The 143,760-nt window shown below is 40.4% G+C and overlaps 1 long non-coding RNA gene and 33 other non-coding genes across 34 annotated transcripts; 1 reads left to right on the forward strand and 33 right to left on the reverse strand.

Moving 5' to 3' along the window:
• Positions 1-1,926: 1,926 nt before the first annotated feature.
• LOC141167108 (uncharacterized) lies at positions 1,927-6,621 on the reverse strand. The gene is made up of 2 exons (XR_012251392.1): positions 6,101-6,621; positions 1,927-2,138 (listed from the first exon to the last, which is right to left on the reverse strand). It is a non-coding gene; the product is annotated as an uncharacterized lncRNA (long non-coding RNA).
• A 13,042-nt stretch (positions 6,622-19,663) lies between these two features.
• Positions 19,664-19,745, forward strand: TRNAL-UAG (transfer RNA leucine (anticodon UAG)). The gene has a single exon. It is a non-coding gene; the product is annotated as a tRNA-Leu (tRNA).
• A 6,459-nt stretch (positions 19,746-26,204) lies between these two features.
• Positions 26,205-26,286, reverse strand: TRNAL-AAG (transfer RNA leucine (anticodon AAG)). The gene has a single exon. It is a non-coding gene; the product is annotated as a tRNA-Leu (tRNA).
• A 1,379-nt stretch (positions 26,287-27,665) lies between these two features.
• Positions 27,666-27,747, reverse strand: TRNAL-UAG (transfer RNA leucine (anticodon UAG)). Its single transcript has one exon. It is a non-coding gene; the product is annotated as a tRNA-Leu (tRNA).
• A 2,838-nt stretch (positions 27,748-30,585) lies between these two features.
• On the reverse strand, positions 30,586-30,667 carry TRNAL-AAG (transfer RNA leucine (anticodon AAG)). The gene has a single exon. It is a non-coding gene; the product is annotated as a tRNA-Leu (tRNA).
• A 1,379-nt stretch (positions 30,668-32,046) lies between these two features.
• Positions 32,047-32,128, reverse strand: TRNAL-UAG (transfer RNA leucine (anticodon UAG)). The gene has a single exon. It is a non-coding gene; the product is annotated as a tRNA-Leu (tRNA).
• Positions 32,129-34,953: 2,825 nt separating this feature from the next.
• TRNAL-UAG (transfer RNA leucine (anticodon UAG)) lies at positions 34,954-35,035 on the reverse strand. The gene has a single exon. It is a non-coding gene; the product is annotated as a tRNA-Leu (tRNA).
• A 2,837-nt stretch (positions 35,036-37,872) lies between these two features.
• Positions 37,873-37,954, reverse strand: TRNAL-AAG (transfer RNA leucine (anticodon AAG)). Its single transcript has one exon. It is a non-coding gene; the product is annotated as a tRNA-Leu (tRNA).
• A 1,379-nt stretch (positions 37,955-39,333) lies between these two features.
• On the reverse strand, positions 39,334-39,415 carry TRNAL-UAG (transfer RNA leucine (anticodon UAG)). The gene has a single exon. It is a non-coding gene; the product is annotated as a tRNA-Leu (tRNA).
• Positions 39,416-40,793: 1,378 nt separating this feature from the next.
• On the reverse strand, positions 40,794-40,875 carry TRNAL-UAG (transfer RNA leucine (anticodon UAG)). Its single transcript has one exon. It is a non-coding gene; the product is annotated as a tRNA-Leu (tRNA).
• Positions 40,876-48,079: 7,204 nt separating this feature from the next.
• TRNAL-AAG (transfer RNA leucine (anticodon AAG)) lies at positions 48,080-48,161 on the reverse strand. The gene has a single exon. It is a non-coding gene; the product is annotated as a tRNA-Leu (tRNA).
• A 1,379-nt stretch (positions 48,162-49,540) lies between these two features.
• TRNAL-UAG (transfer RNA leucine (anticodon UAG)) lies at positions 49,541-49,622 on the reverse strand. The gene has a single exon. It is a non-coding gene; the product is annotated as a tRNA-Leu (tRNA).
• Positions 49,623-51,000: 1,378 nt separating this feature from the next.
• TRNAL-UAG (transfer RNA leucine (anticodon UAG)) lies at positions 51,001-51,082 on the reverse strand. Its single transcript has one exon. It is a non-coding gene; the product is annotated as a tRNA-Leu (tRNA).
• Positions 51,083-52,461: 1,379 nt separating this feature from the next.
• Positions 52,462-52,543, reverse strand: TRNAL-UAG (transfer RNA leucine (anticodon UAG)). The gene has a single exon. It is a non-coding gene; the product is annotated as a tRNA-Leu (tRNA).
• A 4,296-nt stretch (positions 52,544-56,839) lies between these two features.
• Positions 56,840-56,921, reverse strand: TRNAL-AAG (transfer RNA leucine (anticodon AAG)). The gene has a single exon. It is a non-coding gene; the product is annotated as a tRNA-Leu (tRNA).
• A 2,839-nt stretch (positions 56,922-59,760) lies between these two features.
• TRNAL-UAG (transfer RNA leucine (anticodon UAG)) lies at positions 59,761-59,842 on the reverse strand. Its single transcript has one exon. It is a non-coding gene; the product is annotated as a tRNA-Leu (tRNA).
• A 1,378-nt stretch (positions 59,843-61,220) lies between these two features.
• TRNAL-UAG (transfer RNA leucine (anticodon UAG)) lies at positions 61,221-61,302 on the reverse strand. Its single transcript has one exon. It is a non-coding gene; the product is annotated as a tRNA-Leu (tRNA).
• A 1,378-nt stretch (positions 61,303-62,680) lies between these two features.
• TRNAL-UAG (transfer RNA leucine (anticodon UAG)) lies at positions 62,681-62,762 on the reverse strand. The gene has a single exon. It is a non-coding gene; the product is annotated as a tRNA-Leu (tRNA).
• Positions 62,763-64,140: 1,378 nt separating this feature from the next.
• TRNAL-UAG (transfer RNA leucine (anticodon UAG)) lies at positions 64,141-64,222 on the reverse strand. The gene has a single exon. It is a non-coding gene; the product is annotated as a tRNA-Leu (tRNA).
• A 1,377-nt stretch (positions 64,223-65,599) lies between these two features.
• On the reverse strand, positions 65,600-65,681 carry TRNAL-UAA (transfer RNA leucine (anticodon UAA)). The gene has a single exon. It is a non-coding gene; the product is annotated as a tRNA-Leu (tRNA).
• Positions 65,682-67,059: 1,378 nt separating this feature from the next.
• TRNAL-UAG (transfer RNA leucine (anticodon UAG)) lies at positions 67,060-67,141 on the reverse strand. The gene has a single exon. It is a non-coding gene; the product is annotated as a tRNA-Leu (tRNA).
• A 1,378-nt stretch (positions 67,142-68,519) lies between these two features.
• TRNAL-UAG (transfer RNA leucine (anticodon UAG)) lies at positions 68,520-68,601 on the reverse strand. The gene has a single exon. It is a non-coding gene; the product is annotated as a tRNA-Leu (tRNA).
• Positions 68,602-69,978: 1,377 nt separating this feature from the next.
• On the reverse strand, positions 69,979-70,060 carry TRNAL-UAG (transfer RNA leucine (anticodon UAG)). The gene has a single exon. It is a non-coding gene; the product is annotated as a tRNA-Leu (tRNA).
• A 1,378-nt stretch (positions 70,061-71,438) lies between these two features.
• TRNAL-UAG (transfer RNA leucine (anticodon UAG)) lies at positions 71,439-71,520 on the reverse strand. Its single transcript has one exon. It is a non-coding gene; the product is annotated as a tRNA-Leu (tRNA).
• Positions 71,521-72,898: 1,378 nt separating this feature from the next.
• TRNAL-UAG (transfer RNA leucine (anticodon UAG)) lies at positions 72,899-72,980 on the reverse strand. Its single transcript has one exon. It is a non-coding gene; the product is annotated as a tRNA-Leu (tRNA).
• A 1,376-nt stretch (positions 72,981-74,356) lies between these two features.
• Positions 74,357-74,438, reverse strand: TRNAL-UAG (transfer RNA leucine (anticodon UAG)). Its single transcript has one exon. It is a non-coding gene; the product is annotated as a tRNA-Leu (tRNA).
• A 1,378-nt stretch (positions 74,439-75,816) lies between these two features.
• Positions 75,817-75,898, reverse strand: TRNAL-UAG (transfer RNA leucine (anticodon UAG)). Its single transcript has one exon. It is a non-coding gene; the product is annotated as a tRNA-Leu (tRNA).
• A 1,378-nt stretch (positions 75,899-77,276) lies between these two features.
• TRNAL-UAG (transfer RNA leucine (anticodon UAG)) lies at positions 77,277-77,358 on the reverse strand. The gene has a single exon. It is a non-coding gene; the product is annotated as a tRNA-Leu (tRNA).
• Positions 77,359-78,736: 1,378 nt separating this feature from the next.
• On the reverse strand, positions 78,737-78,818 carry TRNAL-UAG (transfer RNA leucine (anticodon UAG)). The gene has a single exon. It is a non-coding gene; the product is annotated as a tRNA-Leu (tRNA).
• Positions 78,819-80,195: 1,377 nt separating this feature from the next.
• Positions 80,196-80,277, reverse strand: TRNAL-UAG (transfer RNA leucine (anticodon UAG)). The gene has a single exon. It is a non-coding gene; the product is annotated as a tRNA-Leu (tRNA).
• Positions 80,278-90,848: 10,571 nt separating this feature from the next.
• On the reverse strand, positions 90,849-90,930 carry TRNAL-UAG (transfer RNA leucine (anticodon UAG)). The gene has a single exon. It is a non-coding gene; the product is annotated as a tRNA-Leu (tRNA).
• A 20,813-nt stretch (positions 90,931-111,743) lies between these two features.
• TRNAL-UAG (transfer RNA leucine (anticodon UAG)) lies at positions 111,744-111,825 on the reverse strand. The gene has a single exon. It is a non-coding gene; the product is annotated as a tRNA-Leu (tRNA).
• Positions 111,826-113,213: 1,388 nt separating this feature from the next.
• Positions 113,214-113,295, reverse strand: TRNAL-AAG (transfer RNA leucine (anticodon AAG)). Its single transcript has one exon. It is a non-coding gene; the product is annotated as a tRNA-Leu (tRNA).
• A 20,218-nt stretch (positions 113,296-133,513) lies between these two features.
• On the reverse strand, positions 133,514-133,595 carry TRNAL-UAG (transfer RNA leucine (anticodon UAG)). The gene has a single exon. It is a non-coding gene; the product is annotated as a tRNA-Leu (tRNA).
• Between the last annotated feature and the right edge of the window lie 10,165 nt (positions 133,596-143,760).

A 143,760-nucleotide genomic window follows, 5' to 3' on the forward strand; every position in this document is an offset into this window, starting at 1 on the left:
TAAAAAAGGCAGCAGGGATATGAGCTAGCAGTTAGACTTCTTTTGATCAAGATTGATTTTGGCAAATTTTGAGAATGGTTGATCATTGATTGAACTGACATGGATGTAACATAGATGGTAAATTATGTAATTAATTCTGATGCCTAAAGCCAAAATGACCTCTCATATGCAGTATTCATACATATGTTAGGATCATTCAGCCATGGAGGGTCCTTGTTGGAGTCGGGGTATCCCCGTAACAAGAAATACACAGACACGTAGTGTATAATCAAGTACTGGGAAGCCCCTGAGCGCGTCTGCCTCTATTGGAGCTGTCCCTTTTATTTATACTAATAATCTTAGTTTGTTGTCATACATGCGCAGTAAAATGCCTTTGTTCTACAAGCAGCAAAATAATGATTCATTACAGTGGAATGTTAATAAGAAAGTTTCATAAAAAGTGTTAATTCATAGCAGTAGAAGGTTACTGAGACAGCTAAAAACAGGTTACAATCTAGTTTCCGGGCGTCAGTCCAAATGTCCAGATAAGGAAAGAATTACTTCATCTGTGTCTTACATCGTAATCTTGCGTGAAGCATCACTCCCATCATCCTCTCAGTCCCCCCTTTGATTCTTCCTTATGGACTTTTGGTAGAAAACCTGGTCCGGGAGTTCTTTTCTTTCATATTCTTGAGTCCGTGTTACAAAGCTTATTTATGCATATTAAAATAATTTTTAATCCTATTTAAAACACTACATATATGACTACTATAATTAGCACAATCTGTAATATACCTTGCAGAATTCCAGCCACCCAACCTCCAATACCCTTAAACCAGTTCTTTGGGTTGAGAAAGGAGAAGGTGTCTGACCACCAGCTATCTTTATTTTGGTCATTGTGTCTGTCATATTCGTCCCACATCTGCATCAACATTGGATACACAAAGAAAGTGCTGAATATTTTATTAGGAATTCCCATTTGGACCACATGTGGCCTACCTGAAGGTCTAGGCGAGTTGTCGGCTGCTCTTTTGTATAGTGTGTGTTTAGGTACTGCTTGCATATCTACCTGCTGATTCTGAACTATAAATGTGGCCGGTGTTAAGCGTCCTAGAGTACATGTACCTTTTATTCCTACTGGGAGCCATTTGTATGCTCCATTTCCACAAATCCAGAAGGTTCCTTCAGGCAGATCCCATATTGCAGAGTGTTGGAGCACCAACCTATGTACCAAATCTAAAAATTTAGATACATTCTGAAGTATACACCAAGGGGGTTTTTGACCTAATGGACTACAGTATCCTGCATCTGGATTTTCACAAGTCGGTGTACCTGGGTCATATGCACTTGACTCATTACATAATATATTACCTGGTATTTTTGAACATGTATCATTGTTTCCATCGGGGAATAATTGTGAATATTTCCAACCATTATTGTGTATGTATTTTTCTACTATATCAGGTTTAAAAGGTTGAGAAGAAGATATTGTGCTACTAAAACTGAGTTGTATATTTTCTGTAGGAATTAACCCTAAGTCTGTTAGTCCCGTCTTATTTCTAGGAACCCATACACCTCCTTTAAACGCTAAATATTGTAAGTTGTTTATTTTTCCGGTCATATTACCTTGCCACCAGGGAAATCCCACCCACCCCACAACTGGGATGGCAACAGTGGTGTTCCATAATCTAGAATTAACGGTTTGGTTATTTGCTAATTTGTCTGAGCAATTAGTCCATGTAAACACTTCCTCAGGGGTCATGGGTACGGCCAGGAAGGGTATGCTCGTGGCTGATATCGGAGAATGCGTACAAATCCAACAGTCTGCTATTTTCTGTCCTCCATCGAGCAGCCCGTTTACCAATATCTCATGATGTTTTATAAATTTATTATCTGTAGGTTTTGGGGAACTTAGTTTATCCCACAGGTCTCCCTGATCTATCGTTATAGCTAACACAAGTACAATCACCACTATTTCTTTTTGCAATGGCTTGCATGTACCCATGCTGATTTTCCTTCCAATTTTACTGCAGTTGGAGTTGTCAATAACACCTGATATGGACCCTCAAATCTGGGTTCTAGCGTTCTTCTGTTATGTCTTTTTACGTAGACTTCGTCTCCTGGTTGCAGCTTGTGCGTTCCCTCAATGGAATCTGGATCTGGAATGGAAGAGAACACTAAAGAGTGTATTTTAGACACATGCTTACATAAATTTTGTACATAAGCAGTTAAGCTTTCAGTTTCTAACATTAAAGTCTGTGGGAAATACAATCCTGTATTGGCAACTCTACCAAACAATATTTCATGGGGGGTGAGTTTGCTCTTTCCCTGGGGGGTGTTTCTGACTGAATACAATGCTATTGGGAGACACTCAGTCCATGGTTTCTGTGTTTCTGCCATGGCTTTCTGTATTTTTAACTTAAGTGTTCCATTCATTCTCTCAACCTTACCAGAACTCTGTGGGTGGTAAGGGGTGTGTAGTTCACTTTTTATACACAACATTTTCATTACATTCTGAAAGATCTCTCCAGTAAAATGTGTACCTCTATCTGACTCGATCACTTCTGGGATATCATAACGGGGTACCAGTTCATGTGCTATTTTTACTGCAGTGACTTTAGCCGTGGCTGTATGAACTGGATAAGCCTCTGGCCACCCCGAAAACATGTCCACACATACCAGTACATACTTATAGTGTCCATGCTTAGGCATCTGGATGTAATCGATCTGAAGTCTCTGGAACGGATATAGTGGTCTTACATGGTGCTTCTGGGGGGTCTTAACAGTCTGTCCTGGATTGTGGGCTAAACAGATTTCACAAGAACCACATTTTGCTCGAGCTACCTGGCCGAACCCTGGGGCTAACCACTTCTGTCTGACCCTCTGTATCATACCGTTTGCAGACACATGTGTAGGTCCGTGGGCTTCACTGACCACAACAGGGTACCATGCTCGGGGGAGACAAAGCTCATCTCCTTTTCTCCATAGTCCTTCTTTTTCTTCTGCCCCCTGTTTCTGCCACTCTTCTTTTTCTTCTCTACTCACCTGCTGGTGGGCTTCTTTGAGCCGTGTAATTAAGTCAAATTCTGATACTGCACTAATAGTGTGGTCAGTTGTCAGAGGTTTTACTGCAGCTCGCTTAGCAGCCTTGTCGGCTCGGTCATTACCCCTAGCTATCTCGGTGTCGAGTCTTACATGTGCAGGTACTTTTATTACTGCTACTTGTTTGGTTAAGGCAGCTGATTCTAGGATTTGTCTAATCATTTGTCCATGTTTTACTGGTTGACCTGAAGCTGTCATATAACCTCTAGCTCTCCATATACATCCAAAATCATGTACAATACCATATGCATATCAGTAAAAATATTAGCGGTTTTTTCTTTTGCTAACTGTAATGCTCGTATTAGAGCTAATAGTTCAGCTTCCTGGGCTGAACAGCTGGCCTGCATTGGCTCAGCTTCAATAACATCATAATCTGATACAATGGCATAACCTGTGTGAAAGTTACCAGTTTCATCTGCATACCTACTACCATCTATATACATATGTAGGTCTGGATTGTCAAGAGGGGTGTCCTGTACATTAGGTAGCCCTTGTGTTTCTTGTTCTATACACTGTAAGCAATCATGTATTATATTGTCTTGTTCGTGGTATTGTAAAAAATTTTCATCTTCGTCTTCCTGACCTCCTTCCACTCCCCCCTTTGTCTCTAGTGGTAACAGAGTGGCTAAATTTAGAGACAATATGCGGCGAAAAGTGAGGTTTGGTGGCATTAGTAAGGAGCATTGTAATCTAAGATGTCTAGCCATTGAAATGTGTTTTGGCAATACCTGATTCAGTATGCCATGTACATCATGTGTAGTTTGTACTATTAGGGCATGGTCTAGTACTATTTCTGAGGCTTTTTCTACCAAAAGAGAGACAGCTGCTACTACTCTGACACATGATGGTGCAGCTTTGGTAACATTATCTAATTGAGCAGAATAGTATGCGACAGGTCTTTGTTTATTTTCATGTTTCTGTGTTAGTACTCCTGTAGCATGATTAGACATTTCCGCAGCCATTAATTGGAATGGTTTGGCGTAGTCTGGGATTCCCAAGGCCGGGGCTGACATGAGACCTTTCTTGAGGTCTTGAAAGGCTATGAGCGCTGATTCAGTTAACTGAAAAGGCTCGATTTTTAAACAATCATATAGAGGTTGCATAAGCTGACTAGCATGTATAACCCATTGTCTGCAGTGTGATACTATTCCCAAAAATGCTCTTAATGTTTTGTAGTTCTTGGGAGGAACAAGATCTCTAATGATTTTTAGTCTGTCGGCGGTGAGGTGCCGAATACCTTGTGAAATGCAGTGTCCTAGAAATACTACCGTAGTCATACAAAGTTGTACTTTTTTCTTGTTAACTTTACAGCCCATGTCTGCTAGAAATATTAACAACCTTATTGTGTTGCTGTTTGCGGACTCTTGAGCAGGGGCACATAACAATAGGTCATCAACATATTGGAGAATTACAACCTCATCCGTAGGTTTGAAATTTTGAAGAACTGATCTCATAGCTTCTGAGTACAAGGTAGGTGAATGTATCATACCCTGTGGTAATCTTGTCCATGCTAATTGTCTATTCTTAAATGTAAATGCAAACAGTTTGTAACAGTCTGGGTGTAATGGTACTGAAAAAAATGCATTTGATAAGTCTATGACAGAAAATACTCGTGCTGTTGCTGGGATCTGTGATAGCAACGTGTGTGGATTTGGCACAACAGGAGTAATAGGTTCCAAAATTTTATTTATCTCTCTTAAATCATGTACCATCCGGTACCTAGCAGCTGACCCCTCAGTAGATTTCTTTTTTACGGGGTACAACGGTGTATTGGCTGGTGACTTTACTTCTATCAGTACTCCAGTTTTTAGATAATCTTTTATCTGTTCTCCTATGGCGTGTTCTTGTTGGGCACTAATAGGATACTGTCTCAATTGGGGTAGTGTCACACCTGGAACAGGAGTGACTTTTACAGGAGCTATTGGCATTAGTCCTACATCGGTGTCATGTTGTGCCCATAATTTTTCTGGTACCTCAGAAAGATCTAAAATAATTTGGGTAGGGGCAGGATCTTTCTCATCCTCTAAGGCTTGGACTTTTACAATGTTTTCTAGAGACTCTTGGTCATCAGGCACCAAAATTTGGACTCTACCATCCTTTGTCTCTTACCACTCCTGCTTTTCTAGCCCGAATGTCCTCCCATAGTTTCCTGTTAAACCTGTCATGCCTTGCTACCTGAAAAGTTTTGCAAACTTTCCCTAAATTCTTAGTTGCTTCTACACCACACCTTTCTTTCACGATTGTATAGACATCTTGTTCATCATTTGTGGTCTTAGTCTGTTTGTTGCCCATTTTTCCTGACTATTCTTACCTTAGGAGGCTTTTTGGGTTAGATAAAATATATTCTATATTTTACCTTTCCTCGTTACCTATTCTGTCCTAAGGAGCCAGTATCTTGTTGCCCATTTTTCCTGACTATTCCTACCTTAGGAGGCTTTTTGGGTTAGATAAAATATATTCTATATTCTACCTTTCCTCGTTACCTATTCTGTCCTAAGGAGCCAGTATCTGAAACGGTTTCTCTGGACCGTTTTGTCTGAAGTGTAGAGTAATTCTAACACACATATATATGGCAACAAGGGCAAGACCAACAATACATAAAATGAACCATACAGTCTCCATTATATATCGTGTCCCTGGAGTATTATCATTACTTCCATGGGCTCATTCTGTCAATCTCTTATCCGTCAAAAAGGAGGACAAAGGTTCGGGAGTTAAGCGTGAGCGAAGGTTTCCCCGAAAGGACACAACCTTATGACTCAGTTAGGCAATCTCCGTAATACTTATGTCATCTACCTTAGTGCGGCTTATGAGGCTATTCCCGACATCCACATCTCTTTCATACCATCCGTTTCATAACCTTCTCTGACCTCTCCTTCGGCAGATCCTACAGTATATACATGAATGACCCGAGCTATAGGTATCCTTCTCTACTAGTTCCTCAATCCCAACACAAGATATGCATGAAATTTGCGGACTATCGCAGAGCAGATGTAAGAGAACTAACAGTGTCTCTTACCTGGCCAGGTTTGTCATCTGCTGTTCCGATGTCCCAATCTCAGCGGTTACTCGTGCCGGTCGATGAACTTGAAGGAATACGCAGACCTCGGGTCCCTGTTTCGGGCGCCAGGAAATGTTAGGATCATTCAGCCATGGAGGGTCCTTGTTGGAGTCGGGGTATCCCCGTAACAAGAAATACACAGACACGTAGTGTATAATCAAGTACTGGGAAGCCCCTGAGCGCGTCTGCCTCTATTGGAGCTGTCCCTTTTATTTATACTAATAATCTTAGTTTGTTGTCATACATGCGCAGTAAAATGCCTTTGTTCTACAAGCAGCGAAATAATGATTCATTACAGTGGAATGTTAATAAGAAAGTTTCATAAAAAGTGTTAATTCATAGCAGTAGAAGGTTACTGAGACAGCTAAAAACAGGTTACAATCTAGTTTCCGGGCGTCAGTCCAAATGTCCAGATAAGGAAAGAATTACTTCATCTGTGTCTTACATCGTAATCTTGCGTGAAGCATCACTCCCATCATCCTCTCACATATGACTTGTTCACATGTTCCTTTTCTTCTACAGCACAGTGAAGATCACTTGATGTTACATTTGCTTTCTTAGAGAACACAGAAGCCAAATAGGAATTTAAAAGTTCAGTCTTCTCAACATCTTTATTGACCACTTTACCCTTTTCATCCTTTAAAAATCCTATAGCATCTTTGGCTTTTCTTTAACTTTTGACTTAATTCCAAAATCCTTTCTTATTGCTTTTGGTCTCTCTTTCAAGCCCCACTTCATTACTGGCTTTAGCTCTTTTAACGCTAGCCCAGCTTTCCCTGCAGACAGCATTATATTCTTCTTTAGATATGAACCCTTCTTTCCATTTGATACTCATTTCTTTGTTCCTTTTTAGCAGGCTTTTAAGTTCAGTATTCAGCCATCATGGTCTCCATAAATGCTTTCCATTCTTCCTTCTTTTCGGGATTGATACTGATTGTGCAGTGAGAATTTAATTTAGCAAAATCTCCCATCCTTCCTGGACATTTCTTTCCTTTAGAACATCCTACCTTTCCTTCCTTTTTACTGAGTTCATTAAAAACTGCCTTTCTACAGTCCATTCTTAAAATCTCAGTTTTCGCAGGTTTTCCTCCTTTTGTATTTCAAAATTATAGGATAGCATGATCGCTGCCTCCTAAGTTCTCAATCCCCTTAACTTACTCAACCGTTTCCTAATTTTAGGTAAAAACTAGATCCAAATAAATAATGGGATTTGAACCCACGCCCCCAGAGATACTGGAGACTAAATCCAGCGCCTTAGCCCGCTCGGCCACGCTACCGCTTACAGATGTTTAAAGTTATTTACATCAGAAGTTTGCTTTTGATGTAAGTGACAGAAAATATTTTATATCCAATAAGACAAAAATACAAATGTTATTATGCATGAGCAACATTGTTATCAGGGATTTGTTTGTACATTGACTCTGGGCACCATTTTCCAAAACATATGACTTGTATCCAGATATTTAACTAATCTTTCCTATTTTGGCTCATGCGCTAATTTTTAGATATCACTGAATTAGTTGGTATAGGTAACTTGCTATGATTTCCCATATACAGGACACTCAAACATGAAGGATTCCTACACCCCTGCCTATACGTAACAGATAATCAGAAGCAGCAGCAGGAAGACATTATACAGCAGTGCAGAGCAATGTAGCTATGAGTTTATCACTAGGGTGACTTACTGGAAAGCATCAGAAGCAGCACGTCTCTGTTAATGTTTGCTAATCTCTCTGCTCATCCTGTATTGATAACCCTAAAAAGGCAGCAGGGATATGAGCTAGCAGTTAGACTTCTTTTGACCAAGATTGATTTTGGCAAATTTTGAGAATGGTTGATCATTGATTGAACTCACATGGATGTAACATAGATGGTAAATTATGTAATTAATTCTGATGCCTAAAGCCAAAATGACCACTCATATGCAGTATTCATATATATGACTTGTTCACATGTTCCTTTTCTTCTACAGCACAGTGAAGATCACTTGATGTTACATTTCCTTTCTTAGAGAACACAGAAGCCAAATAGGAATTTAAAAGTTAAGTCTTCTCAACATCATTATTGACCACTTTACCCTTTTCATCCTTTAAATATCCTATAGCATCTTTGGCTTTTCTTTAACTTTTGACTTAATTCCAAAATCCTTTCTTATTGCTTTTGGTCTCTCTTTCAAGCCCCACTTCATTACTGGCTTTAGCTCTTCTAACGCTAGCCCAGCTTTCCCTGCAGACAGCATTATATTCTTCTTTAGATATGAACCCTTCTTTTCATTTGATATTAATTTCTTTGTTCCTTTTTAGCAAGCTTTTAAGTTCAGTATTCAGCCATCCTGGTCTCCATAAATGCTTTCCATTCTTCCTTCTTTTCGGGATTGTTACTGATTGTGCAGTGAGAATTTAATTTAGCAAAATCTCCATCCTTTCTGGACATTTCTTTCCTTTAGAACATCCTACTTTTCATTCCTTTATCCTGAGTCCATTAAAAACTGCCTTTCTACAGTCCAATCTTAAAATCTCAGTTTTTGCAGATTTTCCACCTATTGTAGTTCAAAAGTATAGAATAAAATTACCGCTGCCTCCTAAATTCTCAACCCCCTTTACTTCCTCAACTGTTTCCTAATTTTTTGTAAAAATTAGATCCAAATAAATAATAGCAGCAGTGGGATTTGAATCCATGCCTCCAGATAGACTGGAGCTTAAGTCCAGCACCTTAGACCGCTCAGCCACGCCTCCTCTTACAGCTGTTTAAAGTTATTTATATCAGAAGTTTGCTTTTGATGTAAGTGACAGAAAATATTTTATATCCAATAAGACAAAAATACAAATGTTATTATGCAGCAGCAACATAGTTATCAGGGATTTGTTTGTACATTGACTTTGGGGCACCATTTTCCAAAACATATGACTAGAGATGAGCGGTGTTCGACTAGAACTGTTCGCCAATCTCAAATTCGAGCTGTTTTGGGCAGTGTTCGAGTTGTTCGACGAACCCGAACGATTTGCAAAAAATTCGGCTGTTCGAGGTTATGTTCGATAACTGTTCGTGCACCAAAAGCGTGTCCTGCATGTCTGGCGCTATTTAGAGCACCAATCATGCAGGGATTGTCTGCCACTCACTGTAATGCCACTGCCATGGTGGTTGTGGCATTACAGTGATTGCCCAAATCGATGGGAACAGTGCCAACAGTGAAACATGAAAAGCCGGCAATTCAGCAGCGGCATACACCTGTACCCGACAATTTAGAACCGAAAGAATAGAGCTTCACACATAGATTAGATAGATATAAACATGTCAGCCACATATATACGAAGTACTGTGAAAGTGCTGCTTACTGTACTTGTCATTTAGCGTAAAGGATTTATCAAAAAAAATAATAGTGTTTTCATGCACCGTCTCTTTAAAAAAGCCGGCCGGCAATTCAGCAGCGGTACCCGACAATTTATAACAGACAGAATAGAGCTTCACACATAGATTAGATAGATAGAAACATGTCAGTCACATATATATGAAGTACAGTGATAGTGTTGGTTACTGTACTTGTCATTTAGTATTAAAATAAAGGATTTATTATTAAAAAAATTGGCGTGGGGTTCCCCTTAATTTTAGGCTCTAGCGGAGGTTAAGCAGACGGCTGGGGCAGATGTTTGAAGCCTGGGAAGGGGGTAATACCCACGGAGCTTCCCAGGCTACTAATATCAGCCCCCAGCTGAATACATAGCCTTTACTAGCTATTAAAATGGGGGACCCCCCCAAAAAAATGACGTGGGGTCCCCCCTAATTTAATAGCTAGCAAAGGCTAGGCAGACAGCTGGGGGCTGATATTAATAACCCAGGAAGGGAGCCAAGAATATTGGCCCCCTCCCAGGCTAGAAACACCAGCCGTCAGCCGCCCCAGAAATGGCGCATTCATAGGATGCGCCAATTCTGGCACTTAGCCTCGCTCTTCCACGCTGCCCTGGTGTGGTGGCAGGGGGTAATAGGGTTGGGGTTGATGTCAGCTTATAATGCCAGCTGACATCAAGCCCAGGTTAGTAATGGAGAGGCGTCTATAAGACACCCCCATTACTAACCCCATAGTCAAAGTTAAAAAAAACACAAACACCCAGAATAAAGTCCTTTAATTGAAATAAAGACACAATCCTTTATTGTTATAAATTAAACCATACTTACCGTCACGCCCATTCCAGCTGAAGCCAACGATCTCCTGCAATAAAAGAAAAATAATAAAGCAACCTCATCCTTACCTTTCCATGGTTCCCACGACAGCTTCAGCTCTGCTACATCGAGATGACAGGCTGGACCGCAGCAGAACGCTGCCATCCAGCCTGTCATCCCGCAGACACTGAGAAGCGCAGGCTTGCTTGCGCTGCTCAGCGTCTCTCTGTGACGACATCCAGATGAGCCGAGTACATGTCCAATGAACTCGGCTCACCTCATGCACGTCACTGACAGCGTGGGAAAATTCTCACGCTGAAGCGGTGAGTGCAGGAGAATTCTCCCACGCTGTCAGTGACGTGCATAAGGTGAGCTCATGTCCAATGAACTCAGCTCACCTCCTGCACGTCACTGACAGCGTGGGAGAATTCTCCTGCACTCAGCGCTTCAGCGTGAGAATTCTCCCACGCTGAAGCGCTGAGTGCAGGAGAATTTTCCCATGCTGTCAGTGACGTGCATAAGGTGAGCTCATGTCCAATGAACTCAGCTCACCTCCTGCACGTCACTAACAGCGTGGGAGAATTCTCCTGCACTCAGCACTTCAGTGTGAGAATTCTCCCACGCTGAAGCGCTGAGTGCAGGAGAATTTTCCCACGCTGTCAGTGACGTGCATGAGGTGAGCCGAGTTCATTGGACATTAACTCGGCTCATCTGGATGCCCTCACAGAGAGACACTGTGGAGCGCAAGCAAGCCTGCGCTTCTCAGTGTCTGCGGGATGACAGGCTGGATGGCAGCGTTCTGCTGCGGTCCAGCCTGTCATCTCGATGTAGCAGAGCTGAAGCTGTCATTGGAACCATGGAAAGGTAAGGATGATGTTGCTTTATTATTTTTCTTTTATTTCAGGAGATCGTTGGCTTCAGCTGGAATGGGCGTGATGGTAAGTATGGTTTAATTTAGAACAATAAAGAATTGTGTGTTTATTTCAATTAAAGGACTTTTTTCTGGGTGTTGTGTTTTTTTTAAATACTTTACTAGAAATTCATGGTGGTCATGTCTAATATTGGCGTGACCCCATGAATTTCGGGCTTAGGGCCAGCTGATAATGCCAAGCTGGCCCTAACCCCTTTATTACCCAGTGAGCCACCGCATCAGGGCCCTGGATGAGTTGGGTACAGCGCCAGAAGATGGCGCTTCTATGAACGCGCCATTTTCCGGGGTGGCTGCGGACTGCAATTTGCAGCGGGGGTGGTCCAGAAAGCTTGGGCCTCCCTGCGCTGCGGATTCCAGCCCCCAGCTGCCTAGTTGTACCTGGCTGGACACAAAAACAGGGCGAAGCCCCACGTCAATTTTCTTTAAATTATTTCATGAAATAATTAAGAAAAAAAGGGCTTCCCTATATTGTTGTGTCCGGCCAGGTACAAATAGGCAGCTGGTGGTTGGGGGCAGCCCGTTCCTGCCTGCTGTACCTGGCTGGACACAAATATAGTGCGAAGCCCCACGTCAATTTTTTTTAAATTATTTCATGAATTTCCTGAAATAATTTAAAAAAATTGAAGTGGAGCTTCGCACTATATTTGTGTCCAGCCAGGTACAGCAGGCAGGAACGGGCTGCCCCCATCCACCAGCTGCCTATTTGTACCTGGCCGGACACAACAATATAGGGAAGCCCTTTTTTTCTTAATTATTTCATGAATTTCATGAAATAATTAAAAAAAATTGAAGTGGGGCTTCGCACTATATTTGTGTCCAGCCAGGTACAGCAGGCAGGAACGGGCTGCCCCCAACCACCAGCTGCCTATTTGTACCTGGCCGGACACAACAATATAGGGAAGGCCTTTTTTTCTTAATCATTTCATGAATTTCATGAAATAATTAAAAAAAAAGTACGTGGGGCTTCGCCCTATTTTTGTGTCCAGCCAGGTACAACTAGGCAGCTGGGGGCTGGAATCTGCAGCGCAGGGAGGCCCAAGCTTTCTGGGCCCCCCCCCGCTACAAATTGCAGTCCGCAGCCACCCCGGAAAATGGCGCGTTCATAGAAGCGCCATCTTCTGGCGCTGTACCCAACTCATCCAGGGCCCTGGTGCGGTGGCTCACTGGGTAATAAAGGGGTTAGGGCCAGCTTGGTATTATCAGCTGGCCCCAAGCCCAAAATTCATGGGGTCACGCCAGTATTAGACATGACCGCCATGAATTTCTAGTAAAGTATTTAAAAAAAACACAACACCCAGAATAAAGTCCTTTAATTGAAATAAAGACACAATTCTTTATTGTTCTAAATTAAACCATACTTACCATCACACACATTCCAGCTGAAGCCAACGATCTCCTGCAATAAAAGAAAAATAATAAACCAACCTCATCCTTACCTTTCCATGGTTCCCACGACAGCTTCAGCTCTGCTACATCGAGATGACTGGCTGGACCGCAGCAGAATGCTGCCATCCAGTCTGTCATCCGGCAGACACTGAGAAGCGCAGGCATGCTTGCGCTCCTCACTGTCTCGCTGTGACGGCATCCAGATGAGCCGAGGTCATGTCCAATGAACTCGGCTCACCTCATGCACGTCACTGAGAGCGTGGGAAAATTCTCACGTTGAAGTGCTGAGTGCAGGAGAATTCTCCCACGCTGTCAGTGATGTGCATGAGGTGAGCTCATGTCCAATGAACTCAGCTCACCTCCTGCACGTCACTGACAGCGTGGGAAAATTCTCCTGCAATCAGCGCTTCAGCGTGAGAATTTTCCCACGCTGTCAGTGACGTGCATGAGGTGAGCCGAGTTCATTGGACATGAACTCGGCTCATCTGGATGTCGTCACAGAGAGACGCTGAGCAGCGCAAGCAAGCCTGCGCTTCTCAGTGTCTGCGGGATGACAGGCTGGATGGCAGCGTTCTGCTGCGGTCCAGCCTGTCATCTCGATGTAGCAGAGCTGAAGCTGTCGTGGGAACCATGGAAAGGTAAGGATGAGGTTGCTTTATTATTTTTCTTTTATTGCAGGAGATCGTTGGCTTCAGCTGGAATGGGCGTGATGGTAAGTATGGTTTAATTTAGAACAATAAAGGATTGTGTCTTTATTTCAATTAAAGGACTTTATTCTGGGTGTTTGTGTTTTTTTTAACTTTGACTATGGGGTTAGTAATGGGGGTGTCTTATAGACGCCTCTCCATTACTAACCTGGGCTTGATGTCAGCTGGCATTATAAGCTGACATCAACCCCAACCCTAATACCCCCTGCCACCGCACCAGGGCAGCGTGGAAGAGCGAGGCTAAGTGCCAGAATTGGCGCATCCTATGAATGCGCCATTTCTGGGGCGGCTGACGGCTGGTGTTTCTAGCCTGGGAGGGGGCCAATATTCATGGCTCCCTTCCTGGGCTATTAATATCAGCCCCCAGCTGTCTGCCTAGCCTTTGCTAGCTATTAAATTAGGGGGGACCCGACATCATTTTTTTTGGGGGGTCCCCCATTTTAATAGCTAGTAAAGGCTATGTATTCAGCTGGGGGCTGATATTAGTAGCCTGGGAAGCTCCGTGGGTATTACCCCCTTCCCAGGCTTCAAACATCTGCCCCAGCCGTCTGCTTAACCTCCGCTAGAGCCTAAAATTAAGGGGAACCCTACGCCAATTTTTTTAATAATAAATCCTTTATTTTAATACTAAATGACAAGTACAGTAACCAACACTATCACTGTACTTCATATATATGTGACTGACATGTTTCTATCTATCTAATCTATGTGTGATGCTCTATCTTTCTGCTCTAAATTGTCGGGTACCGCTGCTGAATTGCCGGCCGGCTTTTTTAAAGAGACAGTGCATGAAAACACTATTATTTTTTTAAATAAATCCTTTACACTAAATGACAAGTACAGTAAGCAACACTATCACTGTACTTATTATATATGTGACTGACATGTTTCTATCTATCTAATCTATGTGTGAAGCTCTATTCTTTCTGTTCTAAATTGTCGGGTACAGATGCTGAATTGCCGGCCGGCTTTTTTAAAGAGACGGTGCATGAAAACACTAATATTTTTTTTAATAAATCCTTTACACTAAATGACAAGTGCAGTAACCAACACTGTCACTGTGCTTCTTATATGTGTGACTGACATGTTTCTATCTATCTAATCTATGTGTGATGCTCTATTCCTTCTTGTCTAAATTGTCGGGTACCGGTGTATGCCGCTGCTGAATTTGCCGGCCGGCTTTTTTAAAGAGAGTGTCTTCTGAGCAGTTTGTCAGCTTTTGGACACCTTTGCAGGTGTTTTCTATGTGTTTCTATGTGTTTTTGTTTGCCTGCCATTGGTTTTAACGGTGTTCGACGGTGTTCTAAGGTGTTCGACGAACAGTTCGACGAACAGTTCCTCGAACATCCCGGTGTTCGACGAACCGAACCGAACCCGAACACTACGGGGGTGGCTCAACACTACATATGACTTGTATCCAGATATTTAACTAATCTTTCCTCTGTTGGCTCATCCGCTAATTTTTAGATATCATTGTATTAGGTGCTATAGAATACTTGCTATGATCTCCCATATACAGGACACTCAAACATGAAGGATTACTACACCCCTGCCTGTACGTAACAGACAATCAGAAGCAGCAGCAAGGAAGACATTATACAGCAGTGCAGAGCAATGTAGCTATGAATCCATAACTAGAGTGACTTACTGGAATGCAGCAGAAGCAGCATTGCTCTGTTTATGTTTGCTAATCACTCTACTCATCCTGTATTGATAACCCTAAAAAGGCAGCAGAAATATGAGATAGCAGTTAGACTTCTTTTGACCAAGATTGATTTTGGCAAATTTTGAGAATGGTTGATCATTGATTGAACTGACATGGATGTAACATAGATGGTAAATTATGTAATTAATTCTGATGCCTAAAGCTAACATGACCACTCATATGCAGTATTCATACGTATGACTTTTTCACATGTTCCGTTTCTTCTACAGCACAGTGAAGATCACTTGATGTTACATTTGCTTTCTTAGAGAACAGAGAAGCCAAACAGGATTTAAAAGTTCAGTCTTCTCAACATCATTTTTGACCACATTACCCTTTGCATCTTTTAATAATCCTATAGCATCTTTGGCTTTTCTTTAACTTTTGACTTACTTCCAAAATCCTTTCTTATTGCTTTTGGTCTCTCTTGCAAGCCACAATTCATTACTGGCTTTAGCTTTTCTAACGCTAGCACAGCTTTCCCTGCAGACAGCATTATATTCTTCTTTAGATATGAACCCTTCTTTCCATTTGATACTCATTTCTTTGTTCCTTTTTAGCAAGCTTTTAAGTTCAGTATTCAGCCATCCTGGTCTCCATAAATGCTTTTCATTCTTCCTTCTTTTCAGGATTGATACTGATTGTGCAGTGAGAATTTAATTTAGCAAAATCTCCCATCCTTCCTGGACATTTCTTTCCTTTAGAACATCCTACCTTTCCTTCCTTTTTACTGAGTCCATTAAAAACTGCCTTTCTACAGTCCATTCTTAAAATCTCAGTTTTCGCAGGTTTTCCTCCATTTGTATTTCAAAATTATAGGATAGCATGATCACTGCCTCCTAAGTTCTCAATCCCCTTTACTTCCTCAACCTTTTCCTAATTTTTGGTAAAAATTAGATCCAAATAAATAACGGCAGCGGTCAAAAATGATGTTGAGAAGACTGAACTTTTAAATTCCTGTTTGGCTTCTCTGTTCTCTAAGAAAGCAAATGTAACATCAAGTGATCTTCACTGTGCTGTAGAAGAAAAGCAACATGTGAAAAAGTCATACGTATGAATACTACATATGAGTGGTCATGTTAGCTTTAGGCATCAGAATTAATTACATAATTTACCATCTATGTTACATCCATGTCAGTTCAATCAATGATCAACCATTCTCAAAATTTGCCAAAATCAATTTTGGTCAAAAGATGTCTAATTGCTAGCTCATATTTCTGCTGCCTTTTTAGGGTTATCAATACAGGATGAGCAGAGTGATTAGCAAACATAAACAGAGCCATGCTGCTTCTGCTGCTTTCCAGTAAGTTCCCTAGTTATGGATTCATAGCTACACTGCTCTGCACTGCTGTATAATGTCTTCCTTGCTGCTGCTTCTGATTGTCTGTTACGTACAGGCAAGGGTGTAGGAATCCTTCATGTTTGAGTGTCCTGTATATGGGAAATCATAGCAAGTAATCTATAGCACCTAATACAGTGATATCTAAAAATTAGCGGATGAGCCAACAGAGGAAAGATTAGTTAAATATCTGGATACAAGTCATATGTTTTGTAAAATGGTGCCCCAGAGTCAATGTACAAACAAATCCCTGATAACTACGTTGCTGTTGCATAATAACATTTGTATTTTTGTCTTATTGGATATAAAATATTTTCTGTCACTTACATCAAAAGCAAACTTCTGATATAAATAACTTTAAACATCTGTAAGAGGTAGCGCGGCCGAGCGGTCCAAGGCGCTGGATTTAGGCTCCAGTCTCTCTGGAGGCGTTGGTTCAAATCCCACTGCTGCTATTATTTATTTGGATCTAATTTTTACCAAAAATTAGGAAACAGTTGAGGAAGTAAAGGGGTTTGAGAATTTAGGAGGCAGCGGTAATTTTATTCTATACTTTTGAACTACAAAAGGTGGAAAACCTGCAAAAACTGAGATTTTAAGATTGGACTGTAGAAAGGCAGTTTTTAATGGACTCAGGAAAAAGGAATGAAAAGTAGGATGTTCTAAAGGTAAGAAATGTCCAGGAAGGATGGGAGATTTTGCTAAATTAAATTCTCACTGCACAATCAGTAACAATCCCGAAAAGAAGGAAGAATGGAAAGCATTTATGGAGACCAGGATGGCTGAATACTGAACTTAAAAGCTTGCTAAAAAGAAACAAAGAAATGAATATCAAATGAAAAGAAGGGTTCATATCTAATGAAGAATATAATGCTGTCTGCAGGGAAAGCTGGGCTAGCGTTAGAAGAGCTAAAGCCAGTAATGAAGTGGGGCTTGAAAGAGAGACCAAAAGCAATAAGAAAGGATTTTGGAATTAAGTCAAAAGTTAAAGAAAAGCCAAAGATGCTATAGGATTTTTAAAGGATGAAAAGGGTAAAGTGGTCAATAATGATGTTGAGAAGACTGAACTTTTAAATTCCTGTTTTGCTTCTCTGTTCTCTAAGAAAGCAAATGTAACATCAAGTGATCTTCACTGTGCTGTAGAAGAAAAGGAACATGTGAAAAAGTCAAATGTATGAATACTGCATATGAGTGGTCATTTTGGCTTTAGGCATCAGAATTAATTACATAATTTACCATCTATGTTACATCCATGTCAGTTCAATCAATGATCAACCATTCTCAAAATTTGCCAAAATCAATCTTGGTCAAAAGAAGTCTAACTGCTAGCTCATATCCCTGCTGCTTTTTTAGGGTTATCAATACAGGATGAGCAGAGGGATTAGCAAACATTAAAAGAGCCATGCTGCTTCTGATGCTTTCCAGTAAGTCACCCTAGTGATGAACTCATAGCTACATTGCTCTGCACTGCTGTATAATGTCTTCCTTGCTGCTGCTTCTGATTGTCTGTTACGTACAGGCAGGGGTGTAGGAATCCTTCATGTTTGAGTGTCCTGTATATGGGAGATCATAGCAAGTAATCTATACCACCTAATTCAGTGATATCTAAAAATTAGCGTAGGAGCCAACAGAGGAAAGGTTAGTTAAATATCTGAATACAAGTCATATGTTTTGGAAAATGGTGCCCCAGAGTCAATGTACAAACAAATCCCTGATAACTACGTTTCTGCTGCATAATAACATTTGTATTTTTGTCTTATTGGATATAAAATATTTTCTGTCACTTACATCAAAAGCAAACTTCTGATATAAATAACTTTTAACATCTGTAAGAGGTAGCGCGGCCGATCGGTCTAAGGCGCTGGATTTAGGCTCCAGTTTCTCTGGAGGCGTTGGTTCAAATCCCACTGCTGCTATTATTTATTTGGATCTAATTTTTACCAAAAATTAGGAAACAGTTGAGGAAGTAAAGGGGGTTGAGAATTTAGGAGGCAGCGGTAATTTTATTCTATACTTTTGAACTACAAAAGGTGGAAAACCTGCAAAAACTGAGATTTTAAGATTGGACTGTAGAAAGGCAATTTTTAATGGACTCAGGAAAAAGGAATGAAAAGTAGGATGTTCTAAAGGAAAGAAATGTCCAGGAAGGATGGGAGATTTTGCTAAATTAAATTCTCACTGCACAATCAGTAACAATCCCGAAAAGAAGGAAGAATGGAAAGCATTTATGGAGACCTGGATGGCTGAATACTGAACTTAAAAGCTTGCTAAAAAGGAACAAAGAAATGAGTATCAAATGAAAAGAAGGGTTCATATCTAAAGAAGAATATAATGCTGTCTGCAGGGAAAGCTGGGCTAGCGTTAGAAGAGCTAAAGCCAGTAATGAAGTGGGGCTTGAAAGAGAGACCAAAAGCAATAAGAAAGGATTTTGGAATTAAGTCAAAAGTTAAAGAAAAGCCAAAGATGCTATAGGATTTTTAAAGGATGAAAAGGGTAAAGTGGTCAATAATGATGTTGAGAAGACTGAACTTTTAAATTCCTGTTTGGCTTCTCTGTTCTCTAAGAAAGCAAATGTAACATCAAGTGATCTTCACTGTGCTGTAGAAGAAAAGTAACATGTGAACAAGTCAAATGTATGAATACTGCATATGAGTGGTCATTTTGGCTTTAGGCATCAGAATTAATTACATAATTTACAATCTATGTTACATCCATGTCAGTTCAATCAATGATCAACCATTCTCAAAATTTGCCAAAATCAATCTTGGTCAAAAGAAGTCTAACTGCTAGCTCATATCCCTGCTGCCTTTTTAGGGTTATCAATACAGGATGAGCAGAGGGATTAGCAAACATTAAAAGAGCCATGCTGCTTCTGATGCTTTCCAGTAAGTCACCCTAGTGATGAACTCATAGCTACATTGCTCTGCACTGCTGTATAATGTCTTCCTTGCTGCTGCTTCTGATTGTCTGTTACGTACAGGCAGGGGTGTAGGAATCCTTCATGTTTGAGTGTCCTGTATATGGGAGATCATAGCAAGTAATCTATACCACCTAATTCAGTGATATCTAAAAATTAGCGTAGGAGCCAACAGAGGAAAGATTAGTTAAATATCTGGATACAAGTCATATGTTTTGGAAAATGGTGCCCCAGAGTCAATGTACAAACAAATCCCTGATAACAATGTTGCTCATGCATAATAACATTTGTATTTTTGTCTTATTTTATATAAAATATTTTCTGTCACTTACATCAAAAGCAAACTTCTGATATAAACAACTTTAAACATCTGTAAGAGGTAGCGTGGCCGAGCGGTCTAAGGCGCTGGATTTAGGCTCCAGTCTCTCTGGATGCATGGGTTCAAATCCCACTGCTGTCATTATTTATTTGGATCTAATTTTTACCAAAAATTAGGAAAAGGTTGAGGAAGTAAAGGGGATTGAGAACTTAGGAGGCAGCGATCATGCTATCCTATAATTTTGAAATACAAAAGGAGGAAAACCTGCGAAAACTGAGATTTTAAGAATGGACTGTAGAAAGGCAGTTTATAATGGACTCAGTAAAAAGGAAGGAAAGGTAGGATGTTCTAAAGGAAAGAAATGTCCAGGAAGGATGGGAGATTTTGCTAAATTAAATTGTCACTGCACAATCAGTATCAATCCCGAAAAGAAGGAAGAATGGAAAGCATTTATGGAGACCAGGATGGCTGAATACTGAACTTAAAAGCTTGCTAAAAAGGAAAAAAGAAATGAGTATCAAATGGAAAGAAGGGTTGATATCTAAAGAAGAATATAATGCTGTCTGCAGGGAAAGCTGGGCTAGCGTTAGAAAAGCTAAAGCCAGTAATGAATTGAGGCTTGCAAGAGAGACCAAAAGCAATAAGAAAGGATTTTGGAAGTTATTCAAAAGTTAAAGAAAAGCCAAAGATGCTATAGGATTTTTAAAAGATGAAAAGGGTAATGTGGTCAAAAATGATGTTGAGAAGACTGAACTTTTAAATCCTGTTTGGCTTCTCTGTTCTCTAAGAAAGCAAATGTAACATCAAGTGATCTTCACTGTGCTGTAGAAGAAAAGGAACATGTGAAAAAGTCATACGTATGAATACTGCATATGAGTGGTCATGTTAGCTTTAGGCATCAGAATTAATTACATAATTTACCATCTATGTTACATCCATGTCAGTTCAATCAATGATCAACCATTCTCAAAATTTGCCAAAATCAATCTTGGTCAAAAGAAGTCTAACTGCTAGCTCATATCCCTGCTGCCTTTTTAGAGTTATCAATACAGGATGAGCAGAGTGATTAGCAAACATTAAAAGAGACATGCTGCTTCTGCTGCTTTCCAGTAAGTCACCCTAGTGATGAACTCATAGCTACATTGCTCTGCACTGCTGTATAATGTCTTCCTTGCTGCTGCTTCTGATTGTCTGTTACGTACAGGCAGGGGTGTAGGAATCCTTCATGTTTGAGTGTCCTGTATATGGGAGATCATAGCAAGTAATCTATACCACCTAATTCAGTGATATCTAAAAATTAGCGTATGAGCCAACAGAGGAAAGATTAGTTAAATATCTGGATACAAGTCATATGTTTTGGAAAATGGTGCCCCAGAGTCAATGTACAAACAAATCCCTGATAACAATGTTGCTCATGCATAATAACATTTGTATTTTTGTCTTATTGGATATAAAATATTTTCTGTCACTTACATCAGAAGCAAACTTCTGATATAAACAACTTTAAACATCTGTAAGAGGTAGCGTGGTCGAGCGCTCTAAGGCGCTGGATTTAGGCTCCAGTCTCTCTGGAGGCATGGGCTCAAATCCCACCGCTACAATTATTTATTTGGATCTAATTTTTACCAAAAATTAGGAAACGGTTGAGGAAGTAAAGGGGATTGAGAACTTAGGAGGCAGCAATCATGCTATCCTATAATTTTGAAATACAAAAGGAGGAAAACCTGCGAAAACTGAGATTTTAAGAATGGACTGTAGAAAGGCAGTTTTTAATGGACTCAGTAAAAAGGAAGGAAAGGTAGGATGTTCTAAAGGAAAGAAATGTCCAGGAAGGATGGGAGATTTTGCAAAATTAAATTCTCACTGCACAATCAGTATCAATCCCGAAAGAAGGAAGAATGGAAAGCATTTATGGAGACCAGGATGGCTGAATACTGAACTTAAAAGCTTGCTAAAAAGGAACAAAGAAATGAGTATCAAATGGAAAGAAGGGTTCATATCTAAAGAAGAATATAATGCTGTCTGCAGGGAAAGCTGGGCTAGCGTTAGAAAAGCTAAAGCCAGTAATGAATTGAGGCTTGCAAGAGAGACCAAAAGCAATAAGAAAGGATTTTGGAAGTAAGTCAAAAGTTAAAGAAAAGCCAAAGATGCTATAGGATTTTTAAAAGATGAAAAGGGTAATGTGGTCAAAAATGATGTTGAGAAGACTGAACTTTTAAATTCCTGTTTGGCTTCTCTGTTCTCTAAGAAAGCAAATGTAACATCAAGTGATCTTCACTGTGCTGTAGAAATAAAGGAACATGTGAAAAAGTCATACGTATGAATTCTGCATATGAGTGGTCATGTTAGCTTTAGGCATCAGAATTAATTACATAATTTACCATCTATGTTACATCCATGTCAGTTCAATCAATGATCAACCATTCTCAAAATTTGCCAAAATCAATCTTGGTCAAAAGACGTCTAACTGCTAGCTCATATTTCTGCTGCCTTTTTAGGGTTATCAATACAGGATGAGCAGAGTGATTAGCAAACATAAACAGAGCCATGCTGCTTCTGCTGCTTTCCAGTAAGTGCCCTAGTTATGGATTCATAGCTACACTGCTCTGCACTGCTGTATAATGTCTTCCTTGCTGCTGCTTCTGATTGTCTGTTACGTACAGGCAAGGGTGTAGGAATCCTTCATGTCTGAGTGTCCTGTATATGGGAAATCATAGCAAGTGATCTATAGCACCTAATACAGTGATATCTAAAAATTAGCGGATGAGCCAACAGAGGAAAGATTAGTTAAATATCTGGATACAAGTCATATGTTTTGTAAAATGGTGTCCCAGAGTCAATGTACAAACAAATCCATGATAACTTGTTGCTGTTGCATAATAGCATTTGTATTTTTGTCTTATTGGATATAAAATATTTTCTGTCACTTACATCAAAAGCAAACTTCTGATATAAATAACTTTAAACATCTGTAAGAGGTAGCGTGGCCGAGCGGTCTAAGGTGCTGGATTTAGGCTCCAGTCTCTCTGGAGGCGTGGGTTCAAATTCTGCTGCTGCTCTTATTTATTTGGATCTAATTTTTACCAAAAATTAGGGAACAGTTGAGGAAGTAAAGGAGGTTGAGAATTTAGGAGGCAGGAGTAATTTTATCCTATACTTTTGAACTACAAAAGGTGGAAAACCCGCAAAAACTGAGATTTTAAGATTGGACTGTAGAAAGGCAGTTTTTAATGGACTCGGGAAAAAGGAATGAAAAGTAGGATGTTCTAAAGGAAAGAAATGTCCAGGAAGGATGGGAGATTTTGCTAAATTAAATTGTCCCTGCACAATCAGTAACAATCCCGAAAAGAAGGAAGAATGGAAAGCATTTATGGAGACCAGGATGGCTGAATACTGAACTTAAAAGCTTGCTAAAAAGGAACAAAGAATTGAATATCAAATGAAAAGAAGGGTTCATATTTAAAGAAGAATATAATGCTGTCTGCAGGGAAAGCTGGGCTAGCGTTAGAAGATCTAAAGCCAGTAATGAAGTGGGGCTTGAAAGAGAGACCAAAAGCAATAAGAAAGGATTTTGGAATTAAGTCAAAAGTTAAAGAAAAGCCAAAGATGCTATAGGATTTTTAAAAGATGAAAAGGGTAATGTGGTCAAAAATGATGCTGAGAAGACTGAACTTTTAAATTCCTGTTTGGCTTCTCTGTTCTCTAAGAAAGCAAATGTAACATCAAGTGATCTTCATTGTGCTGTAGAAGAAAAGGAACATGTGAACAAGTCATATGTATGAATACTGCATATGAGTGGTCATTTTGGCTTTAGGCATCAGAATTAATTACATAATTTACCATCTATGTTACATCCATGTCAGTTCAATCAATGATCAACCATTCTCAAAATTTTCCAAAATCAATCTTGGTCAAAAGAAGTCTAACTGCTAGCTCATATCCCTGCTGCCTTTTTAGGGTTATCAATACAGGATGAGCAGAGAGATTAGCAAACATTAACAGAGACATGCTGCTTCTGATGCTTTCCAGTAAGTCACCCTAGTGATGAACTCATAGTTACATTGCTCTGAACTGCTGTTTAATGTCTTCCTTGCTGCTGCTTCTGATTATCTGTTACGTACAGGCAGGGGTGTAGGAATCCTTCATGTTTGAGTGTCTTGCATATGGGAGATCATAGCAAGTAATCTATAGCACCTAATACAGCGATATCTAAAAATTAGCGGATGAGCCAACAGAGGAAAGATTAGTTAAATATCTGGATACAAGTCATATGTTTTGGAAAATGGCAAATCATATGTTTTTGGCAAATTTTGAGAATGGTTAATCATTGATTGAACTGACATGGATGTAACATAGATGGTAAATTATGTAATTAATTCTGATGCCTAAAGCTAACATGACCATTCATATGCAGTATTCATACGTATGACTTTTTCACATGTTCCTTTTCTTCTACAGCACAGTGAAGATCGCTTGATGTTAAATTTGCTTTCTTAGAAAACAGAGAAGCCAAACAGGAATTTAAAAGTTCAGTCTTCTCAACATCATTTTTGACCACATTACCCTTTTCATCTTTTAAAAATCCTATAGCATCTTTGGCTTTTCTTTAACTTTTGACTTACTTCCAAAATCCTTTCTTATTGCTTTTGGTCTCTCTTGCAAGCCTCAATTCATTACTGGCTTTAGCTTTTCTAACGCTAGCCCAGCTTTCCCTGCAGACAGCATTATATTCTTCTTTAGATATGAACCCTTCTTTCCATTTGATACTCAATTCTTTGTTCCTTTTTAGCAGGCTTTTAAGTTCAGTATTCAGCCATCATGGTCTCAATAAATGCTTTCCATTCTTCCTTCTTTTCGGGATTGATACTGATTGTGCAGTGAGAATTTAATTTAGCAAAATCTCCCATCCTTCCTGGACATTTCTTTCCTTTAGAACATCCTACTTTTCATTCCTTTATCCTGAGTCCATTAAAAACTGCCTTTCTACAGTCCAATCTTAAAATCTCAGTTTTTGCAGATTTTCCACCTATTGTAGTTCAAAAGTATAGGATAAAATTACCGCTGCCTCCTAAATTCTCAACCCCCTTTACTTCCTCAACTGTTTCCTAATTTTTTGTAAAAATTAGATCCAAATAAATAATAGCAGCAGTGGGATTTGAACCCACGCCTCCAGATAGACTGGAGTTTAAATCCAGCGCCTTAGACCGCTCGGCCACGGCACCTCTTACTGTTGTGTAAAGTTATTTATATCAGAAGTTTGCTTTTGATATAAGTGACAGAAAATATTTTATATCCAATAAGACAAAAATACAAATGTTATTATGCAGCAGCAACGTAGTTATCATGGATTTGTTTGTAAATTGACTCTGGGGCACCATTTTCCAAAACATATGACTTGTATCCAGATATTTAACTAATCTTTCCTCTGTTGGCTCATCAGCTAATTTTTAGATATCATTGTATTAGGTGCTATAGAATACTTGCTATGATCTCCCATATACAGGACACTCAAACATGAAGGATTCCTACACCCCTGCCTGTACGTAACAGACAATCAGAAGCAGCAGCAAGGAAGACATTATACAGCAGTGCAGAGCAATGTAGCTATGAATCCATAACTAGAGTGACTTACTGGAAAGCAACAGAAGCAGCATGGCTCTGTTTATGTTTGCTAATCACTCTACTCATCCTGTATTGATAACCCTAAAAAGGCAGCAGAAATATGAGCTAGCAGTTAGACTTCTTTTGACCAAGATTGATTTTGGCAAATTTTGAGAATGGTTGATCATTGATTGAACTGACATGGATGTAATATAGATGGTAAATTATGTAATTAATTCTGATGCCTAAAGCTAACATGACCACTCATATGCAGTATTCATACGTATGACTTTTTCACATGTTCCTTTTCTTCTACAGCACAGTGAAGATCACTTGATGTTACATTTGCTTTCTTAGAGAACAGAGAAGCCAAACAGGATTTAAAAGTTCAGTCTTCTCAATATCATTTTTGACCACATTACCCTTTTCATCTTTTAATAATCCTATAGCATCTTTGGCTTTTCTTTAACTTTTGACTTACTTCCAAAATCCTTTCTTATTGCTTTTGGTCTCTCTTGCAAGCCTCAATTCATTACTGGCTTTATCTTTTCTAACGCTAGCCCAGCTTTCCCTGCAGACAGCATTATATTCTTCTTTAGATATGAACCCTTCTTTCCATTTGATACTCATTTCTTTGTTCCTTTTTAGCAAGCTTTTAAGTTCAGTATTCAGCCATCCTGGTCTCCATAAATGCTTTCCATTCTTCCTTCTTTTCAGGATTGATACTGATTGTGCAGTGAGAATTTAATTTAGCAAAATCTCCCATCCTTCCTGGACATTTCTTTCCTTTAGAACATCCTACCTTTCCTTCCTTTTTACTGAGTCCATTAAAAACTGCCTTTCTACAGTTCATTCTTAAAATCTCAGTTTTCGCAGGTTTTCCTCCATTTGTATTTCAAAATTATAGGATAGCATGATCACTGCCTCCTAAGTTCTCAATCCCCTTTACTTCCTCAACCTTTTCCTAATTTTTGGTAAAAAATAGATCCAAATAAATAACGGCAGCGGTGGGATTTGAACCCACACCTCCAGAGAGACTGGAGCCTTAATCCAGCGCCTTATACCGCTCGGCCACGCTACCTCTTACAGATGTTTAAAGTTGTTTATATCAGAAGTTTGCTTTTGATGTAAGTGACAGAAAATATTTTATATCCAATAAGACAAAAATACAAATGTTATTATGCATGAGCAACATTGTTATCAGGGATTTGTTTGTACATTGACTCTGGGGCACCATTTTCCAAAACATATGACTTGTATCCAGATATTTAACTAATCTTTCCTCTGTTGGCTCATACGCTAATTTTTAGATATCACTGAATTAGGTGGTATAGATTACTTGCTATGATCTCCCATATACAGGACACTCAAACATGAAGGATTCCTACACCCCTGCCTGTACATAACAGATAATCAGAAGCAGCAGCAAGGAAGACATTATACAGCAGTGCAGAGCAATGTAGCTATGAGTTCATCACTAGGGTGACTTACTGGAAAGCATCAGAAGCAGCATGTCTCTTTTAATGTTTGCTAATCTCTCTGCTCATCCTGTATAGATAACCCTAAAAAGGCAGCAGGGATATGAGCTAGCAGTTAGACTTCTTTTGACCAAGATTGATTTTGGCAAATTTTGAGAATGGTTGATCATTGATTGAACTGACATGGATGTAACATAGATGGTAAATTATGTAATTAATTCTGATGCCTAAAGCTAACATGACCACTCATATGCAGTATTCATACATATGACTTGTTCACATGTTCCTTTTCTTCTACAGCACAGTGAAGATCACTTGATGTTACATTTGCTTTCTTAGAGAACAGAGAAGCGAAACAGGAATTTAAAAGTTCAGTCTTCTCAACATCATTATTGACCACTTTACAATTTTCATCCTTTAAAAATCCTATAGCATCTTTGGCTTTTCTTTAACTTTTGACTAAATTCCAAAATCCTTTCTTATTGCTTTTGGTCTCTCTTTCAAGCCCCACTTCATTACTGGCTTTAGCTGTTCTAACGCTAGCCCAGCTATCCCTGCTGACAGCATTATATTCTTCTTTAGATATGAACCCTTCTTTTCATTTGATACTCATTTCTTTGTTCCTTTTTAGCAAGCTTTTAAGTTCAGTATTCAGCCATCCTGGTCTCCATAAATGGTTTCCATTCTTCCTTCTTTTCGGGATTGTTACTGATTGTGCAGTGAGAATTTAATTTAGCAAAATCTCCCATCCTTCCTGGACATTTCTTTCCTTTAGAACATCCTACTTTTCATTCCTTTTTCCTGAGTCCTTTAAAAACTGCCTTTCTACAGTCCAATCTTAAAATCTCAGTTTTTGCAGGTTTTCCACCTTGTGTAGTTCAAAAGTATAGAATAAAATTACCGCTGCCTCCTAAATTCTCAACCCCCTTTAATTCCTCAACTGTTTCCTAATTTTTGGTAAAAATTAGATGCAAATAAATAATGGCAGCAGTGGGATTTGAACCCACGCCTCCAAAGAGACTAGAGCCTAAATCCAGCGCCTTAGACCGCTCGGCCACGCTACCTCTCACAGTTGTTTAAAGTTGTTTATATCAGAAGTTTGCTTTTGATGTAAGTGACAGAAAATATTTTATATAAAATAAGACAAAAATACAAATGTTATTATGCATGAGCAACATTGTTATCAGGGATTTGTTTGTACATTGACTCTGGGGCACCATTTTCCAAAACATATGACTTGTATCCAGATATTTAACTAATCTTTCCTCTGTTGGCTCATACGCTAATTTTTAGATATCACTGAATTAGGTGGTATAGATTACTTGCTATGATCTCCCATATACAGGACACTCAAACATGAAGGATTCCTACACCCCTGCCTGTACGTAACAGACAATCAGAAGCAGCAGCAAGGAAGACATTATACAGCAGTGCAGAGCAATGTAGCTATGAGTTCATCACTAGGGTGACTTACTGGAAAGCATCAGAAGCAGCATGTCTCTTTTAATGTTTGCTAATCACTCTGCTCATCCTGTATTGATAACCCTAAAAAGGCAGCAGGGATATGAGCTAGCAGTTAGACTTCTTTTGACCAAGATTGATTTTGGCAAATTTTGAGAATGGTTGATCATTGATTGAACTGACATATATGTAACATAGATGGTAAATTATGTAATTAATTCTGATGCCTAAAGCTAACATGACCACTCATATGCAGTATTCATACGTATGACTTTTTCACATGTTCCTTTTCTTCTACAGCACAGTGAAGATCACTTGATGTTACATTTGCTTTCTTAGAGAACAGAGAAGCCAAACAGGATTTAAAAGTTCAGTCTTCTCAACATCATTTTTGACCACATTACCCTTTTCATCTTTTAAAAATCCTATAGCATCTTTGGCTTTTCTTTAACTTTTGAATAACTTCCAAAATCCTTTCTTATTGCTTTTGGTCTCTCTTGCAAGCCTCAATTCATTACTGGCTTTAGCTTTTATAACGCTAGCCCAGCTTTCCCTGCAGACAGCATTATATTCTTCTTTAGATATGAACCCTTCTTTCCATTTGATACTCATTTCTTTTTTCCTTTTTAGCAAGCTTTTAAGTTCAGTATTCAGCCATCCTGGTCTCCATAAATGCTTTCCATTCTTCCTTCTTTTCGGGATTGATACTGATTGTGCAGTGAGAATTTAATTTAGCAAAATCTCCCATCCTTCCTGGACATTTCTTTCCTTTAGAACATCCTACTTTTCATTCCTTTATCCTGAGTCCATTAAAAACTGCCTTTCTACAGTCCAATCTTAAAATCTCAGTTTTTGCAGATTTTCCACCTATTGTAGTTCAAAAGTATAGGATAAAATTACCGCTGCCTCCTAAATTCTCAACCCCCTTTACTTCCTCAACTGTTTCCTAATTTTTTGTAAAAATTAGATCCAAATAAATAATAGCAGCAGTGGGATTTGAACCCACGCCTCCAGATAGACTGGAGTTTAAATCCAGCGCCTTAGACCGCTCGGCCACGGCACCTCTTACTGTTGTGTAAAGTTATTTATATCAGAAGTTTGCTTTTGATATAAGTGACAGAAAATATTTTATATCCAATAAGACAAAAATACAAATGTTATTATGCAGCAGCAACGTAGTTATCATGGATTTGTTTGTAAATTGACTCTGGGGCACCATTTTCCAAAACATATGACTTGTATCCAGATATTTAACTAATCTTTCCTCTGTTGGCTCATCAGCTAATTTTTAGATATCATTGTATTAGGTGCTATAGAATACTTGCTATGATCTCCCATATACAGGACACTCAAACATGAAGGATTCCTACACCCCTGCCTGTACGTAACAGACAATCAGAAGCAGCAGCAAGGAAGACATTATAAAGCAGTGCAGAGCAATGTAGCTATGAATCCATAACTAGAGTGACTTACTGGAAAGCAACAGAAGCAGCATGGCTCTGTTTATGTTTGCTAATCACTCTACTCATCCTGTATTGATAACCCTAAAAAGGCAGCAGAAATATGAGCTAGCAGTTAGACTTCTTTTGACCAAGATTGATTTTGGCAAATTTTGAGAATGGTTGATCATTGATTGAACTGACATGGATGTAATATAGATGGTAAATTATGTAATTAATTCTGATGCCTAAAGCTAACATGACCACTCATATGCAGTATTCATACGTATGACTTTTTCACATGTTCCTTTTCTTCTACAGCACAGTGAAGATCACTTGATGTTACATTTGCTTTCTTAGAGAACAGAGAAGCCAAACAGGATTTAAAAGTTCAGTCTTCTCAATATCATTTTTGACCACATTACCCTTTTCATCTTTTAATAATCCTATAGCATCTTTGGCTTTTCTTTAACTTTTGACTTACTTCCAAAATCCTTTCTTATTGCTTTTGGTCTCTCTTGCAAGCCTCAATTCATTACTGGCTTTATCTTTTCTAACGCTAGCCCAGCTTTCCCTGCAGACAGCATTATATTCTTCTTTAGATATGAACCCTTCTTTCCATTTGATACTCATTTCTTTGTTCCTTTTTAGCAAGCTTTTAAGTTCAGTATTCAGCCATCCTGGTCTCCATAAATGCTTTCCATTCTTCCTTCTTTTCAGGATTGATACTGATTGTGCAGTGAGAATTTAATTTAGCAAAATCTCCCATCCTTCCTGGACATTTCTTTCCTTTAGAACATCCTACCTTTCCTTCCTTTTTACTGAGTCCATTAAAAACTGCCTTTCTACAGTCCATTCTTAAAATCTCAGTTTTCGCAGGTTTTCCTCCATTTGTATTTCAAAATTATAGGATAGCATGATCACTGCCTCCTAAGTTCTCAATCCCCTTTACTTCCTCAACCTTTTCCTAATTTTTGGTAAAAAATAGATCCAAATAAATAACGGCAGCGGTGGGATTTGAACCCACGCCTCCAGAGAGACTGGAGCCTTAATCCAGCGCCTTATACCGCTCGGCCATGCTACCTCTTACAGATGTTTAAAGTTGTTTATATCAGAAGTTTGCTTTTGATGTAAGGGACAGAAAATATTTTATATCCAATAAGACAAAAATACAAATGTTATTATGCATGAGCAACATTGTTATCAGGGATTTGTTTGTACATTGACTCTGGGGCACCATTTTCCAAAACATATGACTTGTATCCAGATATTTAACTAATCTTTCCTCTGTTGGCTCATACGCTAATTTTTAGATATCACTGAATTAGGTGGTATAGATTACTTGCTATGATCTCCCATATACAGGACACTCAAACATGAAGGATTCCTACACCCCTGCCTGTACATAACAGATAATCAGAAGCAGCAGCAAGGAAGACATTATACAGCAGTGCAGAGCAATGTAGCTATGAGTTCATCACTAGGGTGACTTACTGGAAAGCATTAGAAGCAGCATGTCTCTTTTAATGTTTGCTAATCTCTCTGCTCATCCTGTATAGATAACCCTAAAAAGGCAGCAGGGATATGAGCTAGCAGTTAGACTTCTTTTGACCAAGATTGATTTTGGCAAATTTTGAGAATGGTTGATCATTGATTGAACTGACATGGATGTAACATAGATGGTAAATTATGTAATTAATTCTGATGCCTAAAGCTAACATGACCACTCATATGCAGTATTCATACATATGACTTGTTCACATGTTCCTTTTCTTCTACAGCACAGTGAAGATCACTTGATGTTACATTTGCTTTCTTAGAGAACAGAGAAGCGAAACAGGAATTTAAAAGTTCAGTCTTCTCAACATCATTATTGACCACTTTACAATTTTCATCCTTTAAAAATCCTATAGCATCTTTGGCTTTTCTTTAACTTTTGACTAAATTCCAAAATCCTTTCTTATTGCTTTTGGTCTCTCTTTCAAGCCCCACTTCATTACTGGCTTTAGCTGTTCTAACGCTAGCCCAGCTATCCCTGCTGACAGCATTATATTCTTCTTTAGATATGAACCCTTCTTTTCATTTGATACTCATTTCTTTGTTCCTTTTTAGCAAGCTTTTAAGTTCAGTATTCAGCCATCCTGGTCTCCATAAATGGTTTCCATTCTTCCTTCTTTTCGGGATTGTTACTGATTGTGCAGTGAGAATTTAATTTAGCAAAATCTCCCATCCTTCCTGGACATTTCTTTCCTTTAGAACATCCTACTTTTCATTCCTTTTTCCTGAGTCCTTTAAAAACTGCCTTTCTACAGTCCAATCTTAAAATCTCAGTTTTTGCAGGTTTTCCACCTTGTGTAGTTCAAAAGTATAGAATAAAATTACCGCTGCCTCCTAAATTCTCAACCCCCTTTAATTCCTCAACTGTTTCCTAATTTTTGGTAAAAATTAGATGCAAATAAATAATGGCAGCAGTGGGATTTGAACCCACGCCTCCAAAGAGACTAGAGCCTAAATCCAGCGCCTTAGACCGCTCGGCCACGCTACCTCTCACAGTTGTTTAAAGTTGTTTATATCAGAAGTTTGCTTTTGATGTAAGTGACAGAAAATATTTTATATAAAATAAGACAAAAATACAAATGTTATTATGCATGAGCAACATTGTTATCAGGGATTTGTTTGTACATTGACTCTGGGGCACCATTTTCCAAAACATATGACTTGTATCCAGATATTTAACTAATCTTTCCTCTGTTGGCTCATACGCTAATTTTTAGATATCACTGAATTAGGTGGTATAGATTACTTGCTATGATCTCCCATATACAGGACACTCAAACATGAAGGATTCCTACACCCCTGCCTGTACGTAACAGACAATCAGAAGCAGCAGCAAGGAAGACATTATACAGCAGTGCAGAGCAATGTAGCTATGAGTTCATCACTAGGGTGACTTACTGGAAAGCATCAGAAGCAGCATGTCTCTTTTAATGTTTGCTAATCACTCTGCTCATCCTGTATTGATAACCCTAAAAAGGCAGCAGGGATATGAGCTAGCAGTTAGACTTTTTTTGACCAAGATTGATTTTGGCAAATTTTGAGAATTGTTGATCATTGATTGAACTGACATATATGTAACATAGATGGTAAATTATGTAATTAATTCTGATGCCTAAAGCTAACATGACCACTCATATGCAGTATTCATACGTATGACTTTTTCACATGTTCCTTTTCTTCTACAGCACAGTGAAGATCACTTGATGTTACATTTGCTTTCTTAGAGAACAGAGAAGCCAAACAGGATTTAAAAGTTCAGTCTTCTCAACATCATTTTTGACCACATTACCCTTTTCATCTTTTAAAAATCCTATAGCATCTTTGGCTTTTCTTTAACTTTTGAATAACTTCCAAAATCCTTTCTTATTGCTTTTGGTCTCTCTTGCAAGCCTCAATTCATTACTGGCTTTAGCTTTTATAACGCTAGCCCAGCTTTCCCTGCAGACAGCATTATATTCTTCTTTAGATATGAACCCTTCTTTCCATTTGATACTCATTTCTTTTTTCCTTTTTAGCAAGCTTTTAAGTTCAGTATTCAGCCATCCTGGTCTCCATAAATGCTTTCCATTCTTCCTTCTTTTCGGGATTGATACTGATTGTGCAGTGACAATTTAATTTAGCAAAATCTCCCATCCTTCCTGGACATTTCTTTCCTTTAGAACATCCTACCTTTCCTTCCTTTTTACTGAGTCCATTATAAACTGCATTTCTACAGTCCATTCTTAAAATCTCAGTTTTCGCAGGTTTTCCTCCTTTTGTATTTCAAAATTATAGGATAGCATGATCGCTGCCTCCTAAGTTCTCAATCCCCTTTACTTCCTCAACCTTTTCCTAATTTTTGGTAATAATTAGATCCAAATAAATAATGGCAGCAGTGGGATTTGAACCCACGCCTCCAGAGAGACCAGCGCCTTAGACCGCTCGGCCACGCTACCTCTTACAGATGTCTAAAGTTGTTTATATCAGAAGTTTGCTTTTGATGTAAGTGACAGAAAATATTTTATATAAAATAAGACAAAAATACAAATGTTATTATGCATGAGCAACATTGTTATCAGGGATTTGTTTGTACATTGACTCTGGGGCACCATTTTCCAAAACATATGACTTGTATCCAGATATTTAACTAATCTTTCCTCTGTTGGCTCATACGCTAATTTTTAGATATCACTGAATTAGGTGGTATAGATTACTTGCTATGATCTCCCATATACAAGACACTCAAACATGAAGGATTCCTACACCCCTGCCTGTACATAACAGATAATCAGAAGCAGCAGCAAGGAAGACATTATACAGCAGTGCAGAGCAATGTAGCTATGAGTTCATCACTAGGGTGACTTACTGGAAAGCATCAGAAGCAGCATGTCTCTTTTAATGTTTGCTAATCCCTCTGCTCATCCTGTATTGATAACCCTAAAAAGGCAGCAGGGATATGAGCTAGCAGTTAGACTTCTTTTGACCAAGATTGATTTTGGCAAATTTTGAGAATGGTTGATCATTGATTGAACTGACATGGATGTAACATAGATGGTAAATTATGTAATTAATTCTGATGCCTAAAGCCAAAATGACCACTCATATGCAGTATTCATACATTTGACTTTTTCACATGTTCCTTTTCTTCTACAGCACAGTGAAGATCACTTGATGTTACATTTGCTTTCTTAGAGAACAGAGAAGCCAAACAGGAATTTAAAAGTTCAGTCTTCTCAACATCATTATTGACCACTTTACCCTTTTCATCTTTTAAAAATCCTATAGCATCTTTGGCTTTTCTTTAACTTTTGACTTAATTCCAAAATCCTTTCTTATTGCTTTTGGTCTCTCTTTCAAGCCCCACTTCATTACTGGCTTTAGCTGTTCTAACGCTAGCCCAGCTTTCCCTGCAGACAGCATTATATTCTTCTTTAGATATGAACCCTTCTTTTCATTTGATACTCATTTCTTTGTTCCTTTTTAGCAAGCTTTTAAGTTCAGTATTCAGCCATCCTGGTCTCCATAAATGCTTTCCATTCTTCCTTCTTTCGGGATTGTTACTGATTGTGCAGTGAGAATTTAATTTAGCAAAATCTCCCATCCTTCCTGGACATTTCTTTCCTTTAGAACATCCTACTTTTCATTCCTTTTTCCTGAGTCCATTAAAAACTGCCTTTCTACAGTCCAATCTTAAAATCTCAGTTTTTGCAGGTTTTCCACCTTTTGTAGTTCAAAAGTATAGAATAAAATTACCGCTGCCTCCAAAATTCTCAACCTCCTTTACTTCCTCAACTGTTTCCTAATTTTTGGTAAAAATTAGATCCAAATAAATAATAGCAGCAGTGGGATTTGAACCCACGCCTCCAGAGAGACTGGAGCCTAAATCCAGCGCCTTGGACCGCTCGGCCGCGCTACCTCTTACAGATGTTTAAAGTTATTTATATCAGAAGTTTGCTTTTGATGTAAGTGACAGAAAATATTTTATATCCAATAAGACAAAAATACAAATGTTATTATGCAACAGCAACGTAGTTATCATGGATTTGTTTGTACATTGACTCTGGGGCACCATTTTACAAAACATATGACTTGTATCCAGATATTTAACTAATCTTTCCTCTGTTGGCTCATCCGCTAATTTTTAGATATCACTGTATTAGGTGCTATAGATTACTTGCTATGATTTCCCATATACAGGACACTCAAACATGAAGGATTCCTACACCCTTGCCTGTACGTAACAGACAATCAGAAGCAGCAGCAAGGAAGACATTATACAGCAGTGAAGAGCAGTGTAGCTATGAATCCATAACTAGGGAACTTACTGGAAAGCAGCAGAAGCAGCATGGCTCTGTTTATGTTTGCTAATCACTCTGCTCATCCTGTATTGATAACCCTAAAAAGGCAGCAGAAATATGAGATAGCAGTTAGACGTCTTTTGACCAAGATTGATTTTGGAAAATTTTGAGAATGGTTGATCATTGATTGAACTGACATGGATGTAACATAGATGGTAAATTATGTAATTAATTCTGATGCCTAAAGCTAACATGACCACTCATATGCAGTATTCATACGTATGACTTTTTCACATGTTCCTTTATTTCTACAGCACAGTGAAGATCACTTGATGTTACATTTGCTTTCTTAGAGAACAGAGAAGCCAAACAGGAATTTAAAAGTTCAGTCTTCTCAACATCATTTTTGACCACATTACCCTTTTCATCTTTTAAAAATCCTATAGCATCTTTGGCTTTTCTTTAACTTTTGACTTACTTCCAAAATCCTTTCTTATTGCTTTTGGTCTCTCTTGCAAGCCTCAATTCATTACTGGCTTTAGCTTTTCTAACGCTAGCCCAGCTTTCCCTGCAGACAGCATTATATTCTTCTTTAGATATGAACCCTTCTTTCCATTTGATACTCAATTCTTTGTTCCTTTTTAGCAGGCTTTTAAGTTCAGTATTCAGCCATCATGGTCTCAATAAATGCTTTCCATTCTTCCTTCTTTTCGGGATTGATACTGATTGTGCAGTGAGAATTTAATTTAGCAAAATCTCCCATCCTTCCTGGACATTTCTTTCCTTTAGAACATCCTACTTTTCATTCCTTTATCCTGAGTCCATTAAAATTGCCTTTCTACAGTCCAATCTTAAAATCTCAGTTTTTGCAGATTTTCCACCTATTGTAGTTCAAAAGTATAGGATAAAATTACCGCTGCCTCCTAAATTCTCAACCCCCTTTACTTCCTCAACTGTTTCCTAATTTTTTGTAAAAATTAGATCCAAATAAATAATAGCAGCAGTGGGATTTGAACCCACGCCTCCAGATAGACTGGAGCTTAAATCCAGCGCCTTAGACCGCTCGGCCATGGCACCTCTTACTGTTGTGTAAAGTTATTTATATCAGAAGTTTGCTTTTGATGTAAGTGACAGAAAATATTTTATATCCAATAAGACAAAAATACAAATGTTATTATGCAGCAGCAACGTAGTTATCATGGATTTGTTTGTACATTGACTCTGGGGCACCATTTTCCAAAACATATGACTTGTATCCAGATATTTAACTAATCTTTCCTCTGTTGGCTCATCAGCTAATTTTTAGATATCATTGTATTAGGTGCTATAGAATACTTGCTATGATCTCCCATATACAGGACACTCAAACATGAAGGATTCCTACACCCCTGCCTGTACGTAACAGACAATCAGAAGCAGCAGCAAGGAAGACATTATACAGCAGTGCAGAGCAATGTAGCTATGAATCCATAACTAGAGTGACTTACTGGAAAGCAACAGAAGCAGCATGGCTCTGTTTATGTTTGCTAATCACTCTACTCATCCTGTATTGATAACCCTAAAAAGGCAGCAGAAATATGAGCTAGCAGTTAGACTTCTTTTGACCAAGATTGATTTTGGCAAATTTTGAGAATGGTTGATCATTGATTGAACTGACATGGATGTAATATAGATGGTAAATTATGTAATTAATTCTGATGCCTAAAGCTAACATGACCACTCATATGCAGTATTCATACGTATGACTTTTTCACATGTTCCTTTTCTTCTACAGCACAGTGAAGATCACTTGATGTTACATTTGCTTTCTTAGAGAACAGAGAAGCCAAACAGGATTTAAAAGTTCAGTCTTCTCAATATCATTTTTGACCACATTACCCTTTTCATCTTTTAATAATCCTATAGCATCTTTGGCTTTTCTTTAACTTTTGACTTACTTCCAAAATCCTTTCTTATTGCTTTTGGTCTCTCTTGCAAGCCTCAATTCATTACTGGCTTTATCTTTTCTAACGCTAGCCCAGCTTTCCCTGCAGACAGCATTATATTCTTCTTTAGATATGAACCCTTCTTTCCATTTGATACTCATTTCTTTGTTCCTTTTTAGCAAGCTTTTAAGTTCAGTATTCAGCCATCCTGGTCTCCATAAATGCTTTCCATTCTTCCTTCTTTTCAGGATTGATACTGATTGTGCAGTGAGAATTTAATTTAGCAAAATCTCCCATCCTTCCTGGACATTTCTTTCCTTTAGAACATCCTACCTTTCCTTCCTTTTTACTGAGTCCATTAAAAACTGCCTTTCTACAGTCCATTCTTAAAATCTCAGTTTTCGCAGGTTTTCCTCCATTTGTATTTCAAAATTATAGGATAGCATGATCACTGCCTCCTAAGTTCTCAATCCCCTTTACTTCCTCAACCTTTTCCTAATTTTTGGTAAAAATTAGATCCAAATAAATAACGGCAGCGGTGGGATTTGAACCCACGCCTCCAGAGAGACTGGAGCCTTAATCCAGCGCCTTATACCGCTCGGCCACGCTACCTCTTACAGATGTTTAAAGTTGTTTATATCAGAAGTTTGCTTTTGATGTAAGTGACAGAAAATATTTTATATCCAATAAGACAAAAATACAAATGTTATTATGCATGAGCAACATTGTTATCAGGGATTTGTTTGTACATTGACTCTGGGGCACCATTTTCCAAAACATATGACTTGTATCCAGATATTTAACTAATCTTTCCTCTGTTGGCTCATACGCTAATTTTTAGATATCACTGAATTAGGTGGTATAGATTACTTGCTATGATCTCCCATATACAGGACACTCAAACATGAAGGATTCCTACACCCCTGCCTGTACGTAACAGATAATCAGAAGCAGCAGCAAGGAAGACATTATACAGCAGTGCAGAGCAATGTAGCTATGAGTTCATCACTAGGGTGACTTACTGGAAAGCATCAGAAGCAGCATGTCTCTTTTAATGTTTGCTAATCTCTCTGCTCATCCTGTATAGATAACCCTAAAAAGGCAGCAGGGATATGAGCTAGCAGTTAGACTTCTTTTGACCAAGATTGATTTTGGCAAATTTTGAGAATGGTTGATCATTGATTGAACTGACATGGATGTAACATAGATGGTAAATTATGTAATTAATTCTGATGCCTAAAGCTAACATGACCACTCATATGCAGTATTCATACATATGACTTGTTCACATGTTCCTTTTCTTCTACAGCACAGTGAAGATCACTTGATGTTACATTTGCTTTCTTAGAGAACAGAGAAGCGAAACAGGAATTTAAAAGTTCAGTCTTCTCAACATCATTATTGACCACTTTACAATTTTCATCCTTTAAAAATCCTATAGCATCTTTGGCTTTTCTTTAACTTTTGACTAAATTCCAAAATCCTTTCTTATTGCTTTTGGTCTCTCTTTCAAGCCCCACTTCATTACTGGCTTTAGCTGTTCTAACGCTAGCCCAGCTATCCCTGCTGACAGCATTATATTCTTCTTTAGATATGAACCCTTCTTTTCATTTGATACTCATTTCTTTGTTCCTTTTTAGCAAGCTTTTAAGTTCAGTATTCAGCCATCCTGGTCTCCATAAATGGTTTCCATTCTTCCTTCTTTTCGGGATTGTTACTGATTGTGCAGTGAGAATTTAATTTAGCAAAATCTCCCATCCTTCCTGGACATTTCTTTCCTTTAGAACATCCTACTTTTCATTCCTTTTTCCTGAGTCCTTTAAAAACTGCCTTTCTACAGTCCAATCTTAAAATCTCAGTTTTTGCAGGTTTTCCACCTTGTGTAGTTCAAAAGTATAGAATAAAATTACCGCTGCCTCCTAAATTCTCAACCCCCTTTAATTCCTCAACTGTTTCCTAATTTTTGGTAAAAATTAGATGCAAATAAATAATGGCAGCAGTGGGATTTGAACCCACGCCTCCAAAGAGACTAGAGCCTAAAGCCAGCGCCTTAGACCGCTCGGCCACGCTACCTCTCACAGTTGTTTAAAGTTGTTTATATCAGAAGTTTGCTTTTGATGTAAGTGACAGAAAATATTTTATATAAAATAAGACAAAAATACAAATGTTATTATGCATGAGCAACATTGTTATCAGGGATTTGTTTGTACATTGACTCTGGGGCACCATTTTCCAAAACATATGACTTGTATCCAGATATTTAACTAATCTTTCCTCTGTTGGCTCATACGCTAATTTTTAGATATCACTGAATTAGGTGGTATAGATTACTTGCTATGATCTCCCATATACAGGACACTCAAACATGAAGGATTCCTACACCCCTGCCTGTACGTAACAGACAATCAGAAGCAGCAGCAAGGAAGACATTATACAGCAGTGCAGAGCAATGTAGCTATGAGTTCATCACTAGGGTGACTTACTGGAAAGCATCAGAAGCAGCATGTCTCTTTTAATGTTTGCTAATCACTCTGCTCATCCTGTATTGATAACCCTAAAAAGGCAGCAGGGATATGAGCTAGCAGTTAGACTTCTTTTGACCAAGATTGATTTTGGCAAATTTTGAGAATGGTTGATCATTGATTGAACTGACATATATGTAACATAGATGGTAAATTATGTAATTAATTCTGATGCCTAAAGCTAACATGACCACTCATATGCAGTATTCATACGTATGACTTTTTCACATGTTCCTTTTCTTCTACAGCACAGTGAAGATCACTTGATGTTACATTTGCTTTCTTAGAGAACAGAGAAGCCAAACAGGATTTAAAAGTTCAGTCTTCTCAACATCATTTTTGACCACATTACCCTTTTCATCTTTTAAAAATCCTATAGCATCTTTGGCTTTTCTTTAACTTTTGAATAACTTCCAAAATCCTTTCTTATTGCTTTTGGTCTCTCTTGCAAGCCTCAATTCATTACTGGCTTTAGCTTTTCTAACGCTAGCCCAGCTTTCCCTGCAGACAGCATTATATTCTTCTTTAGATATGAACCCTTCTTTCCATTTGATACTCATTTCTTTTTTCCTTTTTAGCAAGCTTTTAAGTTCAGTATTCAGCCATCCTGGTCTCCATAAATGCTTTCCATTCTTCCTTCTTTTCGGGATTGATACTGATTGTGCAGTGACAATTTAATTTAGCAAAATCTCCCATCCTTCCTGGACATTTCTTTCCTTTAGAACATCCTACCTTTCCTTCCTTTTTACTGAGTCCATTATAAACTGCATTTCTACAGTCCATTCTTAAAATCTCAGTTTTCGCAGGTTTTCCTCCTTTTGTATTTCAAAATTATAGGATAGCATGATCGCTGCCTCCTAAGTTCTCAATCCCCTTTACTTCCTCAACCTTTTCCTAATTTTTGGTAAAAATTAGATCCAAATAAATAATGGCAGTGGTGGGATTTGAACCCACGCCTCCAGAGAGACTAGAGCCTAAATCCAGCGCCTTAGACCGCTCGGCCACGCTACCTCTTACAGATGTCTAAAGTTGTTTATATCAGAAGTTTGCTTTTGATGTAAGTGACAGAAAATATTTTATATCCAATAAGACAAAAATACAAATGTTATTATGCATGAGCAACATTGTTATCAGGGATTTGTTTGTACATTGACTCTGGGGCACCATTTTCCTAAACATATGACTTGTATCCAGATATTTAACTAATCTTTCCTCTGTTGGCTCATACGCTAATTTTTAGATATCACTGAATTAGGTGGTATAGATTACTTGCTATGATCTCCCATATACAGGACACTCAAACATGAAGGATTCCTACACCCCTGCCTGTACGTAACAGACAATCAGAAGCAGCAGCAAGGAAGACATTATACAGCAGTGCAGAGCAATGTAGCTATGAGTTCATCACTAGGGTGACTTACTGGAAAGCATCAGAAGCAGCATGTCTCTTTTAATGTTTGCTAATCACTCTGCTCATCCTGTATTGATAACCCTAAAAAGGCAGCAGGGATATGAGCTAGCAGTTAGACTTCTTTTGACCAAGATTGATTTTGGCAAATTTTGAGAATTGTTGATCATTGATTGAACTGACATATATGTAACATAGATGGTAAATTATGTAATTAATTCTGATGCCTAAAGCTAACATGACCACTCATATGCAGTATTCATACGTATGACTTTTTCACATGTTCCTTTTCTTCTACAGCACAGTGAAGATCACTTGATGTTACATTTGCTTTCTTAGAGAACAGAGAAGCCAAACAGGATTTAAAAGTTCAGTCTTCTCAACATCATTTTTGACCACATTACCCTTTTCATCTTTTAAAAATCCTATAGCATCTTTGGCTTTTCTTTAACTTTTGAATAACTTCCAAAATCCTTTCTTATTGCTTTTGGTCTCTCTTGCAAGCCTCAATTCATTACTGGCTTTAGCTTTTATAACGCTAGCCCAGCTTTCCCTGCAGACAGCATTATATTCTTCTTTAGATATGAACCCTTCTTTCCATTTGATACTCATTTCTTTTTTCCTTTTTAGCAAGCTTTTAAGTTCAGTATTCAGCCATCCTGGTCTCCATAAATGCTTTCCATTCTTCCTTCTTTTCGGGATTGATACTGATTGTGCAGTGACAATTTAATTTAGCAAAATCTCCCATCCTTCCTGGACATTTCTTTCCTTTAGAACATCCTACCTTTCCTTCCTTTTTACTGAGTCCATTATAAACTGCATTTCTACAGTCCATTCTTAAAATCTCAGTTTTCGCAGGTTTTCCTCCTTTTGTATTTCAAAATTATAGGATAGCATGATCGCTGCCTCCTAAGTTCTCAATCCCCTTTACTTCCTCAACCTTTTCCTAATTTTTGGTAAAAATTAGATCCAAATAAATAATGGCAGCAGTGGGATTTGAACCCACGCCTCCAGAGAGACCAGCGCCTTAGACCGCTCGGCCACGCTACCTCTTACAGATGTCTAAAGTTGTTTATATCAGAAGTTTGCTTTTGATGTAAGTGACAGAAAATATTTTATATAAAATAAGACAAAAATACAAATGTTATTATGCATGAGCAACATTGTTATCAGGGATTTGTTTGTACATTGACTCTGGGGCACCATTTTCCAAAACATATGACTTGTATCCAGATATTTAACTAATCTTTCCTCTGTTGGCTCATACGCTAATTTTTAGATATCACTGAATTAGGTGGTATAGATTACTTGCTATGATCTCCCATATACAAGACACTCAAACATGAAGGATTCCTACACCCCTGCCTGTACATAACAGATAATCAGAAGCAGCAGCAAGGAAGACATTATACAGCAGTGCAGAGCAATGTAGCTATGAGTTCATCACTAGGGTGACTTACTGGAAAGCATCAGAAGCAGCATGTCTCTTTTAATGTTTGCTAATCCCTCTGCTCATCCTGTATTGATAACCCTAAAAAGGCAGCAGGGATATGAGCTAGCAGTTAGACTTCTTTTGACCAAGATTGATTTTGGCAAATTTTGAGAATGGTTGATCATTGATTGAACTGACATGGATGTAACATAGATGGTAAATTATGTAATTAATTCTGATGCCTAAAGCCAAAATGACCACTCATATGCAGTATTCATACATTTGACTTTTTCACATGTTCCTTTTCTTCTACAGCACAGTGAAGATCACTTGATGTTACATTTGCTTTCTTAGAGAACAGAGAAGCCAAACAGGAATTTAAAAGTTCAGTCTTCTCAACATCATTATTGACCACTTTACCCTTTTCATCTTTTAAAAATCCTATAGCATCTTTGGCTTTTCTTTAACTTTTGACTTAATTCCAAAATCCTTTCTTATTGCTTTTGGTCTCTCTTTCAAGCCCCACTTCATTACTGGCTTTAGCTGTTCTAACGCTAGCCCAGCTTTCCCTGCAGACAGCATTATATTCTTCTTTAGATATGAACCCTTCTTTTCATTTGATACTCATTTCTTTGTTCCTTTTTAGCAAGCTTTTAAGTTCAGTATTCAGCCATCCTGGTCTCCATAAATGCTTTCCATTCTTCCTTCTTTCGGGATTGTTACTGATTGTGCAGTGAGAATTTAATTTAGCAAAATCTCCCATCCTTCCTGGACATTTCTTTCCTTTAGAACATCCTACTTTTCATTCCTTTTTCCTGAGTCCATTAAAAACTGCCTTTCTACAGTCCAATCTTAAAATCTCAGTTTTTGCAGGTTTTCCACCTTTTGTAGTTCAAAAGTATAGAATAAAATTACCGCTGCCTCCAAAATTCTCAACCTCCTTTACTTCCTCAACTGTTTCCTAATTTTTGGTAAAAATTAGATCCAAATAAATAATAGCAGCAGTGCGATTTGAACCCACGCCTCCAGAGAGACTGGAGCCTAAATCCAGCGCCTTGGACCGCTCGGCCGCGCTACCTCTTACAGATGTTTAAAGTTATTTATATCAGAAGTTTGCTTTTGATGTAAGTGACAGAAAATATTTTATATACAATAAGACAAAAATACAAATGTTATTATGCAACAGCAACGTAGTTATCAGGGATTTCTTTGTACATTGACTCTGGGGCACCATTTTACAAAACATATGACTTGTATACAGATATTTAAATAATCTTTCCTCTGTTGGCTCATCCGCTAATTTTTAGATATCACTGTATTAGGTGCTATAGATTACTTGCTATGATCTCCCATATACAGGACACTCAAACATGAAGGATTCCTACACCCTTGCCTGTACGTAACAGACAATCAGAAGCAGCAGCAAGGAAGACATTATACAGCAGTGCAGAGCAGTGTAGCTATGAATCCATAACTAGGGAACTTACTGGAAAGCAGCAGAAGCAGCGTGGCTCTGTTTATGTTTGCTAATCACTCTGCTCATCCTGTATTGATAACCCTAAAAAGGCAGCAGAAATATGAGCTAGCAGTTAGACGTCTTTTGACCAAGATTGATTTTGGAAAATTTTGAGAATGGTTGATCATTGATTGAACTGACATGGATGTAACATAGATGGTAAATTATGTAATTAATTCTGATGCCTAAAGCCAAAATGACCACTCATATGCAGTATTCATACATATGACTTGTTCACATGTTCCTTTTCTTCTACAGCACAGTGAAGATCACTTGATGTTACATTTGCTTTCTTAGAGAACAGAGAAGCCAAACAGGAATTTAAAAGTTCAGTCTTCTCAACATCATTTTTGACCACATTACCCTTTTCATCTTTTAAAAATCCTATAGCATCTTTGGCTTTTCTTTAACTTTTGACTTAATTCCAAAATCCTTTCTTATTGCTTTTGGTCTCTCTTTCAAGCCCCACTTCATTACTGGCTTTAGCTCTTCTAACGCTAGCCCAGCTTTCCCTGCAGACAGCATTATATTCTTCTTTAAATATGAACCCTTCTTTTCATTTGATATTCATTTCTTTGTTCCTTTTTAGCAAGCTTTTAAGTTCAGTATTCAGCCATCCTGGTCTCTATAAATGCTTTCCATTCTTCCTTCTTTTCGGGATTGTTACTGATTGTGCAGTGAGAATTTAATTTAGCAAAATCTCCCATCCTTCCTGGACATTTCTTTCCTTTAGAATATCCTACTTTTCATTCCTTTTTCCTGAGTCCATTAAAAACTGCCTTTCTACAGTCCAATCTTAAAATCTCAGTTTTTGCGGGTTTTCCACCTTTTGTAGTTCAAAAGTATAGGATAAAATTACTGCTGCCTCCTAAATTCTCAACCTCCTTTACTTCCTCAACTGTTTCCTAATTTTTGGTAAAAATTAGATCCAAATAAATAAGAGCAGCAGCAGAATTTGAACCCACGCCTCCAGAGAGACTGGAGCCTAAATCCAGCACCTTAGACCGCTCGGCCACGCTACCTCTCACAGATGTTTAAAGTTATTTATATCAGAAGTTTGCTTTTGATGTAAGTGACAGAAAATATTTTATATCCAATAAGACAAAAATACAAATGTTATTATGCAACAGCAACGTAGTTATCATGGATTTGTTTGTACATTGACTCTGGGGCACCATTTTACAAAACATATGACTTGTATCCAGATATTTAACTAATCTTTCCTCTGTTGGCTCATCCGCTAATTTTTAGATATCACTGTATTAGGTGCTATAGATTACTTGCTATGATTTCCCATATACAGGACACTCAAACATGAAGGATTCCTACACCCTTGCCTGTACGTAACAGACAATCAGAAGCAGCAGCAAGGAAGACATTATACAGCAGTGCAGAGCAGTGTAGCTATGAATCCATAACTAGGGAACTTACTGGAAAGCAGCAGAAGCAGCATGGCTCTGTTTATGTTTGCTAATCACTCTGCTCATCCTGTATTGATAACCCTAAAAAGGCAGCAGAAATATGAGATAGCAGTTAGACGTCTTTTGACCAAGATTGATTTTGGAAAATTTTGAGAATGGTTGATCATTGATTGAACTGACATGGATGTAACATAGATGGTAAATTATGTAATTAATTCTGATGCCTAAAGCTAACATGACCACTCATATGCAGTATTCATACGTATGACTTTTTCACATGTTCCTTTATTTCTACAGCACAGTGAAGATCACTTGATGTTACATTTGCTTTCTTAGAGAACAGAGAAGCCAAACAGGAATTTAAAAGTTCAGTCTTCTCAACATCATTTTTGACCACATTACCCTTTTCATCTTTTAAAAATCCTATAGCATCTTTGGCTTTTCTTTAACTTTTGACTTACTTCCAAAATCCTTTCTTATTGCTTTTGGTCTCTCTTGCAAGCCTCAATTCATTACTGGCTTTAGCTTTTCTAACGCTAGCCCAGCTTTCCCTGCAGACAGCATTATATTCTTCTTTAGATATGAACCCTTCTTTCCATTTGATACTCAATTCTTTGTTCCTTTTTAGCAGGCTTTTAAGTTCAGTATTCAGCCATCATGGTCTCAATAAATGCTTTCCATTCTTCCTTCTTTTCGGGATTGATACTGATTGTGCAGTGAGAATTTAATTTAGCAAAATCTCCCATCCTTCCTGGACATTTCTTTCCTTTAGAACATCCTACTTTTCATTCCTTTATCCTGAGTCCATTAAAATTGCCTTTCTACAGTCCAATCTTAAAATCTCAGTTTTTGCAGATTTTCCACCTATTGTAGTTCAAAAGTATAGGATAAAATTACCGCTGCCTCCTAAATTCTCAACCCCCTTTACTTCCTCAACTGTTTCCTAATTTTTTGTAAAAATTAGATCCAAATAAATAATAGCAGCAGTGGGATTTGAACCCACGCCTCCAGATAGACTGGAGCTTAAATCCAGCGCCTTAGACCGCTCGGCCATGGCACCTCTTACTGTTGTGTAAAGTTATTTATATCAGAAGTTTGCTTTTGATGTAAGTGACAGAAAATATTTTATATCCAATAAGACAAAAATACAAATGTTATTATGCAGCAGCAACGTAGTTATCATGGATTTGTTTGTACATTGACTCTGGGGCACCATTTTCCAAAACATATGACTTGTATCCAGATATTTAACTAATCTTTCCTCTGTTGGCTCATCAGCTAATTTTTAGATATCATTGTATTAGGTGCTATAGAATACTTGCTATGATCTCCCATATACAGGACACTCAAACATGAAGGATTCCTACACCCCTGCCTGTACGTAACAGACAATCAGAAGCAGCAGCAAGGAAGACATTATACAGCAGTGCAGAGCAATGTAGCTATGAATCCATAACTAGAGTGACTTACTGGAAAGCAACAGAAGCAGCATGGCTCTGTTTATGTTTGCTAATCACTCTACTCATCCTGTATTGATAACCCTAAAAAGGCAGCAGAAATATGAGCTAGCAGTTAGACTTCTTTTGACCAAGATTGATTTTGGCAAATTTTGAGAATGGTTGATCATTGATTGAACTGACATGGATGTAATATAGATGGTAAATTATGTAATTAATTCTGATGCCTAAAGCTAACATGACCACTCATATGCAGTATTCATACGTATGACTTTTTCACATGTTCCTTTTCTTCTACAGCACAGTGAAGATCACTTGATGTTACATTTGCTTTCTTAGAGAACAGAGAAGCCAAACAGGATTTAAAAGTTCAGTCTTCTCAATATCATTTTTGACCACATTACCCTTTTCATCTTTTAATAATCCTATAGCATCTTTGGCTTTTCTTTAACTTTTGACTTACTTCCAAAATCCTTTCTTATTGCTTTTGGTCTCTCTTGCAAGCCTCAATTCATTACTGGCTTTATCTTTTCTAACGCTAGCCCAGCTTTCCCTGCAGACAGCATTATATTCTTCTTTAGATATGAACCCTTCTTTCCATTTGATACTTATTTCTTTGTTCCTTTTTAGCAAGCTTTTAAGTTCAGTATTCAGCCATCCTGGTCTCCATAAATGCTTTCCATTCTTCCTTCTTTTCAGGATTGATACTGATTGTGCAGTGAGAATTTAATTTAGCAAAATCTCCCATCCTTCCTGGATATTTCTTTCCTTTAGAACATCCTACCTTTCCTTCCTTTTTACTGAGTCCATTAAAAACTGCCTTTCTACAGTCCATTCTTAAAATCTCAGTTTTCGCAGGTTTTCCTCCATTTGTATTTCAAAATTATAGGATAGCATGATCACTGCCTCCTAAGTTCTCAATCCCCTTTACTTCCTCAACCTTTTCCTAATTTTTGGTAAAAATTAGATCCAAATAAATAACGGCAGCGGTGGGATTTGAACCCACGCCTCCAGAGAGACTGGAGCCTTAATCCAGCGCCTTATACCGCTCGGCCACGCTACCTCTTACAGATGTTTAAAGTTGTTTATATCAGAAGTTTGCTTTTGATGTAAGTGACAGAAAATATTTTATATCCAATAAGACAAAAATACAAATGTTATTATGCATGAGCAACATTGTTATCAGGGATTTGTTTGTACATTGACTCTGGGGCACCATTTTCCAAAACATATGACTTGTATCCAGATATTTAACTAATCTTTCCTCTGTTGGCTCATACGCTAATTTTTAGATATCACTGAATTAGGTGGTATAGATTACTTGCTATGATCTCCCATATACAGGACACTCAAACATGAAGGATTCCTACACCCCTGCCTGTACGTAACAGATAATCAGAAGCAGCTGCAAGGAAGACATTATACAGCAGTGCAGAGCAATGTAGCTATGAGTTCATCACTAGGGTGACTTACTGGAAAGCATCAGAAGCAGCATGTCTCTTTTAATGTTTGCTAATCTCTCTGCTCATCCTGTATAGATAACCCTAAAAAGGCAGCAGGGATATGAGCTAGCAGTTAGACTTCTTTTGACCAAGATTGATTTTGGCAAATTTTGAGAATGGTTGATCATTGATTGAACTGACATGGATGTAACATAGATGGTAAATTATGTAATTAATTCTGATGCCTAAAGCTAACATGACCACTCATATGCAGTATTCATACATATGACTTGTTCACATGTTCCTTTTCTTCTACAGCACAGTGAAGATCACTTGATGTTACATTTGCTTTCTTAGAGAACAGAGAAGCGAAACAGGAATTTAAAAGTTCAGTCTTCTCAACATCATTATTGACCACTTTACAATTTTCATCCTTTAAAAATCCTATAGCATCTTTGGCTTTTCTTTAACTTTTGACTAAATTCCAAAATCCTTTCTTATTGCTTTTGGTCTCTCTTTCAAGCCCCACTTCATTACTGGCTTTAGCTGTTCTAACGCTAGCCCAGCTATCCCTGCTGACAGCATTATATTCTTCTTTAGATATGAACCCTTCTTTTCATTTGATACTCATTTCTTTGTTCCTTTTTAGCAAGCTTTTAAGTTCAGTATTCAGCCATCCTGGTCTCCATAAATGGTTTCCATTCTTCCTTCTTTTCGGGATTGTTACTGATTGTGCAGTGAGAATTTAATTTAGCAAAATCTCCCATCCTTCCTGGACATTTCTTTCCTTTAGAACATCCTACTTTTCATTCCTTTTTCCTGAGTCCTTTAAAAACTGCCTTTCTACAGTCCAATCTTAAAATCTCAGTTTTTGCAGGTTTTCCACCTTGTGTAGTTCAAAAGTATAGAATAAAATTACCGCTGCCTCCTAAATTCTCAACCCCCTTTAATTCCTCAACTGTTTCCTAATTTTTGGTAAAAATTAGATGCAAATAAATAATGGCAGCAGTGGGATTTGAACCCACGCCTCCAAAGAGACTAGAGCCTAAAGCCAGCGCCTTAGACCGCTCGGCCACGCTACCTCTCACAGTTGTTTAAAGTTGTTTATATCAGAAGTTTGCTTTTGATGTAAGTGACAGAAAATATTTTATATAAAATAAGACAAAAATACAAATGTTATTATGCATGAGCAACATTGTTATCAGGGATTTGTTTGTACATTGACTCTGGGGCACCATTTTCCAAAACATATGACTTGTATCCAGATATTTAACTAATCTTTCCTCTGTTGGCTCATACGCTAATTTTTAGATATCACTGAATTAGGTGGTATAGATTACTTGCTATGATCTCCCATATACAGGACACTCAAACATGAAGGATTCCTACACCCCTGCCTGTACGTAACAGACAATCAGAAGCAGCAGCAAGGAAGACATTATACAGCAGTGCAGAGCAATGTAGCTATGAGTTCATCACTAGGGTGACTTACTGGAAAGCATCAGAAGCAGCATGTCTCTTTTAATGTTTGCTAATCACTCTGCTCATCCTGTATTGATAACCCTAAAAAGGCAGCAGGGATATGAGCTAGCAGTTAGACTTCTTTTGACCAAGATTGATTTTGGCAAATTTTGAGAATGGTTGATCATTGATTGAACTGACATATATGTAACATAGATGGTAAATTATGTAATTAATTCTGATGCCTAAAGCTAACATGACCACTCATATGCAGTATTCATACGTATGACTTTTTCACATGTTCCTTTTCTTCTACAGCACAGTGAAGATCACTTGATGTTACATTTGCTTTCTTAGAGAACAGAGAAGCCAAACAGGATTTAAAAGTTCAGTCTTCTCAACATCATTTTTGACCACATTACCCTTTTCATCTTTTAAAAATCCTATAGCATCTTTGGCTTTTCTTTAACTTTTGAATAACTTCCAAAATCCTTTCTTATTGCTTTTGGTCTCTCTTGCAAGCCTCAATTCATTACTAGCTTTAGCTTTTCTAACGCTAGCCCAGCTTTCCCTGCAGACAGCATTATATTCTTCTTTAGATATGAACCCTTCTTTCCATTTGATACTCATTTCTTTTTTCCTTTTTAGCAAGCTTTTAAGTTCAGTATTCAGCCATCCTGGTCTCCATAAATGCTTTCCATTCTTCCTTCTTTTCGGGATTGATACTGATTGTGCAGTGAGAATTTAATTTAGCAAAATCTCCCATCCTTCCTGGACATTTCTTTCCTTTAGAACATCCTACCTTTCCTTCCTTTTTACTGAGTCCATTATAAACTGCATTTCTACAGTCCATTCTTAAAATCTCAGTTTTCGCAGGTTTTCCTCCTTTTGTATTTCAAAATTATAGGATAGCATGATCGCTGCCTCCTAAGTTCTCAATCCCCTTTACTTCCTCAACCTTTTCCTAATTTTTGGTAAAAATTAGATCCAAATAAATAATGGCAGTGGTGGGATTTGAACCCACGCCTCCAGAGAGACTGGAGCCTAAATCCAGCGCCTTAGACCGCTCGGCCACGCTACCTCTTACAGATGTCTAAAGTTGTTTATATCAGAAGTTTGCTTTTGATGTAAGTGACAGAAAATATTTTATATCCAATAAGACAAAAATACAAATGTTATTATGCATGAGCAACATTGTTATCAGGGATTTGTTTGTACATTGACTCTGGGGCACCATTTTCCAAAACATATGACTTGTATCCAGATATTTAACTAATCTTTCCTCTGTTGGCTCATACGCTAATTTTTAGATATCACTGAATTAGGTGGTATAGATTACTTGCTATGATCTCCCATATACAAGACACTCAAACATGAAGGATTCCTACACCCCTGCCTGTACATAACAGATAATCAGAAGCAGCAGCAAGGAAGACATTATACAGCAGTGCAGAGCAATGTAGCTATGAGTTCATCACTAGGGTGACTTACTGGAAAGCATCAGAAGCAGCATGTCTCTTTTAATGTTTGCTAATCCCTCTGCTCATCCTGTATTGATAACCCTAAAAAGGCAGCAGGGATATGAGCTAGCAGTTAGACTTCTTTTGACCAAGATTGATTTTGGCAAATTTTGAGAATGGTTGATCATTGATTGAACTGACATGGATGTAACATAGATGGTAAATTATGTAATTAATTCTGATGCCTAAAGCCAAAATGACCACTCATATGCAGTATTCATACATTTGACTTTTTCACATGTTCCTTTTCTTCTACAGCACAGTGAAGATCACTTGATGTTACATTTGCTTTCTTAGAGAACAGAGAAGCCAAACAGGAATTTAAAAGTTCAGTCTTCTCAACATCATTATTGACCACTTTACCCTTTTCATCTTTTAAAAATCCTATAGCATCTTTGGCTTTTCTTTAACTTTTGACTTAATTCCAAAATCCTTTCTTATTGCTTTTGGTCTCTCTTTCAAGCCCCACTTCATTACTGGCTTTAGCTGTTCTAACGCTAGCCCAGCTTTCCCTGCAGACAGCATTATATTCTTCTTTAGATATGAACCCTTCTTTTCATTTGATACTCATTTCTTTGTTCCTTTTTTGCAAGCTTTTAAGTTCAGTATTCAGCCATCATGGTCTCCATAAATGCTTTCCATTCTTCCTTCTTTTCGGGATTGTTACTGATTGTGCAGTGAGAATTTAATTTAGCAAAATCTCCCATCCTTCCTGGACATTTCTTTCCTTTAGAACATCCTACTTTTCATTCCTTTTTCCTGAGTCCATTAAAAACTGCCTTTCTACAGTCCAATCTTAAAATCTCAGTTTTTGCAGGTTTTCCACCTTTTGTAGTTCAAAAGTATAGAATAAAATTACCGCTGCCTCCAAAATTCTCAACCTCCTTTACTTCCTCAACTGTTTCCTAATTTTTGGTAAAAATTAGATCCAAATAAATAATAGCAGCAGTGGGATTTGAACCCACGCCTCCAGAGAGACTGGAGCCTAAATCCAGCGCCTTGGACCGCTCGGCCGCGCTACCTCTTACAGATGTTTAAAGTTATTTATATCAGAAGTTTGCTTTTGATGTAAGTGACAGAAAATATTTTATATCCAATAAGACAAAAATACAAATGTTATTATGCAACAGCAACGTAGTTATCAGGGATTTCTTTGTACATTGACTCTGGGGCACCATTTTACAAAACATATGACTTGCATACAGATATTTAAATAATCTTTCCTCTGTTGGCTCATCCGCTAATTTTTAGATATCACTGTATTAGGTGCTATAGATTACTTGCTATGATCTCCCATATACAGGACACTCAAACATGAAGGATTCCTACACCCTTGCCTGTACGTAACAGACAATCAGAAGCAGCAGCAAGGAAGACATTATACAGCAGTGCAGAGCAGTGTAGCTATGAATCCATAACTAGGGAACTTACTGGAAAGCAGCAGAAGCAGCGTGGCTCTGTTTATGTTTGCTAATCACTCTGCTCATCCTGTATTGATAACCCTAAAAAGGCAGCAGAAATATGAGCTAGCAGTTAGACGTCTTTTGACCAAGATTGATTTTGGAAAATTTTGAGAATGGTTGATCATTGATTGAACTGACATGGATGTAACATAGATGGTAAATTATGTAATTAATTCTGATGCCTAAAGCCAAAATGACCACTCATATGCAGTATTCATACATATGACTTGTTCACATGTTCCTTTTCTTCTACAGCACAGTGAAGATCACTTGATGTTACATTTGCTTTCTTAGAGAACAGAGAAGCCAAACAGGAATTTAAAAGTTCAGTCTTCTCAACATCATTTTTGACCACATTACCCTTTTCATCTTTTAAAAATCCTATAGCATCTTTGGCTTTTCTTTAACTTTTGACTTAATTCCAAAATCCTTTCTTATTGCTTTTGGTCTCTCTTTCAAGCCCCACTTCATTACTGGCTTTAGCTCTTCTAACGCTAGCCCAGCTTTCCCTGCAGACAGCATTATATTCTTCTTTAAATATGAACCCTTCTTTTCATTTGATATTCATTTCTTTGTTCCTTTTTAGCAAGCTTTTAAGTTCAGTATTCAGCCATCCTGGTCTCTATAAATGCTTTCCATTCTTCCTTCTTTTCGGGATTGTTACTGATTGTGCAGTGAGAATTTAATTTAGCAAAATCTCCCATCCTTCCTGGACATTTCTTTCCTTTAGAATATCCTACTTTTCATTCCTTTTTCCTGAGTCCATTAAAAACTGCCTTTCTACAGTCCAATCTTAAAATCTCAGTTTTTGCGGGTTTTCCACCTTTTGTAGTTCAAAAGTATAGGATAAAATTACTGCTGCCTCCTAAATTCTCAACCTCCTTTACTTCCTCAACTGTTTCCTAATTTTTGGTAAAAATTAGATCCAAATAAATAAGAGCAGCAGCAGAATTTGAACCCACGCCTCCAGAGAGACTGGAGCCTAAATCCAGCACCTTAGACCGCTCGGCCACGCTACCTCTCACAGATGTTTAAAGTTATTTATATCAGAAGTTTGCTTTTGATGTAAGTGACAGAAAATATTTTATATCCAATAAGACAAAAATACAAATGTTATTATGCAACAGCAACGTAGTTATCATGGATTTGTTTGTACATTGACTCTGGGGCACCATTTTACAAAACATATGACTTGTATCCAGATATTTAACTAATCTTTCCTCTGTTGGCTCATCCGCTAATTTTTAGATATCACTGTATTAGGTGCTATAGATTACTTGCTATGATTTCCCATATACAGGACACTCAAACATGAAGGATTCCTACACCCTTGCCTGTACGTAACAGACAATCAGAAGCAGCAGCAAGGAAGACATTATACAGCAGTGCAGAGCAGTGTAGCTATGAATCCATAACTAGGGAACTTACTGGAAAGCAGCAGAAGCAGCATGGCTCTGTTTATGTTTGCTAATCACTCTGCTCATCCTGTATTGATAACCCTAAAAAGGCAGCAGAAATATGAGCTAGCAGTTAGACGTCTTTTGACCAAGATTGATTTTGGAAAATTTTGAGAATGGTTGATCATTGATTGAACTGACATGGATGTAACATAGATGGTAAATTATGTAATTAATTCTGATGCCTAAAGCTAACATGACCACTCATATGCAGTATTCATACGTATGACTTTTTCACATGTTCCTTTATTTCTACAGCACAGTGAAGATCACTTGATGTTACATTTGCTTTCTTAGAGAACAGAGAAGCCAAACAGGAATTTAAAAGTTCAGTCTTCTCAACATCATTTTTGACCACATTACCCTTTTCATCTTTTAAAAATCCTATAGCATCTTTGGCTTTTCTTTAACTTTTGACTTACTTCCAAAATCCTTTCTTATTGCTTTTGGTCTCTCTTGCAAGCCTCAATTCATTACTGGCTTTAGCTTTTCTAACGCTAGCCCAGCTTTCCCTGCAGACAGCATTATATTCTTCTTTAGATATGAACCCTTCTTTCCATTTGATACTCAATTCTTTGTTCCTTTTTAGCAGGCTTTTAAGTTCAGTATTCAGCCATCATGGTCTCAATAAATGCTTTCCATTCTTCCTTCTTTTCGGGATTGATACTGATTGTGCAGTGAGAATTTAATTTAGCAAAATCTCCCATCCTTCCTGGACATTTCTTTCCTTTAGAACATCCTACTTTTCATTCCTTTATCCTGAGTCCATTAAAAACTGCCTTTCTACAGTCCAATCTTAAAATCTCAGTTTTTGCAGATTTTCCACCTATTGTAGTTCAAAAGTATAGGATAAAATTACCGCTGCCTCCTAAATTCTCAACCCCCTTTACTTCCTTAACTGTTTCCTAATTTTTTGTAAAAATTAGATCCAAATAAATAATAGCAGCAGTGGGATTTGAACCCACGCCTCCAGATAGACTGGAGCTTAAATCCAGCGCCTTAGACCGCTCGGCCACGGCACCTCTTACTGTTGTGTAAAGTTATTTATATCAGAAGTTTGCTTTTGATGTAAGTGACAGAAAATATTTTATATCCAATAAGACAAAAATACAAATGTTATTATGCAGCAGCAACGTAGTTATCATGGATTTGTTTGTACATTGACTCTGGGGCACCATTTTCCAAAACATATGACTTGTATCCAGATATTTAACTAATCTTTCCTCTGTTGGCTCATCAGCTAATTTTTAGATATCATTGTATTAGGTGCTATAGAATACTTGCTATGATCTCCCATATACAGGACACTCAAACATGAAGGATTCCTACACCCCTGCCTGTACGTAACAGACAATCAGAAGCAGCAGCAAGGAAGACATTATACAGCAGTGCAGAGCAATGTAGCTATGAATCCATAACTAGAGTGACTTACTGGAAAGCAACAGAAGCAGCATGGCTCTGTTTATGTTTGCTAATCACTCTACTCATCCTGTATTGATAACCCTAAAAAGGCAGCAGAAATATGAGCTAGCAGTTAGACTTCTTTTGACCAAGATTGATTTTGGCAAATTTAGAATGGTTGATCATTGATTGAACTGACATGGATGTAATATAGATGGTAAATTATGTAATTAATTCTGATGCCTAAAGCTAACATGACCACTCATATGCAGTATTCATACGTATGACTTTTTCACATGTTCCTTTTCTTCTACAGCACAGTGAAGATCACTTGATGTTACATTTGCTTTCTTAGAGAACAGAGAAGCCAAACAGGATTTAAAAGTTCAGTCTTCTCAATATCATTTTTGACCACATTACCCTTTTCATCTTTTAATAATCCTATAGCATCTTTGGCTTTTCTTTAACTTTTGACTTACTTCCAAAATCCTTTCTTATTGCTTTTGGTCTCTCTTGCAAGCCTCAATTCATTACTGGCTTTATCTTTTCTAACGCTAGCCCAGCTTTCCCTGCAGACAGCATTATATTCTTCTTTAGATATGAACCCTTCTTTCCATTTGATACTCATTTCTTTGTTACTTTTTAGCAAGCTTTTAAGTTCAGTATTCAGCCATCCTGGTCTCCATAAATGCTTTCCATTCTTCCTTCTTTTCAGGATTGATACTGATTGTGCAGTGAGAATTTAATTTAGCAAAATCTCCCATCCTTCCTGGACATTTCTTTCCTTTAGAACATCCTACCTTTCCTTCCTTTTTACTGAGTCCATTAAAAACTGCCTTTCTACAGTCCATTCTTAAAATCTCAGTTTTCGCAGGTTTTCCTCCATTTGTATTTCAAAATTATAGGATAGCATGATCGCTGCCTCCTAAGTTCTCAATCCCCTTTACTTCCTCAACCTTTTCCTAATTTTTGGTAAAAATTAGATCCAAATAAATAACGGCAGCGGTGGGATTTGAACCCACGCCTCCAGAGAGACTGGAGCCTTAATCCAGCGCCTTATACCGCTCGGCCACGCTACCTCTTACAGATGTTTAAAGTTGTTTATATCAGAAGTTTGCTTTTGATGTAAGTGACAGAAAATATTTTATATCCAATAAGACAAAAATACAAATGTTATTATGCATGAGCAACATTGTTATCAGGGATTTGTTTGTACATTGACTCTGGGGCACCATTTTCCAAAACATATGACTTGTATCCAGATATTTAACTAATCTTTCCTCTGTTGGCTCATACGCTAATTTTTAGATATCACTGAATTAGGTGGTATAGATTACTTGCTATGATCTCCCATATACAGGACACTCAAACATGAAGGATTCCTACACCCCTGCCTGTACGTAACAGATAATCAGAAGCAGCAGCAAGGAAGACATTATACAGCAGTGCAGAGCAATGTAGCTATGAGTTCATCACTAGGGTGACTTACTGGAAAGCATCAGAAGCAGCATGTCTCTTTTAATGTTTGCTAATCTCTCTGCTCATCCTGTATAGATAACCCTAAAAAGGCAGCAGGGATATGAGCTAGCAGTTAGACTTCTTTTGACCAAGATTGATTTTGGCAAATTTTGAGAATGGTTGATCATTGATTGAACTGACATGGATGTAACATAGATGGTAAATTATGTAATTAATTCTGATGCCTAAAGCTAACATGACCACTCATATGCAGTATTCATACATATGACTTGTTCACATGTTCCTTTTCTTCTACAGCACAGTGAAGATCACTTGATGTTACATTTGCTTTCTTAGAGAACAGAGAAGCGAAACAGGAATTTAAAAGTTCAGTCTTCTCAACATCATTATTGACCACTTTACAATTTTCATCCTTTAAAAATCCTATAGCATCTTTGGCTTTTCTTTAACTTTTGACTAAATTCCAAAATCCTTTCTTATTGCTTTTGGTCTCTCTTTCAAGCCCCACTTCATTACTGGCTTTAGCTGTTCTAACGCTAGCCCAGCTATCCCTGCTGACAGCATTATATTCTTCTTTAGATATGAACCCTTCTTTTCATTTGATACTCATTTCTTTGTTCCTTTTTAGCAAGCTTTTAAGTTCAGTATTCAGCCATCCTGGTCTCCATAAATGGTTTCCATTCTTCCTTCTTTTCGGGATTGTTACTGATTGTGCAGTGAGAATTTAATTTAGCAAAATCTCCCATCCTTCCTGGACATTTCTTTCCTTTAGAACATCCTACTTTTCATTCCTTTTTCCTGAGTCCTTTAAAAACTGCCTTTCTACAGTCCAATCTTAAAATCTCAGTTTTTGCAGGTTTTCCACCTTGTGTAGTTCAAAAGTATAGAATAAAATTACCGCTGCCTCCTAAATTCTCAACCCCCTTTAATTCCTCAACTGTTTCCTAATTTTTGATAAAAATTAGATGCAAATAAATAATGGCAGCAGTGGGATTTGAACCAACGCCTCCAAAGAGACTAGAGCCTAAAGCCAGCGCCTTAGACCGCTCGGCCACGCTACCTCTCACAGTTGTTTAAAGTTGTTTATATCAGAAGTTTGCTTTTGATGTAAGTGACAGAAAATATTTTATATAAAATAAGACAAAAATACAAATGTTATTATGCATGAGCAACATTGTTATCAGGGATTTGTTTGTACATTGACTCTGGGGCACCATTTTACAAAACATATGACTTGTATCCAGATATTTAACTAATCTTTCCTCTGTTGGCTCATACGCTAATTTTTAGATATCACTGAATTAGGTGGTATAGATTACTTGCTATGATCTCCCATATACAGGACACTCAAACATGAAGGATTCCTACACCCCTGCCTGTACGTAACAGACAATCAGAAGCAGCAGCAAGGAAGACATTATACAGCAGTGCAGAGCAATGTAGCTATGAGTTCATCACTAGGGTGACTTACTGGAAAGCATCAGAAGCAGCATGTCTCTTTTAATGTTTGCTAATCTCTCTGCTCATCCTGTATTGATAGCCCTAAAAAGGCAGCAGGGATATGAGCTAGCAGTTAGACTTCTTTTGACCAACATTGATTTTGGCAAATTTTGAGAATGGTTGATCATTGATTGAACTGACATGGATGTAACATAGATGGTAAATTATGTAATTAATTCTGATGCCTAAAGCCAAAATGACCACTCATATGCAGTATTCATACATATGACTTGTTCACATGTTCCTTTTCTTCTACAGCACAGTGAAGATCACTTGATGTTACATTTGCTTTCTTAGAGAACAGAGAAGCCAAACAGGAATTTAAAAGTTCAGTCTTCTCAACATCATTTTTGACCACATTACCCTTTTCATCTTTTAAAAATCCTATAGCATCTTTGGCTTTTCTTTAACTTTTGACTTACTTCCAAAATCCTTTCTTATTGCTTTTGGTCTCTCTTGCAAGCCTCAATTCAATACTGGCTTTAGCTTTTCTAACGCTAGCCCAGCTTTCCCTGCAGACAGCATTATATTCTTCTTTAGATATGAACCCTTCTTTCCATTTGATACTCATTTCTTTGTTCCTTTTTAGCAAGCTTTTAAGTTCAGTATTCAGCCATCCTGGTCTCCATAAATGCTTTCCATTCTTCCTTCTTTCGGGATTGATACTGATTGTGCAGTGAGAATTTAATTTTGCAAAATCTCCCATCCTTCCTGGACATTTCTTTCCTTTAGAACATCCTACCTTTCCTTCCTTTTTACTGAGTCCATTAAAAACTGCCTTTCTACAGTCCATTCTTAAAATCTCAGTTTTCGCAGGTTTTCCTCCTTTTGTATTTCAAAATTATAGGATAGCATGATCGCTGCCTCCTAAGTTCTCAATCCCCTTTACTTCCTCAACCGTTTCCTAATTTTTGGTAAAAATTTGATCCAAATAAAAAATGGCAGCGGTGGGATTTGAACCCACGCCTTGAGAGAGACTGGAGCCTAACTCCAGCGCCTTAGACCGCTCGGCCACGCTACCTCTTACAGATGTTTAAAGTTGTTTATATCAGAAGTTTGCTTTTGATGTAAGTGACAGAAAATATTTTATATCCAATAAGACAAAAATACAAATGTTATTATGCATGAGCAACATTGTTATCAGGGATTTGTTTGTACATTGACTCTGGGGCACCATTTTTCAAAACATATGACTTGTATCCAGATATTTAACTAATCTTTCCTCTGTTGGCTCATACGCTAATTTTTAGATATCACTGAATTAGGTGGTATAGATTACTTGCTATGATCTCCCATATACAGGACACTCAAACATGAAGGATTCCTACACCCCTGCCTGTACGTAACAGACAATCATAAGCAGCAGCAAGGAAGACATTATACAGCAGTGCAGAGCAATGTAGCTATGAGTTCATCACTAGGGTGACTTACTGGAAAGCATCAGAAGCAGCATGTCTCTTTTAATGTTTGCTAATCCCTCTGCTCATCCTGTATTGATAACCCTAAAAAGGCAGCAGGGATATGAGCTAGCAGTTAGACTTCTTTTGACCAAGATTGATTTTGGCAAATTTTGAGAATGGTTGATCATTGATTGAACTGACATGGATGTAACATAGATGGTAAATTATGTAATTAATTCTGATGCCTAAAGCTAACATGACCACTCATATGCAGTATTCATACGTATGACTTTTTCACATGTTCCTTTTCTTCTACAGCACAGTGAAGATCACTTGATGTTACATTTGCTTTCTTAGAGAACAGAGAAGCCAAACAGGATTTAAAAGTTCAGTCTTCTCAACATCATTTTTGACCACATTACCCTTTTCATCTTTTAAAAATACTATAGCATCTTTGGCTTTTCTTTAACTTTTGAATAACTTCCAAAATCATTTCTTATTGCTTTTGGTCTCTCTTGCAAGCCTCAATTCATTACTGGCTTTAGCTTTTCTAACGCTAGCCCAGCTTTCCCTGCAGACAGCATTATATTCTTCTTTAGATATGAACCCTTCTTTCCATTTGATACTCATTTCTTTTTTCCTTTTTAGCAAGCTTTTAAGTTCAGTATTCAGCCATCCTGGTCTCCATAAATGCTTTCCATTCTTCCTTCTTTTCGGGATTGATACTGATTGTGCAGTGACAATTTAATTTAGCAAAATCTCCCATCCTTCCTGGACATTTCTTTCCTTTAGAACATCCTACCTTTCCTTCCTTTTTACTGAGTCCATTATAAACTGCCTTTCTACAGTCCATTCTTAAAATCTCAGTTTTCGCAGGTTTTCCTCCTTTTGTATTTCAAAATTATAGGATAGCATGATCGCTGCCTCCTAAGTTCTCAATCCCCTTTACTTCCTCAACCTTTTCCTAATTTTTGGTAAAAATTAGATCCAAATAAATAATGGCAGCGGTGGGATTTGAACCCACGCCTCCAGAGAGACTGGAGGCTAAATCCAGCGCCTTAGACCGCTCGGCCACGCTACCTCTTACCGATGTTTAAAGTTGTTTATATCAGAAGTTTGCTTTTGATGTAAGTGACAGAAAATATTTTATATAAAATAAGTCAAAAATACAAATGTTATTATGCATGAGCAACATTGTTATCAGGGATTTGTTTGTACATTGACTCTGGGGCACCATTTTACAAAACATATGACTTGTATCCAGATATTTAACTAATCTTTCCTCTGTTGGCTCATACGCTAATTTTTAGATATCACTGAATTAGGTGGTATAGATTACTTGCTATGATCTCCCATATACAAGACACTCAAACATGAAGGATTCCTACACCCCTGCCTGTACGTAACAGATAATCAGAAGCAGCAGCAAGGAAGACATTATACAGCAGTGCAGAGCAATGTAGCTATGAGTTCATCACTAGGGTGACTTACTGGAAAGCATCAGAAGCAGCATGTCTCTTTTAATGTTTGCTAATCTCTCTGCTCATCCTGTATTGATAGCCCTAAAAAGGCAGCAGGGATATGAGCTAGCAGTTAGACTTCTTTTGACCAACATTGATTTTGGCAAATTTTGAGAATGGTTGATCATTGATTGAACTGACATGGATGTAACATAGATGGTAAATTATGTAATTAATTCTGATGCCTAAAGCCAAAATGACCACTCATATGCAGTATTCATACATATGACTTGTTCACATGTTCCTTTTCTTCTACAGCACAGTGAAGATCACTTGATGTTACATTTGCTTTCTTAGAGAACAGAGAAGCCAAACAGGAATTTAAAAGTTCAGTCTTCTCAACATCATTTTTGACCACATTACCCTTTTCATCTTTTAAAAATCCTATAGCATCTTTGGCTTTTCTTTAACTTTTGACTTACTTCCAAAATCCTTTCTTATTGCTTTTGGTCTCTCTTGCAAGCCTCAATTCAATACTGGCTTTAGCTTTTCTAACGCTAGCCCAGCTTTCCCTGCAGACAGCATTATATTCTTCTTTAGATATGAACCCTTCTTTCCATTTGATACTCATTTCTTTGTTCCTTTTTAGCAAGCTTTTAAGTTCAGTATTCAGCCATCCTGGTCTCCATAAATGCTTTCCATTCTTCCTTCTTTCGGGATTGATACTGATTGTGCAGTGAGAATTTAATTTTGCAAAATCTCCCATCCTTCCTGGACATTTCTTTCCTTTAGAACATCCTACCTTTCCTTCCTTTTTACTGAGTCCATTAAAAACTGCCTTTCTACAGTCCATTCTTAAAATCTCAGTTTTCGCAGGTTTTCCTCCTTTTGTATTTCAAAATTATAGGATAGCATGATCGCTGCCTCCTAAGTTCTCAATCCCCTTTACTTCCTCAACCGTTTCCTAATTTTTGGTAAAAATTTGATCCAAATAAAAAATGGCAGCGGTGGGATTTGAACCCACGCCTTGAGAGAGACTGGAGCCTAACTCCAGCGCCTTAGACCGCTCGGCCACGCTACCTCTTACAGATGTTTAAAGTTGTTTATATCAGAAGTTTGCTTTTGATGTAAGTGACAGAAAATATTTTATATCCAATAAGACAAAAATACAAATGTTATTATGCATGAGCAACATTGTTATCAGGGATTTGTTTGTACATTGACTCTGGGGCACCATTTTTCAAAACATATGACTTGTATCCAGATATTTAACTAATCTTTCCTCTGTTGGCTCATACGCTAATTTTTAGATATCACTGAATTAGGTGGTATAGATTACTTGCTATGATCTCCCATATACAGGACACTCAAACATGAAGGATTCCTACACCCCTGCCTGTACGTAACAGACAATCATAAGCAGCAGCAAGGAAGACATTATACAGCAGTGCAGAGCAATGTAGCTATGAGTTCATCACTAGGGTGACTTACTGGAAAGCATCAGAAGCAGCATGTCTCTTTTAATGTTTGCTAATCCCTCTGCTCATCCTGTATTGATAACCCTAAAAAGGCAGCAGGGATATGAGCTAGCAGTTAGACTTCTTTTGACCAAGATTGATTTTGGCAAATTTTGAGAATGGTTGATCATTGATTGAACTGACATGGATGTAACATAGATGGTAAATTATGTAATTAATTCTGATGCCTAAAGCTAACATGACCACTCATATGCAGTATTCATACGTACGACTTTTTCACATGTTCCTTTTCTTCTACAGCACAGTGAAGATCACTTGATGTTACATTTGCTTTCTTAGAGAACAGAGAAGCCAAACAGGATTTAAAAGTTCAGTCTTCTCAACATCATTTTTGACCACATTACCCTTTTCATCTTTTAAAAATACTATAGCATCTTTGGCTTTTCTTTAACTTTTGAATAACTTCCAAAATCCTTTCTTATTGCTTTTGGTCTCTCTTGCAAGCCTCAATTCATTACTGGCTTTAGCTTTTCTAACGCTAGCCCAGCTTTCCCTGCAGACAGCATTATATTCTTCATTAGATATGAACCCTTCTTTCCATTTGATACTCATTTCTTTTTTCCTTTTTAGCAAGCTTTTAAGTTCAGTATTCAGCCATCCTGGTCTCCATAAATGCTTTCCATTCTTCCTTCTTTTCGGGATTGATACTGATTGTGCAGTGACAATTTAATTTAGCAAAATCTCCCATCCTTCCTGGACATTTCTTTCCTTTAGAACATCCTACCTTTCCTTCCTTTTTATTGAGTCCATTATAAACTGCCTTTCTACAGTCCATTCTTAAAATCTCAGTTTTCGCAGGTTTTCCTCCTTTTGTATTTCAAAATTATAGGATAGCATGATCTCTGCCTCCTAAGTTCTCAATCCCCTTTACTTCCTCAACCTTTTCCTAATTTTTGGTAAAAATTAGATCCAAATAAATAATGGCAGCGGTGGGATTTGAACCCACGCCTCCAGAGAGACTGGAGCCTAAATCCAGCGCCTTAGACTGCTCGGCCACGCTACCTCTTACAGATGTTTAAAGTTGTTTATATCAGAAGTTTGCTTTTGATGTAAGTGACAGAAAATATTTAATATAAAATAAGACAAAAATACAAATGTTATTATGCATGAGCAACATTGTTATCAGGGATTTGTTTGTACATTGACTCTGGGGCACCATTTTCCAAAACATATGACTTGTATCCAGATATTTAACTAATCTTTCCTCTGTTGGCTCATACGCTAATTTTTAGATATCACTGAATTAGGTGGTATAGATTACTTGCTATGATCTCCCATATACAAGACACTCAAACATGAAGGATTCCTACACCCCTGCCTGTACATAACAGATAATCAGAAGCAGCAGCAAGGAAGACATTATACAGCAGTGCAGAGCAATGTAGCTATGAGTTCATCACTAGGGTGACTTACTGGAAAGCATCAGAAGCAGCATGTCTCTTTTAATGTTTGCTAATCTCTCTGCTCATCCTGTATTGATAACCCTAAAAAGGCAGCAGGGATATGAGCTAGCAGTTAGACTTCTTTTGACCAACATTGATTTTGGCAAATTTTGAGAATGGTTGATCATTGATTGAACTGACATGGATGTAACATAGATGGTAAATTATGTAATTAATTCTGATGCCTAAAGCCAAAATGACCACTCATATGCAGTATTCATACATATGACTTGTTCACATGTTCCTTTTCTTCTACAGCACAGTGAAGATCACTTGATGTTACATTTGCTTTCTTAGAGAACAGAGAAGCCAAACAGGATTTAAAAGTTCAGTCTTCTCAACATCATTTTTGACCACATTACCCTTTTCATCTTTTAAAAATCCTATAGCATCTTTGGCTATTCTTTAACTTTTGACTTACTTACAAAATCCTTTCTTATTGCTTTTGGTCTCTCTTGCAAGCCTCAATTCATTACTGGCTTTAGCTTTTCTAACGCTAGCCCAGCTTTCCCTGCAGACAGCATTATATTCTTCTTTAGATATGAACCCTTCTTTCCATTTGATACTCATTTCTTTGTTCCTTTTTAGCAAGCTTTTAAGTTCAGTATTCAGCCATCCTGGTCTCCATAAATGCTTTCCATTCTTCCTTCTTTCGGGATTGATACTGATTGTGCAGTGAGAATTTAATTTTGCAAAATCTCCCATCCTTCCTGGACATTTCTTTCCTTTAGAACATCCTACCTTTCCTTCCTTTTTACTGAGTCAATTAAAAACTGCCTTTCTACAGTCCATTCTTAAAATCTCAGTTTTCGCAGGTTTTCCTCCTTTTGTATTTCAAAATTATAGGATAGCATGATCGCTGCCTCCTAAGTTCTCAATCCCCTTTACTTCCTCAACCGTTTCCTAATTTTTGGTAAAAATTAGATCCAAATAAATAATGGCAGTGGTGGGATTTGAACCCACGCCTCCAGAGAGACTGGAGCTTAAATCCAGCGCCTTAGACCGCTCGGCCACGCTACCTCTTACAGATGTTTAAAGTTGTTTATATCAGAAGTTTGCTTTTGATGTAAGTGACAGAAAATATTTTATATCCAGTAGGACAAAAATACAAATGTTATTATGCATGAGCAACATTGTTATCAGGGATTTGTTTGTACATTGACTCTGGGGCACCATTTTCCAAAACATATGACTTGTATCCAGATATTTAACTAATCTTTCCTCTGTTGGCTCCTACGCTAATTTTTAGATATCACTGAATTAGGTGGTATAGATTACTTGCTATGATCTCCCATATACAGGACACTCAAACAAGAAGGATTACTACACCCCTGCCTGTACGTAACAGACAATCAGAAGCAGCAGCAAGGAAGACATTATACAGCAGTGCAGAGCAATGTAGCTATGAGTTCATCACTAGGGTGACTTACTGGAAAGCATCAGAAGCAGCATGTCTCTTTTAATGTTTGCTAATCCCTCTGCTCATCCTGTATTGATAACCCTAAAAAGGCAGCAGGGATATGAGCTAGCAGTTAGACTTCTTTTGACCAAGATTGATTTTGGCAAATTTTGAGAATGGTTGATCATTGATTGAACTGACATGGATGTAACATAGATGGTAAATTATGTAATTAATTCTGATGCCTAAAGCTAACATGACCACTCATATGCAGTATTCATACGTATGACTTTTTCACATGTTCCTTTTCTTCTACAGCACAGTGAAGATCACTTGATGTTACATTTGCTTTCTTAGAGAACAGAGAAGCCAAACAGGATTTAAAAGTTCAGTCTTCTCAACATCATTTTTGACCACATTACCCTTTTCATCTTTTAAAAATACTATAGCATCTTTGGCTTTTCTTTAACTTTTGACTTACTTCCAAAATCCTTTCTTATTGCTTTTAGTCTCTCTTGCAAGCCTCAATTCATTACTGGCTTTAGCTTTTCTAACGCTAGCCCAGCTTTCCCTTCAGACAGCATTATATTCTTCTTTAGATATGAACCCTTCTTTCCATTTGATACTCATTTCTTTTTTCCTTTTTAGCAAGCTTTTAAGTTCAGTATTCAGCCATCCTGGTCTCCATAAATGCTTTCCATTCTTCCTTCTTTTCGGGATTGATACTGATTGTGCAGTGACAATTTAATTTAGCAAAATCTCCCATCCTTCCTGGACATTTCTTTCCTTTAGAACATCCTACCTTTCCTTCCTTTTTACTGAGTCCATTATAAACTGCCTTTCTACAGTCCATTCTTAAAATCTCAGTCTTCGCAGGTTTTCCTCCTTTTGTATTTCAAAATTATAGGATAGCATGATCGCTGCCTCCTAAGTTCTCAATCCCCTATACTTCCTCAACCGTTTCCTAATTTTTGGTAAAAATTAGATCCAAATAAATAATGGCAGTGGTGGGATTTGAACCCACGCCTCCAGAGAGACTGGAGCCTAAATCCAGCGCCTTAGACCGCTCGGCCACGCTACCTCTTACAGATGTTTAAAGTTGTTTATATCAGAAGTTTGCTTTTGATGTAAGTGACAGAAAATATTTTATATCCAGTAAGACAAAAATACAAATGTTATTATGCATGAGCAACATTGTTATCAGGGATTTGTTTGTACATTGACTCTGGGGCACCATTTTCCAAAACATATGACTTGTATCCAGATATTTAACTAATCTTTCCTCTGTTGGCTCCTACGCTAATTTTTAGATATCACTGAATTAGGTGGTATAGATTACTTGCTATGATCTCCCATATACAGGACACTCAAACAAGAAGGATTACTACACCCCTGCCTGTACGTAACAGACAATCAGAAGCAGCAGCAAGGAAGACATTATACAGCAGTGCAGAGCAATGTAGCTATGAGTTCATCACTAGGGTGACTTACTGGAAAGCATCAGAAGCAGCATGTCTCTTTTAATGTTTGCTAATCCCTCTGCTCATCCTGTATTGATAACCCTAAAAAGGCAGCAGGGATATGAGCTAGCAGTTAGACTTCTTTTGACCAAGATTGATTTTGGCAAATTTTGAGAATGGTTGATCATTGATTGAACTGACATGGATGTAACATAGATGGTAAATTATGTAATTAATTCTGATGCCTAAAGCTAACATGACCACTCATATGCAGTATTCATACGTATGACTTTTTCACATGTTCCTTTTCTTCTACAGCACAGTGAAGATCACTTGATGTTACATTTGCTTTCTTAGAGAACAGAGAAGCCAAACAGGATTTAAAAGTTCAGTCTTCTCAACATCATTTTTGACCACATTACCCTTTTCATCTTTTAAAAATACTATAGCATCTTTGGCTTTTCTTTAACTTTTGAATAACTTCCAAAATCCTTTCTTATTGCTTTTGGTCTCTCTTGCAAGCCTCAATTCATTACTGGCTTTAGCTTTTCTAACGCTAGCCCAGCTTTCCCTGCAGACAGCATTATATTCTTCATTAGATATGAACCCTTCTTTCCATTTGATACTCATTTCTTTTTTCCTTTTTAGCAAGCTTTTAAGTTCAGTATTCAGCCATCCTGGTCTCCATAAATGCTTTCCATTCTTCCTTCTTTTCGGGATTGATACTGATTGTGCAGTGACAATTTAATTTAGCAAAATCTCCCATCCTTCCTGGACATTTCTTTCCTTTAGAACATCCTACCTTTCCTTCCTTTTTATTGAGTCCATTATAAACTGCCTTTCTACAGTCCATTCTTAAAATCTCAGTTTTCGCAGGTTTTCCTCCTTTTGTATTTCAAAATTATAGGATAGCATGATCTCTGCCTCCTAAGTTCTCAATCCCCTTTACTTCCTCAACCTTTTCCTAATTTTTGGTAAAAATTAGATCCAAATAAATAATGGCAGCGGTGGGATTTGAACCCACGCCTCCAGAGAGACTGGAGCCTAAATCCAGCGCCTTAGACTGCTCGGCCACGCTACCTCTTACAGATGTTTAAAGTTGTTTATATCAGAAGTTTGCTTTTGATGTAAGTGACAGAAAATATTTAATATAAAATAAGACAAAAATACAAATGTTATTATGCATGAGCAACATTGTTATCAGGGATTTGTTTGTACATTGACTCTGGGGCACCATTTTCCAAAACATATGACTTGTATCCAGATATTTAACTAATCTTTCCTCTGTTGGCTCATACGCTAATTTTTAGATATCACTGAATTAGGTGGTATAGATTACTTGCTATGATCTCCCATATACAAGACACTCAAACATGAAGGATTCCTACACCCCTGCCTGTACATAACAGATAATCAGAAGCAGCAGCAAGGAAGACATTATACAGCAGTGCAGAGCAATGTAGCTATGAGTTCATCACTAGGGTGACTTACTGGAAAGCATCAGAAGCAGCATGTCTCTTTTAATGTTTGCTAATCTCTCTGCTCATCCTGTATTGATAACCCTAAAAAGGCAGCAGGGATATGAGCTAGCAGTTAGACTTCTTTTGACCAACATTGATTTTGGCAAATTTTGAGAATGGTTGATCATTGATTGAACTGACATGGATGTAACATAGATGGTAAATTATGTAATTAATTCTGATGCCTAAAGCCAAAATGACCACTCATATGCAGTATTCATACATATGACTTGTTCACATGTTCCTTTTCTTCTACAGCACAGTGAAGATCACTTGATGTTACATTTGCTTTCTTAGAGAACAGAGAAGCCAAACAGGATTTAAAAGTTCAGTCTTCTCAACATCATTTTTGACCACATTACCCTTTTCATCTTTTAAAAATCCTATAGCATCTTTGGCTATTCTTTAACTTTTGACTTACTTACAAAATCCTTTCTTATTGCTTTTGGTCTCTCTTGCAAGCCTCAATTCATTACTGGCTTTAGCTTTTCTAACGCTAGCCCAGCTTTCCCTGCAGACAGCATTATATTCTTCTTTAGATATGAACCCTTCTTTCCATTTGATACTCATTTCTTTGTTCCTTTTTAGCAAGCTGTTAAGTTCAGTATTCAGCCATCCTGGTCTCCATAAATGCTTTCCATTCTTCCTTCTTTCGGGATTGATACTGATTGTGCAGTGAGAATTTAATTTTGCAAAATCTCCCATCCTTCCTGGACATTTCTTTCCTTTAGAACATCCTACCTTTCCTTCCTTTTTACTGAGTCAATTAAAAACTGCCTTTCTACAGTCCATTCTTAAAATCTCAGTTTTCGCAGGTTTTCCTCCTTTTGTATTTCAAAATTATAGGATAGCATGATCGCTGCCTCCTAAGTTCTCAATCCCCTTTACTTCCTCAACCGCTTCCTAATTTTTGGTAAAAATTAGATCCAAATAAATAATGGCAGTGGTGGGATTTGAACCCACGCCTCCAGAGAGACTGGAGCCTAAATCCAGCGCCTTAGACCGCTCGGCCACACTGCCTCTTACAGATGTTTAAAGTTGTTTATATCAGAAGTTTGCTTTTGATGTAAGTGACAGAAAATATTTTATATCCAGTAAGACAAAAATACAAATGTTATTATGCATGAGCAACATTGTTATCAGGGATTTGTTTGTACATTGACTCTGGGGCACCATTTTCCAAAACATATGACTTGTATCCAGATATTTAACTAATCTTTCCTCTGTTGGCTCCTACGCTAATTTTTAGATATCACTGAATTAGGTGGTATAGATTACTTGCTATGATCTCCCATATACAGGACACTCAAACAAGAAGGATTACTACACCCCTGCCTGTACGTAACAGACAATCAGAAGCAGCAGCAAGGAAGACAATATACAGCAGTGCAGAGCAATGTAGCTATGAGTTCATCACTAGGGTGACTTACTGGAAAGCATCAGAAGCAGCATGTCTCTTTTAATGTTTGCTAATCCCTCTGCTCATCCTGTATTGATAACCCTAAAAAGGCAGCAGGGATATGAGCTAGCAGTTAGACTTCTTTTGACCAAGATTGATTTTGGCAAATTTTGAGAATGGTTGATCATTGATTGAACTGACATGGATGTAACATAGATGGTAAATTATGTAATTAATTCTGATGCCTAAAGCTAACATGACCACTCATATGCAGTATTCATACGTATGACTTTTTCACATGTTCCTTTTCTTCTACAGCACAGTGAAGATCACTTGATGTTACATTTGCTTTCTTAGAGAACAGAGAAGCCAAACAGGATTTAAAAGTTCAGTCTTCTCAACATCATTTTTGACCACATTACCCTTTTCATCTTTTAAAAATACTATAGCATCTTTGGCTTTTCTTTAACTTTTGACTTACTTCCAAAATCCTTTCTTATTGCTTTTAGTCTCTCTTGCAAGCCTCAATTCATTACTGGCTTTAGCTTTTCTAACGCTAGCCCAGCTTTCCCTTCAGACAGCATTATATTCTTCTTTAGATATGAACCCTTCTTTCCATTTGATACTCATTTCTTTTTTCCTTTTTAGCAAGCTTTTAAGTTCAGTATTCAGCCATCCTGGTCTCCATAAATGCTTTCCATTCTTCCTTCTTTTCGGGATTGATACTGATTGTGCAGTGACAATTTAATTTAGCAAAATCTCCCATCCTTCCTGGACATTTCTTTCCTTTAGAACATCCTACCTTTCCTTCCTTTTTACTGAGTCCATTATAAACTGCCTTTCTACAGTCCATTCTTAAAATCTCAGTCTTCGCAGGTTTTCCTCCTTTTGTATTTCAAAATTATAGGATAGCATGATCGCTGCCTCCTAAGTTCTCAATCCCCTTTACTTCCTCAACCTTTTCCTAATTTTTGGTAAAAATTTGATCCAAATAAATAATGGCAGCGGTGGGATTTGAACCCACGCCTCCAGAGAGACTGGAGCCTAAATCCAGCGCCTTAGACCGCTCGGCCACGCTACCTCTTACAGATGTTTAAAGTTGTTTATATCAGAAGTTTGCTTTTGATGTAAGTGACAGAAAATATTTTATATCCAGTAAGACAAAAATACAAATGTTATTATGCATGAGCAACATTGTTATCAGGGATTTGTTTGTACATTGACTCTGGGGCACCATTTTCCAAAACATATGACTTGTATCCAGATATTTAACTAATCTTTCCTCTGTTGGCTCCTACGCTAATTTTTAGATATCACTGAATTAGGTGGTATAGATTACTTGCTATGATCTCCCATATACAGGACACTCAAACAAGAAGGATTACTACACCCCTGCCTGTACGTAACAGACAATCAGAAGCAGCAGCAAGGAAGACATTATACAGCAGTGCAGAGCAATGTAGCTATGAGTTCATCACTAGGGTGACTTACTGGAAAGCATCAGAAGCAGCATGTCTCTTTTAATGTTTGCTAATCCCTCTGCTCATCCTGTATTGATAACCCTAAAAAGGCAGCAGGGATATGAGCTAGCAGTTAGACTTCTTTTGACCAAGATTGATTTTGGCAAATTTTGAGAATGGTTGATCATTGATTGAACTGACATGGATGTAACATAGATGGTAAATTATGTAATTAATTCTGATGCCTAAAGCTAACATGACCACTCATATGCAGTATTCATACGTATGACTTTTTCACATGTTCCTTTTCTTCTACAGCACAGTGAAGATCACTTGATGTTACATTTGCTTTCTTAGAGAACAGAGAAGCCAAACAGGATTTAAAAGTTCAGTCTTCTCAACATCATTTTTGACCACATTACCCTTTTCATCTTTTAAAAATACTATAGCATCTTTGGCTTTTCTTTAACTTTTGACTTACTTCCAAAATCCTTTCTTATTGCTTTTAGTCTCTCTTGCAAGCCTCAATTCATTACTGGCTTTAGCTTTTCTAACGCTAGCCCAGCTTTCCCTTCAGACAGCATTATATTCTTCTTTAGATATGAACCCTTCTTTCCATTTGATACTCATTTCTTTTTTCCTTTTTAGCAAGCTTTTAAGTTCAGTATTCAGCCATCCTGGTCTCCATAAATGCTTTCCATTCTTCCTTCTTTTCGGGATTGATACTGATTGTGCAGTGACAATTTAATTTAGCAAAATCTCCCATCCTTCCTGGACATTTCTTTCCTTTAGAACATCCTACCTTTCCTTCCTTTTTACTGAGTCCATTATAAACTGCCTTTCTACAGTCCATTCTTAAAATCTCAGTCTTCGCAGGTTTTCCTCCTTTTGTATTTCAAAATTATAGGATAGCATGATCGCTGCCTCCTAAGTTCTCAATCCCCTTTACTTCCTCAACCTTTTCCTAATTTTTGGTAAAAATTTGATCCAAATAAATAATGGCAGCGGTGGGATTTGAACCCACGCCTCCAGAGAGACTGGAGCCTAAATCCAGCGCCTTAGACCGCTCGGCCACGCTACCTCTTACAGATGTTTAAAGTTGTTTATATCAGAAGTTTGCTTTTGATGTAAGTGACAGAAAATATTTTATATAAAATAAGACAAAAATACAAATGTTATTATGCATGAGCAACATTGTTATCAGGGATTTGTTTGTACATTGACTCTGGGGCACCATTTTCCAAAACATATGACTTGTATCCAGATATTTAACTAATCTTTCCTCTGTTGGCTCATACGCTAATTTTTAGATATCACTGAATTAGGTGGTATAGATTACTTGCTATGATCTCCCATATACAAGACACTCAAACATGAAGGATTCCTACACCCCTGCCTGTACATAACAGATAATCAGAAGCAGCAGCAAGGAAGACATTATACAGCAGTGCAGAGCAATGTAGCTATGAGTTCATCACTAGGGTGACTTACTGGAAAGCATCAGAAGCAGCATGTCTCTTTTAATGTTTGCTAATCTCTCTGCTCATCCTGTATTGATAACCCTAAAAAGGCAGCAGGGATATGAGCTAGCAGTTAGACTTCTTTTGACCAACATTGATTTTGGCAAATTTTGAGAATGGTTGATCATTGATTGAACTGACATGGATGTAACATAGATGGTAAATTATGTAATTAATTCTGATGCCTAAAGCCAAAATGACCACTCATATGCAGTATTCATACATATGACTTGTTCACATGTTCCTTTTCTTCTACAGCACAGTGAAGATCACTTGATGTTACATTTGCTTTCTTAGAGAACAGAGAAGCCAAACAGGATTTAAAAGTTCAGTCTTCTCAACATCATTTTTGACCACATTACCCTTTTCATCTTTTAAAAATCCTATAGCATCTTTGGCTATTCTTTAACTTTTGACTTACTTACAAAATCCTTTCTTATTGCTTTTGGTCTCTCTTGCAAGCCTCAATTCATTACTGGCTTTAGCTTTTCTAACGCTAGCCCAGCTTTCCCTGCAGACAGCATTATATTCTTCTTTAGATATGAACCCTTCTTTCCATTTGATACTCATTTCTTTGTTCCTTTTTAGCAAGCTTTTAAGTTCAGTATTCAGCCATCCTGGTCTCCAAAATGCTTTCCATTCTTCCTTCTTTCGGGATTGATACTGATTGTGCAGTGAGAATTTAATTTTGCAAAATCTCCCATCCTTCCTGGACATTTCTTTCCTTTAGAACATCCTACCTTTCCTTCCTTTTTACTGAGTCAATTAAAAACTGCCTTTCTACAGTCCATTCTTAAAATCTCAGTTTTCACAGGTTTTCCTCCTTTTGTATTTCAAAATTATAGGATAGCATGATCGCTGCCTCCTAAGTTCTCAACCCCCTTTACTTCCTCAACCGTTTCCTAATTTTTGGTAAAAATTAGATCCAAATAAATAATGGCAGTGGTGGGATTTGAACCCACGCCTCCAGAGAGACTGGAGCCTAAATCCAGCGCCTTAGACCGCTCGGCCACGCTACCTCTTACAGATGTTTAAAGTTGTTTATATCAGAAGTTTGCTTTTGATGTAAGTGACAGAAAATATTTTATATCCAGTAAGACAAAAATACAAATGTTATTATGCATGAGCAACATTGTTATCAGGGATTTGTTTGTACATTGACTCTGGGGCACCATTTTCCAAAACATATGACTTGTATCCAGATATTTAACTAATCTTTCCTCTGTTGGCTCCTACGCTAATTTTTAGATATCACTGAATTAGGTGGTATAGATTACTTGCTATGATCTCCCATATACAGGACACTCAAACAAGAAGGATTACTACACCCCTGCCTGTACGTAACAGACAATCAGAAGCAGCAGCAAGGAAGACATTATACAGCAGTGCAGAGCAATGTAGCTATGAGTTCATCACTAGGGTGACTTACTGGAAAGCATCAGAAGCAGCATGTCTCTTTTAATGTTTGCTAATCCCTCTGCTCATCCTGTATTGATAACCCTAAAAAGGCAGCAGGGATATGAGCTAGCAGTTAGACTTCTTTTGACCAAGATTGATTTTGGCAAATTTTGAGAATGGTTGATCATTGATTGAACTGACATGGATGTAACATAGATGGTAAATTATGTAATTAATTCTGATGCCTAAAGCTAACATGACCACTCATATGCAGTATTCATACGTATCACTTTTTCACATGTTCCTTTTCTTCTACAGCACAGTGAAGATCACTTGATGTTACATTTGCTTTCTTAGAGAACAGAGAAGCCAAACAGGATTTAAAAGTTCAGTCTTCTCAACATCATTTTTGACCACATTACCCTTTTCATCTTTTAAAAATACTATAGCATCTTTGGCTTTTCTTTAACTTTTGACTTACTTCCAAAATCCTTTCTTATTGCTTTTAGTCTCTCTTGCAAGCCTCAATTCATTTCTGGCTTTAGCTTTTCTAACGCTAGCCCAGCTTTCCCTGCAGACAGCATTATATTCTTCTTTAGATATGAACCCTTCTTTCCATTTGATACTCATTTCTTTTTTCCTTTTTAGCAAGCTTTTAAGTTCAGTATTCAGCCATCCTGGTCTCCATAAATGCTTTCCATTCTTCCTTCTTTTCGGGATTGATACTGATTGTGCAGTGACAATTTAATTTAGCAAAATCTCCCATCCTTCCTGGACATTTCTTTCCTTTAGAATATCCTACCTTTCCTTCCTTTTTACTGAGTCCATTATAAACTGCCTTTCTACAGTCCATTCTTAAAATCTCAGTCTTCGCAGGTTTTCCTCCTTTTGTATTTCAAAATTATAGGATAGCATGATCGCTGCCTCCTAAGTTCTCAATCCCCTTTACTTCCTCAACCTTTTCCTAATTTTTGGTAAAAATTTGATCCAAATAAATAATGGCAGCGGTGGGATTTGAACCCACGCCTCCAGAGAGACTGGAGACTAAATCCAGCGCCTTAGACCGCTCGGCCACGCTACCTCTTACAGATGTTTAAAGTTGTTTATATCAGAAGTTTGCTTTTGATGTAAGTGACAGAAAATATTTTATATAAAATAAGACAAAAATACAAATGTTATTATGCATGAGCAACATTGTTATCAGGGATTTGTTTGTACATTGACTCTGGGGCACCATTTTCCAAAACATATGACTTGTATCCAGATATTTAACTAATCTTTCCTCTGTTGGCTCATACGCTAATTTTTAGATATCACTGAATTAGGTGGTATAGATTACTTGCTATGATCTCCCATATACAAGACACTCAAACATGAAGGATTCCTACACCCCTGCCTGTACATAACAGATAATCAGAAGCAGCAGCAAGGAAGACATTATACAGCAGTGCAGAGCAATGTAGCTATGAGTTCATCACTAGGGTGACTTACTGGAAAGCATCAGAAGCAGCATGTCTCTTTTAATGTTTGCTAATCTCTCTGCACATCCTGTATTGATAACCCTAAAAAGGCAGCAGGGATATGAGCTAGCAGTTAGACTTCTTTTGACCAAGATTGATTTTGGCAAATTTTGAGAATGGTTGATCATTGATTGAACTGACATGGATGTAACATAGATGGTAAATTATGTAATTAATTCTGATGCCTAAAGCCAAAATGACCACTCATATGCAGTATTCATACATATGACTTGTTCACATGTTCCTTTTCTTCTACAGCACAGTGAAGATCACTTGATGTTACATTTGCTTTCTTAGAGAACAGAGAAGCCAAACAGGAATTTAAAAGTTCAGTCTTCTCAACATCATTTTTGACCACATTACCCTTTTCATCTTTTAAAAATCCTATAGCATCTTTGCCTATTCTTTAACTTTTGACTTACTTCCAAAATCCTTTCTTATTGCTTTTGGTCTCTCTTGCAAGCCTCAATTCATTACTGGCTTTAGCTTTTCTAACGCTAGCCCAGCTTTCCCTGCAGACAGCATTATATTCTTCTTTAGATATGAACCCTTCTTTCCATTTGATACTCATTTCTTTGTTCCTTTTTAGCAAGCTTTTAAGTTCAGTATTCAGCCATCCTGGTCTCCATAAATGCTTTCCATTCTTCCTTCTTTCGGGATTGATACTGATTGTGCAGTGAGAATTTAATTTTGCAAAATCTCCCATCCTTCCTGGACATTTCTTTCCTTTAGAACATCCTACCTTTCCTTCCTTTTTACTGAGTCAATTAAAAACTGCCTTTCTACAGTCCATTCTTAAAATCTCAGTTTTCACAGGTTTTCCTCCTTTTGTATTTCAAAATTATAGGATAGCATGATCGCTGCCTCCTAAGTTCTCAATCCCCTTTACTTCCTCAACCGTTTCCTAATTTTTGGTAAAAATTAGATCCAAATAAATAATGGCAGTGGTGGGATTTGAACCCACGCCTCCAGAGAGACTGGAGCCTAAATCCAGCGCCTTAGACCGCTCGGCCACGCTACCTCTTACAGATGTTTAAAGTTGTTTATATCAGAAGTTTGCTTTTGATGTAAGTAACAGAAAATATTTTATATCCAGTAAGACAAAAATACAAATGTTATTATGCATGAGCAACATTGTTATCAGGGATTTGTTTGTACATTGACTCTGGGGCACCATTTTCCAAAACATATGACTTGTATCCAGATATTTAACTAATCTTTCCTCTGTTGGCTCCTACGCTAATTTTTAGATATCACTGAATTAGGTGGTATAGATTACTTGCTATGATCTCCCATATACAGGACACTCAAACATGAAGGATTACTACACCCCTGCCTGTACGTAACAGACAATCAGAAGCAGCAGCAAGGAAGACATTATACAGCAGTGCAGAGCAATGTAGCTATGAGTTCATCACTAGGGTGACTTACTGGAAAGCATCAGAAGCAGCATGTCTCTTTTAATGTTTGCTAATCCCTCTGCTCATCCTGTATTGATAACCCTAAAAAGGCAGCAGGGATATGAGCTAGCAGTTAGACTTCTTTTGACCAAGATTGATTTTGGCAAATTTTGAGAATGGTTGATCATTGATTGAACTGACATGGATGTAACATAGATGGTAAATTATGTAATTAATTCTGATGCCTAAAGCTAACATGACCACTCATATGCAGTATTCATACGTATGACTTTTTCACATGTTCCTTTTCTTCTACAGCACAGTGAAGATCACTTGATGTTACATTTGCTTTCTTAGAGAACAGAAAAGCCAAACAGGATTTAAAAGTTCAGTCTTCTCAACATCATTTTTGACCACATTACCCTTTTCATCTTTTAAAAATCCTATAGCATCTTTGGCTTTTCTTTAACTTTTGGCTTACTTCCAAAATCCTTTCTTATTGCTTTTGGTCTCTCTTGCAAGCCTCAATTCATTACTGGCTTTAGCTTTTCTAACGCTAGCCCAGCTTTCCCTGCAGACAGCATTATATTCTTCTTTAGATATGAACCCTTCTTTCCATTTGATACTCATATCTTTTTTCCTTTTTAGCAAGCTTTTAAGTTCAGTATTCAGCCATCCTGGTCTCCATAAATGCTTTCCATTCTTCCTTCTTTTCGGGATTGATACTGATTGTGCAGTGACAATTTAATTTAGCAAAATCTCCCATCCTTCCTGGACATTTCTTTCCTTTAGAACATCCTACCTTTCCTTCCTTTTTACTGAGTCCATTATAAACTGCCTTTCTACAGTCCATTCTTAAAATCTCAGTTTTCGCAGGTTTTCCTCCTTTTGTATTTCAAAATTATAGGATAGCATGATCGCTGCCTCCTAAGTTCTCAATCCCCTTTACTTCCTCAACCTTTTCCAAATTTTTGGTAAAAATTAGATCCAAATAAATAATGGCAGCGGTGGCATTTGAACCCATGCCTCCAGAGAGACTGGAGCCTAAATCCAGCGCCTTAGACCACTCGGCCACGCTACCTCTGACAGATGTTTAAAGTTGTTTATATCAGAAGTTTGCTTTTGATGTAAGTGACAGAAAATATTTTATATCCAATAAGACAAAAATACAAATGTTATTATGCAACAGCAATGTAGTTATCATGGATTTGTTTGTACATTGACTCTGGGGCACCATTTTACAAAACATATGACTTGTATCCAGATATTTAACTAATCTATCCTCTGTTGGCTGATCTCCTAATTTTTAGATATCACAGTATTAGGTGCTATAGATTACTTGCTATGATTTCCCATATACAGGACACTCAAACATGAAGGATTCCTACACCCTTGCCTGTACGTAACAGACAATCAGAAGCAGCAGCAAGGAAGACATTATACAGCAGTGCAGAGCAATGTAGCTATGAATCCATAACTAGGGAACTTACTGGAAAGCAGCAGAAGCAGCATGGCTCTGTTTATGTTTGCTAATCACTCTGCTCATCCTGTATTGATAAACCTTAAAAGGCAGCAGAAATATGAGCTAGCAGTTAGACTTCTTTTGACCAAGATTGATTTTGGCAAATTTTGAGAATGGTTGATCATTGATTGAACTGACATGGATGTAACATAGATGGTAAATTATGTAATAAATTCTGATGCCTAAAGCTAACATGACCACTCATATGCAGTATTCATACGTATGACTTTTTCACATGTTCCTTTTCTTCTACAGCACAGTGAAGATCACTTGATGTTACATTTGCTTTCTTAGAGAACAGAGAAGCCAAACAGGATTTAAAAGTTCAGTCTTCTCAACATCATTTTTGACCACATTACCCTTTTCATCTTTTAAAAATCCTATAGCATCTTTGGCTTTTCTTCAACTTTTGACTTACTTCCAAAATCCTTTCTTATTGCTTTTGGTCTCTCTTGCAAGCCTCAATTCATTACTGTCTTTAGCTTTTCTAACGCTAGCCCAGCTTTCCCTGCAGACAGCTTTATATTCTTCTTTAGATATGAACCCTTCTTTCCATTTGATACTCATTTCTTTGTTCCTTTTTAGCAAGCTTTTAAGTTCAGTATTCAGCCATCCTGGTCTCCATAAATGCTTTCCATTCTTCCTTCTTTTCGGGATTGTTACTGATTGTGCAGTGAGAATTTAATTTAGCAAAATCTCCCATCCTTCCTGGACATTTCTTTCCTTTAGAACATCCTGCTTTTCATTCCTTTTTCCTGAGTCCATTAAAAACTGCCTTTCTACAGTCCAATCTTAAAATCTCAGTTTTTGCGGGTTTTCCACCTTTTGTAGTTCAAAAGTATAGGATAAAATTACTGCTGCCTCCTAAATTCTCAACCCCTTTTACTTCCTCAACTGTTTCCTAATTTTTGGTAAAAATTAGATCCAAATAAATAATAGCAGCGGTGGGATTTGAACCCACACCTCCAGAGAGACTGGAGCCTAAATCCAGCGCCTTAGACCGCTCGGCCACGCTACCTCTTACAGATGTTAAAATTTATTTATATCAGAAGTTTGCTTTTGATGTAAATGACAGAAAATATTTTATATCCAATAAGACAAAAATACAAATGTTATTATGCAACAGCAACGTAGTTATCAGGGATTTGTTTGTACATTGACTCTGGGGCACCATTTTACAAAACATATAACTTGTATCCAGATATTTAACTAATCTTTCCTCTGTTGGCTCATCCGCTAATTTTTAGATATCACTGTATTAGGTGCTATAGATTACTTGCTATGATCTCCCATATACAGGACACTCAAACATGAAGGATTCCTACACCCCTGCCTGTACGTAACAGACAATCAGAAGCAGCAGCAAGGAAGACATTATACAGCAGTGCAGAGCAATGTAGCTATGAATCCATAACTAGGGTGACTTACTGGAAAGCAGCAGAAGCAGCATGGCTCTGTTTATGTTTGCTAATCACTCTGCTCACCCTGTATTGATAACCCTAAAAAGGCAGCAGAGATATGAGCTAGCAGTTAGACTTCTTTTGACCAAGATTGATTTTGGCAAATTTTGAGAATGGTTGATCATTGATTGAACTGACATGGATGTAACATAGATGGTAAATTATGTAATTAATTCTGATGCCTAAAGCTAACATGACCACTCATATGCAGTATTCAAACGTATGACTTTTTCACATGTTCCTTTTCTTCTACAGCACAGTGAAGATCACTTGATGTTACATTTGCTTTCTTAGAGAACAGAGAAGCCAAACAGGAATTTAAAAGTTCAGTTTTCTAAACATCATTTTTGACCACATTACCCTTTTCATCTTTTAAAAATCCTATAGCATCTTTGGCTTTTCTTTAACTTTTGACTTACTTCCAAAATCCTTTCTTATTGCTTTTGGTCTCTCTTACAAGCCTCAATTCATTACTGGCTTTAGCTTTTCTAACGCTAGCCCAGCTTTCCCTGCAGACAGCATTATATTCTTCTTTAGATATGAACCCTTCTTTCCATTTGATACTCATATCTTTGTTCCTTTTTAGCAAGCTTTTAAGTTCAGTATTCAGCCATCCTGGTCTCCAGAAATGCTTTCCATTCTTCCTTCTTTTCGGGATTGATATTGATTGTGCAGTGAGAATTTAATTTAGCAAAATCTCCCATCCTTCCTGGACATTTCTTTCCTTTAGAACATCCTACCTTTCCTTCCTTTTTACTGAGTCCATTAAAGACTGCCTTTCTACAGTCCATTCTTAAAATCTCAGTTTTCGCAGGTTTTCCTCCTTTTGTATTTCAAAATTATAGGATAGCATGATCGCTGCCTCCAAAGTTCTCAATCCCCTTTACTTCCTCAACCGTTTCCTAATTTTTGGTAAAAATTAGATCCAAATAAATAATGACAGCAGTGGGATTTGAACCCACACCTCCATAGAGACTGGAGCCTAAATCCGCTCGGCCACGCTACCTCTTACAGATGTTTAAAGTTATTTATATTAGAAGTTTGCTTTTAATTTAAGTGACAGAATATATTTTATATCCATTAAGACAAAAATACAAATGTTATTATGCATGAGCAACATTGTTATCAGGGATTTGTTTGTACATTGACTCTGGGGCACCATTTTCCAAAACATATGACTTGTATCCACATATTTAACTAATCTTTCCTCTGTTGGCTCATCTGCTAATTTTTAGATATCACTGAATTAGGTGGTATAGAATACTTGCTATGATCTCCCATATACAGGACACTCAAACATGAAGGATTCCTACACCCCTGCCCGTACGTAACAGATAATCAGAAGCAGCAGCAAGGAAGACATTATACAGCAGTGCAGAGCAATGTAACTATGAGTTCATCACTAGGGTGACTTACTGGAAAGCATCAGAAGCAGCATGTCTCTGTTAATGTTTGCTAATCTCTCTGCTCATCCTGTATTGATAACCCTAAAAAGGCAGCAGGGATATGAGCTAGCAGTTAGACTTCTTTTGACCAAGATTGATTTTGGCAAATTTTGAGAATGGTTGATCATTGATTGAACTGAGATGGATGTAACATAGATGGTAAATTATGTAATTAATTCTGATGCCTAAAGCCAAAATGACCACTCATATGCAGTATTCATACATATGACTTGTTCACATGTTCCTTTTCTTCTACAGCACAGTGAAGATAACTTGATGTTACATTTGCTTTCTTAGAGATCACAGAAGCCAAATAGGAATTTAAAAGTTCAGTCTTCTCAACATCATTATTGACCACTTTACCCTTTTCATCCTTTACAAATCCTATAGCATCTTTGGCTTTTCTTTAACTTTTGACTTAATTCCAAAATCCTTTCTTATTGCTATTGGTCTCTCTTGCAAGCCTCACTTCCTTTATTGCTTTAGCTCTTCTAATGCTAGCCCAGCTTTCCCTGCAGACAGCATTACATTCTTCTTTAGATATGAACCCTTCATTCCATTTGATTTTCATTTCTTTGTTCCTTTTTAGCAAGCTTTTAAGTTCAGTGTTCAGCCATCTTGGTCTCCATAAATGCTTTCCATTCTTCCTTCTTTTCGGGACTGTTCCTGATTGGGCAGTGAGAATTTAGTTTAGCAAAATCTTTCATCCTTTCTGGACATTTCTTTCCTTTAGAACATCCTACCTTTCCTTCCTTTTTACTGAGTCCATTAAAAACTGCCTTTCTACAGTCCAATTTTAAAATCTCAGTTTTCGCAGGTTTTCCACCTTATGTAGTTCAAAAGTATAGGATAAAATTACCGCTGCCTCCGAAATTCTCTATCCCCTTTACATCCTCAACTGTTTCCTAATTTTTGATAAAAATTAGATCCAGATAAATATTAGCAGCGGTGAGATTTGAACCCATATCTCCAGAGAGACTAGAGCCTTAATACAGCGCCTTAGACCGCTTGGCCACTCTACCTCATATGGATGTTCAAACTTATTTAAATCAGAAATTTGCTAATGATATAAGTTGCAGAAAACATTGTATATCTAATTAGACAAAAATACAAATGTTATTATGCATGAGCAACATTGTTATCAGGGATTTGTTTGTACATTGACTCTGGGGCACCATTTTACAAAACATATGACTTGTATCCACATAATTAACTAATCTTTCCTCTGTTGGCTCATCCGCTAATTTTTAGATATCACTGAATTAGGTGGTATAGATTACTTGCTTTGATCTCCCATATACAAGACACTTAAACATGAAGGATTCCTACACCCCTGCCTGTACGTAACAGATAATCAGAAGCAGCAGCAAGGAAGACATTAGTCAGCAGAGCAGTGTAGCTATGAGTTCATCACTAGGGTTACATAGTTACATAGTTTATAAGGCCAAAAAAAGACAAGCATCCATCCAGTTCAGCCTTTTTCTTGTGCACTGCAGCTATTCCGCAGCGTTGATCCAGGTGAAGGCAAAAAAAAACCATGCGGTATAGGCAAATTTACATCATTGAGGTAAAATTCACTTCCCGACACCAATCTGGCAGTCAGATAAAATCCCTGGATTAATTAACTAAGCATAAGATGTAATTTTATTGTTCTCAAGAAAGGCGTCCAGGTCTCTCTTGAACTCATTAGGCTGTGTGCCCACGTAGCATTTTTCAAGCGTATATGCTGCGGAATTTCCGCAGCGTAAATGCTTGAAAAACGCATGTATATCCGCACCCCATGGTCCCCAATGGGATTCCGCAAGTTCTATGCACATGCTGCGGATTTTTCCGCAGCGTTTATGCCGCGTTCAAAAATCCGCAGCATGTCATTTAATTTTGCGTTTCCGCAAGCGGAATTGCCTTTGTCCAATGCATAAAAAACGCAAGGCAATTCCGCATGTGGAAAACGCGTGATAAACGCGCGAAAAATGCGCGATAAACGCGTGCGGAATTCCGCATGCGTTTTTCCGGGAGAGGACTTGCATTTATGCAGCAGAAATTTTCTGCTTCATAAATGCAACGTGGGCACATAGCCATAAGTGAGTTGGACATCACCATTTCCTCTCCCAGAGTCTCACGGCTCTGGCCGTAAAGAATCCCCTTCTATGCTGGTGCAGGAACCTCCTTTCCTCCAGACGCATAGTGTGCCCCCTCATCTTTGTCACCATCCTTGGTATAAACAGGTCATGGGAGAGATCTCTGTACTGCCCCCTGATGTATTTATACATGTTTATGAGGTCTCCCCTAAGCCTTCTCTTTTCCAACGTAAATAGGCCTAATTTTGATAACCTCTCTGGGTATTCTAGTCCCTCCATTCCCTTTATTACCTTAGTCGCCCTCCTTTGTACCCTCTCTAGCTCCAATATGTCTTTCCTGAGCACCGGAGCCCAGAACTGTGCACAATATTCTAAGTGCGGCCTTACCAGCGCTTTATACAGAGGAAGAACAATGTTCTCATCATATGCCCCTATTCCTCTTCTGATGTATGCCATGACTCTATTTGCCTTCGCAGCTGCTGCCTGACACTGGGCACTCCAATTTAATTTGCTATTAACCAAGACGCCCAGGTCCTTCTCCATGTCAGATTTCCCCAACGGTTTCCCATTTAATATGTGTGGGTGACTGCTGTTTTTCTTTCCCATGTGTATGACCTTACATTTATCGGCATTGAACCCCATTTGCCATTTTTTGGCCCAACTCCCCAATTTATCTAAATCCTCCTGTAGCTGTGCCCTATCCTCAGCTGTATTAACTACTTTACAAAGTTTAGTATCATCTGCAAATATTGCTATTTTACTATGCAACCCTTCCACTAGATCGTTAATAAATATATTAAATAATATAGGGCCCAAGACAGACCCTTGAGGCACCCAGCTAGTAACCCTGACACACCCTGAGCTTACTCCATTGATAACCACCCTCTGCTTTCTATCACTCAGCCAGCTACTTACCCACTTGCACACATTATCCCCGAGACCAAGCATTCTCATTTTATATACCAACCTTTTGTGTGGCACGGTATCAAACGCTTTGGAGAAGTCAAGGTATACAACATCCACTGACTCTCCCCGGTCCAGCTGTGAGCTCACCTCCTCGTAGAAGGCGATCAGGTTTGTTTGGCAGGAGCGATCCCTCATGAATCCATGTTGATATGGAGTTAGACAGTTATTATCATTAAGATATTCTACAATAGCATCTCTAAGAAATCCTTCAAACAATTTACCCACAACAGACGTTAAGCTTACTGGTCTATAGTTCCTAGGGTCACTTTTAGACCCCTTTTTGAATATTGGTACCACATTTGCTTGGCGCCAGTCTAGTGGGACAGTCCCTGTCCATATAGAGTGCTTGAATATAAGATACAGCGGCCTGTCTATCACATTACTTAATTCTTTTAGTACCCGGGGGTGTATGTCATCTGGGCCTGGTGACTTGTCTATTTTGATATTATTTAGGCGTTTCTGAACTTCCTCCTGGGTTAGGTGGGTGATATTTAGCGGAGGGTTTACTTTATCACTCTGCATTTCCTCCGATAAATTGTTTTCTTTTGTGAAAACAGTGGAGAAGAAGCTATTGAGTAGGTTTGCTTTACCCTCATCGCCCTCTATGATTTTACCCAGGTTATTTTTCAATGGGCCAACTCAATCAGTTTTAATCCTTTTACTGTTTATATAGTTAAAGAACAGTTTGGGATTTGTTTTACTTTCCTTGGCAATTAGTCTCTCTGTCTCCTCTTTTGCTATTCTTATTTGTTTCTTACAGATTTTGTTTTTTTCCCTATAAGATATTAGCGCTTCCTCGCTGCCTTCTTGTTTAAGTTTATCGGAAGCCCTTTTTTTGTTTTTCATTGCCCTCTTGACGTCCTTATTTAGCCACATTGGCTTCCTCCTATTCCTAGCCCTTTTATTCCCATAAGGTATGTACCTTCTACAGTGACTATGTAGGACTGTTTTGAAAGTTTCCCATTTTCTATCCATGCTCCTATTACTAAAGATACTATCCCAGTCTATAAGGTGAAGGGCATCTCTTAGCTGATCAAACTTTGCCCTCCTGAAGTTCAGTGTTTTTGTGACTCCCTTGCCGGGCACCCTACTGAAGCACATGTGGAATTGTATAATGTTGTGGTCACTATTTCCCAGGTGCCCCCCGACCTGCACCTCAGTTATTCTGTCTGGCCTGTTAGCTAATATTAAGTCTAAAAGGGCCGTCCCTCTAGTTGGTTCCTGCACAAGTTGTGACAAATAATTGTCTTTGATAATTGACAGAAACCTGTTTCCTTTCTGAGATCTACAGCTTTCGGTTTCCCAGTCTATATCGGGGTAGTTGAAGTCCCGCATAATAATCACCTCGTTATTTTTTGCTACTTCGTCTATTTGTCTCATTAATAGACTTTCCGTGGCTTCTGCTATATTTGGTGGTATATAACAGACTCCTATGATAATTTTATTATTGTTTTTTGCCCCATGTATCTCCACCCATAAGGACTCGACCTCCTCATTTCCCTCCCATACTTCCTCCCGTACTGTAGGCTTTAGACACATCTTTACATATAGACAGACTCCACCCCCTTTCCGATTTCTTCGATCCATTCTAAACAGACTGTAACCCTGTAAGTTAACAGCCCAGACATAGCTTTCATCTAACCATGTCTCGGTTATTCCCACTATGTCATAGTTACCTGTAGATATTTCTGCTTCCAGTTCATCCATCTTGTTTGCCAGGCTCCTGGCATTTGCTAGCACGCAGTTTACTCGATTTTGTTTTGTTCCAATCTTCTCCCTGTGGATTGTATTAGAAATTTTCTTACCTCCCTTCCAAGTATCTTGTCTTGGACCTTCTTTGTCGCACTTCATATCTTTCATTAGTATGTTCTCTGGTTGCATGTTCGTGTCTGGCGTTTTTCTTCCCATCCCCTCTTGTTCTAGTTTAACGCCCTCCTGATGAGTGTTGCGAGTCTCCTGGCGAATGTGTGTTTCCCGGGTTTGTTGAGGTGTAGTCCGTCTCTGGCAAGGAGTCCATCATAGAGGTAATTCACACCGTGGTCCAGGAATCCAAATCCTTGCTGTCTGCACCATCGTCTCAGCCAGTTGTTCACATCAAGGATCCTGTTCCATCTCCTGACGCCATGCTAGTCTACTGGAAGGATAGAAGAAAACACTACCTGCGCATCCATTTCTTTTACTTTCTTCCCCAATGCTTCAAAGTCCTTGGAGATTGTCGGTAGGTCCTTCTTTGCCGTGTCATTGGTGCCAACATGTATCAGAAGAAATGGGTGGACATCCTTGGAACTGATGAGCTTCGGTATCCTATCGGTAACATCCTTGATCTTCGCCCCTGGGAGGCAGCATACTTCTCTTGCGGTTATGTCCGGTCTGCAGATAGCTGCTTCTGTTCCTCTCAGTAGTGAGTCTCCCACCACCACCACTCTTGTTCCCTTCTTGGCTGTCCTTTTTCTTGTCGCTTCTGGGTGTTTCTGGGTGCTCTTTCCTTTTTTGCTTGCTGGTAGTTCCTCATCCTTAGGTGTGCCATCTTCATCCTCCACAAGTCCTTGGAATCTGTTTCTCAGTTGTGTGGTTGGTGGTGTCTCCATGGTCTTCTTGCTTCTTTTCGTCACTTGCCTCCACTTGTCTGCCTCTGGAGGTTCTCTGACGCTTCCTTCACTTTCCGCGACCAGTAGTGACGCTTCTGTTCTGTCCAGGAAGTCTTCATTTTCCTTGATGAGTTTTAATGTTGCAATTCTTTCTTCCAGTCCCAGCACCTTTTCTTCTAAAAGAGCCAGTAGTCTACACTTCTGGCAGGTGAAGTTGGTTTCAGCTTCTGGTCGATCTGTGAACATGTAGCACATGATGCAGCTCACCATGTAGGTTGTCACATCTGCCATGCTGCTCCTTGTCCCTGCTGACTTGATGTCTGTCTTCTTTCTTGTGATACCCTAGGATAAACAAATTAAACAAATTAAACAAATTCGCGCACCGTCAGGCGCGCAGTTTGGCGATGCTTTCCAAGCAGCTGGTCCCGGCTGTACCCAACGATCTTCTAGCTGAAGGAAACTCTTCGCTTTTCCCAGAAGGCACCTGGAATATGCAAATTGTCCTCTTCAAGCTTCAATCCCTAGTTTGGCGATGCTTTCCAAGCAGCTGGTCCCGGCTGTACCCAACGATCTTCTAGATGAAGGAAACTCTTCGCTTTTCCAAGAAGGCACCTGGAATATGCAAATTGTCCTCTTCAAGTTTCAATCCCTGGTTTGGCGATGCTTTCCAAGCAGCTGGTCCCGGCTGTACCCAACAATCTTCTAGCTGAAGGAAACTCTTCGCTTTTCCCAGAAGGCACCTGGAATATGCAAATTGTCCTCTTCAAGCTTCAATCCCTGCTCTGGCGATGCTTTCCAAGCAGCTGGTCCCGGCTGTACCCAACGATCTTCTAGCTGAAGGAAACTCTTCGCTTTTCCCAGAAGGCACCTGGAATATGCAAATTGTCCTCTTCAAGCTTCAATCCCTGGTTTGGCGATGCTTTCCGAGCAGCTGGTCCTGGCTGTACCCAACGATCTTCCAGCCGAAGGAAACTCTTCGCTTTTCCCAGAAGGCACCTGGAATATGCAAATTGTCCTCTTCAAGCTTCAATCCCTGGTTTGGCGATGCTTTCCAAGCAGCTGGTCCCGGCTGTACCCAACGATCTTCTAGCTGAAGAAAACTCTTCGCTTTTCCCATAAGGCACCTGAAATATGCAAATTGTCCTGTTCAAGCTTCAATCCCTGGTTTGGCGATGCTTTCCAAGCAGCTGGTCCCAGCTGTACCCAACGATCTTCTAGCTGAAGGAAACTCTTCGCTTTTCCCAGAAGGCACCTGAAATATGCAAATTGTCCTCTTCAAGCTTCAATCCCTGGTTTGGCGATGCTTTCCAAGAAGCTGGTCCCGGCTGTACCCAACGATCTTCTAGCTGAAGGAAACTCTTCGCTTTTCCCAGAAGGCACCTGAAATATGCAAATTGTCCTGTTCAAGCTTAAATCCCTGGTTTGGCGATGCTTTCCAAGCAGCTGGTCCCGGCTGTACCCAACGATCTTCTAGCTGAAGGAAACTCTTCGCTTTTCCCAGAAGGCACCTGAAATATGTAAATTGTCCTCTTCAAGCTTCAATCCCTGGTTTGGCGATGCTTTCCAAGCAGCTGGTCCCGGCTGTACCCAGCGATCTTCTAGCTGAAGGAAACTCTTCGCTTTTCCCAGAAGGCACCTGGAATATGCAAATTGTCCTCTTCAAGCTTCAATCCCTGGTTTGGCGATGCTTTCCAAGCAGCTGGTCCCGGCTGTACCCAACGATCTTCTAGCTGAAGGAAACTCTTCGCTTTTCCAAGAAGGCACCTGGAAAATGCAAATTGTCCTCTTCAAGCTTCAATCCCTGCTCTGGCGATGCTTTCCAAGCAGCTGGTCCCGGCTGTACCCAACGATCTTCTAGCTGAAGGAAACTCTTCACTTTTCCCAGAAGGCACCTGAAATATGCAAATTGTCCTCTTCAAGCTTCAATCCCTGGTTTGGCGATGCTTTCCAAGCAGCTGGTCCCGGCTGTACCCAACGATCTTTTAGCTGAAGGAAACTCTTCGCTTTTCCCAGAAGGCACCTGGAATATGCAAATTGTCCTCTTCAAGCTTCAATCCCTGGTTTTTGACTAAGGGTGACTTACTGGAAAGCAGCAGAAGCAGCATGGCTCTGTTTATGTTTGCTAATCACTCTGCTCATCCTGTATTGATAATCCTAAAAAGGCAGCAGAGAAATGAGCTTGCAATTAGACTTCTTTTGACCAAGATTGATTTTGGCAAATTTTGAGAATGGTTGATCATTGATTGAACTGACATGGATGTAACATAGATGGTAAATTATGTAATTAATTCTGATGCCTAAAGCCAACATGACCACTCATATGCAGTATTCATACGTATGACTTGTTCACATGTTCCTTTTCTTCTACAGCATAGTGAAGATCACTTGATGTTACATTTGCTTTCTTAGAGAACACAGAAGCCAAATAGGAATTTAAAAGTTCAGTCTTCTCAACATCATTATTGACCACTTTACCCTTTTTATCTTTTAAAAATCCTATAGCATCTTTGGCTTTTCTTTAACTTTTGACTTACTTCCAAAATCCTTTCTTATTGCTTTTGGTCTCTCTTGCAAGCCTCAATTCATTACTGGCTTTAGCTCTTCTAACGCTAGCCCAGCTTTACCTGCAGACAGCACTATATTCTTCTTTAGATATGAACCCTTCTTTCCATCTGATATTCATTTCTTTGTTCCTTTTTAGCAAGCTTTTAAGTTCAGTATTCAGCCATCCTTGTCTCCATAAATGCTTTCCATTCTTCCTTCTTTTCAGGATTGTTACTGATTGTGCAGTGAGAATTTAATTTAGCAAAATCTCCCATCTTTCCTGGACATTTCTTTCCTTTAGAACATCCTACCTTTCCTTCCTTTTTACTGAGTCCTTTAAAAACTGCCTTTCTACAGTCCAATCTTAAAATCTCAGTTTTCGCAGGTTTTCCACCTCTTGTAGTTCAAAAGTATGGGATAGAATTACCGCTGCCCCCTAAATTCTCAATCCCTTTTACTTCCTCAACCGTTTCCTAATTTTTGGTAAAAATTAGATCCAAATAAATAATGGCAGCAGTGGGATTTGAACCCATGCCTCCAGAGAGACTGGAGCCTAAATCCAGCACCTTAGACCGCTCAGCCACACTACCTCATATGGATTTTCAAGCTTATTTAAATCAGAAATTTGCTAATGATATAAGTTGCAGAAAACATTGTATATCTAATTAGACAAAAATACAAATGTTATTATGCATGAGCAATGTAGTTATCAGGGATTTGTTTGTAGATTGACTCTGGGGCACCATTTTCCAAAACATATGACTTGTATCCAGATATTTAACTAATCTTTCCTCTGTTGGCTCATCCGTTAATTTTTAGATATCACTGAATTAGGTGGTATAGATTACTTGCTATGATCTCCATATACAGGACACTCAAACATGAAGGATTCATGCACCCCTGCCTGTACGTAACAGATAATCAGAAGCAGCAGCAAGGAAGACATTATACAGCAGTGCAGAGCAATGTAGCTATGAGTTCATCACTAGGGTGACTTACTGGAAAGCAGCAGTAGCAGCATGGCTCTGTTTATGTTTGCTAATCACTCTGCTCATCCTGTATTGATAACCCTAAAAAGGCAGCAGGGATATGAGCTAGCAGTTAGACTTCTTTTGACCAAGTTTGATTTTGGCAAATTTTTAGAATGGTTGATCATTGATTGAACTGACATGGATGTAACATAGATGGTAAATTATGTAATTAATTCTGATGCCTAAAGCCAACATGACCACTCATATGCAGTATTCATAGGTATGACTTGTTCACATGTTCCTTTTCTTCTACAGCACAGTGAAGATCACTTGATGTTACATTTGCTTTCTTTGAGAACACAGAAGCCAAATAGGAATTTAAAAGTTCAGTCTTCTCAACATCATTATTGACCACTTTACCCTTTTCATCCTTTAAAAATCCTATAGCATCTTTGGCTTTTCTTTAACTTTTGACTTACTTCCAAAATCCTTTCTTATTGCTTTTGGTCTCTCTTGCAAGCCTCAATTCATTACTGGCTTTAGCTCTTCTAACGCTAGCCCAGCTTTCCCTGCAGACAGCATTATATTCTTCTTTCCATTTGATATTCATTTCTTTGTTCCTTTTTAGCAAGCTTTTAAGTTCAGTATTCAGCTATCCTGGTCTCCATAAATGCTTTCCATTCTTCCTTCTTTTCGGGATTGTTACTGATTGTGCAGTGAGAATTAAATTTAGCAAAATCTCCCATCCTTCCTGGACATTACTTTCCTTCAGAACATCCTACCTTTTCTTCCTTTTTACTGAGTCCATTAAAAACTGCCATTCTACAGTCCAATCTTAAAATCTCAGTTTTCGCAGGTTTTCCTCCTTTTGCAGTTCAAAATTATAGGATAGCATGATCGCTGCCTCCTAAGTTCTCAATCCCCTTTACTTTCTCAACCGTTTCCTAATTTTTGGTAAAAATTAGATCCAAATAAATAATGGCAGTGGTGGGATTGGAACTCACGCCTCCAGAGAGACTGGAGCCTAAATCCAGCGCCTTATACAGCTCGGCCTCGCTACCTCTTACAGATTTTTAAAGTTATTTATATCAGAAGTTTGCTTTTGATGTAATTGGCAGAAAATATTTTATATCCAATAAGACAAAAAGACAAATGTTATTATGCAACAGCAACGTAATTATCAGGGATTTGTTTGTACATTGACTCTGGGGCACCATTTTACAAAACATATGACTTGTATCCAGATATTTAACTAATCTTTCCTCTGTTGGCTCTTCCGCTAATTTTTAGATATCACTGAATTAGGTAGTATAGATTAATTGCTATGATCTCCCACATACAGGACACACAAACATGAAGGATTCCTACACTCCAGTCTGTACGTAACAGATAATCAGAAGCAGCAGCAAGGAAGACATTATACAGCAGTGCAGAGCAGTGTAGCTATGAATCCATCACTAGGGTGACTTACTGGAAAGCAACAGAAGCAGCTTGGCTCTGTTTATGTTTGCTAATCACTCTGCTCATCCTGTATTGATAATCCTAAAAAGGCAGCAGGGATATGAGTAGAGATGAGCGTTGTTCGACTCGAACTGTTCGCCAATCTCAAATTCGAGCTGTTTTGGGCGGTGTTCGAGCCGTTCGGCGAACACGAACGATTTGAGAAAAATTCGGCTGTTCGCGGTTATGTTCGATAACTGTTCGTGCACCAAAATCATAACTGGATTTTTTCTCAGTAATGATGAAAATTAATGTTAATACGCAGTTTGAGTGTACAGCGGGGTGGGGGGAGGGGCAGGGGATGGATCTCTGCAGGAATAATGAAGATATCCATTTTTTTCTCTTTCCCGCATTTACAGTGGGGAGGTGCAATCTGTCAGCCTATCAACAGCGCACACACGGAGCGAAGTGCTTTTTTTCACACAAGCAAGGGCATGTGTCATTGGCAGTGTATGTCACATGTCCTTTCCCTATAAGACCAAGCCATTTTCCCCGTCGCCACCATTATCTCACTGCTGCAGCTGCGTGTTTGACGGCACCGCTGTTGCTGTGTGTGCCATACCTTGTTAATTTCAAGCCACTTTTCGCACAAATCTACAGATAGCTTGGGAGTAGGGAATAGTTGTGATTGCAGTCCTTTTAAGGACTAGGTTACAGCATTTCCTACAACTTTTATCAGGCAGGTCTGTGCTCTTAAATAGATAGATTTTGGGAGTAAAGATTAATTGTAATTGCAGTCCTTTTCAGGACTAGGTTACATCAGTTCCTATCAGTTTTTGCCAGGCAGGTCTGTGCCAGTGCTGTGCAAGTTTTTTTCACAGCATTTGGCTGAATCTAGCAAAGCTAATCCTATTTGGCCTATTGCAGAGTGTGTTAGTCAGTGGAGTAGCCTATCTGTGTTGCAAGATATACCACCTGTGTATAGAATACCAATTTTTTTACTGCACCTAGTGAAGTAAAATCTTTTGGGCATAGCATCATTCTATTAGTCCATCTATACTGACCTCCATCAGGTTGCAAATTGAATATAATTTTTTTCTGTATCTAGCTCTGAAAAAATATTGGGCTTCTAGCAGTGTGTGGTACTTGTTCTGTTAGTCCATCTATACTGACCTCCATCAGGTTGCAAACTGAATAAATTTTTTTCTGCATTCAGCTCTGAAAAAATATTTGGGCTTCTAGCAGTGTGTGGGACTTGTTCTATTAGTCCATCTATACTGACCTCCATCAGGTTGCAAACTGAATATAATTTTTTTCTGCATCTAACTCTGAAAAAATATTTGGCCTTCTAGCAGTGTGTGGGACTTTCTCTATTAGTCCATTTATACTGACCTCCATCAGGTTGCAAATTAAAAATAATTTTTATCTGCATCTAGCTCTGAAAAAATATTTGGCCTTCGAGCAGTGTGTGGGTTTTTCTCTATTAGTCCATCTATACTGACCTCCATCAGGTTGCAAATTAAAAATAATTTTTTGTCTGCATCTAGCTCTGAAAAAATATTTGGCCTTCTAGCAGTGTGTGGGACTTTCTCTATTAGTCCATCTATACTGACCTCCATCAGGTTGCAAACTGAATATATATTTTTTCTGCATCTACCTCTGAAAAAATATTGGGCTTCTAGCTGTGTGTGGGACTTGTTCTATTAATCCATCTGTACAGACCTCCATCAGGTTGCAAACTGTATATAATTTTTTTCTGTATCTACCTCTGAAAAAATATTTGGGCTTCTAGCTGTGTGTGGGACTTGTTCTTTTAGTCCATCTATACTGACCTCCATCAGGTTGCAAACTGAATATAATTTTTTTCTGCATCTAGCTCTGAAAAAATATTTGGCCTTCTAGCAGTGTGTGGGACTTGTTCTATTAGTCCACCTATACTGACCTCCATCAAGTTGCAAATTCAAAATAATTTTTTGTCTGCATCTAGCTCTGAAAAAATATTTGGCCTTCAAGCAGTGTGGGGGACTTTCTCTATTAGTCCATCTATACTGACCTCCATCAGGTTGCAAACTGAATATAATTTTTTTCTGCATCTACCTCTGAAAAAATATTAGGGCTTCTAGCTGTGTGTAGGACTTGTTCTATTAGTCCATCTATACTGACCTCCATCAGGTTGCAAATTGAATATAATTTTTTTCTTCATCTAACCCAGCCAATAATTTTGGCATAATCCCACAGTTTGGCCACTCAGCTCTGCTCGGTTCCCATCCATTGTTTTTTTGTGCAAACAACTCCAGAGTTGTGAATTAGTTAACCACCAAAATGAGTGGAAAAAGGCCTGCTGCTGGTGGAAAGGGGAATAGGCGTGTTGGGAAGGGGAAAAAAGGTTGTGTCCGTGGGGTAGGTGTTAAAGCAACAGCAACATCTGTAGAAGAAAGACCATCTTCCAGCCAAACAAAAATGTCTACTTCTTTTAGCGGACAATGTGATAAGATCCCTTTCTTATGGCCACGCCAATCGCTACAAATTCCAGATGAGGCACAAAAACAGCAGGTGCTTCAACGGATATCAAGTGCTACTTTAAGTGGGCTCTCCTCCACATCAACTTCAACATCACAAATACTCCAGTCCTCAAAGGTGTCACCCCAATCGCACTTGCTTCCTCACAGCTCCCAAATCTCCAGCTGCCCGTCTGAGTATGAGGTAGAACAGATGGTTGAATCTGCAGACCTGTTTACTCTTACTATAGCCTTTGGAATCAGAGGTCGACTCAAGCGCTTCTGTGAATCCAGATGAGGAAATGATCTGCACTGATGCTCAGAATCTTTATTAGTGTTGAGCCACCCCCGTAGTGTTCGAGTTCGGTTCGGTTCGTCGAACACCCGTGTGTTCGCCGAACAGTTCGTCGAACTGTTCGTCGAACACCTTCGAACACCGTTAAAACCAATGGCAGGCAAACAAAAACACATAGAAACACATAGAAAACACCTTCAAAGGTGTCCAAAAGCTGACAAACTGCTCAGAAGACACAACTAACACATGGAAAAGTGACAAGTACATATAGTCATGCGAAAAGAAAAGAGGTGGAGGAGTAAAAGGAGGGGGAGACACAGATATAGGCATGTCATGCCCTTCTAAAATCCAAAAAGTGAGAAGCCGAGACGGCCAGTCCGCTCCTGCCCGTGCCACCTCCGTGTCGCCGGGTTTGTGCCAGAGCCGCGGTGAACCCTGACGGCCAGCCCCCCTCTCCCAATACTGGTGCCTGTCCGCTGGTGGGTCGAGAGAGCCCCCCTGTGGTGGAGGCAGCTCTAAGCTTTTTAATTTAAATTGTCCCTCTAATTTGAATGAATACACTTTAAATCCATTTACAAGGATCTATTGGAGGGCAAGTCTCATGCCAGCAGCCGCGTAATTCCAGCTCCAGTAGCGTCCACTAAAGCTGCTGCAGTTAAAAAGCTTTTATAAGGATCGAGCTCGGCTGTCCACCGCAAGGCATCCTAGTGCCAGTCCCAGCCCCTATGCCTTGGGGTGCCTCCTGATGCTCTTCACTAAGTATCCCGTGGTCCCGAAGCATTTCCTTTGAAAAAATTAAGTGTCCAAACTACAGGTGGTGTAGCTTGCTTAACAGCCGGGATAATCCGCTGACTAGCAGACACTGCTACTAGGCACAAAGTATTTCCTGGGCTAGATGCAGTTAAAAATTTGTAAGTAGATACTCTCGTTGGATGCTGAGAAAGCATTCCATAGAGTCTCCTGGCACGCCATATATGATTCTCTTAAAAAGCTTGGGGTAGGGGTCTAGGGGACCCTTTTATAGCCAAAATCACGGCCCTGTATCACAATACGTCACCTAGGCTGAAGATAAATGGAACTGTAGCACCGAGGGCTCGGTTGCTACAGACGTATTGCACCTCACCCAGAGGTGTGATATCTCACTCTCAGATAAGGATGGAGTGTGGATCAGGACCCGACACCTGCATGCATTACACCACATTGCCGTGGGGCAGGGCGACCAATATGCCCCTGAGATGGGCACGACAGTCCCTGTCCCTGGCTGGAGTGGGGGGAGGGAACACTGAGGAAGGGGAGTGCAGGAGCAGGGAGGAAGCAGTTCCTGGGTGCATTGAGAAGGGAGTATAAAAGGTGGGCACCATCTTAGTTCAGTGCAGAGAAGTCTGAGCAGAAGTGGCAGGGAGCAGGGGCTCTGCATGAGCTCTGCTCCGGAGGCGGGCCTAGTAACAGAGGCCCAGGCCTGCAAGAGGGATAAGGAAGGAAGAGGAGCGGAGAAGGCTCCAGGAACGAGGAATGAAGGGATCCCAGGGGTGCGGACGGGCGAGTCGCCACCGCACGCCCGAATCCACCTGCGTGGAGGGGTCAGGCCAAAGGGGGAGACCAGTCCCCGAACTAGTGGAGGCAGGAAACGACCCTCAGCTAGAAACCGGAGGCTCTGACATTTTATGTGGCGCAGCCCCTTGCTCCACCCGCTAGGAAGGCACCACATAGGGTCAGGGAAACTGGCGCCAAGTTTACCAAGAGGAGGCCCGAGGCAGCCGGACAGAAGTGTTGGTAAGAAAGGCCAGACAAAGGACACACAAAGGGGGTCCTGTGAAGCGCTCCAAAGTTATCTGGGAGTTGTCTGAGCCCCTCACGTGGTGAGCACAGTACGACGTGGGCAGCCGTTACCTGCAGACGTGGTCTGGATAATAAGAACTGTGAGTAAAGGCCCTGAACTGCATCACTGACTCCGTGTCGTTACTGCTGCTGCCCTGCACCATCACCCCCATCCTCCGCATACACTGCCCTGAGGCTATACTCCTCCCGTGGGGAGTTATGCTACGCTCTGCTGCACCCACAACACCAGCCTTAGCGGTCTGCCCTGTAGCGGCGGTTCACTCTGACCGCAATCCACGGGTGGCGTAGTCGGACATTTAAACATCAAAACCACATAAATAGTTCCGCCACTGGTTTGACCGCCCTGAGCCACGGAACCGGATCGCCGCCACGAAGACTACAACCACTAGCATCCACCAAAAAGGGTCCGGCTCCGGGTGTCCCAAGGCCCAGGGGGTGCGTCAGAACATTTTCATCACCTTTCACAATCACCAATGGGACAAGGCAGGGATGTCCTCTGTCCCCTCTCTTATACATCCTAGTGACGGAGCACCTGCTCTCATCAATTCGCCATAACCCCAATATTAGGTGGATTGAGGTGGGAGGCACCGAGTACAAGTGCTCTCTATTTGCTGATGATGTCCTAGTATATATCACTCAATCACATATATCCATCCCTGCTGTTATGGCTGAAATAGATCACTTTGTTACATGGTAAAATTTTAAAATCAATGCAGCGAAGTCTGAGGCCCTCGATGTCTCCCTCCCTAAATCCATATAGGATTCCATCCAGTCCAACTTTCCCTTTGAATGGCCCTCACAGGGTATCAAATACTTAGGAATTCCTATTCATAGAGACCTCTCCCATCTATGTTATCTTAATTTTGGGCCCTTTATTGAACAATTCCATACAGACCACGGTTGGCAAGTTAGAACTGTAAGATTCACTACGTGAACCACTGGTGTTTTGTGGAAAAGCACATGTACACCGCGTTCCAAATTATTATGCAAAAAGTGTTTAGGAGTGATAAGGGAAGAATTTGTTTGTTTGTCAGTTAAACTCATTGATGGTGATGTGTGTCAGGGCTCTTTATATCACTGTAAGCAATTGCAGACACCTGTGCTAATTATTTTGGCATGTGTGTCCAATAAAGGCAAGACTACTTAAGAAGGCTCTCTCACATTATTAAGCAGCCTACATTTTCTGCCAAAATGGGAAAGAAAAAGGATGTGTCGGCTGCTGAGAAGCAACAAATTGTGGAGTGTTTAGGTCAAGGCATGACTACAATCAACATTGTGCGATGATCAGGATGAAGTGTCTTGGCAATCAAGAAGTATGTAGCTGATTCACAGTACACACGTGTGCGTGCTGATAAGGGCAAATTGAGGACTCTTTCCTACAGGCAATTACGTCAGGTTGAAAGAGCAGCGGCAAAAAAGCCTTGTCATAGCAGCAGACAAGTTTTTGAAGCTGCTTGTGCCTCCAACGTCCCCCGAACAACAAGATGCAGGGTCCTTCAGAGGTTTGCAGCTGTGCATACGCCATCCTGTCGACCTCCTCTATCCACTTCACACAAGCAGAAACGGCTCCAGTGGGCCAAACATTACATGAAGACTGATTTCAAAACTGTTTTGTTCACGGATGAGTGCCGTGCAGCGCTCAATGGTCCAGATGAATGGAGTGGAGGATGGCTGGTTGATGGACACCCCACGCAAACACGGCTACAGCGCCAACAAGGAGGAGGTGGAGTAATGTTTTGGGCTGGAATCATGGGGAGAGAGATTGTCGGCCCCTTTAGGATCCCTGAAGGCGCTAAAGATGAACTCCATAATGTATGTGGATTTTCTCAAACAGCACTTCCTGCCATGGTTCAAGAAGAAGAACCGTGTATTTCACAGCAAGATCATTTTTCTGCATGATAATGCACCATCTCATGCTGCACATAAAACATCTGCATCTCTGGCTGATATGGGCATAAAAGGGGACAAACTTATGGTGTGACCCCCATGCTCCCCTGACCTCTACCCCATTCAGAACCTTTGGAGCATCATTAAAAGGAGTGTCTATGATGGCGGGAGGCAGTTCACATCTAAGCAACAGCTCTGGGAGGGTATTCTGTCCTCATGCAAAACAATTGAAGCAGAAACCATCCAAAACCTGACAAATTCAATGGACGAGAGAGTTCAGAAGCTCCTTTCGAACAAGGGGTCCTATGTGAAAATGTAACATCACCTAGAATAAAGTTTTGAGTTGAAAACTGTTTGATTTCAGTTTCTAACAACCTGCTAATGCTTATAATTTCAAAAATGACCATTTTTTTGGTCTTTATTAAAATGAAAAGGTTGATCGAAAAGTTTGGGGGATCTAAGAGTGTGGCAACCCAGTAGTCATGATTACTTCGAATTCTGACAATATGAGGGTCATGCTGCAGGTAGTGCAGCAAGAAGGCACTTATGTGTCTTGCGCATCTCGGAGCCCCAAAATTATTTTCCGGGCTAGATGCAGCTAAAAATTATTTTTAATTTTAAATCTGGTGAAGCTTATTATAGATGGCCTAATAGGATCAGTGCTGCACACTGCTACAAAGCCCAAATTATTTTCCAGTCAAGATACAGATAAACATGATTAGTAATTTGAAAGCTTAAAACGGTTGGTAGGGTGATTTTAACCAATCATCAAGCTTTTACTCTCCCCAGGATGACACAGGGGTAGAAAAGTCGTTTCGGATCCATGATTTGTTCATCTTTATGAACGTGAGTCTGTCTACATTATCAGTGGAGAGCCGCGTGCGCTTATCTGTCAGCACACCACCAGCAGCGCTGAACACACGTTCAGACAGAACGCTGGCTGCGGGGCATGACAAGATCTCCAAGGCGTAAGTGGCTAGCTCCGGCCATTTATCCAGATTGGAAGCCCAAAAAGAGCAAGGGTCCAGTGACACAGTCGTGGCTTCAATGTTTACTTGGAGATACTCCTGTACCATCGTCTCTAGGCGTTGACTATGTGTCAGACTTCTTGTCTCCTGTGGCCTTGCAAAGGATGGGCTAAAAAAGTGGTGAAATGATTCCGCAAAATTGATGTTACCAGCAGATACTGTGGTTGCCTTGATCCAAAGGTGGTGCTATCGATGTCGGACAGCGCTCAAGACCAGCTGGTGTTACCACCTCCAAAGAAAATGATGACCTGCCAATCACGCTGGCTGTTGCGGGTAAAGAGGTGGCAGGTCTGCGCCCCAAAACAGTTGTGACTGCTGTCCCCCCAGTCACAGAGGATGAAGAGGCCGCGGATGCACAAGATATGGCAGACGGTGGTTGGCCCGGCCGGCTAGACCGCATTGTAGCACACTGAGCTTCCCACTGCAACTTATGCTTCATGTCCATGTGCCGGTTCATGCATGAAGTACTCAAACTATGTATTTTTTGGCTTCTACTTAGCTTTTGCTGACAAATGTTACAGATAACACGAGTTGGGTCATCTTTATCGATCTGAAAAAATGCCCAGGCTATGCAAGGCTTAGCACCCATGCGACCTGAAGAGCCACCACGACTTGTGGTGAGAGGCAGAGTTGTGTTTGAGGATGCAGTTGTTGACGTGCTTCCAGTACTACGTCTCTGTCCAGGAAGGCGCAACCTGACCTCGTCGTCACTAGCATCTTCCTCCACCTCCTCTGCTGACCTCATCTCTTGGCTGACTGTGGGTTGACAGTAAGTGGGATCTCCGACCTCATCATCATCACCCTGTGCGTTATCACACCCGTCGTCCTCAGAGCCAACCTGTTCCTGCCCTGACAAAAAACTAAAGTTGTCGCTCCAATCAGGTATTTGAGTCTTATCATCGTCTTCCTCATTGTCTCCACCAACAGGAGTTACAGTTTGGGAATGAGGGTCTACATTATGGTCAGAACCTTCTGCGTCTGGTCCTGGATCCGACTCATAAAGATTCTGGGCATCAGTGCAGATCATTTCCTCGTCTGGATTCACAGAAGCGCTGGAGTCGACCTCTGATTCCCAGGCTATAGTATGAGTAAACAGCTCTGCAGACTCAACCATCTGTTCTACCTCATACTCAGAAGGGCAGCTGGAGATTTGGGAGCTGTGAGGAAGCAAGTGCGATTTGGGTGACACCTTTGAGGACTGGAGTATTTGTGATGTTGAAGTTGATGTGGAGGAGAGCCCACTTAAAGGAGCACTTGATATCCGTTGAAGCACCTGCTATTTTTGTGCCTCATCTGGAATTTGTAGCGATTGGCGTGGCCGTAAGAAAGGGATCTTATCACATTGTCCGCTAAAAGAAGTAGACATTTTAGTTTGGCTGGAAGATGGTCTTTCTTCTGCACCTACCCCACGGACACAACCTTTTTTCCCCTTCCCAACACGCCTATTCCCCTTTCCACCAGCAGCAGGCCTTTTTCCACTCATTTTGGTGGTTAACTAATTCACAACTCTGGAGTTGTTTGCACAAAAAAACAATGGATGGTAACCGAGCAGAGCTGAGTGGCCAAACTGTGGTATTAGGCCAAAACTATTGGCTGGGTTAGATGCAGAAAAAAAATATTTTTAATTTGCAACCTGATGGAGGTCAGTATAGATGGACTAATAGACCAAGTCCCACACACCGCTAGAAGCCCAAATATTTTTTCAGAGCTAGATGCAGAAAATTTTTTTATTCAATTTGCAACCTGATGGAGGTCAGTATAGATGGACTAATAGACCAAGTCCCACACACTGCTAGAAGCCCAAATATTTTTTCAGAGCTAGATGCAGAAAAAAATTATTTTTAATTTGCAACCTGATGGAGGTCAGTATAGATGGACTAATAGACCAAGTCCCACACACTGCTAGAAGCCCAAATATTTTTTCAGAGCTAGATGCAGAAAAAAATTATATTCAGTTTGCAACCTGATGGAGGTCAGTATAGATGGACTAATAGAATGATGCTATGCCCAAAAGATTTTACTTCACTAGGTGCAGTAAAAAAATTGGTATTCTATACACAGGTGGTATATCTTGCAACACAGATAGGCTACTCCACTGACTAACACACTCTGCAATAGGCCAAAAAGGATTAGCTTTCCTAGATTCAGCCAAATGCTGTGAAAAAAACTTGCACAGCACTGGCACAGACCTGCCTGGCAAAAACTGATAGGAACTGATGTAACCTAGTCCTGAAAAGGACTCCAATTACAATTAGCCTTTACTCCCACAATCTATCTATTTAAGAGCACAGACCTGCCTGATAAAAGTCGTAGGAAATGCTGTAACCTAGTCCTTAAAAGGACTGCAATCACAACTATTCCCTACTCCCAAGCTATCTGTATATTTGTGCGAAAATTGGCTTGAAATTAACAAGGTATAGCGCACACAGCAACAGCGGTGCCGTCTAACACGCAGCTGCAGCAGTGAGAAAATGGTGGCGACGGGGAAAATGGCTTGGTCTTATAGGGCAAGGACATGTGACATACACTGCCAATCACACATGCCCTTGCTTGTGTGAAAAAAAGCACTTCGATCCGTGTGTGCGCTGCTGATAGGCTGACAGATTGCACCTCCCCACTGCAAATGCGGGAAAGAGAAAAAAAAATGGAGATCTTCATTGTTCCTGCAGAGATCCATCCCCTGCCCCTCCCCCCGCCCCGCTGTACACTCAAACTGCGTATTAACATTAATTTTCATCATTACTGAGAAAAAATCCAGTTATGATTTTGGTGCACGAACAGTTATCGAACATAACCTCGAACAGCGGAATTTTTCTCAAATTATTCGTGTTCGCCGACCGGCTCGAACACCGCCCAAAACAGCTCGAATTTGAGATTGGCGAACAGTTCGAGTCGAACAACGCTCATCTCTAATCTTTATGAGTCGGATCCAGGACCAGACGCAGAAGGTTCTGACCATAATGTAGACCCTCATTCCCAAACTGTAACTCCTGTTGGTGGAGACAATGAGGAAGACGATGATAAGACTCAAATACCTGATTGGAGCGACAACTTTAGTTTTTTGTCAGGGCAGGAACAGGTTGGCTCTGAGGACGACGGGTGTGATAACGCACAGGGTGATGATGATGAGGTCGGAGATCCCACTTACTGTCAACCCACAGTCAGCCAAGAGATGAGGTCAGCAGAGGAGGTGGAGGAAGATGCTAGTGACGACGAGGTCAGGTTGCGCCTTCCTGGACAGAGACATAGTACTGGAAGCACGTCAACAACTGCATCCTCAAACACAACTCTGCCTCTCACCACAAGTCGTGGTGGCTCTTCAGGTCGCATGGGTGCTAAGCCTTGCAATGCCTGGGCATTTTTTCAGATTGATAAAGATGACCCAACTCGTGTTATCTGTAACATTTGTCAGCAAAAGCTAAGTAGAGGCCAAAAAATACATAGTTTGAGTACTTCATGCATGAACCGGCACATGGACATGAAGCATAAGTTGCAGTGGGAAGCTCAGTGTGCTACAATGCGGCCTAGCCGGCCGGGCCAATCACCGTCTGCCATATCTTGTGCATCCGCGGCCTCTTCATCCTCTGTGACTGGGGGGACAGCAGTCACACCTGTTTTGGGGCGCAGACCTGCCACCTCTTTACCCGCAACAGCCAGCGTGATTGGCAGGTCATCATTTTCTTTGGAGGTGGTAACACCAGCTGGTGTTGAGCGCTGTCCGACATCGATAGCACCACCTTTGGATCAAGGCAGCCTAACATGTCCGCCTGCATCTTCCTCACAGACCGGCAGTTTGCCGGGGACACCCTTATCAACCCCGTCTAAGCACAATAGCCAGCCCTCGGTCCCTCAGATGTGGACAAGTAAAAGACCATTTCCTCCTAGCCATGAGAAAGCTAAGAGGTTGAATTTCACCATCTGCAAGCTCTTGGCTACAGAAATGCTGCCTTTCCGCCTGGTGGACACAGAGGATTTTCGAGACCTTATGTCCGTCGCAGTGCCCCAGTACCAGATGCCCAGTCGGCACTACTTCTCAAAGAAAGGTGTGCCTGCGCTCCACCAGCATGTCGCACACAACATCACCGCTTCTTTGAGAAACTCTGTGTGTGACAGGGTGCATTTCACCACAGACACTTGGACGAGTAGGCATGGACAGGGGCGTTACATGTCGCTGACTGGGCACTGGGTAACTATGGTGACAGCAGGACAAGGGGCTGCTGTCCAAGTCTTGCCGTCCCCACGAGTTGTGCGTCAATCCTCTTTATGTCAAAGTTCCTCCACTGCTTCTGCCTCCTCAACCTCCTCTCGGTCTTCCACCTGCACCCAAAGCCTGTCTGGTCATGCCACAAGCTTTCTAACTGCGCAGAAGGGATCCTGCACACCTCCTTACTATGCTGGCAGTAGGGCTCAACGTCATCAGGCGGTTTTTACATTGAAATGTCTGGGAAATGTGAGTCACACAGCTGAGGAGTTGTGGTCAGCTCTGGAGAACCAATTTCATGAATGGTTGTCTCCACTGGACCTGAAACCAGGGAAGGCCGTGTGCGACAATGCTGCAAACCTGGGTGCGGCCCTTCCCCGGGGCAATGTCACACACGTGCCTTGTATGGCTCACGTGTTGAACCTGGTTGTCCAGAAATTTTTAGCCCACTATCCCTGACTAGATGGCCTTCTGCAGAGGGCACGGTCACTGTGTGCTCACTTCCGCCGTTCGCATCCCGCAGCTCAGCGACTTACATCTCTACAGAAGTCGTTGGGCCTGCCACTTCACCGGCTAAAATGCGATGTGCCTACCCGGTGGAATTCAACTCTGCACATGTTGCAGCGACTGTGGCAGCACCGACAAGCCCTGGTGCAATACGTTCTGACGTATAGCCTGGGCCAACGAGATTCAGAGGTGGGGCAAATCACGCTGGAGGAGTGGTCTCAGATCAGGGACCTATGCACCCTTCTGCACAGTTTTGAAATGGCGACGAAGATGTTTAGTGCTGACGATGCCATTATCAGCATGACTATTCCGGTGATTTACATGCTGGAGCACATGTTAAACAGAATTCGGAGTCAGGTGGTGGCACAAGAGGAGGTGGAGGAAGTAGAGGAGGAGGAGTTGTATGCGGAAGGGCTAACATCTGCAAGGTCCAGACGGTCGGCAGCACCAAGGCGGCAGGCATGTGAGGGTGGGGGAGATGGTTTTACCAGGGCGCATGGTAGCAGCCAAACTAGTGAGGAAGGTGCAGGAGCCCAGGAAGAAGTGGAGGACGAACTGATGGAAGACTCATCAGATGAGGGAGACCTTGATCACATTTCTGTTGTGCGAGGTTGGGGGGGGGGGACAGAGGAAGGAAGCATGATTGTTACCTCGCCACCAACACAACAGGGACTTGGTGTTGCTGGATGCGCAACACACATGAGTGCCTTCTTGCTGCACTACCTGCAACATGACCCTCAAATTGTGAGAATTAGAAATAATCCTGACTACTGGGTTGCCACACTGTTAGATCCCCGGTACAAAAGTAAATTTGCAGAAATTATTCCTGCCATAGAAAGGGATGCACGCATGCAGGAGTTTCAGCAGAGACTGTTGCAGAATCTTACATGTGCTTTTCCACAAAACACCAGTGGTGCACGCAGTGAATCTCACAGTTCCAACTTGCTAACCGTGGGACCGTCAAGTGTTCAGCACTCAAACCGTAACAGAACCACAGTATCTGCTAGTAACATCAATTTTGCGCAATCATTTCACCACTTTTTTAGCCCATCCTTTGCAGAGCCACAGGAGACAAGAAGTCTGACACATAGTCAACGCCTAGATGCGATGGCACAGGAGTATCTCCAAGTAAACATTGAAGCCATGACTGTGTCACTGGACCCTTGCTCTTTTTGGCCTTCCAATCTGGATAAATGGCCGGAGCTAGCCACTTACGCCTTGGAGATCTTGTCATGCCCCTCAGCCAGCGTTCTGTCTGAACGTGTGTTCAGCGCTGCTGGTGGTGTGCTGACAGATAAGCGCACGCGGCTCTCCACTGATAATGTAGACAGACTCACGTTCATAAAGATGAACAAATCATGGATCCGAAACGACTTTTCTCCCCGTGTAATCCTGGGGAGAGTAAAATCTTGATGATTGGTTAAAATCACCCTACCAACCGTTTTAAGCTTTCAAATTACTAATCATGTTTATCTGAATCTTGGCTGGAAAATAATTTGGGCTTTGTAGCAGTGTGCAGCACTGATTCTATTAGGCCATCTATACTAAGCTCCACCAGATTTAAAATTAATAATAATTTTTGCTGCATCTAGCCTGGAAAATAATTTTGGGGCTCCGAGATGCGCAAGACACATAAGTGCCTTCTTGCTGCACTACCTGCAACATGACCCTCATATTGTCAGAATTCGAAATAATCATGACTACTGGGTTGCCACACTCTTAGATCCCCCAAACTTTTCGATCAACCTTTTCATTTTAATAAAGACGAAAAAAATGGTCATTTTTGAAATTATAAGCATTAGCAGGTTATTAGAAACTGAAATCAAACAGTTTTCAACTCAAAACTTTATTCTAGGTGATGTTACATTTTCACATAAGACCCCTTGTTCGAAAGGAGCTTCTGACCTCTCTCGTCCATTGAAATTGTCAGGTTTTGGATGGTTTCTGCTTCAATTGTTTTGCATGAGGACATCATACCCTCCCACAGCTGTTGCTTAGATGTGAACTGCCTCCCGCCATCATAGACACTCCTTTTGATGATGCTCCAGAGGTTCTGAATGGGGTAGAGGTCAGGGGAGCATGGGGGTCACACCATAAGTTTGTCCCCTTTTATGCCCATATCAGCCAGAGATGCAGATGTTTTATGTGCAGCATGAGATGGTGCATTATCATGCAAAAAAATGATCTTGCTGTGAAATACACAGTTCTTCTTCTTGAACCATGGCAGGAAGTGCTGTTTGAGAAAATCCACATACATTATGGAGTTCATCTTTAGCGCCTTCAGGGATCCTAAAGGGGCAGACAATCTCTCTCCCCATGATTCCAGCCCAAAACATTACTCCACCTCCTCCTTGTTGGCGCTGTAGCCGTGTTTGCGTGGGGTGTCCATCAACCAGCCATCCTCCACTCCATCCATCTGGACCATCGAGCGCTGCACGGCACTCATCCGTGAACAAAACAGTTTTGAAATCAGTCTTCATGTAATGTTTGGCCCACTGGAGCCGTTTCTGCTTGTGTGAAGTGGATAGAGGAGGTCGACAGGATGGCGTATGCACAGCTGCAAACCTCTGAAGGACCCTGCATCTTGTTGTTCGGGGGACGTTGGAGGCACCAGCAGCTTCAAAAACTTGTCTGCTGCTATGACAAGGCTTTTTTGCCGCTGCTCTTTTAACCTGACGTAATTGCCTGTAGGAAAGAGTCCTCAATTTGCCCTTATCAGTACGCACACGTGTGTACTGTGAATCAGCTACATACTTCTTGATTGCCAAGACACTTCATCCTGATCATCGCACAATGTTGATTGTAGTCATGCCTTGACCTAAACACTCCACAATTTGTTGCTTCTCAGCAGCCGACACATCCTTTTTCTTTCCCATTTTGGCAGAAAACGTAGGCTGCTTAATAATGTGAGACAGCCTTCTTAAGTAGTCTTGCCTTTCATTGGACACACCTGCCAAACTAATTAGCACAGGTGTCTGCAATTGCTTACAGTGATATAAAGAGCCCTGACACACATCACCATCAATGAGTTTAACTGACAAACAAACAAATTCTTCCCTTATCACTCCTAAACACTTTTTGCATAATAATTTGGAACACAGTGTACATGTGCTTTTCCACAAAACACCAGTGGTTCATGCAGTGAATCTTACAGTTCTAACTTGCCAACCGTGGTCTGTATGGAGTTGTTCAATAAAGGGCCCAAAATTAAGATAACATACATGGGAGAGGTCTCTATGAATAGGAATTCCTAAGTATTTGATACCCTGTGAGGGCCAGGCAAAGGGAAAGTTGGACTGGATGGAATCCTATATGGATTTGGGGAGGGAGACATCGAGGGCCTCAGACTTCGCTGCATTGATTTTAAAATTTGACCATTTAACAAAGTGATCTATTTCAGCCATAACAGCATGGACGGATATATGTGATTGAGTGATATATACTAGGACATCATCAGCAAATAGAGAGAACTTGTACTCGGTGCCTCCCACCTCTATCCACCTAATATTGGGGTTATGGCGAATTGATGAGAGCAGGTGCTCCGTCACTAGGATGTATAAGAGAGGGGACAGAGGACATCCCTGCCTTGTCCCATTGGTGATTGTGAAAGGTGATGAAAATGTTCTGATGCACCCCCTGGGCCTTGTGACACCCGGAGCCGGACCCTTTTTGGTGGATGCTGGTGGTTGTAGTCTTCGTGGCGGTGACCCGGTTCCTTGGCTCAGGGTGGTCAAACCAGTGGCGGAACTATTTATGTGGTTTTGATGTTTAAATGTCCGACTACACCACCCGTGGATTGCGGTCAGAGTGAACCGCCGCTGCAGGGCAGACCGCTGAGGCTGGTGTTGTGGGTGCAGCAGAGCGTAGAATAACTCCCCAGGGGAGGAATATAGCCTCAGGGCAGTGTATGCGGAGGATGGGGGTGATGGTGCAGGGCAGCAGCAGTAACGACACGGAGTCAGTGATGCAGTCCAGGGCCTTTACTCACAGTTCTTATTATCCAGACCACGTCTGCAGGTATCGGCTGCCCACGTCGTACTGTGCTCACCAAGTGAGGGGCTCAGACAACTCCCAGATAACTTTGGAGCGCTTCACAGGACCCCCTTTGTGTGTCCTTTGTCTGGCCTTTCTTACCAACCCTTCTGTCCGGCTGCCTCGGGCCTCCTCTTGTTAAACTTGGCGCCAGTTTCCCTGACCCTATGTGGTGCCTTCCTAGTGGGTGCAGCGAGGGGCTGTGCCACATAAAATGTCACAGCCACCGGTTTCTAGCTGAGGGTCGTTTCCTGCCTCCACTAGTTTCGGGGACCGGTCTCCCCCTTTGGCCTGACCCCTCCACGCAGGTGGATTCGGGCGTGCGGTGGCAACTCGCCCGTCCGCACCCCTGGGATCCCTTCATTCCTCGTTCGTGGAGCCTTCTCCGCTCCTGTTCCTTCCTTATCCCTCTTCCAGGCCTGGGCCTCTGTTACTAGGCCCGCCTCCGGAGCAGAGCTCATGCAGAGCCCCTGCTCCCTGCCACTTCTGCTCAGACGTCTCTGCACTGAACTAAGATGGTGCCCACCTTTTATACTCCCTTCTCAATGCACCCAGGAACTGTTTCCTCCCTGCTCCTGCACTACAGGGTTCCCCTTCCTCAGTGTTCCCTCCCCCCACTCCAGCCAGGGACAGGGACTGTCGTGCCCATCTCAGAGGCATATTGATCACCCTGCCCCACGGCAATGTGGTGTAATGCATGCAGGTGTCGGGTCCTGATCCACACTCCATCCTTACCTGAGAGTGAGATATCACACCTCTGGGTGAGGTGCAATACCTCTGTAGCACCGAGCCCTCAGGGTGCTACAGTTCCATTTATCTTCAGCCTAGGTGACGTATTGCGATACAGGGCCGTGATTTTGGCTATAAAAGGGTCCCCTAGACCCCTACCCCAAGCTTTTTAAGAGAATCATATATGGCGTGCCAGGAGACTCTATGGAATGCTTTCTCAGCATCCAACGAGAGTATCTAATTACAAATTTTTAACTGCATCTAGCCCAGGAAATACTTTGTGCCTAGTAGCAGTGTATGCTAGTCAGCGGATTATCCCGGCTGTTAAGCAAGCTACACCACCTGTAGTTTGGACACTTAATTTTTTGAAAGGAAATGCTTTGGGACCACGGGATACTCAGTGAAGAACATCAGGAGGCAACCCAAGGCATAGGGGCTGGGACTGGCAGTAGGATGCCTTGCGGTGGACAGCCGAGCTCGATCCTTATAAAAGCTTTTTAACTGCAGCAGCTTTAGTGGACGCTACTGGAGCTGGAATTACGCGGCTGCTGGCATGAGACTTGCTCTCCAATAGATCCTTGTAAATGGATTTAAAGTGTATTGATTCAAATTAGAGAGACAATTTAAATTAAAAAGCTTAGAGCTGCCTCCACCACAGGGGGGCTCGCTCGACCCACCAGTGGACAGGCACCAGTATTGGGAGAGGGGGGCTGGCCGTCAGGGTTCACCGCCGCTCTGGCACAAACCCGGCGACACGGAGGTGGCACGGGCAGGAGTGGACTGAACGTGTCGGCTTCTCACTTTTTGGATTTTAGAAGGGCATGACATGCCTATATCTGTGTCTCCCCCTCCTTTTACTCCTCCACCTCTTTTCTTTTCTCATGACTATATGTACTTGTCACTTTTCCATGTGTTAGTTGTGTCTTCTGAGCAGTTTGTCAGCTTTTGGACACCTTTGAAGGTGTTTTCTATGTGTTTCTATGTGTTTTTGTTTGCCTGCCATTGGTTTTAATGGTGTTCGAAGGTGTTCGACGAACAGTTCGACGAACACACGGGTGTTCGACGAACCGAACCGAACTCGAACACTACGGGGGTGGCTCAACACTAGATATGAGATAGCAGTTAAACTTCTTTTGACCAACATTGATTTTTGCAAATTTTGAGAATGGTTGATCATTGATTGAACTGACATGTATGCAACATACAGTAGATGGTAAATGATGTAATTAATTCTGATGACTAAAGCCAACATGACCACACATATGCAGTATTCATACGTATGACTTGCTCACATGTTCCTTTTCTTCTACAGCACAGTGAAGATCACTTGATGTTACATTTGCTTTCTTAGAGAACACAGAAGTCAAATAGGAATTTAAAAGTTCAGTCTTCTCAACATCATTATTGACCACTTTTCCCTTTTCATCCTTTAAAAATGCTATAGCATCTTTGGCTTTTCTTTAACTTTTGACTTACTTCCAAAATCCTTTCTTATTGCTTTTGGTCTCCCTTGCAAGCCTCAATTCATTACTGGCTTTAACTCTTCTAACGATAGCCCAGCTTTCCATGCAGACAGCATTATATTCTTCTTTCCATTTGATATTCATTTCTTTGTTCCTTTTTAGCAAGCTTTTAAGTTCAGTATTCAGCCATCCTGGTCTCAATAAATGCTTTCCATTCTTCCTTCTTTTTGCGATTGTTACTGATTGTGCAGTGAGAATTTAATTTAGCAAAACCTCCCGTCCTTCCTGGACATTTCTTTCCTTTAGAACATCCTACCTTTCCTTCCTTTTTACTGAGTCCATTAAAAACTGCCTTTCTACAGTCCAATTTTAAAATCTCAGTTTTCGCAGGTTTTCCACCTTTGGTATTTCAAAAGTATAGGATAGAATTACCGCTGCCTCCTAAATTCTCAATACCCTTATCTTCCTCAACTGTTTCCTAATCTTCGGTAAAAATTTGATCCAAATAAACAATAGCAGCAGTAGGATTTGAACCCACGCCTCCAGAGAGACTGGAGCCTAAATCCAGCACCTTAGACTGCTCGGCCACGCTGCTTCATAAGTATTTTCAAACTTATTTAAATCAGAAATTTGCTAATGATATAAGTGGCAGAAAACATTGTATATCTAAGTAGACAAAAATACAAATGTTATTATGCATGAGCAACGCAGTTATCAGGGATTTGTTTGTACATTGACTCTGGGGCACCATTTTGCAAAACATATGACTTGTATCCAGATATTTAACTAATCTTTCCTCTGTTGGCTCATCCGCTAATTTTTAGATATCACTGAATTAGGTGGTATAGATTACTTGCTATGATCTCCCATATACAGTACAGTCAAACATAAAGGATTCCTACACCCCTGCCTGTACGTAACAGATAATCAGAAGCAGCAGCAAGAAAGACATTATGCAGAAGTGCAGAGCAGTGTCGCTATGAGTTCATCACTAGGGTGACTTACTTGAAAGCAGCAGAAGCAGCAGAAGCAGCATGGCTCTGTTTATATTTGCTCTTCACTCTGCTCATCCTGTATTGATAAGCCTAAAAAGGCAGCAGGGATATGAGCTAGCAGTTAGACTTCTTTTGACCAAGATTGATTTTGGCAAATTTTGAGAATGGTTGATCATTGATTGAACTGACATGGATGTAACAAAGATGGTAAATTACGTAATTAATTCTGATGCCTAAAGCCAACATGACCACTCATATGCAGTATTCATACGTATGACTTGTTCACATGTTCCTTTTCTTCTACAGCACAGTGAAGATCACTTGATGTTACTTTTGCTTTCTTAGAGAACACAGAAGCAAAATAGGAATTTAAAAGTTCAGTTTTCTCAACATCATTATTGACCACTTTACCCTTTTCATCCTGTAAAAATCCTATAGGATCTTTGGCTTTTCTTTAACTTTTGACTTACTTCCAAAATCCTTTCTTATTGCTTTTGGTCTCTCTTGCAAAACTCACTTCATTACTGGCTTTAGTTCTTCTAACACTTGCCCAGCTTTCCCTGCAGACAGCATTATATTCTTCTTTAGATATGAACCCTTCTTTCCATTTGATATTCATTTCTTTGTTCCTTTTTAGCAAGTTTTCAAGTTCAGCATTCAGCCATCCTTGTCTCCATAAATGCTTTCCATTCTTCCTTCTTTTCGGGATTGTTACTGATTGTGCAGTGAGAATTTAATTTTGCAAAATCTCCCATCCTTCCTGGACATTTCTTTCCTTTAGAACATCCTACCTTTCCTTCCTTTTTGCTGAGTCCATTAAAAACTGTCTTTCTACAGTCCAATCTTAAATTCTCAGTTTTCGCAGGTTTTCCTCCTTTTGTAGTTCAAAATTATAGGATAACATGACCGCTGGCTCCTAAGTTCTCTATCCCCTTTACTTCCTCAACCGTTTCCTAATTTTTGGTAAAAATTAGATCCAAGTAAGTAATGGCAGCGGTGGGATTTTAACCCACGCCTCCAGAGAGATTGGAGCCTTAATCCAGCACCTTAGACCGCTCGGCCACGCTACCTCATACGGATGATCAAACTTATTTAAATCAGAAATTTGCTAATGATACAAGTGGCAGAAAACGTATATCTAGTAAGACAAAAATACATATGTTCTTATGTATGAGCAACGTAGTTATCAGGGATTTGTTTGTACATTGACTCTGGGGCACCGTTTTACAAAACATATGACTTGTATCCAGATATTTAACTAATCTTTCCTCTGTGGGCTCATCCGCTAATTTTTAGATATCACTGAATTAGGTGGTATAGATTACTTGCTATGATCTCCCATATACAGGACACTTAAACATGAAGGATTCATACACCCCTGCCTGTACGTAACAGATAATCAGAAGCAGCAGCAAGGAAGACATTATACAGCAGTGCAGAGCACTCAATGGAAGTGCATTGAGGTGAAGGGTACATTGCTGGAAAAGGAAAAAAAAAAAAAAAACCTCTCTAAATATCTTAGCTTGCGAGTGTGAACGAGCTGCGTGTGTCCGGAGCGTAAGTGCGAACGAAAGTAAGTGTGTGACTTGTTTTTCAGTGACTTTGTATTCAGGGAGTTTTGAAGGGAGGACTTAGGACTGAATTTCTGACTGTATTTCATTCTTTCTTTACTTTACTTTTTACTTAATTAATCCACCTGACCTACTTAGCTGATTCCCCCGTCCATACTTGATAATTTATTGATCCCCCGTCCATACTTAACTGATCGCCTGCCGATATCTAATTGATACACTTGCACATCCCTAATTGATCCCCGTCCATACACCTATATATAAATAATTGTGTTTTGTACCTGTATATATATACTGACTGTATCCCCATATTTAGATTGACGTCCATGTTGGCCAGAGCCGTGCAGTGTACATCTTGCGCAATGTATGCATTCCGTGAGCAACCGCTCGAGGATCCATACTGTTGCGAGAGATTTGAGCATATCGTGCACTTGGAAGCCCAAATTCTGGATCTAAGTGCTCAGATAGCGATACTGAGGAGCATCGACAACATGGAACGGAGTTTGCTGCTCACCGAGCAGACACTCAATGGGTCAATACTGGGGGTGGAGCATAGAGGAGAAGTGCAGGCTGGACAGGCAGGGAGCTGGATAGCAGGTAGGAGGGATAGAGGGAAGAAGTATCTGAAGGCTTGTTCAGTACCGGCATTATTGGAGCACGACAGATCCTCTGACCGCCGGGGGAGTGTATGCTCCAATAATGAGGGGGAGGGGGGAAGTGTAGGGCAGGCAAGACAGGTTCTGGTAGTGGGTGACTCTATTATTAGGGGGACAGACAGGGCAATCTGTCACAAAGACCGGGATCGCCGAACGATGTGCTGCCTCTTTGGCGCTCCAGTCCGGTACATCGCGGATCGGGTTGACAGGTTACTGGGTGGGGCTGGCGAAGACCCAGAGGTCATGGTCCACATCGGCACCAATGACAAAGTGAGTGGTAGATGGAGGGTCCTTAAAAATGATTTCAGGGACCTAGGTTGGAAGCTTAGGACAAGGACCTCCAAGGTAGTTTTCTCAGAAATACTACCAATGCCGCGAGCCACACAGGAGTGCCAACGGGAAGTTAGGGAGGTGACTAAGTGGCTAAAGAGTTGGTGCAAGGCAGAAGGGTTTTGGTTCATAGAGAACTGGGCCGACTTCGCGGTCGGCTACAGGCTCTACCGTAGGGACGGGCTGCACCTCAATGGGGAGGGTGCAGTGGTGCTGGGGAAGAAGATGGCTAATAGGTTGGAGGAGTTTTTAAACTAGAGACGGGGGGGAACCAAGGAGATAGGTGGGATGTGAGGCAAGCAAGGGGGAAGGGGAGAAGTGAATATAATGAGGGAGGAGAGGGGGGTGGGGATAGTACAGTTAGATCGTTAGAGAAGAATAGGATGCTAAATAACCCCAAAGTTTTATCTTGCATGCTGACCAATGCAAGAAGCCTGACCAATAAGGCGGATGAGCTGCGGGCGCTTATATCGGAGGAGAGGTATGACATCGTTGGTATAACAGAGACTTGGTTAGATGATAGCTACGACTGGGCGGTAAATTTATTAGATTATAGTTTATTTAGAAGGGACCGGAAACAGGGGAAAGGCGGAGGAGTCTGCTTATATGTAAAGTCATGTCTAAATCCCAGACTAAGGGAAGATATAGGAGAGGGAGAAGAGGGGGTCGAGTCCATGTGGGAAGAGATAGAGGGGGCAAAAAATAATAATAAAATATTACTGGGGGTCTGCTATAAGCCACCAAATATAACAGAGGAGAATGAGAATCTGCTATTAGGACAAATAGACAAAGTAGCAAAACATAATGAAGTGATTGTAATGGGGGATTTCAACTACCCGGATATTGACTGGGAAACAGAAACCTGTAGATCTCAGAAAGGAAAAAGGTTCTTGACAAATATTAAGGATAATTATCTCTCCCAACTAGTGCAGGAACCAACGAGAGGGATGGCTGTGTTTGACTTAATATTGACTAATAGGCCTGATAGAATAACTGAGGTACAGATAGGGGGGCACCTAGGTAATAGCGATCATAATATTATCGACTTCAAAATGCCCTTCAGTAGGGTTATCAATAAGGGAACAACAAAAACATTAAACTTTAGGAGGGCGAAGTTTGATCAGCTGATAGAAAACCTTCAACTTATTGACTGGGACAAAGTACTTAATCAATGGAATACGAATAGTAAATGGGAAACCTTCAAGAGAATTCTGAATACTCAGTGCGAGAGGTATATACCGTATGGGAATAAAAGGGCCAGAAATAAGAGGAAACCAATATGGTTGAACAAGAACGTAAAAGGGGCGTTAAATAGCAAAAAAGAGGCATTCAAGAGATTAAAACAGGAAAACAGTAAGGAGGCACTAATGTGTTACAAGGAAAAAACAAGAACCTGTAAAAAACAAATAAAAATAGTGAAGGAGGAAACAGAGAAACGTATTGCTAGGGAAAGTAGATCAAATCCCAAACTGCTCTTTACGTATATAAATAGTAAAAGGATTAAATTGGATAATATTGGACCGATAAAAAGTGAAGAAGGCAAAATCATAGAGAAAGATGTGGATAAAGCTAATCTATTAAATAATTTTTTTTCGACAACTTTCACAAAGGAAATAGAACTAACAGGAGAAATGAGAAGTGACAAGCTTAATCCTCCACTAAGTATGACTAATCTAACCCAAACTGGGGTACAGAAACGCCTCAGTAACATTAAAATAAACAAATCACCAGGATCTGATGGCAAACACCCACGGATACTAAGGGAAATAAGTAATGTGATAGACAGACCATTATATCTTATATTTAAGGACTCTGTTGAGATTGGGTCTGTACCACTTGATTGGCGACAGGCGAATGTAGTGCCAATATTCAAAAAGGGAGCGAAAAGTGATGCCGGAAACTATCGGCCGGTGAGTCTGACGTCCGTTGTGGGCAAAATGTTTGAAAGCTTCATTAAAGAGGCAATTACGGAGCATCTTGATGCTAATAATCTTTTAATCCCGAACCAACATGGATTCATGAGGAATCGCTCCTGCCAAACAAACCTGATTGACTTCTACGAGGAGTTTAGCTCTCGAGTAGATCAGGGGGAACCAGTGGATGTCGTGTATCTCGACTTCTCAAAAGCGTTCGATAGCGTGCCACATAATAGGTTGGTATACAAAATGAGAATGATGGGGCTTGGGGAAAATGTCTGCAAGTGGGTAGCTAACTGGCTAAAGGATAGAAGGCAGAGGGTAGTTATAAATGGAATATACTCAGATTGGGTAAGCGTCACTAGTGGGGTACCACAGGGGTCTGTACTAGGCCCAATGTTATTTAATATCTTTATTAACGACATAGTCAACGGGATAAATAGTAAAATATCAATATTTGCAGATGACACAAAGTTATGTAAAACAATTAATACAAAAGTGGACAGTGCAGACCTACAGAGGGATTTGGATAAGCTGGGTAGGAGGAGCAATAAATGGCAAATGAGGTTTAACGAGGAGAAATGTAAGGTCATACATATTGGAAGGAAAAATGGAAGTCACCAGTACTCACTGAATGGGAAATCATTGGGGAATTCAGAGATGGTGAAGGACTTGGGCATCTTGATTGATAACAAACTAAATTGGAGTGCCCAAAGTCAGGCCGCTGCTGTAAGGGCAAACAGGGTAGAGGGATGTATCAGAAGAGGTATAGCTGCAAAGGATGAGAACATTGTTCTTCCACTGTACAAAGCACTGGTCAGACCACACTTGGAATACTGTGCTCAGTTATGGGCCCCAATATATAGAAAGGATATAAATGAGCTTGAAAAGGTACAAAGGAGGGCAACAAAATTAATAAGGGGAATGGAGGGACTGCAATACCCAGAGAGGTTGGCAAAACTAGGACTATTCAGCCTGGAAAAGAGAAGGTTGAGGGGGGACATAATAAATGTGTACAAATATGTTAGGGGACAGTATAGAGATCTTGCCTGGGATTTGTTCAAAAGGAGGGATATTACGGTAACAAGAGGGCATTCACTAAGACTGGAAGAGAAAAGGTTTCAGCACCAGCATAGGAAGGGGTTCTTTACGCTAAGAGCAGTGAGAATATGGAATTCACTGAGTGAGGAGACGGTAATGTCAGATTCACTACACCAGTTCAAGCAGGGACTGGATGCATTTCTAGATACCAGGCAGATTTCAGCGTATACTTAAAAATAAAATAAAATAGTAGGTTGATACAGGGATTTATTCTGACTACTGGTTTCAGAGTCGGGAAGGAATTTTTCCTCAGGTAAAGATTGGCTAAATCATTTGGGGTTTTTGCCCTCCTCTGGATCAACTTTAGCAATTACAGAACTAACAGGTCGAACTTGATGGACGCAAGTCTTTATTCAGCATTACAAACAATGTTACTATGTTACTATGAGTTCATCACTAGGGTGACTTACTGGAAAGCAGCAGAAGCAGCATGGCTCTGTTTATGTTTGCTAATCACTCTGCTCATCCTGTATTGATAACCCTAAAAAGGCAGCAGGGATATGAGCTAGCAGTTAGACTTCTTTTGACCAAGATTGATTTTGGCAAATTTTGAGAATGGTTGATCATTGATTGAACTGACATGGATGAAACATAGATGGTAAATTATGTAATTAATTCTGATGCCTAAAGCCAACATGACCACTCATATGCAGTATTCATACGTAAGACTTGTTCACATGTTCCTTTTCTTCTACAGGACAGTGAAGATCACATGATGTTACATTTGCTTTCTTAGAGAACACAGAAGCCAAATAGGAATTTAAAAGTTCAGTCTTCTCAACATCATTATGGACCACTTTACCCTTTTCATCCTTTAAAAATCCTATAGCATCTTTGGCTTTTCTTTAACTTTTGACTTACTTCCAAAATCCTTTCTTATTGATTTTGGTCTCTCTTGCAAGCCTGAATCCATTACTGGCTTTAGCTCTTCAAACGCTAGCTCAGCTTTCCCTGCAGACAGCATTACATTCTTCTTTAGATATGAACCCTTCTTTCCATTTGATATTAATTTCTTTGTTCCTTTTTAGCAAGCTTTTAAGTTCAGTATTCAGCCATCCTGTTCTCCATAAATGCTTTCCATTCTTCCTTCTTTTCGGGATTGTTACTGATTGTGCAGTGAGAATTTAATTTAGCAAAATCTCCCATCCTTCACGGACATTTCTTTCCTTTAGAACATCCTACCTTTCCTTCCTTTTTACTGAGTCCATTTAAAACTGCCTTTCTGCAGTCCAATCTTAAAATCTCAGTTTTCGCAGGTTTTCCACCTTTTGTAGTTCAAATTTATAGGATACCATGACCGCTGCCTTCTAAATTCTCAATCCCCTTTACATCCTCAACCGTTTCCTAATTTTTGGCAAAAATTAGATCCAAATAAATACTGGGAGTGTTGGGATTTGAACCCGTGCCTCCAGAGAAACTGGAGCCTTAAACCAGCGCCTTAGACCGCTCGACCACTCTACCTCATACGGATGCTCAAACTTATTTAAATCAGAAATTTGCTAATAATATAAGTGGCAGAAAACATTTTATATCTAATTAGACAAAAAAAAAATGTTATTATGCATGAGCAACGTAGTTATCAGTAGTGTTGAGCCACCCCCGTAGTGTTCGAGTTCGGTTCTGTTCGTCGAAGACTCGTGTGTTCGCCGAACAGTTCGTCGAACTGTTCGTCGAACACCTTTGAACACCGTTAAAACCAATGGCAGGCAAACAAAAACACATAGAAACACATAGACAACAACTTCAAAGGTGTCCAAAAGCTGACAAACTGCTCTGAAGACACAACTAACACATGGAAAAGTGACAAGTACATATAGTCATGCGAAAAGAAAAGAGGTGGAGGAGTAAAAGGAGGGGGAGACACAGATATAGGCATGTCATGCCCTTCTAAAATCCAAAAAGTGAGAAGCCGACACGTTCAGTCCGCTTCTGCCCGTGCCACCTCCGTGTCGCCGGGTTTGTGCACAAAGTATTTCCTGGGCTAGATGCAGTTAAAAATTTGTAATTAAATACTCTCGTTGGATGCTGAGAAAGCATTCCATAGAGTCTCCTGGCATGCCATATATGATTCTCTTAAAAAGCTTGGGGTAGGGGTCTAGGGGACCCTTTTATAGCCAAAAATCACGGCCCTGTATCGCAATACGTCACCTAGGCTGAAGATAAATGGAACTGTATTACCCTGAGGGCTCGGTTGCTACAGAGGTATTGCACCTCACCCAGAGGTGTGATATCTGACTCTCAGGTAAGGATGGAGTGTGGATCAGGACCCGACACCTGCATGCATTACACCACATTGCCGTGGGGCAGGGCGACCAATATGCCCCTGAGATGGGCACAACAGTCCCTGTCCCTGGCTGGAGTGGGGGGAGGGAACACTGAGGAAGGGGAACCCTGTAGTGCAGGAGCAGGGATGAAGCAGTTCCTGGGTGCATTGAGAAGGGAGTATAAAAGGTGGGCACCATCTTAGTTCAGTGCAGAGAAGTCTGAGCAGAAGTGGCAGGGAGCAGGGGCTCTGCATGAGCTCTGCTCCGGAGGCGGGCCTAGTAAAAGAGGCCCAGGCCTGGAAGAGGGAGAAGGAAGGAAGAGGAGCGGAGTAGGCTCCAGGAACGAGGAATGAAGGGATCCCAGGGGTGCGGACGGGCGTGTCGCCACCGCACGCCCGAATCCACCTGCGTGGAGGGGTCAGGCCAAAGGGAGAGACCGGTCCCCGAAACTAGTGGAGGCAGGAAACAACCCTCAGCTAGAAACAGGAGGCTGTGACATTTTATGTGGCGCAGCCCCTCGCTACACCCGCTAGGAAGGCACCACATAGGGTCAGGGAAACTGGCGCCAAGTTTACCAAGAGGAGGCCCGAGGCAGCCGGACAGACGGGTTGGTAAGAAAGGCCAGACAAAGGACACACAAAGAGGGTCCTGTGAAGCGCTCCAAAGTTATCTGGGAGTTGTCTGAGCCCCTCACCTGGTGAGCACAGTACGACGTTGGCAGCCGTTACCTGCAGACGTGGTCTGGATAATAAGAACTGTGAGTAAAGGCCCTGGACTGCATCACTGACTCCGTGTCGTTACTGCTGCTGCCCTGCACCATCACCCCCATCCTCCGCATACACTGCCCTGAGGCTATACTCCTCCCGTGGGGAGTTATGCTACGCTCTGCTGCACCCACAACACCAGCCTCAGCGGTCTGCCCTGGAGCGGCGGTTCACTCTGACCGCAATCCACGGGTGGCGTAGTCGGACATTTAAACATCAAAACCACATAAATAGTTCCGCCACTGGTTTGACCGCTCTGAGCCACAGAACCGGGTCACCGCCACGTAGACTACAACCACCAGCATCCACCAAAAAGGGTCCCGCTCTTGGTGTCCCAAGGCCCAGGGGGCGCGTCAGAACATTTTCATCACCTTTCACAATCACCAATGGGACAAGGCAGGGATGTTCTCTGTCCCCTCTCTTATTCATCCTAGTGAAGGAGCACCTGCTCTCATCAATTCGCCATAACCCCAATATTAGGTGGATTGAGGTGGGAGGCACCGAGTACAAGTGCTCTCTATTTGCTGATGATGTCCTAGTATATATCACTCAATCACATATATCCATCCATGCTGTTATGGCTGAAATAGATCACTTTGTTAAATAGTCAAATTTTAAAATCAATGCAGCGAAGTCTGAGGCCCTCGATGTCTCCCTCGACAAATCCATATAGGATTCCATCCAGTCCAACTTTCCCTTTGCCTGGCCCTCACAGGGTATCAAATACTTAGGAATTCCTATTCATAGAGACCTCTCCCATCTATGTTATCTTAATTTTGGGCCCTTTATTGAACAACTCCATACAGACCGGGGTTGGCAAGTTAGAACTGTAAGATTCACTACGTGAACCACTGGTGTTTTGTGGAAAAGCACATGTACACTGTGTTCCAAATTATTATGCAAAAAGTGTTTAGGAGTGATAAGGGAAGAATTTGTTTGTTTGTCAGTTAAACTCATTGATGGTGATGTGTGTCAGGGCTCTTTATATCACTGTAAGCAATTGCAGACACCTGTGCTAATTAGTTTGGCAGGTGTGTCCAATGAAAGGCAAGACTACTTAAGAAGGCTGTCTCACATTATTAAGCAGCCTACATTTTCTGCCAAAATGGGAAAGAAAAAGGATGTGTCGGCTGCTGAGAAGCAACAAATTGTGGAGTGTTTAGGTCAAGGCATGACTACAATCAACATTGTGCGATGATCAGGATAAAGTGTCTTGGCAATCAAGGAATATGTAGCTGATTCACAGTACACACGTGTGCGTGCTGATAAGGGCAAATTGAGGACTCTTTCCTACAGGCAATTACGTCAGGTTAAAAGAGCAGCGGCAAAAAAGCCTTGTCATAGCAGCAGACAAGTTTTTGAAGCTGCTGGTGCCTCCAACGTCCCCCGAACAACAAGATGCAGGGTCCTTCAGAGGTTTGCAGCTGTGCATACTCCATCCTGTCACCTCCTCTATCCACTTCACACAAGCAGAAACGGCTCCAGTGGGCCAAACATTACATGAAGACTGATTTCAAAACTGTTTTGTTCACGGATGAGTGCCATGCAGCACTCGATGGTCCAGATGGATGGAGTGGAGGATGGCTGGTTGATGGACACCCCACGTAAACACAGCTACAGCGCCAACAAGGAGGAGGTGGAGTAATGTTTTGGGCTGGAATCATGGAGAGAGAGATTGTCGACCCCTTTAGGATCCCTGAAGGCGCTAAAGATGAACTCCATAATGCATGTGGATTTTCTCAAACAGCATTTCCTGCCATGGTTCAAGAAGAAGAACCATGTATTTCACAGCAAGATAATTTTTTTGCATGATAATGCACCATCTCATGCTGCACATAAAACATCTGCATCTCTGGCTGATATGGGCATAAAAGGGGACAAACTTATGGTGTGACCCCCATGCTCCCCTGACCTCTACCCCATTCAGAACCTCTGGAGCATCATCAAAAGGAGTGTCTATGATGGCGGGAGGCAGTTCACATCTAAGCAACAGCTCTGGGAGGGTATTCTGTAATCAAGCAAAACAATTGAAGCAGAAACCATCCAAAACCTGACAAATTCAATGGACGAGAGAGTTCAGAAGCTCCTTTCGAACAAGGGGTCCTATTTGAAAATGTAACATCACCTAGAATAAAGTTTTGAGTTGAAAACTGTTTGATTTCAGTTTCTAATAACCTGCTAATGCTTATAATTTCAAAAATGACCATTTTTTTGGTCTTTATTAAAATGAAAAGGTTGATTGAAAAGTTTGGGGGATCTAAGAGTGTGGCAACCCAGTAGTCATGATTACTTCGAATTCTGACAATATGAGGGTCATGTTGCAGGTAGTGCAGCAAGAAGGCACTTATGTGTCTTGCGCATCTCGGAGCCCCAAAATTATTTTCTGGGCTAGATGCAGCTAAAAATTATTATTAATTTTAAATCTGGTGAAGCTTAGTATAGATGGCCTAATAGGATCAGTGCTGCACACTGCTACAAAGCCCAAATTATTTTCCAGCCAAGATACAGATAAACATGATTAGTAATTTTAAATCTGGTGGAGCTTATTATAGATGGCCTAATAGAATCAGTGCTGCACACTGCTACAAAGCCCAAATTATTTTCCAGCCAAGATACAGATAAACATGATTAGTAATTTTAAATCTGGTGGAGCTTATTATACATGGCCTAATAGAATCAGTGCTGCACACTGCTACAAAGCCCAAATTATTTTCCAGCCAAGATACAGATAAACATGATTAGTAATTTGAAAGCTTAAAATGGTTGGTAGGATGATTTTAACCAATCATCCATCTTTTACTCTCTCCAGGATGACACAGGGGTAGAAAAGTCGTTTCGGATCCATGATTTGTTCATCTTTATGAACGTGAGTCTGTCTACATTATCAGTGGAGAGCCGCGTGCGCTCATCTGTCAGCACACCACCAGCAGCACTGAACACACGTTCAGACAGAACGCTGGCTGCGGGGCATGACAAGATCTCCAAGGCGTAAGTGGCTAGCTCCGGCCATTTATCCAGATTGGAAGCCCAAAAAGAGCAAGGGTCCAGTGACACAGTCATGGCTTCAATGTTTACTTGGAGATACTCCTGTACCATCGTCTCTAGGCGTTGACTATGTGTCAGACTTCTTGTCTCCTGTGGCCTTGCAAAGGATGGGCTAAAAAAGTGGTGAAATGATTGCGCAAAATTGATGTTACCAGCAGATACTGTGGTTCTGTTATGGTTTGAGTGCTGAACACTTGACGGTCCCACGGTTGGCAAGTTGGAACTGTGAGATTCACTACGTGCACCACGGGTGTTCTGTGGAAAAGCACATGCAAGATTCTGCAACAGTCTCTGCTGATACTCCTGCATGCGTGCATCCCTTTCTATGGTAGGAATAATTTCTGCAAATTTACTTTTGTACCGGGGATCTAACAGTGTGGCAACCCAGTAGTCAGGATTATTTCTAATTCTCACAATTCGAGGGTCATGTTGCAGGTAGTGCAGCAAGAAGACACTCATGTGTGTTGCGCATCCAGGAGCACCAAGTCCCTGTTGTGTTGGTGGCGAGGTAACAATCATGCTTCCTTCCTCTGTCCTCTCCCCCCAACCTCGCACAACAGAAATGTGATCAAGCTCTCCCTCATCTGATGAGTCTTCCATCAGTTCGTCCTCCACTTCTTCCTGGGCTCCTGCACCTTCCTCACTAGTTTGGCTGCTACCATGCGCCCTGGTAAAACCATCTCCCCCACCCTCCCATGCCTGCCATCCTGGTGCTGCCGACTGTCTGGACCTTGCAGATGTTAGCCCTTCCGCATACAACTCCTCCTCCTCTACTTCCTCCACCTCCTCTTGTGCCACCACCTGACTCCGAATTCTGTTTAACATGTGCTCCAGCATGTAAATCACCGGAATAGTCATGCTGATAATGGCATCGTCAGCACTAAACATCTTCGTCGCCATTTCAAAACTGTGCGGAAGGGTGCATAGGTCCCTGATCTGAAACCACTCCTCCAGCGTGATTTGCCCCACGTCTGGATCTCGTTGGCCCAGACTATACGTCAGAACGTATTGCACCAGGGCTTGTCGGTGCTGCCACAGTCGCTGCAACATGTGCAGAGTTGAATTCCACCGGGTAAGCACATCGCATTTTAGCCGGTGAAGTGGCAGGCCCAACGACTTCTGTAGAGATGTAAGTCGCTGAGCTGCGGGATGCGAACGCCGGAAGTGAGCACACAGCGACCGTGCCCTCTGCAGAAGGCCATCTACTCTGGGATAGTGGGCTAAAAATTGCTGGACAACAAGGTTCAACACGTGAGCCATACAAGGCATGTGTGTGACATTGCCCCGGCGAAGGGCCGCACCCAGGTTTGCAGCATTGTCGCAAATGGCCTTCCCTGGTTTCAGGTCCAGTGGAGACAGCCATTTATGAAATTGGTTCTCCAGAGCTGACCACAACTCCTCAGCTGTGTGACTCACATTTCCCAGACATTTCAAAGTAAAAACCGCCTGATGACGTTGAGCCCAACTGCCAGCATAGTAAGGAGGTGTGCAGGATCCCTTCTGCGCAGTTAGAAAGATTGTGGCATGACCAGACAGGCTTTGGGTGCAGGTGGAAGACCGAGAGAAGGTTGAGGAGGCAGAAGCAGTGGAGGAACTTTGACATAAAGAGGATTGACGCACAACTCGTGGGGACGGCAAGACTTGGACAGGAGCCCCTTGTCCTGCTCTCACCATAGTTACCCAGTGCCCAGTCAGCGACATGTAACACCCCTGTCCATGCCTACTCGTCCAAGTGTCTGTGGTGAAATGCACCCTGTCACACACAGAGTTTCTCAAAGAAGCAGTGATGTTGTGTGCGACATGCTGGTGGAGCGCAGGCACACCTTTCTTTGAGAAGTAGTGCCGACTGGGCATCTGGTACTGGGGCACTGCGACGGACATAAGGTCTCGAAAATCCTCTGTGTCCACCAGGCGGAAAGGCAGCATTTCTGTAGCCAAGAGCTTGCAGATGGTGAAAGTCAACCTCTTAGCTTTCTCATGGCTAGGAGGAAATGGTCTTTTACTTGTCCACATCTGAGGGACCGAGGGCTGGCTATTGTGCTTAGACGGGGTTGATAAGGGTGTCCCTGGCAAACTGCCGGTCTGTGAGGAAGATGCAGGCGAACATGTTAGGTTGCCTTGATCCAAAGGTGGTGCTATCGATGTCGGACAGCGCTCAACACCAGCTGGTGTTACCACCTCCAAAGAAAATGATGACCTGCCAATCACGCTGGCTGTTGCGGGTAAAGAGGTGGCAGGTCTGCTCCCCAAAACAGGTGTGACTGCTGTCCTCCCAGTCACAGAGGATGAAGAGGCCGCGGATGCACAAGATATGGCAGACGGTGGTTGGCCCGGCCGGCTAGGCCGCATTGTAGCACACTGAGCTTCCCACTGCAACTTATGCTTCATGTCCATGTGCCGGTTCATGCATGAAGTACTCAAACTATGTATTTTTTGGCCTCTACTTAGCTTTTGCTGACAAATGTTACAGATAACACGAGTTGGGTCATCTTTATCGATCTGAAAAAATGCCCAGGCTTTGCAAGGCTTAGCACCCATGCGACCTGAAGAGCCACCACGGCTTGTGGTGAGAGGCAGAGTTGTGTTTGAGGATGCAGTTGTTGACGAGCTTCCAGTACTACGTCTCTGTCCAGGAAGGCGCAACCTGACCTCGTCGTCACTAGCATCTTCCTCCACCTCCTCTGCTGACCTCATCTTTTGGCTGACTGTGGGTTGACAGTAAGTGGGATCTCCAACCTCATCATCATCACCCTGTGCGTTATCACACCCGTCGTCCTCAGAGCCAACCTGTTCCTGCCCTGACAAAAAACTAAAGTTGTCGCTCCAATCAGGTATTTGAGTCTCATCATCGTCTTCCTCATTGTCTCCACCAACAGGAGTTACAGTTTGTGAATGAGGATCTACATTATGGTCAGAACATTCTGCGTCTGGTCCTGGAACCGACTCATGAAGATTCTGGGCATCAGTGCAGATCATTTCCTCGTCTGGATTCACAGAAGCGCTGGGGTCGACCTCTGATTCCCAGGCTATAGTATGAGTAAACAGCTCTGCAGACTCAACCATCTGTTCTACCTCATACTCAGATGGGCAGCTGGAGATTTGGGAGCTGTGAGGAAGCAAGTGCGATTGGGGTGACACCTTTGAGGACTGGAGTATTTGTGATGTTGAATTTGATGTGGAGGAGAGCCCACTTAAAGGAGCACTTGATATCCGTTGAAGCACCTGCTGTTTTTGTGCCTCATCTGGAATTTGTAGCGATTGGCGTGGCCGTAAGAAAGGGATCTTATCACATTGTCCGCTAAAAGAAGTAGACATTTTAGTTTCGCTGGAAGATGGTCTTTCTTCTGCAGATGTTACTGTTGCTTTAACACCTACCCCACGGACACAACCTTTTTTCCCCTTCCCAACACGCCTATTCCCCTTTCCACCAGCAGCAGGCCTTTTTCCACTCATTTTGGTGGTTAACTAATTAACAACTCTGGAGTTGTTTGCACAAAAAAACAATGGATGGGAACCGAGCAGAGCTGAGTGGCCAAACTGTGGTATTAGGCCAAAACTATTGGTTGGGTTAGATGCAGAAAAAAATTATATTTAGTTTGCAACCTGATGGAGGTCTGTATAGATGGATTAATATAACAAGTCCCACACACAGCTACAAGCCCAATATTTTTTCAGAGGTAGATGCAGAAAAAATATATATTCAGTTTGCAACCTGATAGAGGTCAGTATAGATGGACTAATAGAGAAAGTCCCACACACTGCTAGAAGCCCAAATATTTTTTCAGAGGTAGATGCAGATAAAAATTATTTTTAATTTGCAACCTGATGGAGGTCAGTATAGATGGACTAATAGAGAAAGTCCCACACACTGCTAGAAGGCCAAATATTTTTTCAGAGCTAGATGCAGAAAAATTATATTCAGTTTGCAACCTGATGGAGATCTGTATAGATGGATTAATAGAACAAGTCCCACACACAGCTAGAAGCCCAATATTTTTTCAGAGGTAGATGCAGAAAAATATATATTCAGTTTGCAACCTGATGGAGGTCAGTATAGATGGACTAATACAACAAGTCCCACACACAGCTAGAAGCCCAATATTTTTTCAGAGCTAGATGCAGAAAAAAATTATATTCAATTTGCAACCTGATGGAGGTCAGTATAGATGGACTAATACAACAAGTCCCACACACAGCTAGAAGCCCAATATTTTTTCAGAGGTAGATGCAGAAAAAATATATTCAGTTTGCAACCTGATGGAGGTCAGTATAGATGGACTAATACAACAAGTCCCACACACAGCTAGAAGCCCAATATTTTTTCAGAGGTAGATGCAGAAAAAAATATATTCAGTTTGCAACCTGATGGAGGTCAGTATAGATGGACTAATACAACAAGTCCCACACACATCTAGAAGCCCAATATTTTTTCAGAGCTAGATGCAGAAAAAAATTATATTCAATTTTCAACCTGATGGAGGTCAGTATAGATAGAGTAATAGAACAAGTCCCACACACAGCTAGAAGCCCAAATATTTTTTCAGAGGTAGATGCAGATAAAAATTATTTTTAATTTGCAACCTGATGGAGGTCAGTATAGATGGACTAATAGAGAAAGTCCCACACACTGCTAGAAGGCCAAATATTTTTTCAGAGCTAGATGCAGAAAAAAATGATATTCAGTTTGTAACCTGATGGAGGTCTGTATAGATGGATTAATAGAACAAGTCCCACACACAGCTAGAAGCCCAATATTTTTTCAGAGGTAGATGCAGAAAAAAATATATTCAGTTTGCAACCTGGTGGAGGTCAGTATAGATGGACTAATACAACAAGTCCCACACACAGCTAGAAGCCCAATATTTTTTCATAGCTAGATGCAGAAAAAAATTATATTCAATTTGCAATGAGATGGAGGTCAGTATAGATGGACTAATAGAGAAAGTCCCACACACTGCTAGAAGGCCAAATATTTTTTCAGAGCTAGATGCAAAAAAAAATTATATTCAGTTTGCAACCTGATGGAGGTCTGTATAGATGGATTAATAGAACAAGTCCCACACACAGCTAGAAGCCCAATATTTTTTCAGAGGTAGATGAAGAAAAAATATATTCAGTTTGCAACCTGATGGAGGTCAGTATAGATGGATTAATACAACAAGTCCCACACACAGCTAGAAGCCCAATATTTTTTCAGAGCTAGATGCAGAAAAAAATTATATTCAATTTGCAACCTGATGGAGGTCAGTATAGATGGACTAATAGAACAAGTCCCACACACAGCCAGAAGCCCAAATATTCTTTCAGAGGTAGATGCAGATAAAAATTATTTTTAATTTGCAACCTGATGGAGGTCAGTATAGATGGACTAATAGAGAAAGTCCCACACACTGCTAGAAGGCCAAATATTTTTTCAGAGCTAGATGCAGAAAAAAATTATATTCAGTTTGCAACCTGATGGAGGTCTGTATAGAGGGATTAACAGAACAAGTCCCACACACAGCTAGAAGCCCAATATTTTTACAGAGGTAGATGCAGAAAAAAATATATTCAGTTGGCAACCTGATCGAGGTCAGTATAGATGGACTAATACAACAAGTCCCACACACAGCTAGAAGCCCAATATTTTTTCAGAGCTAGATGCAGAAAAAAACTATATTCAATTTGCAACCTGATGGAGGTCAGTATAGATGGAGTAATAGAACAAGTCCCACACACAGCTAGAAGCCCAAATATTTTTTCAGAGGTAGATGCAGAAAAAAATTATATTCAGTTTGCAACCTGATGGAGGTCTGTATAGATGGATTAATACAAGTCCCAAACACAGCTACAAGCCAAATATTTTTTCAGAGGTAGATGCAGAAAAAAAATATATTCAGTTTGCAACCTGATGGAGGTCATTATAGATGGACTAATAGAGAAAGTCCCACACACTGCTAGAAGGCCAAATATTTTTTCAGAGCTAGATGCAGAAAAAAATTATATTCAATTTGCAACCTGATGGAGGTCAGTATAGATGGACTAATAGAATGATGCTATGCCCAAAAGATTTTACTTCACTAGGTGCAGTAAAAAAATTGGTATTCTATACACAGGTGGTATATCTTGCAACACAGATAGGCTACTCCACTGACTAACACACTCTGCAATAGGCCAAAAAGGATTAGCTTTGCTAGATTCAGCCAAATGCTTTGAAAAAAACTTGCACAGCACTGGCACAGACCTGCCTGGCAAAAACTGATAGGAACTGATGTAACCTAGTCCTGAAAAGGACTCCAATTACAATTAGTCTTTACTCCCACAACCTATCTATTTAAGAGCACAGACCTGCCTGATAAAAGTCGTAGGAAATGCTGTAACCTAGTCCTTAAAAGGACTGCAATCACAACTATTCCCTACACCCAAGCTATCTGTAGATTTGTGCGAAAATTGGCTTGAAATTAACAAGGTATAGCGCACACAGCAACAGCGGTGCCGTCTAACACGCAGCTGCAGCAGTGAGAAAATGGTGGCGACGGGGAAAATGGCTTGGTCTTATAGGGCAAGGACATGTGACATACACTGCCAATGAAACATGCCCTTGCTTGTGTGAAAAAAAGCACTTCGCTCCGTGTGTGCGCTGCTGTAAATGCGGGAAAGAGAAAAAAAAATGGAGTTCTTCATTATTCCTGCAGAGATCCATCCCCTGCCCCTCCCCCCACCCCGCTGTACACTCAAACTGCGTATTAACATTAATTTTCATCATTACTGAGAAAAAATCCAGTTATGATTTTGGTGCACGAACAGATATCGAACATAACCTCGAACAGCTGAATTTTTCTCAAATCGTTCGTGTTCGCCGAACGGCTCGAACATCGCCCAAAACAGCTCGAATTTGAGATTGGCGAACAGTTCAAGTAGAACAACGCTCATCTCTAGTTATCAGGGATTTGCTTGTACATTGACTCTGGGGCACCATTTTACAAAACATATGACTTGTTTGCAGATATTTTACTAATCTTTCCTATGTTGGCTCATCCGCCAATTTTTAGATATCACTGAATTAGGTGGTATAGATTACTGGCTATGATCTCCCATATACAGGACATTTAAACATGAAGGATTCCTACACCCCTGCTTGTATGTAACAGATAATCAGAAGCAGCAGCAAGGAAGACATTATACAGCAGTGCAGAGCAGTGTAGCTATGAATCCATCACTAGGATGACTTATTGGAAAGCAGCAGAAGCAGCATGGCTCTGTTTATGTTTGCTAATCACTCTGCTCATCCTGTATTGATAACCCTAAAAAGTCACCAGGGATATGAGCTAGTAGTTAGACTTCTTTTGACCAAGATTGATTTTGACAAATTTTGAGAATGGTTGATCATTGATTGAACTGACATGGATGTAACATAGATGGTAAATAATGTAATTAATTCTGATGCCTAAAGCCAACATGACCACTCATAGGCAGTATGCATACGTATGACTTGTTTACATGTTCCTTTTCTTCTACAGCACAGTGAAGATCACTTGATGTTACATTTGCTTTCTTAGAGAACACAGAAGCAAAATAGGAATTTATAAGTTCTGTCTTCCCAACATCATTTATGACCACTTTACCCTTTTCATCCTGTAAAAATCCTATAGCATCTTGGGCTTTTGTTTAACTTTTGACTTACTTCCAAAATCCTTTATTATTGCTATTAGTCTCTCTTTCAAGCCTCACTTCATTACTGGCTTTAGCTCTTCTAATTCTAGCCCAGCTTTCCCTGCAGACAGCTTTATATTCTTCTTTAGATATGAACCCTTCTTTCCATTTGATATTCATTTCTTTGTTCCTTTTTAGCAAGCTTTTAAGTTCAGTATTCAGCCATCTTGGTCTCCTTAAATGCTTTCCATTCTATCTTCTTTTCGGGATTGTTACTGATTGTGCAGTGAGTATTTAATTTAGCAAAATCTCCCATCCTTCCTGGACATTTCTTTACTTTAGAACATCCTACCTTTCCTTCCTTTTTACTGAGTCTATTAAAAACTGCATTTCTACAGTCAATCTTAAAATCTCAGTTTTCGCAGGTTTTCCTACTTTTCTAGTTCAAAATTATAGAATAGCATGATCGCTGCCTCGTAAGTTCTCAATCCCCTTTACTTCCTCAACCGTTTCCTAATTTTTGATAAAAATTAGATCCAAACAAATAATGGCAGCAGTGGGAGTTGAACCAACGCCTTCAGAGGGACTGGATCCTAAACCCAGTGCCTTAGACTGCTCAGCCACGCTACATCTTACAGATGTTTAAAGTTATTTATATCAGAAGTTTGCTTTTGATGTAAGTGGCAGAAAATATTTTATATCCAATAAGACAAAAAGACAAATGTTATTATGCAACAGCAACGTAATTTTCAGGGATTTGTTTGTACATTGACTCTGGGGCACCATTTTAGAAAACATATGACTTGTATCCAGATATTTAACTAATCTTTCCTATGTTGGCTCATCCGCTAATTTTTAGATATCACTGAATTAGGTGGTATAGATTACTTGCTATGATCACCCATATACAGGACACTCAAACATGAAGGATTCCTACATCCCTGGCTGTACGTAACAGATAATCAGAAGCAGCAGCAAGGAAGACAATATACAGCAGTGTAGAGCAATGTATCTATGAGTTCATCACTAGGGTGACTTACTGGAAAGCAGCAGAAGCAGCATGGCTCTGTTTATGTTTGCTAATCACTCAGCTCATCCTGTATTGATAACGCTGAAAAGGCAGCAGGGAAATGAGCTAGCAGTTAGACTTCTTTTGACCAAGATTGAATTTGGCAAATTTTGAGAATGGTTGATCATTGATTGAACTGACATGGATGTAACATAGATGGTAAATTATGTAATTAATCCTGATGCCTAAAGCCAACATGACCACTCATATGCAGTATTCATACGTATGACTTGTTCACATGTTCCTTTTCTTCTACAGCACAGTGAAGATCACTTGATGTTAGATTTTCTTTCTTAGAGAACACAGAAGCCAAATAGGAATTTAAAATTTCAGTCTTCTCAACATCATTATTGACCACTTTACCCTATTCATCTTTTAAAAATCCTATAGCATCTTTGGCTTTTCTTTAACTTTTGACTTACTTCCAAAATCCTTTCTTATTGCTTTTGGTCTCTCTTGCAAGCCTCAATTCATTACTGGATTTAGCTCTTCTAACTCGAGCCCAGCTTTCCCTGCAGACAGCATTATATTCTTCTTTAGATATGAACCCTTCTTTCCATTTGATATTCAATTCTTTGTTCCTTTTTAGCAAGCTTTTAAGTTCAGTATTCAGCCATCCTGGTCTCCATAAATGCTTTCCATTCTTCCTTCTTTTTGGGATTGTTACTGAATTTGCAGTGAGCATTTAATTTAGCAAAATCTACCATCCTTCTTGGACATTTCTTTCCTTTAGAACATCCTACCTTTCCTTCCTTTTTACTGAGTCCATTAAAAACTGCCTTTCTACAGTCCAATTTTAAAATCTCAGTTTTTGCCGGTTTTCCTCCTTCTGTAGTTCAAAATTATAGGATAGCATGATAGCTGCCTCCTAAGTTCTCAATACAGTTTACTTCCTCAAACGTTTACTAATTTTTGGTAAAAATTGGATCCGAACAAGTAATGGCAGCGGTGAGGTTTGAACCCACGCCTTCAGAGGGACTGGAGCCTAAGTCCAGTGCCTTAGACCGCTCGGCCACGCTACCTCTTACAGATGCTTAAAGTTTTTTATATCACAAGTTTGCTTTTGATGTAAGTGGCAGAAAATATTTTATATCCAATAAGACAAAAAGACAAATGATATTATGCAACAGCAACGTAATTATCAGGGAATTGTTTGTACATTGACTCTGGGGCACCATTTTACTAAAGATATGACTTGTATCCAGATATTTAACTAATCTTTCCTCTGTTGGCTCATCCGCTAATTTTTAGATATCACTGAATTAGGTGGTATACATTACTTGCTATGATCTCCCATATACAGGACACTCAAACATGAAGGATTCCTACATCCCTGCCTGTACGTAACAGATAATCAGAAGCAGCAGCAAGGAAGACATTATACAGCAGTGCAGAGCAGTGTAGCTATGAATCCATCACTAGGGTGACTTACTGGAAAGCAGCAGAACCAGCATGGCTCTGTTTATGTTTGCTAATCCCTCTACTCATCCTGTATTGATAATCCTAAAAAGGCAGCAGGGATATGAGCTAGCAGTTAGACTTCTTTTGACCAAGATTGATTTTGGCAAATTTTGAGAATGGTTGATCATTGATTGAACTGACATGGATGTAACATAGAAGGTAAATTATGTAATTAATTCTGATGCCTAAAGCCAACATTACTATTCATATGCCGTATTCATACATATGACTTGCTCACATGTTCCCTTTCTTCTACAGCACAGTGATGATCACTTGATGTTACATTTGCTTTCTTAGAGAACACAGAAGCAAAACAGGAATTTAAAAGTTCAGTCTTCTCAACATCATTATGGACCACTTTACCCTTTTCATCTTTTAAAAATCCTATAGCAACTTTGGCTTTTCTTTAACTTTTGACTTACTTCCAAAATCCTTTCTTATTGCTTTTGGTTTCTCTTGCAAGCCTCACTTCATTACTGGCTTTAGCTCTTCTAACGCTAGCCCAGCTTTCCCTGCAGACAGCATTATATTATTCTTTAGATATGAACCCTTCTTTTCATTTGATATTCATTTCTTTGTTCCTTTTTAGCAAGCTTTTAAGTTCAGTATTCAGCCACCCTGGTCTCCATAAATGCTTTCCATTCTTCCTTCTTTTCGGGATTGTTACTGATTGTGCAGTGAGAATTAAATTTAGCAAAATCTCCCATCCTTCCTGGACATTTCATTCCTTTAAAACATCCTACCTTTCCTTCCTTTTTACTGAGTCCATTAAAAACTGCCTTTCTACAGTCCAATCTTAAAATCTCAGTTTTCGCAGGTTTTCCACCTTTTGTAGTTCAAAAGTATAGGATAGAATTACCGCTGCCTCCTAAATTCTCAACCCCCATTACTTCCTCAACTGTTTCCTCATTTTTGGTAAAAATTAGATCCAAATAAATAATGGCAGTGGTGGGATTTGAACCCACACCTCCAGAGAGACTGTTGCCTTAATGCAGCACCTTAGACAGCTCGGCCATGCTACCTCATACGGATGTTCAGTCTTATTTAAATCAGAAATTTGCTAATGATATAAGTTTCAGAAAACATTGTATAACTAATTAGACAAAAATACAAATGTTATTATGCATGAGCAACGTAGTTATCAGGGATTTGTTTGTACATTGACTCTGGGGTAAAATTTTACAAAACATACGACTTGTATCCAGATATTTAACTAATATTTCCTCTGTTGGCTTATCCACTAATTTTTAGATATCACTGAATTAGGTGGTATAGATTACTTGCTATGATCTCCCATATACAGGACCCTCAAACATGAATGATTCCTACATCCCTGCCTGTACGTAACAGATAATCAGAAGCAGCAGCAAGGAAGACATTATACAGCAGTGGAGAGCAATGTAGCAATGAGTTCATCACTAGGGTGACTTACTGGAAAGCAGCAGAAGCAGCATGGCTCTGTTTATGTTTTCTAATCACTCTGCTTATCCTGTGTTGATAACCCTAAAAAGGCAGCAGGGATATGAGCAAGCAGTTAGACTTCTTTTGACCAAGATTGATTTTGGCAAATTTTGAGAATGATTGATCATTGATTGAACTGACATGGATGTAACATAGATGGTAAATTATGTAATTAATTCTGATGCCTAAAGCAAACATGACCACTCATATGAAGTATTCATACGTATTACTTGTTCACATGTTCCTTTTCTTCTACCGCACAGTGAAGATCACTTGATGTTACATTTGCTTTCATAGAGAACACAGAAGCCAAATAGGAATTTAAAAGTTCAGTCTTCTCAACATCATTATTGACCACTTTACCCTTTTAATCTTTTAAAAATCCTATAGCATCTTTGGCTTTTCTTTAACTTTTGACTTACTTCCAAAATCCTTTCTTATTGCTTTTGGTCTCTCTTGCAAGCCTCACTTCATTACTGGCTTTAGCTCTTCTAATGCTAGCCCAGCTTTCCCTGCAGACAGCATGATATTCTTCTTTAGATATGAACAATTATTTTCATTTGATATTCATTTCTTTGTTCCTTTTTAGCAAGCTTTAAAGTTCAGTATTCAGCCATCCTGGTCTCCATAAATGCTTTCCATTCTTCCTTCTTTTTGGGATTGTTACTGATTGCGCAGTGAGAATTTATTTTAGCAAAATCTCCCATCCTTCCTGGACATTTCTTTCCTTTAGAACATCCTACCTTTCCTTCCTTTTTACTGAGTCCATAAAAAACTGCCTTTCTACAGTTCAATCTTAAAATCTCAGTTTTCGCAGGTTTTCCACCTTTTGTAGTTCAAAAGTATAGGATAGAATTACCGCTGACTCCTGAATTCTCAACCCCCTTTACTTCCTCAACTGTTTCCTAATTTTTGGTAAAAATTAGATCCAAATAAATAATGTCAGCAGTGGGATTTCAACACACGCCTCCAGAGAGACTGGAGCCTTAATCCAGCGCCTTAGACTGCTCGGTCACTCTACCTCATACGGATGTTCAAACTTATTTAAATCAGAAATTTGCTAATGATGTAAGTTGCAGAAAACATTGTATAACTAATTAGACAAAAATACAAATGTTATTATGCATGAGCAACGTAGTTATCAGGGATTTGTTTGTACATTGACTCTTGGGCACCATTTTAGAAAACATATGACTTGTAACCAGATATTTAACTAATCTTTCCTCTGTTTTCTCATCCGCTAATTTTTAGATATCACTGAATTAGGTGGTTTAGATTACTTGCTATGATCTCCAATATACAGGACACTCAAACATGAAGGATTCCTACACCCCTGCCTGTACGTAACAGATAATCAGAAGCAGCAGCAAGGAAGACATTATTCAGCAGTGCAGAGCAATGTAGCTATGAGTTCATCACTAGGGTGACTTACTGGAAAGCAGCAGAAGCAGCATGGCTCTGTTTATGTTTGCTAATCACGCTGCTCATCCTGTACTGATAACCCTAAAAAGGCAGCAGGGATATGAGCTAGCAGTTAGACTTCTTTTGACCAAGATTGATTTTGGCAAATTTTGAGAATGATTGATCATTGATTGAACTGACATGGATGTAACATAGATGGTAAATGATGTAATTAATTCTGATGCCCAATGCCAGCATGACCACTTATATGCAGTATTCATACATATGACTTGTTCACATGTTCCTTTTCTTCTACAGCACAGTGAAGATCACTTGATGTTACATTTGCTTTCTTAGAGAACACAGAAGCCAAATAGGAATTTAAAAGTTCAGTATTCTCAACATCATTATTGACCACTTTACCCTTTTCATCCTTTAAAAATCCTATAGCATCTTTGGCTTTTCTTTTACTCCTTTCTTATTGCTTTTGTTCTGTCTTGCAAGCCTCACTTCATTACTGGCTTTAGCTCTTCTAATGCTAGCCCAGCTTTCCCTGCAGACAGCATTATTGTCACGGGTGTGTCGCCACGAAGATCGTCACGAGTACACAGCCTGACTTCTCGCAGCTGACTTGTTGGTGTTTTGTGTTTTTCTGCAGTGAGGGAGTTAATTCTCTCTCTCTCTGTGCTAGACGATGTCCAACCTCGCCCAGCTGCAATCAATACTTCTGTAGTGAGACTCCTTCAAATGCCTGCTGGTCTGTTTGGGAAGTGTCGGTGAAAGCATTTCATTCAGACTTACAGAGCGGATCGTGGTGTTTGGAGTTTCTGAGATAAGTGTATTTGGAGTGTCTTTTCCCTTCCTCGCTTTATCATTTATCTCCTTTCCCGTTGGTGTTCCCTCTGTTGTAGTTGTGTAGTTGTTGTATGCAAGGTGGTTTTGGTTTTTCCCTTGTACTGTCTCGTTCGTTTAAGTACTGTGTGTGGGCATATTATTACTTGTCCCCTTTTGTTGTGATCGGGGTCCTTCTCAGGACTAGATTACTTAGGTGCAGGGATCCTCAGGAGGTAGGGGTTACGCTGGCGGCCTGGACCTCTGTACCTTTAACAGTACCTCCAGGTTGAGGGATTAGCCAGGGCCCCAGCTTAGGGTCAGCTTAGGCCCCCTACCTCCAGTATACAGAGACAGCGTGACATTTTCACCGACCACTTAGTTTTTCTCCAGCTACCATGGATCCAGTAGCCGGTCTAGCTCGGCAGTTGCAGAGTTTGTCCATGGAGCTGGCGGACGTTAGGTCCAAGGTTTTGCATCCTCAGGAGCAAGCCGGACCAGAACCTAAAGTAGCTCTCCCTGACAGGTTCACTGGGGGGCGGGACAAGTTTTTTGTTTTCCAGGAGGCATGCAAGTTGTACTTTCGGCTGCGGCCTCGGTCATCGGGGAGTGAAGAACAAAGGGTGGGAATTGTCATCTCGCTCCTACAAGGGGACCCACAATCTTGGGCGTTCTCTCTTCCCCCGGGCTCCCCGGCTCTCCAGTCAGTGGATAGGTTTTTTGCTGCTCTGGGACTCGTATATGATGACCCAGATCGGATCTCCCTTGCTGAGTCTAAGTTACGTAGGATCCAGCAGGGAGATCGTCCGGCGGAGGAATTCTGTTCGGAGTTCCGTAGGTGGGCCACGGACACCCAGTGGAATGACCCGGCTCTTAGGAGCCAGTTTTGTCATGGTTTATCCGACAAATTACAGGATGTGTTGGCACAGTATGACTCTCCCGCGTCACTGGAAGCCGCTATGGCCCTTGCTATTCGCGTTGACAGACGGCTTCGGGAGAGGTGCGGGATAACTCTACCCCCTGTGATGACTCCACCTCCTACAAGGTCCCCTCATATGGTGGTTCCCCTGGTCAGTCCAGAGGAGCCTATGCAATTAGGAGGGACATCATTTCGGGGGAGGGGACCGGTGGTGCGCCATAAGACAGGAAGGTGTTTCTTCTGCGGGAGAAAGGGACATTTTATTGGGGGGTGTCCATCCCGTCCCTTGCAGAGTGAAGAGTCGTCGGAAAACTGTTGATCCCAGGTTGTGTGGTGGACGGCAATCTGGGAGTAGGTATTTCGTCCCTAGGTTCGTCTCAGTTTCTCGTACCGGCGGAGGTGGTGGTGGGTACGAGAACTGAGAGGATATCTGTTCTTCTGGATAGTGGGGCTGGGGCTAATCTGGTTGATGCTCGGTTTGCCCGGGTTCAAGGTATGCGATTGAGTGAGTTGGCTAAACCCATCCCCATATTCTCGATCGATGCCAGGCCTCTCGGTCAGGGAAGTTTTTTGCAAGCTGTGCATGACGTAAAACTTCACGTGGGGGCGATACATAAAGAACTGTTGTCTTGCTACGTGTTGGAGGGTCTTCCCACTCCTATAGTGTTGGGCCTTCCTTGGTTAGCTAAGCATAACCCGGTTATTAATTGGCAAACCAGAGAGATAAGCCAATGGAGTAAATTCTGTAATAAAAACTGCATGAACACGGTCATCGGTGCGGTTACTCCTTGGGTCTTACCTCCATTTCTGGCGGACTTTGAGGATGTATTCTCGGAGAAAGGGTGTCAGGAACTACCTCCTCATCGCGAGTATGACTGTTCTGTAAAACTGCTCCCTGAGGCCAAGTTACCTAAAGCTAGGTTGTATAACCTTTCTGGTCCTGAGAGGCAGGCCATGAAGGATTAAATTTCAGAAAGTCTGGCTAAGGGGCATATTAGACATTCATCTTCACCGGTGGCTGCGGGGTTCTTCTTTGTTAAGAAGAAAGATGGAGGCCTACGCCCTTGCCTGGATTTCCGTGAACTTAATCGGATTACGGTCCGAGATCCGTATCCGCTCCCACTTATTCCCGATCTCTTTAATCAGATCGTGGGCGCCAAATGGTTCTCTAAGTTGGATCTCAGGGGGGCGTACAATCTGATTAGGATGAAGGAGGGGGATGAGTGGAAGACGGCGTTTAACACTCCGGAGGGGCATTATGAGAACCTTGTCATGCCATTCGGTCTGACTAATGCCCCGGCGGTGTTCCAACACTTTGTTAATGACATTTTTCGCCGCCTGGTGGGACAGTTTGTTGTCATATATCTGGATGATATCTTAATTTACTCGCCGGATCTGGTGTCTCATCAGGAGCACGTTAGGCAGGTGTTACAGATCTTGCGGGATAATAAACTGTATGCCAAATGGGAAAAGTGTGTGTTCGCCGTACAGGAACTCCAGTTTTTAGGCTTCCTGGTTTCAGCGTCCGGTTTTCGTATGGACCCTGGGAAAGTGCGGGCAGTTCTTGAGTGGGATCGGCCAGAGAATCTTAAGGCACTACAACGTTTCCTGGGGTTTGCTAATTATTACCGGAAGTTCATTCGTAATTTCTCGTCCATGGTTAAGCCTCTCACAGACATGACTAAAAAGGGGACGGATTTTTCTAGGTGGTCTGACAAGGCTTGTCAAGCATTCTCCTCCTTGAAAAAATGTTTTGCCTCGGCACCCATACTCATTCAACCTGATGCGTCACAGCCATTCATTGTAGAGGTAGACGCTTCCGAGGTAGGGGTGGGAGCAGTATTGTCACAGGGTTCGTCCCCTGGTAAGTGGCATCCGTGCGCCTTTTTCTCTAAAAAATTGTCGTCCGCTGAGAGGAATTACGATGTCGGCAATAGGGAACTCTTGGCCATTAACTTAGCTTTTGAGGAGTGGCGCCATTTTTTGGAGGGGGCAGTCCATCCGGTCACCGTTATCACCGATCACAAGAACCTGCTATATCTGGAGTCCGCGAAACGTCTGAATCCCAGACAAGCTAGGTGGTCATTGTTTTTTACCAGGTTTAATTTTGTCATTACATATCGTCCTGGGTCAAAAAATGTAAAGGCGGATGCCTTATCTCGTAGTTTCCCTGGGGCCGGGAATACGGACGACCCGATTCCTATCCTTCAGGAGGGGGTGGTGGTTTCGGCAGTATGCTCTGAGCTGGAGGAGGAGGTATTGGAGGCTCAGGGGGACGCCCCTGTTGGACCTCCGGGGAGACTGTTTGTTCCAGATCAGTTGCGACAAAAGGTGATCGAGGCACACCATAACTCAGTTTTTGCAGGACACCCGGGGAGTAAAGCAACTGTGGATCTCCTCTCGCGTCGGTTTTGGTGGCCTAATTTACATAAGGAGGTGGTAACTTTTGTCGCGTCCTGTGGGGTTTGTGCGCGCTCTAAGACCTCACATACCCGTCCGTCTGGGGCCCTCTTACCTTTGAAGATCCCGGAGCGTCCTTGGACTCATCTGTCTATGGACTTTATTACGGACCTCCCTCCGTCTTCGGGTAAAACGGTCATACTCGTTGTAGTGGACAGGTTCAGCAAGATGGCACATTTTATCACTCTTCCGGCTCTCCCTAATGCTAAAACTCTTGCGCAGGTGTTCATTGGGGAGATTGTGAGGCTTCACGGGGTACCCTCCGAGGTGGTGTCTGATCGGGGGTCTCAGTTTGTGTCCAAGTTCTGGAAGGCGTTTTGTGCACGGCGGGGGATGCATTTGTCATTCTCATCGGCTTTTCATCCTCAGACCAATGGTCAGACGGAACGTATGAACCAGAGCTTGGAGACATATCTCCGGTGTTTTGTGTCAGAGAACCAGGAGGACTGGGCTTCTTTCATACCTCTGGCAGAGTTTGCTCTTAATAATAGGCGGAGCGAGTCCACTGGTAAGTCCCCGTTTTTTGGGGCATATGGTTTTCACCCCCAGTTTTGTACTTTCAGTAGGGGGGGCTCTTCGGGGGTTCCTGAGGAGGAACGATTTTCCTCATCACTCGCTTCCGTATGGAGAGGGGTGCTGAAGAATCTGAATACTATGGGGAACCGATACAAACGTATGGCTGATAGGAGGAGAGTGTCTGGTCCGGACCTAAGTGTGAACGATCGGGTATGGTTGTCTACCAGGAATATTAAACTTAAGGTTCCCTCCTGGAAACTGGGTCCCAGGTTCATCGGGCCGTACAGAATCAGTTCTATTATTAATCCGGTGGCATTCCGTCTTGACCTCCCCCCTACGTTTAAAATTCACAACGTGTTCCACAGATCATTGCTTAAGAGGTATGTGGCGCCGGTGGTACCGTCACCTTTACCTCCCCCTCCAGTGGTGGTCAATGGTAACTTGGAGTTCCAGGTATCGAGGGTCATCGATTCACGCTTTAATCGCCGGTCCCTTCAGTACCTGGTTTATTGGAAAGGGTATGGTCCTGAGGAGAGGATGTGGGTTCCTGCGTCGGATATTAACGCAGACCGATTAGTTCGGGCATTCCACACGACTCACCCGGATAAACCTGGCCCTGAGGGTCCGGAGGCCCCTCGTAGAAGGGGGGGTACTGTCACGGGTGTGTCGCCACGAAGATCGTCACGAGTACACAGCCTGACTTCTCGCAGCTGACTTGTTGGTGCTTTGTGTTTTTCGGCAGTGAGGGAGTTAATTCTCTCTCTCTCTGTGCTAGACGAGGTCCAGCCTCGCCCAGCTGCAATCAATACTTCTGTAGTGAGACTCCTTCAAATGCCTGCTGGTCTGTTTGGGAAGTGTCGGTGAAAGCATTTCATTCAGACTTACAGAGCGGATCGTGGTGTTTGGAGTTTCTGAGATAAGTGTATTTGGAGTGCCTTTTCCCTTCCTCGCTTTATCATTTATCTCCTTTCCCATTGGTGTTCCCTCTGTTGTAGTTGTGTAGTTGTTGTATGCAAGGTGGTTTTGGTTTTTCCCTTGTACTGTCTCGTTCGTCTAAGTACTGTGTGTGGGCATATTATTACTTGTCCCCTTTTGTTGTGATCGGGGTCCTTCTCAGGACTAGATTACTTAGGTGCAGGGATCCTCAGGAGGTAGGGGTTACGCTGGCGGCCTGGACCTCTGTACCTTTAACAGTACCTCCAGGTTGAGGGATTAGCCAGGGCCCCAGCTTAGGGTCAGCTTAGGCCCCCTACCTCCAGTATACAGAGACAGCGTGACAATTATATTATTCTTTTATATTATACTTTTCGGGTATTGTTACTGATTGCGCAGTGAGAATTTATTTTAGCAAAATCTCCCATCCTTGCTGGACATTTCTTTCCTTTAGAACATCCTACCTTTCCTTCCTTTTTACTGAGTCCATAAAAAACTGCCTTTCTACAGTCCAATCTTAAAATCTCAGTTTTCGCAGGTTTTCCACCTTTTGTAGTTCAAAAGTATAGGATAGAATTATCGCTGACTCCTGAATTCTCAACCCCCTTTACTTCCTCAACTGTTTCCTAATTTTTGGTAAAAATTAGATCCAAATAAATAATGACAGCAATGGGATTTCAACACATGCCTCCAGAGAGACTGGAGCCTTAATCCAGCGCCTTAGACTGCTCGGTCACGCTACCTCATACGGATGTTCAAACTTATTTAAATCAGAAATTTGCTAATGATGTAAGTTGCAGAAAACATTGTATAACTAATTAGACAAAAATACAAATGTTATTATGCATGAGCAACGTAGTTATCAGGGATTTGTTTGTACATTGACTCTGGGGCACCATTTTACAAAACATATGACTTGTAACCAGATATTTAACTAATCTTTCCTCTGTTTTCTCATCCGCTAATTTTTAGATATCACTGAATTAGGTGGTTTAGATTACTTGCTATGATCTCCAATATACAGGACACTCAAACATGAAGGATTCCTACACCCCTGCCTGTACGTAACAGATAATCAGAAGCAGCAGCAAGGAAGACATTATACAGCAGTGCAGAGCAATGTAGCTATGAGTTCATCACTAGGGTGACTTCCAGGAAAGCAGCAGAAGCAGCATGGCTCTGTTTATGTTTGCTAATCACGCTGC

This window comes from Phyllobates terribilis, unplaced genomic scaffold (assembly GCF_046119375.1).
Source record: "Phyllobates terribilis strain yellow unplaced genomic scaffold, ASM4611937v1 Scaffold_11__3_contigs__length_659146591, whole genome shotgun sequence".
NCBI classification, from domain to species: domain Eukaryota; kingdom Metazoa; phylum Chordata; class Amphibia; order Anura; family Dendrobatidae; genus Phyllobates; species Phyllobates terribilis.